The sequence below is a fragment of the Capra hircus genome, chromosome 2 (genome assembly GCF_001704415.2).
Source record: "Capra hircus breed San Clemente chromosome 2, ASM170441v1, whole genome shotgun sequence".
NCBI classification, from domain to species: Eukaryota; Metazoa; Chordata; class Mammalia; order Artiodactyla; family Bovidae; genus Capra; species Capra hircus.
Genome location: NC_030809.1, coordinates 24653060 through 24774955, shown reverse-complemented (window position 1 = coordinate 24774955; position 121896 = coordinate 24653060). Strand labels below are relative to the sequence as shown.

General features: G+C 41.7%; 1 protein-coding gene and 1 non-coding gene across 2 annotated transcripts; one reads left to right on the top strand and one right to left on the bottom strand.

Annotated features, from left to right (window-relative positions):
- On the bottom strand, positions 412 to 483 carry TRNAC-GCA. Its single transcript has one exon. It is a non-coding gene; the product is annotated as a tRNA-Cys (tRNA).
- On the top strand, positions 6394 to 76561 carry ACSL3 (acyl-CoA synthetase long-chain family member 3). Its single transcript, XM_018058912.1, has 15 exons — positions 6394 to 6648; positions 43257 to 43673; positions 53350 to 53527; positions 54725 to 54834; positions 55878 to 56016; positions 57621 to 57771; positions 58903 to 59026; positions 59570 to 59641; positions 61478 to 61617; positions 63625 to 63797; positions 65728 to 65802; positions 66845 to 67036; positions 68611 to 68725; positions 70107 to 70264; positions 74485 to 76561. The coding sequence occupies exons 2-15, from the start codon at positions 43296 to 43298 to the stop codon at positions 74640 to 74642; spliced, it is 2163 nt and encodes a 720-aa protein (XP_017914401.1). The 5' UTR covers positions 6394 to 6648; positions 43257 to 43295; the 3' UTR covers positions 74643 to 76561.

Here is a 121896-nt window from a genome sequence, read left to right as displayed (position 1 = left end):
AACTCTAGCACTTATTTTATGACCTTGAATATGGAAGCCACATATGAAGAAACCACACAGAGAATAGCAGAACAGAAGAGAGAAGCATTCTGGGTCCCTGGTGGCTCAGACAGTAAAGAATCCACCTATAGTGTGGGAGACCTGGGTTTGAGCCCTGGGTTGGAAAGATCCCCTGGAGGAGGGCATGCCAACCCACTCCAGTATTCATGCCTGGAGAATCCCCATGGACAGAGAAGCCTGGCGGGCTCCAGTCCATGGGGTTGCAAAGAGTTGGACATGACCGAGCAACTAAACACACACAATGATTTCATGGTGTGGTTGTACTAATCTTGGAGTATCTGGTTCATACTCCTCATTTTTTTTTCAGGCAAGAATGCTGGAGTGGATTGTCATTTCCTTCTCCAGGGGATCTTCCCAACCCAGGAATCGAACCTGGGTCTCCCGCATTGCAGGCGGATGCTTTACCATCTGAGCCACCAGAGAAGCCTAGAATATGTGTAACCTTTGCATATTACAGCCACTATTATTTGCATTTTCAGTTACATGCAGCCAAAATTAATTCTAGTTGATACTCTAGGTTTTCTCTCTCTTTTTTTTAATCATATAGAGAGTCTCTGTTCCAGAATATCTTTGAAAAATAACAGAAAACTAACTATACTGGAGAGTTTAATATAACTGCCTGAATTCAGAGTTCTTTATAGATATGCTTAAAAGATGGATAGGAAAGTCATATGAGTTGGTAAATTACAGAAGTTTAATAAAAGTATTATAATATAAAAGCGAAGTATTCAGAGACTCATTCATAAAAAAGTAAACAAGTCCAACAATGGATTTGAAGGGATTTTTAGGCATATAAATATGTGTCAGACCTAAAGGAAATCAGTCCTGAAATTGGAAGGACTGATGCTGAGGCTGAAGCTCCAATACTTTGGCCACATGATGTGAAGAACTGACTCACTAGAAAAGACTCTGATGCTGGGAAAGATTGAAGGCAGGAGGAGAAGGGGATGACAAAGGATGAGATGCTTGGATGGTATCATCGACTCGATGGATATGAGTTTGAGCAAGCTCCGGGAGTTGGTGGTGGACAGAGAAGCCTGGCGTGATGTAGTCCATGGGTTCTCAAAGAGTCAGACGTGACTGAGTGACTGAACCGAACTGAGTATGTATAGCTAAGAAATGTTCACTGCCTTAACTGAAAATTATCATTAATCAAAATGAACCGGGAATAAAAAGAAATATGTGATCACTTAAAAAAGTCAATTAATTTTAGGCTATTTTAATGAAATTCTGACAGGCAAGAACTTGGAATGGTTTCTTTCAAGATATTTTACAATTTTCAGGCCCTTGCTATAGTTTAGATATTCTGTTTTGTCTTCCAGGAAATGAAGGGAGTAGAAAAATAAAACCGACTAAAGGGAGATAAGACAGGTCATTTGGAAAAGAATTTTTTAAAAAAGATAGTCTAGCCTGGAAAAGAAAGAAGTAAAAGTGGAATTTAAAGCATTTCATGAATTTCAAAGCTGCTTAGTTATACGACTCTTTGTGACCCCATGGGCTATAGAGTCCATGGAATTTTCTAGGCCAGAATACTGGAATGGGTAGATTTTCCCTTCTCCAGGGGATCTTCACAACCCAGGGATCAAACGCAGGTCTCCCACATTGCAGGCAGATTCTTTACCAGCTGAGCCACAAGGGAAGCCCAAGAATATTGGAGTATGTAGCCTATCCCTTCTCCAGGAGATCTTCCTGACCCAGGAATTGAACCAGGGTCTCCTGCATTGCAGGCAGATTCTTTAACACTGACATATCAGGAAAGCCCTGATAGCTTCCCAAAAGGAAGGTTCCCAACCACTAAAGTGGAACAAAGTTGAACTACCTTAAATTGAAGAAACAGCACATTACTAGAGTGTTTATAGAATCCTACGTCATGGAAAGAGGTTGAGTTTGATAATGTCACTTCCTAGAGATCTTTATAGTCTACAGTGGATATAAAGGTTTCCCAATGTGATATCTCAACCCGTGATCAACCATATACATCCTTTCTGAGCTGATACCCGGGTAGCAAAGGACTTCCTAGAAGGACCACAAGATTGGGATACATAGGATCTCTTAGAATTATTTTGATTCTTTCCTTGAAACTCAGTAATTAGACAATTTCTTGAAATACATTCCAGCTTTTTTTGAAACAAAAGGCAGACACTGTTGGTTGTCCACCTGGAGCAGATTCTGCTGGCACTCTGAACTTACCCCCAGGTATTCCCAAGTCCAGGATATGCTGACAGCATCTGTGGATCTCTATCTTAGGGCTTTCTCTCTACCAGAGTGTAAGGCAGTAATTTGTCCCTATTGGGTTTAATATGTAACCCAGGCTCAAGTCTTCCAATTCTGCTGTCTGAGTCTCGCTAGTTCCACAGTCTGAGGAGGGCTCACAGAGTATCTGATCTGCCTTCATGGCATCTTGTATAACTCTGATCTGCAAGCCCATTTTCCTGCAGAGTGGCAACAATGGGCATATGACTACAGGATCCTTGGGTACTACCATATGCATGCCACCTGACAGAACTCAAAGAATTCTGAAAGGCCCAGCTAAGGAGTCAGCTTGAGGTTGATACTTTTTTGGGTGGGACCCTGTACTTCAAAATATGGGATATGCTTTGAACCAAAGGTCAAATGATATTCTGTCCCCACTTGTTAGAATATACTCTCCCAGCCCTAGTGAATGATCTATGATTGAGCTAAACTTATCAGGGCAATTTCATTTGATAGTTACTGGTTTAGGGGAAGTGGGCTGAGTACATCTTGGAAGATGAGAAACATGTACTGACACGTAGAAGCCAATTTTCCTCTCTGGCTTTGAATGGAATATTGTGTAAAGATAACAATGGAGGGACTTCCCTGTTGGTCCAGTGGTTAAGAAAGTGCCTTGCAATGCAGGAGACACGGGTTCAATCCCTGGTTGGGGAACTAAGATTCTACATGCAGTGTAGCAACAAAGCCCGTGCTCTTGTGCCCACATGCCACAATTAGACAGCTCACACATTCCAGCGAAACATCCTGCATGACACGGTGAAGATCCCATGTTCTGCAACTAAGACCTGACACAGCCAAATAAATAAATAAATGCATGCGTGGAGCAGTTGCAGCCATTCTGTAACCAGGAAGAGAAAGAAAATGAACACCGAGAGTGGCCGAGTAAAGACACAGAAGGAGCTGGGTTCTTACACCAGTGAGCCCTTTAAAGAAATCCTGGAATTGCCTTCCTCTGGACATTTTCAGTGAGATAACAGATAATTTTATTGTTTTAGCCACTTTTAGTCAGAGATGGGTAATTTCCAGTGACGTCCGTTGTGGACACTGTTGATTAGGGCTTCTTACATTTATTCCTTTCCATGGCTACTTCTGTGTTGATGGCGTCCACCTTCCACTATAAAGGCCAAAAATGCTGATATTTCCTGGCTTCCCTTGCAGCTAGAATGACCATATGACCCAATTCTGGCCGATAGGACTTGAGGAGCAGTCAGTCATTAGCTTTCTGAGAAAGGATTTCCTCCTTAATTAGAAGTGACGTGTAGGAAACATTCTCCTATTCTTTGGCTACACACTATTGTGTTCTCATGTGACACTTGGAACTGTGGTAGCCATCTGCGAGTGTGATGGTCTAAGGAGAAAGCCAGAGTGAAAGATGTAAAGACTCAGGTCCTCAGTGACCTGGTAGAGTCCTTGAACCCATCTTAGATCTGCCCTGCCTCTTGAGTTATATTCAAGTGAGGTACATAAATGTCATAATCTAAGTTGATTGTTCTTGGATGTTCTGCTCCTTGAGGCCAGAGCCATCTTAACGCAGAGATCTAGGGTTGTTACATCCCTTCAATCACTGTCTCCTATGTGTGTGCGTGCTCAGTAGCTCCAGTCCTGTCTGACTCTGTGACCCTGAGGACTATAGCTCATCAGGCTCCTCTATCCATGTGATTTTCCAGGCAAGAATACTGGAGTGGGCTGCAATTCCCTCAGCCAGGGGATCTTCCCGACTCAGGGATGGAACCTGTGGCTCCGGCAGTCTCCTGCAGTGCAGGCGGATTCTTTATCAGCTGCGCTACCCTGAAAGCCCGTCAATCACTGTCTTCCCCTCCTGTTGCTGCTGCCGCTAAGTCACTTCGGTCGTGTCTGACTCTGTGCGACCCCATAGACGGCAGCCCACCAGGCTCCCCCATCCCTGGGATTCACAGGCAAGAACACTGGAGTAGGGTGCCATTTCCTTCTCCAGTGTCTTCCCCTCCTAATCCACCAGAAATGAAAGAACAAAAAAGTTTCTGTTGAACTTATAAACATCAGCTGGTTCTGGTTTTACATTTTAATGACGATGAAAAATGCTAGTAGTATATAGTTTGCTATACAATCAAAAACTATTCCTGGGCCCCTCCACAGAAGACAATCATTAGGTATTCATGAAATTTACAAAGACATCTCCTCTCAAACGTCCTGCAATTTGGAGAAATAACAAAACTGTAAAAGGAACTGTTGGATGTTTTCATTTAGTTGGCCATTACAGCTTCTATAATTGAGTTTTCCTAAAAAAGAGGGGAAATACAACCAAATTCCCTTAGTTTTTCAGATGCTGTAAATAAATATATACTGAAAACCTGTCTAAAAGAAGAGCAGTTATGCATGTATTATTTTATTTAAAAAACAAAACATCATAGACTGGAGATATTACCGTTTACTGTAAGTGAACAGGATGAGAATTTAGAAGGAACATTTTCTTTTAAAAGTATATATCATATCCACACAGCTGCCTAGCCACACACACACACTAGTAATATCGAAAGAGATAATGAAGATGTTAGGATGTTGCTGGAATTCTACAAGTCTGCTTTATGATTATCGATGGGGAATAAAAAAAGATTTCTGCCTTGGAAATTACTTATTTTCTAGAGACTTTTCCTGGTTCTAGAACTACCACTTTGATGGTATACTTTCCCCAGCATGCAGAATGATGGTGGTCTTTTAGATAAGAAATCTTCAGGATTTTATCCTTTGATAGGGCTTCGACAGATTAGGAAGCAACTGAACCTCTTCTTCAAGCAAGAAGAGCAGGTTTCCTGGGTCCGGGATCCTTTCCTTTAGGTAGTTAAATTGGCTTGGGGCCCAAGATGCGTGAGCTTTCTTTGCTCCTCGCCTCATCACTCCAGACAGCTCAAGTTCAGGCGGCTTCACAGATTTTGAGATTCCCTTGGGAAATCGAGCCCCTGCTTTTGCCCAAGGCTGGCTCATGCACGTCACCTTTCACCTACTTTAAAGATAAGTTTTGCATCGCATGGTGGTTTACTATTCAAGTAGCTATTTCTAGCTCCTTCATTACTTCAAAACAAAATGAAACCCTCCAAATGTTTTACTTCTTGTGGAATCGAGTCTGACTTAAAAGTTACAACTTCGTTCACAGACCACTAAATAATATGTTGAATTAAAGAGAAAAACAAAAAAAGCTCAACCCCACTACAGCTTGCATAACGAAAGCCATCTTTTTAATAGCGTATTGTAGTTGCTATTTTAGTCATTTGTGTTTTGCTTTGTTGGCTTGCAGGAAGGCAGTCTACCTGTACTCTTTTCCCCATTCGTACTGTCTAAAGTGAAATATAATGGCAAGCTCTTCAAAATACAGAAACACGTTCAGCTTCATAAAAAGAAGTTCAGAAACAGTACTGTGGGGTCAACTTTATCCTTTAGAAAACAAGTATCAATCTTGTATATCACTTTCCTGGTAGCTCAGACGGTAAAGCGTCTGCCTACAATGCGTATAAAGAGTGAGTGCACCGAGGGGAGATGGGCTATTTGCTGGGTTCGGTGAAGCCAAAGCAAGAATAAAAAACCTGCTTTGAATTCCTGAGCCCCTCTCGCTTCAGACATTCCCCCCAATCATTTTATTTTGCCAAATCTGACAAATCTGTGCAAGAACGAAACACATAATCCAGTTAAGAGGGAAGATAATGGCGCACTTTTTTCCAGATCTATATTAAGATTTATAGATTACAGCAACATCTGCGTTTGTAGTTTTTGGGAGGGGCGAGGCGGTGGTCTTTCCAACCCTAGGGGAAGGGCCCTCCCGCAGACCGAGCCGAACCGCTCCTGCTCCACCTAAGTCCCGGCCGCACAGTCCAGCTCCCCTCCCCCGCCGCCGCGGTCCAGTCCTTCCCCGCCGACCGGCCCCCGCCCCGCGCAGGCTGCGGCTAGGTCCCGTCAGCCGCGGCTCGGGCGAATGACCCGTAGTAACCCCGCCCCGCCCCCGGCCGCCCGCGGTGCTCCCGGCCGGAATTCGATAGGCCCAGCCCCGCACGCGCCACCGCCCGCGGGCCAATGGGCGGCGGCCTCTCTGCATATGCAACGAGCGCCGGCCGGGGGTGCGCGTCCCGGGCGGTTCGGCTCAACAGACGCTGGTCTGCCGGCGCCGGTGTGCGAGTCCGCGCCTGTCGCCGAGGCCGGGGCTGGGACGAGGCGGTGGCGGCGGACCGAGTAGCAGACGGCCGTCTCCTCGCAGTGCGACCGCGGCGGCAGCGTCAGGGTCCCCAGGAGGCGGCCTAGGGCGCTAGTGCTCTGGGGGGCGCAACCCAGGCCTGCGTGGGCCCGAGGAACCGGGGCCCCGGCGTCGCGGTGAGTGCGGCTCCCGTGGTGGGCATGGTGGGGCCTCCGCGTGCGGAAGGGCTGCGCCCCAAGGGCGACCCTGGCCCGGGGGAAGGATGCGGCCGGCCTGGAGGCCCCGGATCCCCGACGTGGCCGCCTAGCCCGGCGGTGCGGGGGTACCGGGCCACTCCGCGGCGAGGGTGAGGGGTGCCGCCATGGGATCCGGGATGCGGCTGAGGTGGGGCTCGGGGCCGCAGAGCCCACGCGAATCCGGGGTGGGGGGACCGCAGCCCGAGCGGCCGAGCTGTCCGGGGGAGGAAGGATGCGCGGGGTTCCCTCCCGGCGCTTTGGGGGCGGGGTGGGCTGGGGGTTGGCCACTTTCACTAGCCGGGCTCTGACGCGGTCCTCGGGAGGAAACACCCCTGCGGTTTCCGAAACCCATGCTGGAGGGGCGGGCGGGGGGTGTATTGCTGCGTTGCTGCGGGCCGTGAGGAGAGATTGAGGAGTATGAGGTGGGTCGACCTTGGTATTTGTTCTGGCCGCGATCGGAGGCGATGGGCCTGGGATGAATCCTATTCGTTTGGGGTTGGGAGTTGAAGGTTTACTTTCCCTAGGTGTATTTTAATTATGCACTGGTAATGGAATGGGTAATTCCGAGCAACTCGAGCGGGGTAGGAATGATCCAGCCCGTTTCACAGATGGGGAGCCCGAGGCCCACAAACATTGAGCTGGTTTGTCCAGGCTGGCTTTGGAAAATGTGCTCTAAGCTATTGTGTATTTTGTTGTTTAGTCGCTAAGTCGTATCCGACTCTCTGCGACCCCATGGACTGTAGCCCACCAGGTTCCTCTGTCCACGGGATTCTCCAGGCAAGAACACTGGAGGGGTGTGCCATTTCCTCCTCCAGGGTATCTTCGCGACGGAGGGATCGAACTCTCGTCTCTCCTGTCTCCTGATTGGCGAGCGGGATTCTTTACCACTGAGTCAGCTAGGAATTGCAGAGAAAATCACAGCTTCTCATTTGCCGTGATTTGGGGGCAAGTTAATGTGTCCAAACAGCAGTTCTCGCCACCTGTAAAATGGGAATAACCACCACCTTAGAGAGTTGTTAACATACTATGCAGAAACTCTTCGTAGGAAACCTGGAATGTTGTCAGCTGAGAGGAAATAGGCCTTGTGAAATTGACTGTAGCGGAATAAGATGACAAACAGCTGACACTTACTGAGCCTTTATAACATTCCAGATTTCCTATGAAGAGTTTCTGCATAGTATCTCTAAAACTGTTAACAACTCTCTAAGGTGGTAGTTATTCCCATTTTATAGCTGGAGAGAACTGCTGTTTGGACACATTAACTTGCCCCCAGACGACTGCGAGTAAGAGGGGAAGCTGTAATCAGACCCGCCTGTTTGAAAATCTAGAGCTCTCTTATCCAAGCGTTATATTATGCTGCCTCTCTTTGGTGGCTGGCTGAATAGTTGTCACGGTGGAGTTTTGTTTGAGTGGCCAGGAGAGCAGTCATTTGATGATAACCTTTTCTGGTTCCCCAGGTTTGTTTCAGGAGTTGAGGGGTGGTGCTGAGTTGCTCCTAAAATTGTGTGTTAGAAGGTTATTACTGGGAAGAAGTGTGGCGACACGGGAGTGTACTGTATAGACCGTTGTTTTGTGTTCTGGAGTGTTCTTGTGCAGTTCTTAACACTTAGGAATGAGTAAGGCTTCTTCAGTCACTGGCATTTTCCTTTTAGTCTTTTCCTAGTTCATTCTTTTTCTGTAAAAAGAGTTGGTTCTGTAGTAAGATGGCAGTGTTGGGTGTAGGGCTGGATGTACGTAGATGTACACTGGATGTACGGGGCTGGGGTGACAAGTCACCTAGTGTCCTTGGGTCTCAGGTACTGGGTTTGTGAGCTATGTGCACTGGATGATTTAAAGTTGTCCTTGAAGGAAGGATGGATCGGGAAAATCAATCCCTGCCTGGTTTGGGAAGTCAGAGCACCCAAAAGTCCCAACACATTTCTCATTGCTTGTGTGCTCTTCTGCTGTCCTGTTTAACAATTCCTTATTTAGTTAATTGCTCACTTAGAGCTTTTAATTCCTATTCTGTGTTAGGCAGCATGTAAGGTGCTGGGAATGTAGCAGAGAACAGAATTGATGCCATTTTTGCCTTTATAGAGGAAAGAATATGAAACAGGTCATCATACAAATAATAGATAATTACAAATTATGATGTATATAATGAAGGAATTTGTGAATGAGTATTATATAGACTGTTGTGATTTAGATGGAAATCTAGTCTAGGGAGGGTTTTTTTTTTTTTAAATGGTGGGTGACAAGTGCTTGGATGATTAGACTGGGTACTATTAAAGAAAACTTTTAAATTTGGGCATGATTTTAGATTTATAGAAAAGTTGCAGATATGGGAATATTCCTATATACCATAATCCCTATACCATAACCCAGCTCCCCTGCTCTAATATTAGCATGTCACATAACCTTGGTTCATGTGTCAAAACAAAAGATTAATATTGATACTATACTCTAAATTATAAACTATGTTCAGATATCACCAATTTTCCCATGAATGCCCTTTTTTCTATTCCAGGATTGAGTCCATGATACCAGCTGGCATTTTGCATTCATGTTATTTTAGTCTCTAGTATTAAATACTAATTTAAGAATTTCCCTTTTATGATTTACTTTTAATAATTTGTAATAGTAAGTGGTATAGAACACTAAGAAAGTAAATATATGGGTATGTAAAATAAACTACTATATATCAACCCTTTTATTGGTTCCAATTTTGTTTAAATTAGGATTGTCCAGTATCAATATGTAGAAAATTTCTTTCTAAGCCAGTCATCAGTTGACGGGCACTTGGGTTGCTTCCATGTCTTGGTTATTGTAAATAGTGCCGCTGATATACATGTACTCAAATGTTCATTTTGAATTACAGTTTTCATCTTCTCTGGAGTGGAATTGCTGGGTCTCATGGTAGTTCTATTTTAGTCTTTTAAAGTACCTCCTTACTGTTTCTCTAGTGACTGTACCAAATTACATTTCCACCAACAGTGTAGTAGGGTTCTCTTTTCTCCTTTAGTATTTATTTGTAGACTTTTTGATGGTAGCCACGCTGACAGGTGTGACCCTCATCACAACCTCATTGTGGTTTTGACTTTTCATTTCTCTGGTAATGATGTCGAACATCTTTTCATGTGTGTGTTGGCCATCTGTATGTCTTTTTTTTTTTGAGAAATGTCCATTTAGGTCTTCTGCCCATTTTAAATTTCTTTTTGATAGAGTTATGTGAGCTGTTCATATATTTTGAATATTAACCCTTTGTCAGTTGCATCATTTGTAAATACTTCTCTCATAGGTTGTCTTTTCATTTTGCTTACTGTTCCTTTTGCTGTGCAAAAGCTTTTAAGTCTCATTTGTCAATTAAAAGATGCCTGCCCCTTGAAAGAAAAGCTGTGACAAACCTAGACAGCATATTAAAAAGCAGAGACATTACTTTGCTGACAAAGGGTCTGTCTAGTCAGAGTTGTGGTTTTTCCAGTAGTCATGTATGGATGTGAGAGTTGGACTATAAAGAAAGCTGAGGGGAGGGAGGTGGGAGGGGGGGTTCAGGATGGGGAACACGTGTACACCCATGGTGGATTCATGTTGATGTATGGCAAAACCAATACAATACTGTAAAGTAATTAGCCTCCAATTAAAATAAATTAATATTAAAAATAATAAAATATTAAAAAAAAAAAGCTGAGCACCAAAGAATTGATGCTTTTGAACTGTGGTGTTGAAGAAGGCTCTTTAGAGTCCTTTGGATTGGCAGGGAGATTAAACCAGTCAATTCTAAAGGAAATCAACCATGATTATTCATTGGAAGGACTGATGCTGAGGCTGAAGCTCTAATACTTTCGCCACCTGGTGAGAAGAACTGACTCATTATAAAAGACCCTCATACTGGGAAAGATTGAAGGAGGGAGGAGAAGGGGATGACAGAGAATGAGATGCCTGGATGGCATCACTGACTCAACTGATATGAGTTTGAGCAAACTCTGGGAGATGGTAAAGGACAGGGAAGCCTGGAGTGCTGCAGTCCATGGGGTCGCAGAGTCAGACATGACTGAGCGACTGAACTGTATTTTTATTTCCTTTGCCTTGGGAGACTGATCTAAGAAAATACTGCAATGATTTATACAAAGAATGTTTTACCTGTGTTCTTTTCTAGGAGTTTTATGGTGTCATGTCTTAGATTGTGTTGCTCAGTCATGTCCATTTCTTTGCGACCCCATGGACTGTAGCTCGCCAGGCTCCTCTGTCCGTGGGATTTTCCAGGCAAGAATACTGGAGTGGGTTGCCATTTCCTCCTCCAGGGGATCTTCCCAGCCCAGGGATTGAACCCACATTGCTTACCTCACCTTTGTTGGCAGATGGATTCTTTACCACTAGCGCCGCCTGGGAAGCCCTGCCTTATGTTAGATCTTTAAACAGTTCGGAGTTTATTTTTGTAAATGTTTGGAGGAATGTTCCAACTTGTTATTTTACCTGTAGCTGTCAAGTGTTCCCAGCACCACTTACTGTAGAGCCTGTCTTTTATTCTGGGAAGATTTCTGAATTGATTTGGTGAGATACTACCAGATGACAATCTTGCATTCTGATGCTGTAGTTAAATGTACATATAGCCAAGAGTTTGGGAACTTTTTTGAGCAACAGTAGTTTTTTAATCTCAGTGTCTGTTCCTCCTCAGAATGTCACTCCAGCTCACATTGCAAGATGTGAAAATGAGAGAGGGACTTTTTTTTCAAATAGTCATTCTGCCTGCCTTTTGAGTACTTACAGCTTAAATATTCCTGTAATATTTAAACTTTCCCCGTTCAAATGAGCAGTTGGGAAGCAAGAAATTTTATATGAGTTTTGGACATCAGGCTGGGATTTGGATGTTTTCAGGAAAGCTAGGCCAAAAAGAGATGACAGTTTTTTCTAACTTTAGGTAAGTAGCATTATATTTATCAAAAGTACCTGATGTAGTTTATACTTTACAGAGTGACTTTAAATTCTAATCTCTTAGAAGTCAAATGATGACATGGTTTGGGAAATACAAGCCATTAAATGTGTGACTATTTCAGTTGAATGTGTATTAAACCAGTACAAATAATTCATTGTAGTACCTTTACTGAATGCCATTTGCAAAGTACTGTGCTAGATGTATAATGTGAAATAAATAAAAAGATGAACTTGTAAAATCCTTGCTTTCAAGGAGATTTCAACTTAATGAATACTAATACTCAGATTTAATTTTTTTTTCCTTTTTTTAAGCTAACATGAAAGTGCTTTCATGTTAGCTTATTTGATTGTTAGAGCCTTATATCATTAGCAGAAATACTGAGAAAAGGGAGATTTAGAGGCAAAATTGCCAGACGTGGTAATTAATAGTAGTAAATGGATTGGAGAAGGGGAAGTTGCATGATGGATGACTAGTTTACCATTTTGGTGCCATCAGTGGAGCAATGATGGGTGAGATTGCCTATGGAGAGACTAGAAAGAAAACTGGAGGAGGCTGAGTTTGCCGAGGAGATGGACACAGTGGCCAGTCCATGTGAGAGGGACAGCCTGAAGCAGGTGTCCCTGCTGCTGTGGAGAAGCACTCAGCACTGTGGAATGCTCTTGTGAGAAAACTGGAGCACCATCTGTTGGATTTAGCAACTTGGAAGTCACGGCTGACCTTGGCAGGAGAATGATGGTGGGGATGGGGTGGGGAGCAGAAGTAAGGGAAAGATGGGGAAAATGGGGATTGCAAGAATAGGAAACTGCTCCAGAGAGTGTTGATTGGTAGCACGATATATACCTGTGGCTGATTCATGTTGATATTTGGCAGAAAACAAGAAAATTCTGTAAAGCAATTATCCTTCAATTTAAAAAATAGATAAACGTAGTAAAAAGCATGCTTATGGGAAAGTGTCTGAGTGGAGGAGGTTGAGTATAGATGAGGAAGCTGTTACTTGTTGGTGCAAAATGGAGCCTTGAGCAATTTCCAGAAAATTGCCAAGAACTGTTAAATTCCTAAAAATCAGCCACTTTTCACTGACTCGTGACAGTCTTTCTAGAAAACCTCACTACACAGAATTGTGTGAAGCTGATTTAACATGTGACTTACTCTTGATTTTATTCACCTTAATATAGTGTATACTTTCGTCTGACTTTTGATCATAGTTTTTCTTTGATAAAGAAGATGTTATAAACATTGAATCTTGTGATTTCTTCTGAATGCTATTTTTAGTTTCATAATAAATGTTTTCAGACTGCTTCTGTTTTCCTGACATTTTAAGTGCCTAAATTCTTTTTGTTTAAAACTATAGCTTCTATTTTTACTGAACTATGTTTCATGTTTCCCATTTTGAGGAATAAAGAATTGTCAGATGATTCAGTGGGTTTAACTGATCTGCTAATTTTTATTTGGAACTGAAGATACCAAAATAACCAATGTTTTGGATAAACTGGCTAACTATAGTTATCTGCTTGTTTGTGAAGGTATTATGAGGATATGTAGCGGGCATTGATTTATTTATATATATTTCTTGTTTTAAAATTTATTTTTAATTGGAGGATGATTGCTTTACAATATTGTATTGGTTTCTACCTTACAGTAACTTGAATCAGCCATAAGTATATATGTATCCCCTCCCGCTGGAGCCTCCCTCCCACCCCCATACCCCCCCCCCTAGGTTGTCACGGAGCGCCTTGTACCCTTGTTGAGTCCCTGTGTCATACAGCAGCTTCCTGCTAGCTGTCTGTTTTGCATATGGCAGTATATGTGTTTCAGCGCTACTCTTTCAGTTCGTCCCACTATCTTCTTCCCCTCTGTGTCCACGAATCTGCATCTCTGTTCCTGCCCTGCAAATAGGTTCATCAGTACTGTTTTTCTAGATTCCATATATAAGCACTAGTATCATTTCAGTTCAGTCGCTCAGTCATGTCCGACTCTTTGCGACCCCATGAATCGCAGCACGCCAGGCCTCCCTGTCCATCACCAACTCCCGGAGTTCTCGCAAACTCACGTCCATCGAGTCGGTGATGCCATCCAGCCATCTCATCCTCTGTCATCCCCTTTTCCTCCTGCCCCCAATCCCTCCCAGCATCAGTCTTTTCCAATGAGTCAACTCTTTGCATGAGGTGGCCAAAGTACTGGAGTTTCAGCTTCAGCATCAGTCCTTCCAAAGAACACCCAGGACTGATTTCCTTTAGAATGGACTGGTTGGATCTCCTTGCAGTCCAAGGGACGCTCAAGAGTCTTCTCCAACACCACAGTTCAAAAGCATCAATTCTCCGGTGCTCAGCTTTCTTCACAGTCCAACTCTCACATCCATACATGACCACTGGACAAATCATAGCCTTGACTAGACGGACCTTTGTTGGCAAAGTAATGTCTCTGCTTTTGAATAAGCTATCTAGGTTAGTCATAACTTTTCTTCCAAGGAGTAAGCGTCCTTTAATTTCATGACTGCAATCACCGTCTGCAGTGATTTTGGAGCCCCCCAAAATAAAGTCTGACACTGTTCCCGCTGTTTCCCCATCTATTTCCCATGAAGTGATGGGACCGGATGCCATGATCTTCATTTTCTGAATGTTGAGCTTTAAGCCAACTTTTTCACTCTCCTCTTTCACTTGCATCAAGAGGCTTTTTAGTTCCTCTTCACTTTCTCCCATAAGGGTGGTGTCATCTGCATATCTGAGGTGATTGACATTTCTCCCAGCAATCTTGATTCCAGCTTGTGCTTCTTCCAGCCTAGCGTTTCTCATGATGTACTCTTCATAGAAGTTAAATAAGCAGGGTGACAATATACAGCCTTGATGTACTCCTTTTCCTATTTGGAACCAGTCTGTTGTTCCATGTCCAGTTCGAACTGTTGCTTCCTGACCTGCATATAGGTTTCTCAAGAGGCAGGTCAGGTGGTCTGGTATTCCCATCTCTTTCAGAATTTACTTCACTCTGTATAACAGACTCCAGGTTCATCCACCTTAGTTCAACTGACTAAATTTGTTCCTTTTTATGACTGAGTAACTTTCCATTGTATATATGTACCACAGCTTCTTTATCCCATTTATATGTTAGTAGACATCTAGGTTACTTCCATGTCATGGCTATTGTAAATAGTGCTGCAGTGAACACTGGGAATACATGTGTCTTTTTGAATTGTGGTTTTCTCTGGGTATATGTCCAGTAGTGGGATTGCTGGGTCATTTAGTAGTTTTAGTCCTAGTATTTTTTTTTTTTTTTTTAAGGAATCTACTCAAATTAGTGCATATATTGCAAGACATTGGGAATTTGAAAATGACTAAGGATCGTCCCTGCTCTAAAAGAGCTCAGGATTCATGAAAGGAAATGTATGAACATTATATGTATAAGGGAAGAAGGTAAATGAGCATATGTGTTACTGTGCAGTATATTTCATACAGTCAGAACAGGGCAGGTAAAGGGGAGACTTGACAGGGGAGGTCTTTTTTTTTTTTTCTCTTCTTCAGAAGTAGTTTTTTGGCAGGAAGTGTAAAGAAGGCTGAGCGCTGAAGAATTGATGCTTTTGAACTGTGGTGTTGGAGAAGACTCTTGAGAGTCCCTTGGACTGCAAGGAGATCCAACCAGTCCATTCAGAAGGAGATCAACCCTGGGATTTCTTTGGAAGGAATGATGCTAAAGCGGAAACTCCAGTACTTTGGCCACCTCATGCAAAGAGTTGACTCATTGGAAAAGACTCTGATGCTGGGAGGGATTGGGGGCAGGAGGAGAAGGGACCGACAGAGGATGAGATGGCTGGATGGCATCACGAACTCGATGGATGTGAGTCTGAGTGAACTCTGGGAGTTGGTGATGGACAGGGAGGCCTGGCGTGCTGCGATTCACGGGGTCTCAAAGAGTCGGACACGACTGAGTGACTGAACTGAACTGAACAAGGTATTGTGAATCCAGCACGTGAGCAAACCTGTCAAGCATACATTACTTAAAGGGGACTGCTGCTGCTGCTGCTGCTAAGTCGCTTCAGTCGTGTCTGACTCTGTGCGACCCCATAGATGGCAGCCCTCCAGGCTCCCCCATCCCTGGGATTCTCTAGACAAGAATACTGGAGTGGGTTGCCATTTCCCTCTCCAGTGCATGAAAGTGAAAAGTGAAAGTAAAGTTGCTCAGTCGTGTCCGATTCTTAGCGACCCCATGGACTGCAGTCTACCAGTCTCCTCCTTCCATGGGATTTTCCAGGCAAGAGTACTGGAGTGGGGTGTCATTGCTTTCTCCATAAAGGGGACTGTTGCTGCTACTGCTGCTAAGTCGCTTCAGTCGTGTCCGACTCTGTGCGACTCCATAGATGGCAGCCCACTAGGCTCCTCTGTCTCTGGGATTCTCCAGGCAAGAATACTGGAGTGGGGTGCCATTTCCTTTTCTAATGCATGAAAGTGAAAAGCGAAAGTGAAGTCGCTCAGTTGTGCCGACTCTTGGCGACCCCATGGACTGCAGTCTACCAGGCTCCTCCTTCCATGGGATTTTCCAGGCAAGAGTACTGGAGTGGGGTGCCATTGCCTTCTTCATAAAGGGGACTAGGAAATACTAATTCCTTAAGAATAAGAGTGTTCAAGCTGTCTGAAGATACATAAAAGATATGGTTAATGTTGAGTGAGCAATGTAGAGGTTAGAGAGGTCCTATTGACCAGGGTCGCCAGGAAAAGATCAGCTGAGCAAATGAGACATAGATTGGATTTGAAAAAAACAGTTGGGTTTAAGGTAGAGGTACTCTAATGGGGATGTCCAGGGCAACTGGGGAAGAGCAGGATTGACAAATCAATTGAGGCATCCTCTGTTCTGGGGGACTAGAGAAGCTGTGAGCATAAGTCACATCCCGGGAGAAACAAAAACACTGGAGCCGTGGAGTATAAAGACTATTAAGACCTTCCCTAAGACTCATTTATTGATTCCTTCAACTCACCAAGTACACTTGACCCCTGAACAACATGGGTTTGAACTGTGTGGGTCCACTTATTTGTGGATTCCCCACCTCCCCCGCATTGCAGTGTGTACTACAGCACCACACAGTCCCAGGGTTGGTTGAATCCCTGGATGTGGAACCATGAGTATGGAGGGCCGACTATGAAATTAAATAGTAATTTATAAAACCTTGTGTTGTTGAAGGGTCAGCTGTAATTGTCAAACGAATGGTAGCAAGGGATGGGAATAGGAAGGGAGACTGGGCAGCCAGTAAGTGAAGAGAACCCTGTGAACTCTGCATTTCAGGTCTGGCCTGAGTTGTTTTTAACACTGCTGTTTGTGGATGTGGAGCTGCCCATACCAGTTAGCCTTTGCGGAGCTGTTTCCTCGTCTGTAAACCTTTATTGCTCAGCGCTCTTGTGAGCTGCTTCTCCATCAGTGCTGTTTTGCCTTTACTTCTCTTTCCATCTCTTCCTTTTACTTAGCTCAAGACTTTTTTTGTTTCTGTCATTTCTTTTTTCAGCTTCTTTGAAACTTTATCAGTTAACCTTGTGTGTTTCCCCCATGTTTATGTGTTTGCTACTTGTAATTTACTAGAGCACTACATGTGTTTGATTAAATACTGGGCTTCCGCTTGTGACTCAGCTGATAAAGAATCCGCCTGGGTTCGATCCCTGGGTTGGGAAGATCCCCTGGAGAAGGGAAAGGCTACCCACTCTAGTATTCTGGCCTGGAGAATTCCATGGACTGTATAGTCCATGGGGTCTCAGAGTCAGACATGACTGTCTTTCACTTTCACTCATTAAATACTAATTACCCAGATATGCAGATGACACCACCCTTATGGCAGCAAGTGAAGAGAAACTAAAAAGCCTCTTGATGAAAAGTGAAAGAGGAGAGTGAAAAAGTTGGCTTAAAACTCAACATTCAGAAAACTAAGATCATGGCGTTTGCTCCCATCAGTTCATAGGAAATAGATGGGGAAACAGTGTCAGACTTTATTTTGGGGGGCTCCAAAATCACTACAGATGGTTGCAGCCATGAAATTAAAAGACGCTTACTCCTTGGAAGGAAAGTTATGACCAACCTAGATAGCATAATCAAAAGCAGAGACATTACTTTGTCAACAAAGGTCTGTCTAGTCAAGGGCATGGTTTTTCCAGTGGTCATGTATGGATGTGAGAGTTGGACTATAAAGAAAGCTGAGTGCCAAAGAATTGATGCTTTTGAAGTGTGGTGTTGGAGAAGACTCTTGAGAGTCCCTTGGACTGCAAGGAGATCCAACCAGTCCATCCTAAAGGAGATCATTCCTGGGTGTTCATTGGAAAGACTGATGCTGAAGCTGAAACTCCAGTACTTTGGCCACCTCATGTGAAGAGCTGACTCACTGGAAAAGACCCTGATGCTGGGAGGGATTGAGGGCAGGTGGAGAAGGGGACAACAAAGGATGAGATGGCTGGATGGCATCACTGACTTGATGCACATGAGTTTGGGTAAACTCCGGGAGTTGGTGATAGACAGGGAGGCCTGGCGTGCTGTGATTTATGGGGTTGCAAAGAGTTGGACACGACTGAGCAACTGAACTGAACACTGCTGCATAAATCTTTTTTTAAGTATGTATATTTTATTGAAGTATAGTTAATTTACAGTATTTCAGGTGTACAGCAATATGGTTCAGTCATACCTTTTGAATATTATTTTCTAAATTGGTTTTGTTAGAATAAAACAGTTTGTTTTTCTGCATTGCTGTTTCTGGGTTATAAAATAGTCATTATCATTTTGACCTTTGTTGGCAAAGTAATGTCTCTGCTTTTGATTATGCTATCTAGGTTGGTCATAACTTTTCTTCCAAGGAGTAAGCGTCTTTTAATTTCACGGCTGCCATCACCATCTGCAGTGATTTTGGAGCTCCAAAAAATAAAGTCTGACACTGTTTCCACTGTTTCCCCATCTATTTCCCATGAAGTGATGGGACCAGATGCCATGATCTTCGTTTTCTGAATGTTGAGCTTTAGGCCAACTTTTTCACTCTGCACTTTCACTTTCATCAAGAGGCTTTTTTGTTCCTCTTCACTTTCTGCCATAAGGGTGGTGTCCTCTGCATAGCTGAGGTTATTGATATTTCTCCTGGCAATCTTGGTTCCAGCCTGTGCTTCTTCCAGCCCAGCGTTTCTCATGATGTACTCTGCATAGAAGTTAAATAAGCAGGGTGACAATATACAGCCTTGATGTACTCCTTTTCCTATTTGGAACCAGTCTGTTGTTCCATGTCCAGTTCGAACTGTTGCTTCCTGACCTGCATACAGATTTCTCAAGAGGCAGTTCAGGTGGTCTGGTATTCCCATCTCTTTCAGAATTGTCCACAGTTTATTGTGATGCACACAGTCAAAGGCTTTGGCATAGTCAATAAAGCAGAAATAGATGTTTTTCTGGAACTCTCTTGCTTTTTCCATGATCCAACAGATGTTGGCAATTTGATCTCTGGTTCCTCTGCCTTTTCTAAAACCAGCTTGAACATCTGGAAGTTCACAGTTCATGTATTGCTGAAGCCTGGCTTGGAGAATTTTGAGCATTACTTTACTAGCATGTGAGATGAGTGCAGTTGTGTGTTAGTTTGAGCATTCTTTTGCATTGTCTTTCTTTGGTTTTGGAATGAACACGGACCTTTTCCAGTCCTGTGGCCACTGCTGAGTTTTCCAAATTTGCTGGCATATTGAGTGCAGCACTTTCACAGCATCATCTTTCAGGATTTGAAACAGCTCAACTGGAATTCCATCACCTCCGCTAGCTTTGTTCGTAGTGATGCTTTCTAAGGCCCAGTTGACTTCACATTCCAGGATGTCTGGCTCTAGGTGAGTAACCACACCATCGTGATTATCCAGGTCGTGAAGTTCTTTTTTGTACAGTTCTTCTGTGTATTCTTGCCACCTCTTCTTAATATCTTCTGCTTCTGTTAGGTCCATACCATTTCTGTCCTTTATCAAGCCCATCTTTGCATGAAATGTTCCCCTGGTATCTCTGGTTTTCTTGAAGAGATCTCTAGTCTTTCCCATTCTGTTGTTTTCCTCTATTTCTTTGCATTGACCGCTGAGGAAGGCTTTCGTATCTCTTCTTGCTGTTCTTTGGAACACTGCATTCAGATGCTTATATCTTTCCTTTTCTCCTTTGCTTTTCACTTCTCTTCTTTTCACAGCTATTTGTAAGGCCTCCCCAGACAGCCATTTTGCTTTTTTGCATTTCTTTTCCATGGGGATGGTCTTGATACCAGTCTCCTGTACAGTGTCACGAACCTCAGTCTATAGTTCATCAGGCACTCTATATATCAGATCTAGTCCCTTAAATCTATTTCTCACTTCCACTGTATAATCATAAGGGATTTGATTTAGGTCATACCTGAATGGTCTAGAGGTTTTCCCTACTTTCTTCAATTTAAGTTTGAATATGGCAATAAGGAGTTCGTGATCTGAGCCACAGTCAGCTCCTGGTCTTGTTTTTGTTGACTGTATAGAGCTTCTTCATCTTTCGCTGCAAAGAATATAATCCATCTGATTTTGGTGTTGACCATCTGGTGATGTCCATATGTAGAGGCTTCTGTTGTGTTGTTGGAAGAGGGTGTTTGCTATGACCAGTGCGTTCCCTTGGCAAAACTCTATTAACCTTTGCCCCACTTCATTCCGTATTCCAAGGCCAAATATGCCTGTTACTCCAGGTGTTTCTTGACTTCCTACTTTTGCATTCCAGTCCCCTATAATGAAAAGGACATCTCTTTTGGGTGTTAATTCTAAAAGGTCTTGTAGGTCTTCATGGAACTTCAGCTTCTTCAGCATTACTTGTTGGGGCATAAACTTGAATTACTGTGATATTGAATGGTTTGCCTTGGAAACGAACAGGGATCATTCTGTCATTTTTGAGATTGCATCCAAGTACTGCATTTCGGACTGTTCTGTTGACCATGATGGCCACTCCATTTCTTCTAAGGGACTCCTGCCCGCAGTAGTAGATGTAATGGTCATCTGAGTTAAATTCACCCATTCCAGTCCATTTTAGTTCGCTGATTCCTAGAATGTCGATGTTCACTCTTGCCATCTCCTGCTTGACCACTTCCAATTTGCCTTGATTCATGGACCTGACATTCCAGGTTCCTATGCAATATTGCTTTTTACAGCATCGGATCTTGCTTCTAATACCAGTCACATCCACAACTGGGTATTGTTTTTGCTTTGGCTCCATCCCTTCATTCTTTCTGGAGTTATTTCTCCACTGATCTCCAGTAGCATATTGGACACCTACTGACCTGGGGAGTTCCTCTTTCAGTATCCTATCATTTTGCCTTTTCATACTGTTCATGGGGTTCTCGAGGCAAGAATACTGAAGTGGTTTGCCATTCCCTTCTCCAGTGGACCACATTCTGTCAGACCTCTCCACCATGCCTGCCTGTCTTGGGTAGCCCCCTAGGGCATGTCTTAGTTTCATTGAGACAAGGCTGTGGTCCTAGTGTGATTAGATTGACTAATTTTCTGTGATTATGGTTTCAGTGTGTCTGCCCTCTGATGCCCTCTAGCAACACCTACCATCTTACTTGGGTTTCTTTTATCTTGGACGTGGGGTATCTCTTCACGGCTGCTCCAGCAAACCACAGCCACTGCTCCTTACCTTGGACGAGGGATATCTCCTTACTGCCGCCCCTCCTGACCTTGAACGTGGAATAGCTCCTCTAGGTATTCCTGCACCCGCACAAGAGTGTTGCTTCTCCTGGCCACCGCCCATGGCCTCGGACATGGGGTAGCTCCACTTGGCTGCTGCCCCTCGGGCATGGGGTCCTGCACTGTCACAGCCTGGCACTCTCAGCTGCTGCCTCTGAACTTGGACATGGTGTAACTCCTCTTGGCTGCCACCCCTCAGGCTGGGGGTCCTTCCGGCTTCTGCCCCTCACCTCGGACATCGGGTAGCTCCTCTTGGCTGTGCTATTTCTGCCGGTCACAGCTGCTGCACATTTATTAAATAGTAAAGCACTTATGTAAATGACTACAGTTAGTATTGCCTTTATTGAGAGTCAGCTAGACTGGGATACAGAAAGAAGTGATTTGGAAATTTTAGTTCATCTCCTTAGGGTGGAGGAGAAACAAGTGCTATGGCAAAGTGACAGAGGTAACTGTCTCATAAGTTTGCCTAGATTTGATCAGGTACCCAAAAAGGGGAAAGGAAATCCATTGTTCACATAGGTTAATTGTTCAGTCTCTCAGTTGTGTCCTACTCTTTGTGACCCCCAAGGACTGCAGGACCCCAGGCTTCCCTGTCCATCACCAACTCCTGGAGCTTGCTCAAACTCGTGTCCATCGAGTTGGTGATGCCATCCAACCATCGCATTCTGTGTCATCCCCTTCTCCTCCTGCCTTCAGTCTTTCCCAGCATCAGGGTCTTTTCCAGTGAGTCAGTTCTTCGCATCAGGTGACCAAAGTATTGGAGCTTCAGTTTCAGCATCATTCGTTCCAGTGAATGAATATTCAGGACTGATTGCCTTTAGGATGGACTGGTTGGATCTCTTTGCAGTTCAAGGGACTCTCAAGCGTCTTCTCCAACACCACAGTTCAAAAGCATCAAGTCTTTGGCGCTGAGCTTTGTTTATAGTCCAACTGTCACATCCATACATGGCTACTGGAAAAACCATAGCTTTGACTAGATGGACCTTTGTTGGCAAAGTCATGTCTCTGCTTTTTAATATGCCTCCTAGGTTGGTCATAGCTTTTCTTTCAAGGAGCAAGTATCTTTCAGTTTCATGGCTATAGTTACCATTTGCAGTGATTTTGGAGCCTCCCAAAAAAGTCTGTCACTGTTTTAATTATTTCCCCATCTGTTTCCCATGAAGTGATGGGGCCGGATGCCATGATCTTCGTTTTCTGAATGTTGAGCTTTAAGCCAACTTTTTCAGTCTCCTCTTTCACTTTCATCAAGAGGCTCTTTAGTTCTTCTTCTTTTTCTGCCTTAAGGTGTCATCTGCATATCTGAGGTTATTGATATTTCTCCCGGCAGTCTTGATTCCAGCTTGTTTTTCATCCAGCCTGGCATTTCACATGATATACTCTGCATATAAGTTAAATAAGCAGGGTGACAATATACAGCCTTGATGTATTCCTTTCCTGATTTGGAACCAGTCTTAGTTGTATTATGACTGTAATTAACCAGGTTAATTGTATTATGAAATAAATAGAATTTCATAGATGATTTGATAAATCCAGTGTCTTGAATTCTAAAACTTAGAATTCTACCTCTTCACATTTGGGAGCTACTCATATTCAGAAGTTCTAAGAGTTAAGAAATGATGTAAAACTGGATCTGTTTTACATGTAATAAATGTCCTTTGTGTAGTTGCTGTGTTGAAGCATTTAAAGCCCCTAAAGAAATCTAGAGTAGCAAATTTTGATTAGAATTTTATTTTAATGCTAGTTACTAGTAGTATTATTAGTTAACATTAATATTAGTTATTAGTAGTCCCCCTAAAAATGACATGTAGAATTCAAATGAAAACATTAACAAATAGAATTGTGTGTGAATACATTTAGATTCGTTATCATTACTACTCAATAGTATTTTAAATCTATGTTACAGCAAGTTGTTTCTTGATGTTCAGTTATATTGATTAAAAAGGAAATTCTATCCACGATTCTAGTGATTCATACTTAGATGTTTTATAGAGTAGCGAAGTTTTGATGGCCTTCACTCGATCCAGTATTCTACATTTGGATGGTAGCAGAAAGTATTAGTTGCGTGTATAGTCGTGCAGCAGAGAGGAATTATTGAGAATTTTTTTTTGTATGTGTAGGTGATTAGAAGTTTGGAAGGAGATGGGACAATGTCAAGGTTGCTGCTCCCTTGACTTCACATGAAAAGATTTCTTAGAGTCAGGCCAAATACTTCTCGTAGCTATTGAAGGTAGATTCCTTTTTCTTACACCTTCTGCTTTTAAAACACAAGCTAGTTTTTGAACATTTATGAAAAAGCTGCAGAGGGCAGGAAAAACTGGGCACATCAAAGAATGGAAGAGAGGAGCAGGAAGGCAACTCTTTGTCTTAGTAGCTTTTAATTTTGAAACCTGTTCAGGTTAATGGTAAAATAATTGAGTTTATGAAAAGAAGAAAAAAGCATTTTATGGAATGGAACTGGAGTGGGATCCAGAGAGTGTGCTTCAGTAGTTCTTTGTCGTAAAATCCAAGGACATGTAAATCTTTGCATGGAATATTAGATATGCAGAAAAAAATACTAGTATATGTATTTTCTTAAACATAAATTTGTGATCATCTAACTAAAGCTCATGGAAAGAAATTCCCCAAATTGACTAGCTGGCTAAGGAGGCTGAATGGACTGGTACCAATTCCAAATACAAGATGTGTTAAGCATAGTTATTTTCCATTATTATTTTCTAAGGGACTCAAGGATATATAAGTGATTTCAGCCTCTTCTAACTTTTGCATCTTTATTGTGTGCTTAGTTGCTCAGTTGTGTCCGACTCTTTGCGATCCCATGGACTGTAGCTCGCCAGGCTCCTCTCTCCATGGGGATTCTCCAGGCAAGAATGCTGGAATGGGTTGCCATGGCCTCTTCCAGGGGATCTTCCCAACCCAGGGACTGAACCCAGGTCTCGCACATCACAGGCAGATTCTTTACTATCTGAGTCACCAGGGAAGCCCTGAGCCACCAGGAAATCTTTATTAAATCAGTAATAATAGCAGCTGGGAATTGTGTACTTATTATGAGGCAAGTGTTGTCTTCTTCACATGTATTAGGTGTTTATGTGATACAGATATTTCTCTACCCATTTTACAGATGAGGAAACGAGGGTTAGGTAATTTATCTCAGGTGACATTTAGTATGAATGTTCTGAATGTTCATCGGAAGGGCTGATGCTGAAGCTGAAACTCCAATCCTTTGGCCACCTCATGCGAAGAGCTGACTCATTGGAAAAGACCTGATGCTAGGAAAGATTGAGGGCAGGAGGAGAAGGGGGCGACAGAGGAGGAGATGGTTGGATGGCATCACTGACTCAGTGGACATGAGTTTGAGTAAACTCCTAGAGTTGGTGATGGACAGGGAGGCCTGGCATGCTGCAGTCCATGGGGTCACAAAGAGTCGGCCATGACTGAGCAACTGAACTGACTGACTGACATTTATTAAGTAGTTGAGCTAAGTGTTAAGCCTAGTCTTTTTGGCTCCATAGTCTAAGCTCTCAGTAAGAGTACAGTTGAATTGACTTTAGTACCTTCAGAATCAGAGGGAAGAAGAAATTATCAAGGTAAAACAAAATATTAATATTGGTACCCACAGTTATATATATATATATAAAAACAAATTTAAAATGCCACTAAAACTTACATTGTGTTTTGTAATTTATGTAGAGTACTTTCACCTACTTTCCTGTTTTTCTCTCAAGGGAGTTTTGTGAGGTATTTGTTATCACCCCAGTTTTACAGTGAATATGAAGCTTGGGGATGCTGATTGACTTGTCCATGTTACACAGCAGGTAAATGAGGGGCCATCATCAAACCTAGAGCATAGCTGTAGTTCTGAAAGGAACAGATCTGTTGAACAGTTTTTATGTGCAATCAAACCAGTGTTGCAGGTAGTAGGACCTTTAGTAGATCTTACAAAAAGTGTGTAAATGAAGCAAATACCTGTCTGCTTTGAAACTCCACATGAAAAAGAAATTTGTACCAAAACCAGCTATACTAATAACTAGCATTTATCATGCCTTTGCATTTTTCCAGAGTCACTTATTACCTGTTTTGTGCTTAGTCACTCAGGTCATGTCCAACTGTTTGCAACCCCATGGACTGTGGCCCGCCAGGCTCTTCTGTCCGTGGGGATTCTCTAGGCAAGAATACTGGAGTGGGTTGCCGTGCCCTCCTCCAGGGAATCTTCCCAACCTAGGGATCGAACTCAGGTCTCCCGCATTGCAGGCAGATTCTTTACCGTCTCAGCCACCAGGGAAGTCCCCCTTATTATCTACTGTACTTTAAATTTTGTGCATGTGGGGAAATAAGGTACAGAAAAGTTATTTCATTAATATCACACTTAACTAGTGGTGGATCTCAGGCTGTAATTGGTTTGCTCAGTTCAGGAAATGATTAATGGCAGGATGACTGGCTCATTCTGGTTTGCTTGGGACTTCCCCGGTTTTAGTACTAAAAAGTCCTGAATCCCAGGAAACCCTAAAGTCCTAGGCAAACCAGAGTGGTTGGGTATCCTGATTGTCCCACTTTGTGATGGACTGGGGATAGGAGTAGGGTTGCCATACAAAATACCAGGCATCGGAATTTCAGATAAGCACTGAATAATGTTTTTCTTTGTGTCCCAGATATTGCATGGACATATGTTCGATGAAATTTGTTGTTTAATTGAAGCTCAGCTTTTAACTGGACTTAATTTTTGTTGTTAAATCTGGCTACCCTAAGGAAGAGTAAAGGGCCATTCCAATGGGTGAATCCCCTTTACTGCCTTCTTGCGTGTGAACCTCAGGCTTTTATATATTTATCTGTGTAAGAGAAGATCACCTGGCAGTTTCCTTTTCTGGGGTGCTTGACTCATTCTTTTAGCCAGGTGGCCAGAGATGTAAGAGATCAGGATGAATGTATGAAATTTGATTTTGCCAATGCATTAAAACTTGTGTATGTTGATTTGAGCAGTTCTCCTTTACTTGGCAGGAAATTTAACCCAGATCTGAACTCCTCTCCTCTTTGTTGGATCTACCAGCTCAATCTCATAGACCACCCACATCATCTTTAGACTTTGTGTTAAAAAGTACTTCTGTTTAAATAGTCCATTCATGTGATTCAGAATGAAAAGGAAGTAAGGGCTTTCCGTACTCCTTTCTTACACTTGTTCTTTTTCCCACCAGGGAGACAATCTCATCTGATTGGAAAATGTTAAGTTTTTGAAATGAATTTGTAGAAGCCTTCTCATTGAGGGTTTTTCCTTGTTTGTTTTGTTATTTAAAACGGATAACTCTTTTCTTACTTCTTTTCCCTTTACCCCCCAAAGGAGAGGGGAAAGTACCTTATATAGAAGACAGAATTGGGTTCCACAGGTTATTTAAATCTCCAATGTTTGATGGTCTGTTGGTACTTCTAAATCATTTTAGGGGTCCTTTACATCAGTAGAATATAATTTTGAAATAGAACTAGTTTAATTCCATCAACATTAGTGGTGAGCAAATTAGGATTTAGTGACTTGAACAATGACTTACAGTAATTGGTTGCAGAGCTGAGATTGGTGTAGGTGTGTTTTTGAGTATTCTTGTGCACAGATGTATTTATTAAAATCCTTGTTCTAAGTCAGGCAGAAAAAGATAAAGATTCCCCTGTCTAATTTCTTTGTTTCTTATTTAATTGTATGACAAGACGAAACATTTTTTCTTTTTTGAAAAAACATCCATCTTGGACTTTATTTAGAAAAGGAAAGTGGAATAAAAGTAGTAAATTTAAATTACTTCAATCAAGGTTAGGGAAGCCAAGGAAATACTACTGTATTTGTAGTTCAAGGAGAATACCCAAGAGTCCTAAGTTATTTCAACTATTAGTATAAAAGGACTGAAAATCTAAAAAGTACAGTGGAGGACTCAAGATTATGTAAAGTTGTTTCTGTTCAGCAGCTTTTTAATTTTTAAAAACATTTCCAAAATTTTAATTTTGAAACTTAATGTTGCTTTTCCTTTATTGAAGCATAGTTGATTTACAATATTGTGCATTTCAGGTATATGGCAAAGCGATTCAGATAGATATCTGTATTTTAGATTATTTTCCATTATAGATTATTATGAGATACTGAATGTAGTTCTCTGTGCTATACGGTAAATCCTTGATGCTTATCTATTTTATGTATAGTATTAATAGTTTTGAATCCCATACTCCTGATTTAACCTCCCTCCCTTCCCCTTTGCTAACCATAAGTTTGTTTTCTATGTTTTGAGAATCTGTTGCTGTTTTGTATAGATTCATTTGTATTATTATTTTTATCCTTTTGAGAAAGCTGAATCTTTTTTTTAATAGTTGATTTACATTGTTAGTTTCAGGTATACAGCAGAATGATTCAGTTTTTATATATATAAAGAATACACATAAGAATTCAGTTATATATATATAAATATGTATACTCACTTGTATGTATATGTAAAGAACGTATGCTGCTGCTGCTGCTGCTGCTAAGTTGCTTCAGTCATGTCCAACTCTGTGCGACCCCATAGACGGCAGCCCACTAGGCTCCTGTGTCTCTGGGATTCTCCAGGCAAGAATACTGGAGTGGGGTGCCATTGCCTTCTCCAATAAAGAATGTATAATAGAATATAAATACTTGTTCAGATTCTTTTTCTTTATCAGTTATTTCCAAATACTGAGTATAGTTTTATGTACTATGCAGAAGGTCCTTGTTGGTTATCTATTTTATATATAGTGGTGTGTATATGTTATTTCCAAGTGCCTAATTTTCCCTGCCTCCCTCTCACCTTTGGTAATTATAAATTTGTTTTCTCTGTCTTAGGGGTCTATTTCTGTCTTGTAAATAAGTTCATTTGTATCTTTGTGTTTAGATCTGCATATAAGTGATATCTATGATATTGTCTTTCTCTGACTTAGTATGGTAATATCTCGATCCATCCATGTTGCTGCAAATGGTGATACTCTTTTTTATGGCTGTGTAGTACCCCATTTGTGTGTGTGTGTTCTTTACCCATTTTTCTGTCAGTGGACATTTAGGTTGCTTTTCTTCAGGACATTCAGAAGCAATAATTTATGGGTTTTGTAAATAGTAATAGCTGCCGTGAACATTGGGAAGCATGTGTCTTTTTGAATTGGAATTTTCATCTTTTCCAGATATCTGCCCAAGAGTGGGGCTGCTGGATTATATGGCAGCTCTGTTTTTAGTTTTATACTGCACCAGATTGCATTCCCACCATAGGATGGGTTCCTTTCCTCCACACCCTCTCCATTATTTGTTATTTATAAATTCTCATTGTGGTTTTGATTTTCATTTCCCTACTAATTAGTGATGTTGAACATCTTTTCATATGCCTATTGGCTGTCTCTGTGTCTTCTTTTGAGAAATATCTATTTAGGTCTGCTGCTCATTTTTTGATTTTTTTTTTTTTTGATACTGAGCTGTGTGAGCTGTTTGTATAGCTGTTTGTACATTTTGAATATTAATTCCCAGTTAGTCTCATTGTTGTAAATATTTTCTCCCATTCTGTATGTTGTCTTTTTATGGTTTCCTTTGCTGGGCAAAAGTGTTTAATTACATCTTACCTATTTATTTTTGCTTTTATTTCATTTGCCTTGGGAGACTGGTTAAATTTATTTCTAGGGTTTTTTTTGGACACAATTTTTTTTTAAGCTTTTTATTTTGTATTGTTATATAGCCAATTAACAGTGTTGTGATAGTTTCAGTTGGATATTGAAGGAACTCAGCCATACATATACATGTATCTGTTCTCCCCCAAACTCCCCTCCTATCCAGGCTGCCACATAACATTGAGCAGAGTTCCATGTAGTATACAGTAGGTCCTTGTTGGCTCTCCTGTTTAAATATAGCAGTGTGTACATGTTCACTGATGTACAACTTTAAATGGGATTTTTTAAACTGCTTTTCAGTTTTTAATTTAAATATATTTATGGCGAAGACTTGAATTTTCCTCCCTCCTTCCTTCCTTTCTCTCCTTTTCCCTTTCTTCCCTCTTCCCTTCTGATATGTCTTTAGGGCCAGAAGTTTTATTTTCTGAGATTAGAATAAATAAAAGCCTCGTAGTTTTCTTAAAAAGAAAAGATCAAACTATTATTTCCTCATCACATTTCCTAGTTGTGAATTGAAAGTTCATTTAATCCAGATGGTAACATGACTCAGTCCTCTAAAAATGTCCTTAATAGACTTTCTGGTCCAGAATCTCTTGACCTTTTTAATTTGTTGTATTGAGGAAGTACTTACATGGATTAATGGGCTTGATTTTTAGCTGTACAGTCTAATTTCATTCATAAAACAGTAACAGCTGTGAGGTCAGATTTCACATTTTAAAAGTTGTTAAAGATTTTATTAATATTTGAAGTTTTAGACAGGAAAAATCTTTTTCAGCAAAGGAAGAGTGAGAATAAGTGCAGGTAATAAATTAGCTTATATGTTAGAGTTAAAAATTTTCCTACAGTTGGGTCTGGGGGGTGTGTTTTTGTTTTTCCAGCAGTGCACACAGTAAGTGAATGTTAAAACCATTCTTCTGAAGCAGATGTGTAGGTTTCAGATTTTTATTAGGATATTAATTAGTATTGGGAGTCAGGGAAGCAAACACGTTCATCAGAGCCAGGGGCCTGCCCAAAGAAACACTTTACTGATTGCAAACCATAACTGGGGGCTGCATTTCCCATTACAACTCAGTACAGCCTAGTTCTGGGAAGGAAGTCTTTCTTTCTGCCCCTTTGACCCCAGTTTCTCATTTCAAAATAAGTAATTTGGATAATTTATCAGGACTCTTTTGATTCTGTAGGAATGTGACTGCGACTTTTGTGGAAAGGAGAATATATAAGTAGTGAGGGCCTTTTTATCTTCTTTCCCCCCTTTTAAACTAATAATAAAGTATTAGCTCTAGAGTTTAGGGAGTGTGGGGAATTAAAGTTCAGATGGGCTTTGGAGTCAAACATGTTGGTTAAAATTTCACCTCATCTGTTAGATGTGTCTTTGGACACAATCTGCTTGAAATTGGGTTTTTGTGACAATTAAAATGAGATGATACAAAGCTCCCTACACCATACTTCGTTGCTTGATACTCAGAATTGCTTCTCATTTATTGCAAGTCGGGTGAAAATTATAGTTAGACTTCATGCCACCAAATACAGATTTTTGCTTTTCATTGCTGTGCAGTTCGCTTACTTAAACTTTGTTAGAGATAAAATGCTAAGCTGAATATTTTTCCAGATATGAATAGTTATGTAGTCTGGACGCATATTTGGGTGTTGTAGGCTACAAGGAAGACAGAGAGAGGGGAATAGAATTGGGTGGTGGGCAAGGTTAACCAAGACGTCGGTTAATTGTCTGTGGGCATCACAATGCCCCCTCTAGAGTATTTTCTTGTCACCTTTTCTTGCTGTGTGGGTCACTCCCTCTGCCCCCAGTGAATTTGTAGGAGAATTTTCAAGTGTAGGGGTTCTTTCTCTGCTCTGGAAGTTGAAGTTTCCGATGTATTTTCTTGGTGGGGGTGAGTGTAGGAGCGTAGAAGACTGTATTGGCAGGGTGAACATAAGGGTTATTGGCCTGGTTCTTCCTGTGTCTGTGACAGGTCATGGATTCAGAGCAACTCATGTTTCCACTGACAGTTCTCCAACTTGGGGAGGTTGATGGGTTGAGACACTGTTACATGGCATCTCTCCTGAGCCTGTGACATTGTTGTAGATGAACCATGTTCGAGCAGGCAGAACCGTGGAATATTACAGTGTGAAGGTAGTCCCTTTGACAGCCTGTGCCCCCTACCCCATAAATTCAGGCATTTACAGTTTTTTTTTTTTTTACTGTTATTGAAACACGCTGTCTCTGGAAGCTTTTCATATGAGGATTTGTAGCTTTTTGTGGGGAGGGGGAATTAATACAGGTTGCATGACTATGATATTATTAATACCCCTTAGTAACATAACATCAGAATTTCATATACTGAAGCATACTATTTGAAGGTGATTTTGCAGGTGAGTATTAATCTCCATTACTTTATGTATAATTATTTTCATAACTCCAACTTCTGTCTTCTGTTTTCTGACAGTTACTCATAATTCTGTCTGCCCTCCTTCTGCCTCCACTCTAAGTCTCCTGTGTTCTTCTCAAATAATAGACACAGGGAAAGATTTCCTTTAACTTGATCATTATGAGTTTAAACAAAAGCTAAGTAAAATTATGTAAGATGTAAATAACTTATTTTGACATAATACAGTTGACCATCTATATAGAATATTTTAAAAACATTTCAGGTGTTTGAACCTAACTAGGTATAATCACACAGTTTCACATTTAAAGATTTAGTGTTGACTAATCTTTCATTGCATAAATAATGATGATGCCACTTGCTTAGTCTGACTCTTTGCGACACCAGGGACTGTTTGCTGCCAACTCCTCTGTCCATGGGATTCTCCAGGCAAGAACACTGGAATGGGCTACCATTTCCTTCTCCAAAATACTGATAGGTCATCTTCTAAAGTTAAACTTGACTCATCTTGTTATTTTAATTAGCAGTTGTCCCTGGTGGCTCAGACGGTAAAGCGTCTGCCTGCAATGGGGGAGACCCGGGTTCGATTCCTGGGTCAGGAAGATCTTCTGGAGAAGGAAATGGCAATCCACTCCAGCACTCTCGCCTGGAAAATCCCATGGACGGAGGAGCCTGATAGGCTACAGTCCAAGGGGTTGCAAAGAGTCGGACACGACTGAGCGACTTCACTTCAACTTCACTTCAACTTCAAGAGTATAGTAAAGGTGGATGTTATTATAGTCTTCAAAGATTAACACACTTTGACCAATCAGAGCTGCTTTCAATTTTTTTATAATTAGCACGGAATGTTGAAGTCCCTCTAGGTTAACTGCATGTACATATAACTTATTTTTAATGGCTGTATATCATCTACTCTGTGGATGTATAAGTTCTTTAACCATTCTTTGATTTTAAATTGTTTTCTGTTTTCAGTTCAAAAAAAATTTTTCAGATAATTTTCCTATCTAGTAGGATTTATTCAGCAGTTCAGGGATTAGGCAGCATCCAGTCTAGCAGACAGAAAGGAGCTCCAAAAAGCTGTACAAAGCAGGAGATTTTTTTCTTTTTCTCCCGGCAGATCATGTGGCATACAGACCTTAGTTCCTGACTAGGGATTGAACTGTGTCCTCTGCAGTGAAAGTGCAGATTCTTGACCACTGGACCTCCAGGGAAATCCCAGCAAGAGATTTTTATAGATAACAATAAGTGAGAGAAAGGAAATTATGCTGGGCATTTGCTGCTTGGTTCAAGAGGGTTACTTTCCTTTATATGGAGCAAAGGGTGGGAATGGAGCCGGGTCAAGTAACTTGTGCTGAGCAGTCAGGGCTGATTGGATGACAAACGCCTGCAGTTTCTGGGAAAGCTGAGCACAGAAACTTAGCCAGGTTGTACTTTGGTGACATGGGGTTTAGCATGAGCTACTCCATCTTGGGCCTAATCTGGTTACTTCCACAGTTTTTTGCCTTTGAAGCAGTACTACCTACATCCTCTAAGCCTTGCCTTCCAACTGTACTGCTTACCATAATTCCTTGTTGTTGTAGTCAGCACTCCTTTTGTTCCTTGAATGCTAGAACCTCAGGCTTTCTATCACTCGGTACTCCTATCCTATCATGAGTCTTCGTGGTTTCAGTCTTTCCAGTACCACAGCTTTTCTGCTCCTTGGCCTCCTGTCTTTAAATGCTCTCATATTCCAGTCTGCCTCTGCTTCCCCTTTCTCCATTACTATATCTACACCTCCCCATGAGCAGTAACTAAACACCCTCAGCAATCCTAACTTCAGACATTCTACGCAGACTGCTTACTACCGCCTGTGGTTCCAACTTACTCCTTTTTAGTGCCTCAACTCCAACAATTCTATAAACCAAGCCAGGATCTCATTCTGCTGATCTGTTTCCTTCTCATAAACCTCTGCCTCCTCATGGTATTCCTTCTCAAGCTAAAATTCCCTTATCAGTCATTTTATTTGCTGCCTTCGAAACAGTCTTCGTTTCTTTGCCTCCCCCTGCCCCGCTTTACCCTGTTTTGCTCTGGTGCTTGCCTGATAAAATCCCGCCGTTGGTCCATTCGGCTCTCCCTGGTGCGCATCCGTGCTCCGCCAGCTGACGCTGTCGGGAGCGCGCGGCTGCCGTGGTCGGTCTCACGGCGCATCCACGACTGCCGACACAGGCGGGCCTGTGGGCTGCCGGTGAGCCTGCCGTCTCCTACTCCACTCACCCTCCTGTCTTCCTAGCTGACTGTCTTACACTTTTCTTTCTCAGTTTTCTAGTTGTTTCCTTTCTTTCTCCCTCTTAGCTGGTGTTGCTTCCTGTTACTCGGATCACACAGAAGCACCCAGAAGAGGATCTCCCACCAGCTCCTTCCCACCCACATGCCTTCCTGTTCCTGTCTGAGGCCAGCCTCTTCCACTTGGGTCCCATGCTCACCCTCTCTCCTACCCAAAGATGTTACTGTCTTCTGCACACAGTTGACCCTTGATATCTGTCATCTGCATCCGTGGATATGGAGAGCTGACTGTACTGTGTCATTTTACATAGACAGCTGGAGTATCCCAGGAGTTTCCTGAAAACCGTCCTCCTAGGATTCAGAGTAATGACTGTAATCCTTATCTTTCCTCTTTTGGGTCATAGCCATCACTGTCCTTGCAAGGTATACTATCTCTTACTATACATTTTGTTAGCCACCCTACACGGCCTGTGGGATCTTAGTTCCCTGACCAGCGATTGAACCTGGGCCCTGGCAGTGAAAGCATCAAGTTCGAGCCACTGGACTGCCAGGGAATTCCCGTGTCTCTTTATTTTTAAAACAAAAGGAATTGCTTTGTTCTGCCCTATTACTCATTTCTCTAATCCTCTTCCTAGAGATCTCTTCTTATTTTTTTTTTAACTGTCTGCAGTTGGGCTCTGATCTTTAACCTCAGGTCTTTTCAAGGTCGATAGTGACCTTCACATTGTCAAATCCAGTGTCTAATTCTCAGCCCTCCTCTTTTTTTGGGGGGGATTAAAAAAATTGTTGTTTTCCCTTGTGGCTCAGCTGATAAAGAATCTGCCTGCAATGTGGGAGACCTGGGTTTGATCCTTGGGTTGCGAAGGTCCCCTGGAGAAGGGAAAGGCTACCCACTCCAGTATTCTGGCCTGGAGAATTCCACGGATTGTATAGTCCTTGAGGTGGCAAAGAGTCGGACACAATTGAGTGACTTTCACTTGACTTTCTTTTCACTTCCTTTTTTGAAAATTGTAGTAATATATAACAATTTACCATTGTAATCACCTTTAAGTGTCTAGTTCATTGGCATTAAGCATATTAACATTGTTGTGCACCATCAGCTGTCTCCAGACGTTCCCATCATCCAGCAAACACAGCTTTCATTCCCTTGGCCCCTGGCAACTCACCGTCTCTGTGCCTTTGCTTATTGTAGGTATCTCATATAAGCGGAGTCAGATATTTGTCATTTTGTGTCTGCCTTATTTCACTTAGCATGATGTTTTCAGAGTATAACATGTATCAGAACTTCATTCTTTTTTTAAGGCTGAATAATATTTCATTGTGTGGCAATCACATTTTGTTTATACATTTACCTATCTTGAATATTCAGCTTGTGTCTGTCTTTCAGCTGTTATGAAATGCTGCTGTGATCTTCGGTATACAGATATCTGTTTGAGTACATGCTTTCAGTTCTTTCGGAAGTATACCCACAAGTGGAATTGCTGGATCGTATTAACTCTGTGTTTAATTTTTTAAGGGACATCTGTTTTCAGCAGCAGCTGTACCATTTTACATTCCCACCAGCATCAGTAAGTGTTCCGGTTTCTCCACTCCCGCCTCCCGCCAGTGCTTGTCATGTTCTTTTTTTTTCTTCCTTTTTGAAAATGGATGTGAAGTCTCAACTCAGTGGTGCCTCGGTTTACATTTGTCTTGTTGACAGCACGTGTAAAGCTGATCGGTCCTCCTCGACTCCACCCTTCTGTTCCTCTGCAGCACTGGCTCCTCCTCGCCTGCCCTCTCCTGGCCCTTCTACATGTTGGCATGCCTCAGGGCCTGCCATCTGCATGTGTTCTCATGTCTGAGGTCATCTCAGCCAGTCTCACAGTTGACATATCATAAATAGGCTGAGAATTCCCAAAGTTATCTCTCATCAAACAGAACTAGTTTTTGTTTTTTTTTGGAGGGGGGTTGCAGAATCTGTCCTCTTGCAGTCTTCCCTTCTCAGTAAATGCAGCTCAGTATTTTTTCGATGTCTCAAACTTCATTTGTCTCAAGCCCCAAACTTCAGAGTCGCTTTTGACTCCTCTTTTTCTCTCTCACTGTATCCAAAGCTGTACCTTCAAAACAGAGTCAGAAGCAGGTCTTTTCTCACTGCCTCCTTCATCCCCATTCTGATCTCTGCCAGTATCATCATCCGATCCCCATCAGAGCCCCCGCAGCAGCCACAGTCATCCTTTGCACAGTAGATCAGATGGTCTCACTCGTGCCAGCTCTGTTCTCATGGTGGTGCCAGCCCTGCAGGATCTGGTCCCTCTCAGCATCCTCTCCACCCTCATCTCCGCTCACTGTAGAGTGCTCTTCTCCCAGGTATCCAGGTGACTGTCTACTCACACCCTGGGAGATGCCGCCTCTTACGTTTTATGATGCAGCGGTCGTCTGCTCTCCCGAATTTATTCCCTTGCACCTGCTTTGTTTTTCTCAGTAGCTCTGATTACCTCTTGGTATATAGTGATTTGTGCATGGTCTGTTTGCTTCCCAGATTTTGTTTATGACTATGACTTCATCCTCTGAAAGAGTTCTGGGTGTGGAGTCTGTGTTCAATACTTGTTTGGCAAATGAATTATTGAATTCTTGTTTTTATGTGCTTAGTAAGCACTTGCTTTTCTGTAGAATAGTGTTCTGAATGTGGGATTGCCAAGCGTGTGTGTGTGTGTGTTTTAAATACTGCCAGATTACTTCAGTGCACTCTGGAGATTGTAGTCTTTTACATGTTTGTGAAACTATTGGATTGAAATTAGTATGCCTTCATTTGAATCTTGATTACAAGTTTAGGAGAACATATTGTCTGTATGTTTTAGTCATCTGCTTTTCCTTTTTTGGGCTTCTCTGTATGTGTTCTTTGCCCAGTTTTCCTTTTTATTGCTTGAATTAAAAAAAAATTTATTGAAATTCTTTGTATATCTTGTCATGGTATTTTTTTTTCCCCATAAATCTCAAAATGTAGTTGATTTATAGTGTTTCAGGTGAAGAGCATAGTGATTCATTTATATATATTCTTTTTCAGATTTTTTTCCATTATAGGTTCAGATTCTTTCCCATTATAGATACAAGATATTGAATATATTTTCCTGTGCTGTAGAGTAGGTCCTTGTATTTTTTTTGAACCTATTTGGTATATAGTAGTATTTATCTGTTAATCCCAGATTCCTAATTTATCACCTCCCACCCTTTCCCCCTTGGTAACCATGTTTATTTTCAATGTCTATGAGTCTATTTTTGTTTTGTAAAGAAGTTCATTTGTATAATTTTTTTAGATTTTCCATATAAGTGATATATATTTGTTCCTTTTTGATCTTTTTAAATCGTGTTTCACCATAAAGAAATATTAAATCTTTAAAATTTATATATAATTCAGTTCAGTTGCTCAGTCATGTCCGACTCTTTGCGACCCCATGAATCTCAGCATGCCAGGCCTCCCTGTCCATCACCAACTCCTGGAGTTCACTCAAACTCATGTCCATCAAGTCAGTGATGACATCCAGCCATCTCATCCTCTGTCGTCCCCTTCTCCGCCTGCCCTCAATCCCTCTCAGCATCAAGGTCTTTTCCAATGAGTCACCTTTTCACATGAGGTGGCCAGAGTATTGGAGTTTCAGCTTTAGCATCAGTGCTTCCAAAGAATACCCCAAACTGATCTTAATCTATAAGAATTGATAAGAAAATTTTGCAAACTGTGACTAGTGAAGGCCTTATCAGATATTTAAAGCAGCAGCTGCTGCTGCTGCTAAGTCACTTCAGTCGTGTCCGACTCTGTGGAACCCCAATAGACAGCGGTTCTCAAATATTAGTGTCCATTAAAATCCCATGGTTGCTGTTTAAAACCGAGTCCACCAGTAGTTTTCAGCTTGTAGGTATTCGGAAGGTGAGAAAGGGAAAGATGGGTCTGAGGAATCTCCATTAAATATGCTCTAAGGTAGTTCTGCGGAGAAGGCAATGGCACCCCACTCCAGTACTCTTGCCTGGAAAATCCCATGGACGGAGGAGCCTGAAAGGCTACAGTCCATGGGGTCGCTGAGGGTTGGACACGACTGAGCGACTTCACTTTCACTTTTTACTTTCCTGCATTGGAGAAGGAAATGGCAACCCACTCCAGTGTTCTTGCCTGGAGAATCCCAGGGATGGGGGAGCCTAGTGGGCTTCCGTCTATGAGGTCGCACAGAGTCGGACACGACTGAAGCGACTTAGCAGCAGCAGCAGCAAGACAGTTCTGAAGGGTTGGTCCATGGACCACAGATAAAGGAGCGCTGCTGTGAGCCTGTCCCTGGTGTGGTGTGGTGTGTTAGCAGGGCTGTGGGCAGGTACATCCAAGAAACAGAACAGGGTCGAGAACTAAATCCAAGTGTGAACTGTAACTTATTATTGAAGGTGATGCTTTGGTTAATTGAGAAAGTGATTTATTTAATAAATGGTTCAGACAGTTCATCTGAAAGAAAAAGTTAGCTTTCTCCCTTACACAATGGAGAAAAATAAACTCCATGTTGATTAAATATAAAGATTTTGCAAATACTAGAAAAAATACAGGGTGTAGGGTGCCAGTGGTTTAATCCTGGCATGGATGAGGCCTTCTTAAACTAGATTGGAAACCTCGACACTGTGAAGGAAAGATTAATAGACTTAATGGTTCAGGTTTTCTTTCTGGAAGGTGATCATCATATTCTGAGGTGTGGCAACATAATGCAGTAGCTGTGACTGGTTTCCTAATGTGGATGAAGAATGTGGCCATTCACATCAGTAAACAAAGGATGCTGCGGCCAGGAAGCCACAAGCCTCTGCAGCTGCCTGAACTGAGTCCTCAGGAGATTCAGGGCAGAGAACAACAGAATGCCCGCCCTAGACAGTTCAGGTGCATATCAAAGGGATCATTTCAGTGAGCCGGGCTCTTGCATCTTCCTATGCATAGAAAGGCACTAATAAATTCATTAACTTGGTGTTTGTTTTTTTCTTCAATTATTAGAAATCTTTTGATGTGCAACTACCTGGTTTGTTTCTGCAGAACTCATATATAAACTGGCTCCATCCTTCTCTCTCTGCAGCAGTCCTTCAGAGCTATCTGAGAGCCTGTCTCCTGGGCTTCAGTCCTCAGTATGTCTGCAGAATAAAACATAAACACTCGACTTTTTGGTTGTGTATTCTTTTTATTTCAGTCAACACTAGTCTACATTTTCTATAGATACTTGAGCAGATAGGAAGGATGCAATTGACCTAAGTTTTGTTACCTAGTTTATCTGAAACACTGTAGAAAAGTCAAATGTCTTATTTGCATGTGACTGTTGCATCTAGGCTGCATTTGACACCACTTGCCTCTCTCCTCCCTTGACTTTCCTAACCCCGCCCTCTCCAAGTTCTCCTTCATTGATCTTTTCCTTGGGATTTCCCCTTCCTCAGTCTTGGCATTGGTTTCCCTCCAGTTTTCTGTTCTTGAACTTATCTTGGAGATCTCCTGTGTGTTCTCTTTGGGCAGCTCTGACTCCTTTTAACTTTCACAACTGGTGTGTTTGGATGACTCACAGACATCTTAAACCCATTATGTTCAGACTTGTATTCCCCTCCCTTGCCACTGACCAGCCTCTTCATTGTATTTCGGTCTCGGTTGAAGGCACCACACTGTTTGCCCTCCTTTCGTTGCCTCTGCTATAACTTGTGGCTTTATTCTGCTTGCGATTTAGGTACAGAACCACCCTTGGGTATTAAAGCAGAAAGATTTCAGTTGTTGGAAAGGCTGCAGGCACAGCTGCCACCTTTGCCACCTTCTGGGCAGTTAGGAGCCGGGGATCCTAGCTGCTTGTTCCATGTCATACTCTACACAGCCTCCTGATCCGTGGAGGAGAGGATTATTTGTTATCTTCTATGTAATTTCCTTCCCTCCAGTTCCTACTGCCTTCAGGTTATCCTTGGTGTACAGTTTTTTTCTAAGACTGTGTGTTTCTGTTCTTTGGAATGTAAACTAAGTTTCTTCCTCAGCATCAAAGGCCACAACAATTTGATCTTTAAAATTTGGGGTCCTTAATACCCTGCCCTCATCTCCTCATACCTACCCTGCTCTCCTGGGTGGTTGATTGTTTCCTGAACTTTTGGTGTTTATTCACGTTATATGTATCATCTATTCAAAATCTCTCTTCCTCTGTCCACACTTTGAAGATCATAGTAAATTACTGTTTGGGCCAAGAAGACTTTTCAGAAAAGGCCTGAACCCACCTCTTCCTTTTACTGTACTCTTCCTGAAACACTGCTTATTCTCAGTGATTAGTACTTCCTGAAGTTTTTATAGTTTCAGCTCTTATATTTAGGTCTATGATCCGTTTTAAGTTAATTTTTTTGTATGGTATAGGGTGTTCATCTTTGTTATTTTACATGTAGCTGTCCAGTTGTTCACTGTTTGTTGAAGAGACTGTTTTTTCCCTGTTGAGTTTTTTGCTGTCTTATTGAAAATCAGTTGTCCTAAGGTTTATTTCTGGATTCTCAGTTTTGTTCCATTAGTCTGTATGTCCTTTTGCTTGTAGCACAGTGTCTTGATTAATACTGCTTTGTATTAAGTTTTGAAATTACGATGTGTGAGCCCTTTAACTTTGTTCTTTTTCAGAAGTTTTGGCTGTTCTGGCTAGTTTGATTTGATTTTTTTCCATGTGAATTTTAGAAACAATTACTCTGTTAAGAGTAACAAACTCTCTTAAGTGAGCAGAGATTTTGATAAGCTTCAGTATTGAATCTGTACATCAGTTTGGGGAATGTTGCCATTTTAACAATATTAAGTCTTAAAATCCTTAAACAATGTTTTCTGTTTAGGTGTTTAGTATCTTTAAACCATTTATTGTGGTTTTCAAGTTTTGTACTTCCTGTTATATCTCATCCTAGGTGTTTTTGAAAGGGTTGTAAAAAAAGTTTTCTTACCTTCACTTTTCTTTATTCATTGCTAGTGTATAGAAATACAGTTGATTTTTTAAATATTTACCTTATGTCATGCGATCTTTTGCTGAATTCTGTTATGTTAGGTTTTCAGTGTATTCATCAGGATTTTCTATAATGCAGTCATATCGTCTGTGGATAAAGGTGAAAAGTGAAAGTGAAGTCGCTCAGTCGTGTCCGACTCTTTGCAACCCCATGGACACCAGGCTCCTCCATCCATGGGATTTTCTAGGCAAGAGTACAGGAGTGGGTTGTTATTAGTTTTTTTTAAATCACAGTATTTTAAAATTCAAGATAGAAACATGCAGTATTAAATTTCAGAGTACTTAATGAGGTAACATCATTCTCCTAGGTTATTAAGTGCATCTGTTCTCTGCAGTTCTGGTATCCTGGAAGTGGTAGGGCCCTTGGTTTCATTGTACCACTTGTCTGTATGGAAACCTTCAGAGGCTCCCCATTCCCTTTCTGGCAGAAATCTAGATCCTTTGGACTCATTCTTTAAGGTACTGTCTAACACATTGTCAAAGAAGAGAGCTGGGAATGGTGAACAGAGCCCAGAGATGAGTTGGGAGTCTTTGGTTTCTCACAAAGTCTTTGGCTGCTTCTTTATGTGTGTGCAAATTCAGAGGGGTTCCCTACGTTGTAAAAATTTCAGAATTTGTGGTTTAATTTTTGAAGAATGGTTTCCTTTAGTTCTCTGAGCATAGTTGTAAAACTACTTTGATACCTTGTCTGCTGAGCCTGACATTTGGGGTCTCTCGAGGATTTCTGCTGCCTGTTTCCCCCCCTGATGTGTGGGTCATAATTTTCTGTTGGTTTGCATGCCTCCTAATTTTTTGTTGTAAACTGGACATTTTAGATATCTTGCAGCAGTTCTAAAGACTAATGCCCCCCTCTCCTTCTCCACACCTCCCTGTGTTGTTTGCTTGTTCAGTGACTTAGCTGACTGGTTTTGGCGCCGTTCACCTCTTCTGCGGTGGGTGTCCTCTGATGGTGCTCCTTCGGGGCCCAGCCTTGGGAACACATGCAGTTACTTGGAAGTGCCCTCTTCAGGGGCTGACAGCACGGTTTTAGTAGGGCTCCCTCTAACCGCCTGTCTCCATGACCTGCCTCTTTTGGCGCCACACCCAGCACATATGGTCCACTGCTAGCGAGTCGATTGCTTTCTCGTTTTGGACAAAGCCCTAGGCGCTAAGATGCCCCACAGTGTGTCCAGTTAGACTAGATGCTCTTTGTAGGAGTTGTGTTTGAGGCAGTCTTTGAGCTTCCCTGGCTCCAGGAAGGGTCTTCCTCGGTGTCTCTTCCATGATTTTGTTGAACTTCTTTGGATGCCAGACTTCCTTTTGGCATGTTTTCTATTCTTTTGGCATGTTTCTACCAGCTGCATCTTAGGTGCTCACGACCAGTGTCTCCGTTGTTTTCTCCAGTGCCATAGAGCTTGAACTTGTCTGTTTTGAGTTCCAGCTCAGTCGGTCCTAAGTTAGTGACTGCTAAGGGGCTCTGTATCCTTTCAGCCTGCTTCTCTGGCTTGTGGAGAACCTCTGTCCCACTGCTCCAGGGGCAGCACCTTGTCCTCTGCTTTTGAATGGGGTCCTGGCCTTGGCTGCAGCCACTGGTGTCTGGAGCTGCTCTCCCCGCGTCGACCTGATGAACCACAGTGCCCATGTTCGTGCTTTGCTGCATCCGCAGTAGAGCTTCTGCCCTGAGCGGAGACGGGGCGGAGGGATTCCTTGGGGCTCTCGGCCACACTTTGCTGGAATAGAATTTCTGCAGCGTGGAGGTGGAGTGTGTCAGAAATCACAGTCCTGGAGGTAGAGCTGGGTGGAGTAGTTGGTAGTTTGTTAACTGATAGTATCAGCTACCCGCGGTATGAAGGCTGCATCCTCTGCCTAGCGCCCTTCTTCCCCACTCGGCTCAGGTATCACTGGCCAGAGAGGCCCACCCACGTCCTCTGCGGCCTTGCCTGGTCACCTCGTGTTTCCCTGACTGGGCTCACTCTTTCCTCATGGGGTTTCTCACCCACCACCTGGCGCTAGTTGTCTTAAACTCTCCCAAGGAATGTATCCGCTCCATGGGAGGAGAGGCTTAGGCTCTTTCCTTCTCCGTTCCAGTCCCTGGCTTAACACATGGAAGATTCTCAATTAACCTGAGAAATGCAGCATATAAAATGATCAAAGTCTGCTGCCTTCTTGCTTTATAATGTAACCTGTCTAAAGTGAAAAATATCTAGAATCTCTGTGGAAAGGGAGTTTCATGTGGTTTGCTAACTCCAGTTGCTTGCGGCTGCCTGGAGTGAGACAAGGGGGCGCCCTGGGAAAGAAAGAGTGGTTCCAGGGGCCGGGAGAGAGGAGAATGTGGCCTTTGTACTGTGTTTGCCATCCTGAATGTAATGAGACCCTGAAGAACAGGAAGTGGGTGCAGTGTTGGTCTCCATCTTGTTGTAGGTCCGCTGGCTTGCTTTCTCCTCACCACTGGGAAGTCTTTGTGGTTACCTGGGGTTAGGTTGGAAAAGCCACCTGTTTACAGAATGATGTGGGAGCTTTTCTGTAGAAATTCCATGGTTAATAGATAATGGCACAAAATGAGTGTCCCACAAATAGCAGGAGTGGACAGTATGTTGCTGGCAGCCAGTATCCCAGCGGCTGCTTCTGGGGGGTGCGGGGGAAGTCATCTGCCTAACTAATGTGAAGACTTTCCCTTTAAAATTATTGGAGAATGATTTTTGACCAATAACTTTCTTTCTTTTCCTTCTAGAGTCTTACAGAAAGCTGTTAATTCTCCTTTTTGAACACAATGAATAACCACGGGTCTTCAAAACCGTCTTCCATGAAGCTGAAGCACACCATCAACCCCATTCTTTTGTATTTCATACAGTTCATAATATCACTTTATACTATTTTAACATACATTCCATATTATTTTTTGTCTGAGTCAAGACAAGAAAAATCAAACCGAACTAAAGCAAAGCCTGTAAATTCAACACCTGACTCTGCATACAGATCTGTTAACAGCTTGGATGGTTTGGCCTCCGTATTATACCCTGGATGTGATACACTCGATAAAGTTTTCATGCATGCAAAAAACAAATTCAAGGACAAAAGACTCTTGGGAACACGTGAAATCCTAAATGAGGAAGATGAAGTGCAACCGAATGGAAAAGTTTTTAAAAAGGTAATGTGATCTTTCACGGCCTTTGAATTGGCTCTGAATTAAGAAATGGTGGCAAGGGACAAATGCGACCTGCTTCTAGTGGAATTTGCTGATGTGGCAGGAGAAATGGAGGTACGAGGGACTAGACTGCACTGTTCCCTTTCTGTACCCCTGGTTTGGATTTGTTCTGAATTTTACAAAGATATTGAGTGTGGAGCACTTCTGAGCCACCTAAGTGTCTACAAGACTTGGAATAGAAGGTCTAGGGCAGTTTGGGTTTGAAACTGTATTCCCTGGTAGTTCCAGAAGCACCTGTGTGCTTGAGATTGCTCTGGGTTTTGGGGTGTGACCTGCTTTTTATGATTATAACGTAAGTTCCATTGGATGTTTAATGTCTTGGTACTTTGGTTGTGACAAATGCCTTGTTTTTTTCTTCTGGAGAATTTCTTTTCACAAATATTAAGCCATCCATTATTGATTTGAAAACAGAGGATAAGACCTCCTTTACTAGCAGTGTCACATAGTGGCTCAGAGCCCGGACTCCAGATCCAGGCTGTGGGTGGAAACCTTGTCCTTGCCACCCACCAGCTGTGTGTGACTTTGGAAAAGCTACGTAACAAGTTTGCCTCAGGGTCTCTATCTTTCACATGGAAGTAATGATTCTTCCTGACATTTTATTAGCATTCCTGATGAGCCAGTCTGCTTTAAGAGCTTTACATTTGTCAATTTAGATAAGACTTAAAAAAGCCCCACGGATTAGTGTGATGTGGGTGTCCCTCCTTTACAGATGATAGCTCTGAGGCACAGAGAGGCCACTTGCCCAAGGGCATCGTGGCTGGTGGGGCTGCCCCTGGGACCAGAACCCAGGCTGACTAGCTCTGTGCTCCTTAGACTAATCCCAGCTCAGAGCTCCTGAGAGAATCGATAGAGAAAGAACGTGGGAGAGATTTTGTGTGTGTGTGTGTGTATGTGTATATGTTCTATATGTGTGTGTGTGGAACAGTTTGTGGTGTCTAGTGTAAACGCTGTAGCTTCCGTTATCATTTGGGAATTCACTGGGCAGAACTGTATGAGTGACTAAAGAACCATGGCGCAGCTGCTGTGAAGAATAGAAATGGTGTGAAAATGCTGTTTATAAACTCAGGTGCGTGTTTTTCTTATAAACTGTTCTTGAAGCTCTGGTAGGTGAAAATTGAAGATAAAGTTTTTTTTAGTCAGTAAGATGATCTGCAGTTAGTTGAGAATTTGGCTAGGTTATAGGTTTAATACCTGTGTAGGTGAAGTTGTTTTTCTCTTAACTACCTTTTCCAATTACATCCTGACTCCAGCTGCCTTTTTTTCTGTCGGTCATGAAGGAAGTCCCAGATCTTGGAGGAGAGTCCAAGTAAGCACAGCGATGGAATGAGATGCTCGCATTTCCTCCTGTTACTGCAGAATGTGTGTGCGTGTGTGTGTGTGTGTGTGTGTGTGTGTGTGGTTTTACTTAATTATAGGGAAGGGGTGGTGGTGGGGTTGAGAATGATATTGTTTTACTTAATGGTCCATGAATTTTACCACACAAATTCTAGTCATCTTCGAAACATAATGGAGATGTCAAGCAAGTTAATATCAGTAAGTCCTAGAAATTAAAAAACTCTATTTTAACTCTGGACAACAGAATCTGTATGTGTTCCGAACCGTCAAATAGACTGATGTTTTATCTACTTTTATATGGAACAGTCCTGACTTGTACTTGTTACTCAGACATTAACAGTGCCCCCTTAAATTCTATGTTCACTCTACTTTTAAGGCATTTTTCATATTTCTTTTGCTGGCTTAGTTTTTTGCCTCACTTAAATGATTTTTTGGGGGGGAGGGGGTGCTAAGTTGAAATCTAGCTGTGGTTAGTTAACGGCACATTTCGAGAAATTGAAGTCATATGGTTAAACATGTCTGATTACTCATCTCTAGCCTATAGATTATAATTTGCAAAATACTTTATTATAGTGGTGTTTGATTTTTGTCATATTTATTTAGTCACTACTTTTTATGGTTATACATATCATCATCCTTCATTCTGTCTTTGCGAGATCTGATAGTTATAAAAGGTAATGAAAACACCTTTTAAGTGCTGAAGTTTTTCACTCTGCCTTCTTTTTCTGTGCTTTTTGTATCTAAAATAAACATTCACTTTTGTCCTTTGACAGCTCCTACTGCTATTTGAATTCAAAGATAGGGTTCTCTTACTTTTAATGTAGCATATATCACAGAAATCCTATCTTAGCAGAAAGCTTTATTTTTCTTGTCTCCCCCACACACCACATGCGTTCTATGGAGGTAGCACTATTTTTCAGTCATTCAGCACTCACAGCAGCAAACTAGTTCCCAAGTATTTGAAAAGGAGAAAAATATGGTGAATATGAAAGTCTTCTTAATTCAAGTATCTGTATAATTAGGACAAAATAAACTCCTGGAGCTATCATAGTTGTTCCTTAAATGTGGCCGGATAACCCAGTGGTCACAAGCAAAGTTGTTACGCCTTGCGCATGTTTTTGTATGTGTGTTTGTATGTGTGAGTGTTACGTGGTTCTTTTCCTCCCTCCTGGTGTGTTTGTATTCATTGTTTATTCAACAGAGAAATATTTTGAACTCCAGTAAAAGAGTTAGAAGTCAAGAAAAAGTATTTTCAGTTAACAGTCTTTTCTGTCTCTACTACGTCACTGTCAGGGGATCTGCCTAACACTGACATTTGCCAGTGAATTTGCATGTGATTCATCAAACTTTTTCCAAAAGCCTTTATATAAACTTTGATATAAAAATACATAATATTTCTTCTTATTTGAAATTAGGCTCATTGGGAAAGTGAAAGTGAAGTCGCTCAGTCGTGTCCGACTGCGGCCCCATGGTCTGTAGCTTACCAAGCTCCTCTGTCCATGGGATTTTTCAGGCAATAGTACTGGAGTGGATTGCCATTTCCTTCTCCAGAGGATCTTCCCGACCCAGGGATTGAACCCGGGTCTCCCGCATTGTAGACAGATGCTTTTACTGTCTGAGCCACCAGGGAAGTCCCATTGGGAAAGTAGGTTTTGTGTATCATAAACGAAGCAAATATTTTCTGTTACCTTTCTCAAGAAGGTGTGCTATACCGCGGATTAGCTGAGACTCCAGTTTCTGTTGGTCTGCATTGCAACTGTGGGCTTGGTCTGCACGCTGGACAGGGGTATTTCCCCTGTGTCTTAAACTAGGCTCCCCCACCCCCACCCCTTGGTTTCTTATTTAACAGCCATTGTCTTGCAGCTGTAGCAGAGCTGGCTATGAAAGAATAATGGGAAGGGGACCTTTCACAGCCTGCCCTTCCGTGGAAGAGTAGAGTTGCTTAGGCAGTGTGGTCTTTGCTCAGAGTTCTTACTGAGAGTGGGAAATATTTTTGCTGAGGTGTATCATCATTTAATAGTTTCCATATTTGAAGATAATCTTATGTTGGAAAAGAAAGCTAATGATGAGCAATATCCAAAAGTTGTCTCCCTATTTTGGGAGACTGAGCTTTGGGAGTTAACCCTAGACTGTATCTGGCATGGTTAAAACAAAGATACTGAAACCTTCATTTCAAATCTATGAACTCTGAAGCTTGGTTTTCATTTTATCTTACCCGTTTGTTTTGAGCTCCCAAGGGAAGGTAAGTGGAAGAAAAGGTCGTGATGATGATTCTGCTATAGTTTTGGCCATGATAGTGTGGGCATATTACAATAGTGTGGGCAAGCTGATACTGTCAGCTTCACCAAGACAGGTCTAGGGGGGCACAGAGAAGCAGAGGAGCAGAGGCTGCTGTGTTCTTGAGGCCCAGCAAGCTTGTCCAGGACTGTTGTGCTGCCATTCTGAGTCTCAGTATGGTTTTATAAAACTGTGGCCGAGTGAAGCATGTGGAACCAGTGTTGGTAGCTCCTAATTTCAGACTTGCTGAAGCAAGTGCTGGTACTGATGGTTTTTGAAATTAATTAACAATGAAATGATGATTTTCTGGAACAGTTTTGAAATACATGCACTTGTAATAGAACAGAGTTGCAAAGAATACGAATTTTTTTTTTTACAGTGAAACAGAAAACATGAAACCAGCTTAAACATTTAGTGATCTAACTACCAGAGACACTTTACATTTTTTCCCTATAAGTTTTACATACCTTCGAAGAAAATAGAAGGAATTATGCAGTCATAGTGATTAGAAAGAGAAGTTTCACTGTGTTACTTCTTTTGAATTGTTCAAAAAAGATACTAGAAATACTCGTTTCTGTTCTTAGGAGTTGACCTAGCTTTTTTTCCTCTTAGTGCCTGCTTTTGTGTTATTTCATTCTTGAGTCACATTTTTATCCTGTTTGCACATGTATGACTTTTATTTTTGACTTATTAGGATATTTACATGCTTCATTTATATAAAAAATAATGGCTGATCTCTTGGTCAGAATTTGTGGTTGGTTATCATATTAATACTCTCCCCAGCCAGAAGTCTTGATTTTCCTTTCCACACTAGCTCCTCACCCTGTCATTGCCATTTATTAAAGGCTCTCCTGTGTACCAGGTGGCTCAAGGTGAAACCCAGGAGTCTTTCATTTCCCTCCTCACTGCTCTTTCCACTCCCGCCCCACCCCCTCCTTTCTTTTATGCAAGTCTTCTGCTTCCACTCTGGCCTCTACTATTATGCAGTCCATTCATACACAGACCTTTTACACTTGTTAGTCAGGCCGCCTTACTCGCCTGCTCAATAACACCCCAACTCCTTTTTGTAGTGCAATTGGAGTGTGTGGTTTAGTGCTTAGACTCTGGAGTGAGTCTGCCTGGATTCGTATTCTAGTCTGTCACTTAATAGCTGTGGGATTTAAGCAAATTATGTTTATTCTCTTGATGCTTCAATATTCCCATCTGTAAAATAGGGATAATAATAGTAACTATCTTAGAATTCCTGTGAGTGTTATTTGCAGTATGCCTAGCACATAGTAAACACTAGTTGAGGTTAGCTGCCTTCTTATCATCATGGTTATCACCAACTGTCCAGATCTACTGAATATTTTCACTCTCTCTGGCTCCCTCACAATAATTTCTTTAGAATGATGCTCATTTGCAGAGAGAAATGTAAACTTAGTCGAAGGTAGGAAGTATATACTTTTGAAATACCTCTATTCTGCATGGTTAAAGTAAAAGTTTTAATGCTGATAAAGATTAAACTCAGCTACCTGAAAAGTTAATTTCTATAGACTGTCTCATTCTCCAGGGCCCTGACTGGTTAAGTATTGTGTGATTTTGTTTTATAGCATGTTCTGTATCTTATCTCCATTATATTTTTATAGTTCTCTTTTGAGATAAGAGGCCTTCCTCATCAGCATAATCCAGGCATCTAATTTTATAGGTTCCTGAACAAAAGTAAATTCCTGAGTTCCTGTGGCTCTGGCAGCAACAGTTTGAATGATAGCACTGATGTTTACTTGTGTGTATGTCGCACCTGTCACAGAGTAAGAATACAGCAAATCAACTGTGAGGGAGCAAAGTGACTGAAGGGATCCTTTAGCCCTTGAACAGGTTTACAGATGAAGAAACTGCTCAGACTCCGTGGTACACTAGTTGTGTATTTTCCTGACTCAGGACAGTCAGACATGTTTATGTCTCGTGGGTCACAGGAAAGAATATTTGAGGTGGGAGTACAGGACGTATATGATTGAAGGACGATCAGAACAAAAGAAGCTGTGGAAGTTAAATGATCAGGTGCATATAGACTTTTTAAAAAAGAAATCTTTTAGAAAATGAGTCTTCTGAAGGAGAGGTGGAAGACTCCAAGGCCCAGAGTGAACTGAAGTTGTTCGGTTGCACCAGTTCTTTCCACACATTTAGCAAATAATTGCTGGGTGCCCGGTATGTGCTAATAGTGGCCTAGGCACTGGAAGACACTACTGAGCAAGACACACAGGTTATTCTTCTCTGGATCCTACGTTTGTATGGGAGGAAGACAGATGATAAGTAAGAAGGTAACAGATTTAATTGTAAAGAAATAAAGCTGATTGGAGATCAGGGGTAGCCTCTCCAAGTCAGTGATGGCCTAGTGGAGGCCTGAAGGACACGGAGGAGCTAGCTTTGTGAAGATCTGGTAGGAACCCTCTCTGCAGTGGGACAGGATGGTGCAGTGGCTCTGAAGTAGGAATGAACCCAGCTGGGTGAAGCGTGAGGGTGCAGAGCTCATAGTGGCACTCAGACCAGAGACTGAGTGCCTCCTTACATTTTGTGTCCTAAGCACCTGTCTTGCCTCATCCTGGTTCCCGCGCTGCCTGTTCGAAGGACAGAAAGGACAAAGTTGTATTTATAGGCAGTGAGTCAGGACAGAGGGTTTGAGACGGGCCCAGAGACACTGCCAAAGTCTGGGGCCCTTAGGACTTTGTAAGGCAGACTGTGATGTTCTGATTCCATTCCTACTGGAGAGGCAGAACACTTGCAGGGCAGTACGTGGACTTACATTTTTAAAAACTCACTACTGTAGGGAGAAGGAGCTAAAGAGGAATAAGAGTGGAAGTTGGCCAGTCAGCATTCATTAGTTCAGGAGAGATGGGCTAGGATGACAGGGTAAGATGGAGGAAGTGACTGTTGTGAGGGGAGTATCAGTTAAAGTCATCCTTCGTTGAATATTCAAGTGAAAAAGTAGCTTGGATATCCAAGTACGAGTCAGGACTAGCGATGGCAATTTAGGAAGCTCTTCAGAGTCCTAGTGAGTTGGATTACCTTCAGGGACACTTCAGCCACTGTCATACCCTGGGGACTGCAGACTGTGTGTGTACATGTACGGTATTGAACTTGGTGGTAGGAAAGCAAGGGAGTTTCTGTTTAATTTCTAATTTCTCAGTGGAGTGTGAGATAGTGTCATCAGGTGGAAATGGAGAAGGGAGAGAGGAAGAGTGGAGGACATTTGAGTAGAGGGGTTTCAGATAGGGTGAGAAAATGAATATGCCAGGGAAATGCAGTAGGATTGCTGGATGGTGAGGTCTGTGATCCTGAATTTAAAAAGTTTGTTATTCCTCAGCAGTTCTCAACAGTATAGGCAGGGGATAGGATAATTTAACCTCCAGGTTGGACTAACCATAGGGACCAAGTTAGGATCAGAAGCCTTTTCTAGCAGAAATTAGATAAAATTACGGTGTAGGGAGAGTCCCTTAAATATAATCTTTATGGGAAAGATCACGCCTAGAAAATTCAGTGGTTTAAAGAATTAAATTCAGAATTCCCTTACACTTGAATTAAACTCTTAGCTTGATTTCTTTGCAGCATCTTTTGAGTTTATATATTTCGGTCATATATCTAGTGCTTTTTCAGAGCACATATATTCTCTGAAACTTACGAAACTCATTTAGATTCTAGAACCTAGGAGGTAGCTCATAGGCTTATCTGTGGAGTGTGAAATTCTTAAAAATTATAATTCTGTTCCTACACATTTTGGTTAGATTCTCGTCTGCTTTCTCACCCCCACAGAGCTCCTTTTGAAGTCATTGGAGCTCCTTGTGCTGAGCATTTCATGGGGGGAGGGTGCAATGAGAGTTTTGGGACTATTAAAGTTAAACAAGTATCTTAATTTCAGTTGCCTTAACCATCAAGTTCAGTTCAGTCGCTCAGTTGTGTCTGACTCATTGTGACTCCATGGACTACAGCATGCCAGGCTTCCCTGTCCATCACTAACTGCCAGAGCCCACTCAAACTCAGGTCCATCGCATCAGTCATCCAACCATCTCATCCTCTGTCGTCCCCTTCTCCTCCTGCCCTTGATCTTTCCCAGCATGAGGGTCTTTTCCAGTGAGTCAGTTCTTCGCATCAGGTCGCCAAAGTATTGGGAATTTCAGCTTCACCATCAGTCCTTCCAGTGAACATTCAGGACTGATTTCCTTTAGGATGAACTGGTTGGATCTCTTTGCAGTCCAAGGGTCTTCTCCAATACCACAGTTCAAAAGCATCAATTCTTTGGCACTCAGCTTTCTTTATAGTCCAACTCTCACATCCATACATGACTACTGAAAAACCATAGCTTTGACTAGATGGACCTTTGTTGGTAAAGTAATGTCTCTGCTTTTTAATATGGTGTCTAGGTTGGTCATAGCTTTTCTTCCAAGGAGCAAGCATCTTTTAATTAATTTCATGGCTGTTGTCACCATCTGCAGTGATTTTGGAGCCCTCCAAAACCAGTCTCTCACTGTTTCCATTGTTTCCCCATCTATTTGCCATGAGTAATAGGACCAGTTGCCATGATCTTTGTTTTCTGAATGTTGAGTTTTAAGCCAAGTTTTTCACTCTCCTTTTTCACTTTAATCAAGAGGCTCTTTAGTTTTTCTTCACTTTATGCCATAACAGAGGTGTCATCTGCATATCTGAGGTTATTGATATTTCTCCTGGCAATCTTGATTCCCACTTGTGCTTCATCCAGTCCAGCATTTCTCATGATGTGCTGTGAATATAAGTTAAATAAGCAGGGTGATAATGTATAGCCTTGATGTACTCCTTTCCTAGTTTCGAATCAGTCTGTTGTTCCATGTCCAGTTTTAACTGTTGCCTCTTGACCTGTGTACAGATTACTCAAGCGGCAGGTCAGGTGGTCTGGTATTCCTATCTCTTGAAGAATTTTCCAGTTGGTTGTGATCCACACAGTCAAAGGCTTTGGCATAGTCAAAGCAGAAGTAGATGTTTTTCTGCCATGAACTATACAGTCCATGGAATTCTCCAGGCCAGAATACTGGAGTGGTTAGCCTTTCCCTTCTCCAGGGGATCTTCCCAACCTGGGGATCAAACACGGGTCTGCCTCATTGCAGGCAAATTCTTTACCAGCTGAGCCACATGGGAAGCCCCTTATCCATCAAAGAATTTATTTCTCAAGTCCAACTTGGAATTGGACACTAGAGGGCAGTATTCAACTGTTTTTCCATTTTTATATTCATCCAACCTGCTTATTTCTATTATTGAAATGCGTTTTTGAAAATGAATATGGTTAGATGGTTTTAAGGTGTGTGAGACATATGTTAATGACACAGGCATGTTTGGGAACTGTCCATGTATTTTTGCAGCAAGAGTAGCTTTCTGTCTAATCTGTGTAAAATTAGGAATTTATGGTTTGATCTAAGTTGGAGAAAATTCCTAAAGACACTTGAAAGGGGATTTCTACTAAGGTAAGACTTGATGTTACCTGCACAAATGAAATGATGAAAGCCCTGCTGAGCCAGTGAGTATTCTCCAGAGGGACTTTGGTGACTAGTATAAGCTACACCCTGCCTGGCTATATCAATGGAGACTTGTCTTATCAATACTTTGTGTATCCAGAATTAGTTACAGCAGTTCAAATTGAATGGCCATAAACATTTCTGTTAGCTTGGGTCTGGCCAGTGTCTGTTTGTGAATCATATTGTACTATCTGATATTGAAATCCAATAATTTTTAAGTAGTAGAACTTACTGTTAAAAGAAGAACAATTGCCCGAATGATAAAAATTTAGCAGAAAATTTGCGTTGTCATAGAAGATAGCACAAAACAGCTAATTTTCAAAATAGTTTTCCCTTGAAACTTGCTTTCTAGCTTTGTTAGAACAAAATAGTTTATATACAGACATAACTTTCTGTTGAAATTTGGAACACATCCTGGCATCCTTCTGGAGATTAGTACTTTGATGATTGAAAGCTCTTTGTGTGTGTGTTTTTGTTTGTTTTATCAGGTTATTCTTGGAAGCTATAATTGGCTTTCCTATGAAGATGTCTTTGTGAGAGCCTTCAATTTTGGGAATGGCTTACAGATGCTGGGTCAGAAGCCGAAGACCAACATCGCCATCTTCTGTGAAACCAGGGCTGAGTGGATGGTGGCTGCCCAGGCCTGCTTCATGTATAATTTTCAGCGTACGTGGGCTTCCTTACCTTCTCAAAGCATGGACCTAGTGTTGTGGGAGAGATGATACTTACTATTTATGATAAGTATTTCCTCCTGAGATAAAATTCTGATGTTAATTTTCACCTTTGTTACAACTTAAGACATACTGGTCTGTTTTGGAAAAGGAACCAGTTGTGGAACAAATCACCCACGTAGTAAGAGGACTTGAACCTATTCTGAGGGGACTTTCTGGGTCTGGGGAACTAAATCTATACCTGTGGGTCATTGCTCTACTACCCCTTCTCAGAATTGTCCTTTAAACTTAGTGTCACCTTGTTAGGCCATTTCTACAGTTGACAGCTGGCCTCTAAAGCACTTCCGATACTCAAACCTAGCTGCTAGTTAAACGATAGAGAATTTTTATGTTGTATAACTATAACACAACTTGTGGAAGTTGTGATGCCTGTGAGGTAGTCTAAGAAGTTTTGTTCAGAGGTTATGGTGTCAATTGTGGTATTAAACATGGACATTGTTTTATACTTAAGATGAAATGGAAAAGATAATTTTTATCATCAAGTTTCTTGTTATAAATGCCTCCACTGTATTTTGTTTTTAAACTGGTATACCTTTTTGTTTTCACAGGTTTGGGTTTACAGTGTGTTTCTTTTAAGAAGCTTTAGTTATCTCTTAAAGTGACTTTGTTTAACTCTTTTGAGTTAGGTGGAAAGCATATAGAAGTCCTCCTCCTCCTCATTATTATTTAATTTTGACATTTCTAAGACTGTTTTCTTAAAATTTTTCTACTTTAGAATAGTATTACCACTCATTAGTGCTATTTTTTTTAAAGAAATAATATCTTAAATATGACATTCCGTGTGTTATTTTATTGGTATACCTTTTGTATTTTAGTATCAAATAGTTAACATCTATGACTTTGACATTTTAGAAGTCAAATCAACATTACAGTTCCAGAGTAGCATCTGTAGGTGAAAGAAAACAAAATTTTAAAATGTTGAAATTTTGTGGGGGAATTATAGAAGAGTGAGTAGGCGTCATGTTAATATATTAAAATAATTTAGAATAACACAGCACAATTAGATCACAGATTATGGATCTAACATTTTAGAGTTTAGGTGTTCCGTCAGTGGTCAGAGGCTTTATTTAATTGCACTTCGTACATCTATGAAACGTCCAAGTATTTGACTTGCCCTTTCTTTTCCCTGTAGTTGTTACGCTGTATGCTACTCTGGGCGGTCCAGCAATTGTTCATGGATTAAATGAAACAGAGGTGACCAACATCATTACTAGTAAAGAACTCTTGCAGACAAAGTTGAAGGTGAGAACTAGTTTTCTAATAACTGCCCCATACTTTAGAATTTTCAGTATCATGAGTTCATTATTAAACTTAATTCTTTTATGATCTTTAAAATCTCTATAAATGTTGGGGAATATCATAATTTAGTCTCCTTTAGGAAAGAAAAAGTAGATTTCATATATATTTGTGTTTAAGTTGCACATAGAGCTCCAAATCCGTGTGGAAGGTGAAGGGGTTACAGCTTTTCTATCTTGTGCTCATCTATTTTCAATAAATTTTTAATTTTAAGGGTTATTTTAAAACTAGTAATTCACTTATTCTGAAACATTGAGTACAAGTTTCAGAACTTTTTAAAGGGAAGTTAACGACTTTATGAAACTATGGGAGAAAGAAGTTTTAGTCTCTGTATTCTCTATGAAAACAATAATATCTGACTTTTTTTTTTTTTAAACAAGCTTATAAGAGCATTCCCTTCCTCTCTCCGCATATCTTTATTTGCCTCTTAAAGCATGGGGAACATTTGGCTACCCTGTAGTTCAGGCAGTATGTGTTTATAAGCCCATTTTTGCAAGGAATTAATTTTATTGATTAAGTATACCAAAGAACAGGTATACACAGTAAATCTAATGTTGTAAAACAGCAACATATATTCCAAACCAGTAGTTGTCCATTTGAAAAAAGGGGTAGTCATGCCAGTGCACTTCACCCTTGCTATTTTGAGGCAAGAAATTAACAATTTGAAACATGGTAAACTACTTTTCTTGTGCCCTGTATTATTTGCCAAGCTCGTTAATACAGAGTATTAAAGAATATGCTTCTCAGGTGGCGTAGTGGTAAAGCCTCCACCTGCCAGTGCGGGAGATGTGGGTTTGATCTGTGGATTGGGAAGATCCCCAGGAATAGGAAATGACAGCCTACTCTAGTATTCTTGCTGGGATATTCTCATGGACAGAGGAGCCTGCTGGGCTGTAATCCATGGGGTTGCAGAGTCAGACATGACTGAGCACGCACACACGTTCACTCATGTTGAGAGAAAAATGCAGTGAATCCTTGTGTATTTCCAGGACATCGTTTCTCTGGTCCCTCGCCTGCGGCACATCATCACTGTAGATGGAAAGCCACCGACCTGGTCTGAGTTCCCTAAGGGCGTCATCGTGCATACCATGGCCGCCGTGCAGGCTCTGGGAGCCAAGGCCAGCGTGGGTATGTGGCGGTTCCTTGCTTCCTTGTGTATGTTCTGCAGTAACTGTGTTCTCTAGACGTGATCCAGATATCTGATTCTGAAGTTAGATCAAGTGATAAACTGGTTTCCAGATCATCACTTTGGGAAGAAAGGTCACCCTAAGTATACCATCATCTACCCTTTAAAAAAAAACTTAAGGAAAAATACAGACATTAATTTATGAATGTTCTAAAAGTGGTATTTATTTGAAATTAATTTAAAATACTTTTATACATGATACAGTTTTCCTGTTCTCCTTTTTAGATGGTTTAAAGTTAGTTTTAGAAATGATGTCATTAAACTTGTAGGATTTCATAAAAGCTATTAGGATGGTAGGACTATACTTCACTTGGCTTGGAAACAGGGTTATGCTGAGGTTAATTTTGTGCATGTTGAATTTAGGTGTACATGGTACATTCAAATACAGCTTTGTAGTGGGCAGTGGCGTGTACAAGTCTAGTATGCTGGAGTTAAGTTTGGAGTTAAAAGATTTAGAAGCTGAGAGCAGGTTTTAATTAAAGCCAAGGGAGTAGGTGACACCCATAGAGAAAGGTACCTTCAAAGGCCACCACGAATTGCCTGGAGAAGAAGGAAGAAGATGGGTGGTGTGTGATTCATGGGGGTTGAGTGGAAGGAGCCTCTCAGAAGGTGGGAGTCTTTCATAGGACCAGGCACACTGGAGGAGCCTAGTGACACATGGACTGCAAAAGCACCGTTGGACTTCTTGGCCAGAGTCGCTTCAGAGAACAGTTCCTAGAAAGTGGTGGCAGTGGAGAACGGCACCATGGGACAAAGGAATGAATGGCAGGTTAGGAAGCAAGAACTTGAGTAATAACAGTTGTCAAGAAATATATCTTGACGGGTACGAGAGCAAGGGTGCACTTGGGAACAAGTTTAAAATGTTTTCCCTGTTTACTGAAGAAGACCACGTTTAGGGTAGTTCCAAGATTAATTCAGGCAGAGAAGTGGTGCTGTCCATGACCTACTTCTCTTTGTTTTTCTACTGTGTCACCTGTCTGGGATGTTGCCTGCTGTTCCTGGGCTTGTGCCAAAGGGGGAAGAATTCTGAGTATAGCCATGTTAGCTTCGCACTGTGAAGTAGAGAACAGTTTTAGCAAATGCCTAGGTACCCTAGTCTAATTTCTTAGTCGAGTCACTGGCATAGCCTTTTGTCTCTCTGCTTCTGTTGTTTCCTTTTTGAGTTAGGTAGCCACACAGTAGCTAATGTGATCCTTGTTGCGGACAAACCCCTGTTCAAAATGACGTTGCTTTCCACGCAGCGTGAAGTCCAGAGTTGTAGGCATGACCTTGGAGACTGCACGATGGGGTCCTGGCGGGAAACCTTCGTTTCCTGCCCCTTTTCCTAACATTTTCTCACCTGGTCTTGCTTTATTTTTCTTCATAACTCTTATAAATTATAGATTTGTGTACATCTGTCCAAGTAGACTACGTCTCATGTGTAGGGACTTGATTTATTTTATCGACCTTTGTGTGAGTACAATTAATAGTTGTTGAGTTAACATGATTATGAAAAAATTGGTGATATAGGTAAATTTCTCAGGAGTATGTGTCTTCTCTAATGCAGAAAACAAACCCCTCAGCAAACCAGCACCCTCAGATATTGCAGTGATCATGTACACAAGCGGATCCACAGGAATCCCCAAGGGGGTCATGATCTCTCATAGCAACATCATTGCTGGGATCACTGGGATGGCAGAGAGGATTCCGGAACTTGGGTATGTTGGTATTTACGTTAATTACTTACATTAATGTCGTTTCATAGTATATGATCAAGTTAGTCCTTCAGAGTCTGTTTACAGTTAGGCATTTCTTCAAAAAAGGCATTAAAATTACAAAATAATTATAGTTGTGGGGTTTAAAAGGTATCATTGTTAATATTTACTTTTTACTTTAAAAGTGCAAACTTGACCTGATTTAAATGTCTTAAATATTTTTATCAGTTCATATTGTTACCATCTAGTCATTTTCATACCTCAGTATTATAATTCCAGTAAACAGATAATACTTAGTGGATATATTTATTGAGCTTCTGTATTCAGTCTCTGATTTTTCCTTTTAAGACACAGTCAGGTAGTAGCAGGGGGAGAGTGGGTCTCTGGGAATGGGAAGGAGATCAGTGAGGAAGCCAGACGGGAGGGAGTTTTAGGGAAGTGAGGATAACATTCCCGGAGATGGAATCAGTATTGTGATGATTGATCTTGTAAAGCGGTTGGATATTTTTGTTTTCTTTAAGTGTAGTGATTATAAATACACACATGTTACTGTGGAATTGAATTTGGGGATGCAGATAGAAATCTCTTATGTATGCATAACTTTCAGGAAAAAAATTAAGAGCAACTAGTTCCTTCTGGGAAGTTGCCCTTCATATTTTGACAGTGGAAGCAGTTCTTGAAATAATATGCACATGTATACATATACATTTTATTATATAATGTATAATTTAACTTTCGGAACAAGAATCTCTTCCTGAGATTCCTGGCAGGCAGTTGTCAAATCCCTCCTTGGGGGATTTCTTCTGTGCTTCAGAATCCCTCATGTTTTTACACCCTCCGAGTGCTGATCTCTTCTGCTCTAGAGCTTTGCTTGTGCAGTGCTCAGTTAGGGAGCACCTTTCAGGAGGAGTGGAAACGGAGCCACGTCCTTGTGTGTCTGCCTCCTCAGCTTCAGAAGGAGCTGTACTGTAGCTCTCTTCCCCTGACACCCCAGGCTCTGCCATACACACACACGCATGCACACGTGGAGCCCAGGGGGTCCTCCCATGGCCTTTTAAAGCTTGCCCCCACTGCAGTCACTTTTCACAGAAACAGCACCTGACTGTTGCTTCTCGCATCTTCCTTTTCTTCTAGGGAGAAAGATGTTTACATTGGATATTTGCCTCTGGCCCACGTCTTAGAATTAAGTGCTGAGCTTGTCTGTCTCTCCCATGGATGCCGCATCGGCTACTCTTCACCACAGACTTTAGCAGATCAGGTAACAGAATTTCTGTGATTTGAGATACTAAGAAACCATAACCAATACAATATTGTAGAGTAATTAGCCTCCAACTAAAATAAATTTATTTTTAAAAAATGGCCAAAAATTAAAAAAAAAGAAACCATAATTATCTTTAACACAATTTTCATTCAGTATGATAGTATACTATAAGGATAAGAGTTAATCATTTCAAAAGAACTTGCCTTTTAAGATCTATTTAGAATATGAGTTGATTAAAATGGGCTTCCCTTGTGGCTCAGCTGGTAAAGAATCCTTCTGCAATGCGGGAGACCTGGGTTTGATCCCTGAGTTAGGAAGGTTCCCTGGAGAAGGAAAAAGCTACCCACTCCACTGTCCTGGCCTGGAGAATTCCATGGACTGTGTATTCCACGGGGTCGCAAAAAGAGTTGGACCCAACGGAGTGACTTCCACGTCATGTCACAGACTAAAATTACAGAATTTTGTAATATATTTTTAAAGCGTTTCATTGAATTTTTAAAATAACTATCACTTTATGTAAACCTATTTTTCTCTCTGTAGTCTTCAAAAATAAAAAAAGGAAGCAAAGGAGATACATCCATGTTGAAACCAACACTGATGGCAGCTGTTCCGGTAAGAACTGACCATTAATCAATATTGAGTGCTAAAAAAAAAAAAAGCATCTCCAGAATGTAACTGCTAGTGGAAAAGACATTGTTGACAAGGTAGTTTATGTAGGATTTACTCCTTATTTGTTACCTGTATTACCTTGAGCTCTGAAGTATTTATTCGATCATGTTTTATCATTTTCATCTTATTTATTAAGCAATCAGCTTAATAGTAGTTTCAGCTTCCATATGATATTATCAACTCCTTTCCTTAAAGAGCTTCTGCTCAAATCAGTTTTGTGATATCTGTTTGCTGTTAGTAGAGACCTGAAACCCAGCAGGAGATAGGAGGAAAGGTTGGAGATCATCTCCTGCTAAGCAAATCACACCTCCTGAGTCACCTAGGGAGAGTCTGGCCTGGATGCCAGAAAAAAGAGACAGAGAAGTTGGTGCCACTTTGAATTGCCCGAGAATCACTGTGATGGCTCAGATTGTAAAGAGTCTGCCTGCCATGTGGGAGACCTGGATTCCATCCCTGGGTTGGGAACATCCCCTGGAGAAGGAAATGGCAACCCACTCCAGTATTGCCTGGAAAATCCCATGGACGGAGGAGCCTGGCAGGCTGCAGTCCATGAGGTTGCAAAGAGTTGGGCACAACTGGATGACTGACGCAGAAGCACTATGTGTCTTAATTTAGTATCAGGCATAGGGAGGGACCTGGGAATGAGACCAATGGAAATGGGACGATAGTGATTTTCTGTGCCCCTAATGTACATTTTACAAGACTTTCTGATTTTGTTTGAATTTTAACTGGATACCGAATGTTCTGGATGGCTCAGAGGGTAAAGAATCCTCCTGCCAGTGCAAGAGACACAGGAGACACTGGTTTTATCCCTGGGTTAGAAAGATCCCCTGGAGAGGAAAATGGCATCCCACTCCAGTATTCTTGCCTGGAGAATCCCATGGACAGAGGAGTCCGGCGGGCTACAGACCAAAGGGTTGCAAAGAGTCAGACACGACTGAACTACTGCACCCACCACATGTTCACATTCGAGCATTACTATGTAGTTTTTCCAAAATCAAATATAAATGATCAGTAGTTTTGGAGTTTTAGTAGGTATGTAGTTTCCTTAATAATATCCTTCTTTAAATTTTTGATTCATATAAATATTAAATATAGTATAAAATTGTGGAGAGAACCTATTTCAAGTCAGTAAATCAGAGTAATAGCAGTAGCAAGCAGAATACAGTGCAGGCAAGGAAATTTTTTTCCTGGGTGCAGCATTAAAAATCAAAACAAGCAAGCAAAATGACCCCATGGTTTTTGTGAGCCGAGAATGTAGTACTTCATGTCTTCATAAGATAAAATTATGAGAATTTAAAAAGCCATTTCATATAGGTGTTCATTTATTTAGTGAGTTTAGTTTTTAGCTCAGAATAAGTAAGATAACCTGGAGAAGGAAATGGCAGCCCACTCGTGTATTCTTGCCTGGAGAGTCCCATGGACAGAGGAGCCTGGCAGGCTGCAGTTCATGGGATTGCAAAGAGCTGGACACAGCTGAGCAAACACACACAAGTCAGATAAATAAACAAAGCAGTGTAAAGAATCAGTGATGGCATATTACTGCCCTAAGGTTTTTAATATCTCCCCCTTCTTTACTACTGCTGAACATCTATTAAAAATCACTTTTACTGAAATCTCATTTTTAAACAAAGTGTGGCTCTATTTTAAAAGTTTATTATTGACGGAATGTCTCTTTTAAAATGTCTCTATTAATGGAAATAGTAATCTGATGTTAAGCTTTTAAATAAGATAGCCGAGAGCCTTGTTGACTGTATTAAGTCATTTGTATATTTTTAGGAAATCATGGATCGAATCTACAAAAATGTCATGAATAAAGTGAATGAAATGAGCAGTTTTCAACGCAATCTGTTTATTCTGGCCTATAATTACAAAATGGAACAGATTTCAAAAGGGCACAGTACTCCGCTGTGTGATAGGTGCGTAAAGGCTCTCCTTCTCCTTCATAATTTGATCATTTGTTCACATTAATTATCTTAAGGGTCTCTAAAAATTCCATCTTGCATGAGAACATGAGCAATTAAAGAAGCTTTCAATGTTATTTGAAAAATATTATCACCAAAAATTTTATTGTACTAATAGTGTGTTTATATCTTTGGTGGCCACTTACATGAGTTTAATTATTTTGAGAAGTAGTTTCTCTTTGCTTTTAAATTTATTTCGATATGAATAGAAAATGGCAACCAGATATTAAACGTTTTGTGACCTATTCCACCCCTTCCCCCATGGCACTAATAGAATAAGTATATTTAACTGTAAAGTATTTGAGAAATTAGAAAGTAACAGTATGACATTCAAATTACTTTTATGGGGATATTAATATAGTTTTCAAATGTGTCACATTTAAAGCTTTATGATTTTTTTCCGGCCTTTTACTAATCTCTCCAGTGAAATACATAACTGCTTTGTAAACCTATTATATATATATTAATATATACACATATATGTATATATAATACACACATGTATTTATACACACATATAATATGTATTTATATGTGCACATATGTTTATATATACACATATATGTATTTATATACTTTCCTGTAGCTCAGATGGTAAAGAATCTTCCTGCAATGCAGGAGACCTGGGTTCAATCCCTGGGTCAGGGAGATCCTCTGGAGAAGGAAATGGCAATCCACTCCAGTACTCTTGCCTGGAGAATCCCATGGACCGAGGAGCCTGGCAGGCCACAGTTCATGGGGTTGCAAAGAGTCAGACATGACTAAGTGACTAACACTACTATATATACACACACATGTATGTTAGATATATTTATATACACACTTATATTTTAAATGGTTGCCTTTTGGTCTTTGCCTTTTTCAAAGTTATTAAAATACAGACAAAACCCTTCCCCTCTTTTCATCAAGGTAGTAAGCAGTCTTTAGTGTATTTTCAGAAGCATTTCAATTAGATATTTGAGTTGTTTCCTTTTTAAATTTATCAGATACTTTGAATTAGTGAAATTCTAAAGAGCTAAATGGCTATTTACAGATACGTATACATTTCTAATGAAATAAGCTAAAGGAAAAAAATAATTTGCTTTTAATAATAAACTTCATGAAGATATAGTAAAGTTATTCAGTATTAATATGTATTATATAATGATATAAAACTAATTATTCTGGCCATAAACGAAGAATTTCTGTTACTATACAAAATTAAACCTGGCAATTTTGAATTCTAACATTTCTTACAGTTCTTAAGAGAAAATCACATTTTCTTGGTCGAGTAAACTTAGTTGGATAGACATTTAGATTTAAATAGTGGGTCAAGAGAATCTCTTAAATTGGCTTTGTGGCTTTGGATAAGTCACTTGATCTCAACATCTCATTCCCTGGTGGCTCAGAGGTTAAAGCGTCTGCCTGGAATTCAGGAGACCCAGGTTTGATCCCTGGGTCGGGAAGATCCCCTGGAGAAGGAAATGGCAACCCACTCCAGTACTCTTGCCTGGAGAATCCCATGGAGGGAGGAGCCTGGTGGGCTACAGTCCATGGGGTCGCAAAGAGTCGGACACGACTGAGCGACTTCAGTTTCAATTTTGCTTTATTGTATTTCACAAGTAACTGTGGTTTTCTTTTTAAACAAATGGAAGGTTTGTGGCAACCCTCTATTGTCAGATGGTTAGCATTTGCTAGGAATAAAGTATTTTCTTAATTAAGGTATGCGTTGCTGTTTATACATAATACTGTTACGCTCTTAATAAACCACAGTATAGTATAAACATAATTTTTGTATGTACCAAGATACCAAAAATTGAAGTGACTTGCTTTATTGTTGTAGTCTCTCTATTGCTATGGCCTGGAACGGAACCCTAAATTATCTTCGAGGTGTTCCTATATATCAAAATTGGGAGATTAGTCTAAATGATTTGGAAAATCCCATTCAGCTTTAAAATTCTGTGATTGGATTTTTTTTTTTAGCTTTATTTTCCGGAAAGTTCGAGGCTTGCTAGGTGGAAATATTCGACTTCTGTTGTGTGGAGGTGCTCCACTTTCTGCAACCACACAGCGATTCATGAACATCTGTTTTTGCTGTCCTGTTGGTCAGGGGTATGGACTCACTGAATCTTGTGGGGCTGGAACAATTACAGAAGGTTAGTGTTGCTGCAGAGTGGTGTCTACAACAGAGGCTGGGGTACAACTCCTGGCCCTTTTGGTATGCGTTGCTTTTTGCAAGTATATAGAAAATCAGTTAAAATATTTCTGTAAATCCCAAGTACTGTGATTGTTGAAATCAGTTTTCAGAATGTATTCAGTTCAGTTCAGTCACTCAGTCGTGTCCAACTCTTTGTGACCCCATGAATCGCAGCATGCCAGGCCTCCCTGTTCATCACCAACTCCCGGAGTTCACTCAGACTCACATCCATTGAGTCGGTGACACCATCCAGCCATCTCATCCTCTGTCGTCCCCTTCTCCTCCTGCTCCCAGTCCCTCCCAGCATCAGAGTCTTTTCCAATGAGTCAACTCTTCTCATGAGGTGGCCAAAGTACTGGAGTTTCAGCTTCAGCATCATTTCTTCCAAAGAACACCCAGGGCTGATCTCCTTCAGAATGGACTGGTTGGATCTCCTTGAGGTATATCTAAATGTCACTAGTTCATCTAGAGGAATTTTTCTTGTTAAACTATGATAGGTAGTATTAAAAACTACTAAACACTTAGCAGCAGCAGCATTCTAGAAAAAAAGGTTTAGTAACAAACATTAGCTATATTGTACACATATATGATCTTATATCAGTTATTAAATTTCTTTTTATGTAGAAAAATTAGTGTGTTTGTTTAGTTGTTTAGGTTTATTAAGGGTCAAATTCAGAAATGTTTATTGAGGTGAGTGGTCTGTGTTAAAATAAGTGCAATGAGAAACTAGAGAATCTAATTTTGGTCTGGAGAATCTAATTCCCAGAAATTTATCATGGCAACAAGTTTAGATGACTGGTCCATTACCCAAGTGGTTCCCAGGTGACTGTCTAGTGCCCCATGTGCCCTTTTATAGAGGAAAGTTACTTTGTTCTCCAGTCCAAGAAAAAATTATGCTTCTTCTTTGTTTTCTCTAGATATTTGTAGACACTAAACCTTATTCATTTTCCTTTCTTTGCCCTAAGTGATTTTTTGTACCATTCTTATGCCAGGCTTATCCTGCACTACTTCCATATTTTCCAGTTTTCCGTTGTGTTCTTTATCATTTTCATATTTTTGGAAGCTGCTTGTAAGTCTTGTTTCATAGAATATACACAAGCATTCTTAAAAACATGCACGATCAGTTCCTAAGGAGCCTTACTTTGATTTTTAAGTTTTCCATTGGTTGTGCGATTAAGTAGTGATGGTTTATGTTGTAAATAAATCTGTAAAGTATCATGTATCAAACTTTTATTTCTGATATTTGAATGGTCCTTGAAACCTAATGCAGTAGTAATTCATAATAGTGGTGAAGTCTTGCCCCAGATCTTTGAAAGTGAACAGTCTGAACCTCCAGCCTGGCCTCTGAACTCTTACTGTATGAGTTTAAATAGGGTATGGTAGCATAAGCTGATGTGAGGGGAGCTTCAGAGGTCTCACTTTGAAGACTGGCGAGGTTATTTGTCCTGCAAAGCTGTGTTAAGTCGAGTAAGAAAGTGGAATAGCTGTAAACCATTGTGCTCCTTCATCCTTAAAAACAGGGAAGGCAGAATCATGAACCAAGCAGCTACTTAGTGGGTGTAAGAAAATGTGATGGTATGGAATCTGGGGAAACTGGAGCAGGCCTGTCCTGTCTGTTAGGGGCTATAGTTGTTGCTGTGCTGGAAATGTGGACCCACGGTTCTTGGAGATTCTGACTCTTCTGTAAAGTGTCTTATTTATAACCACTTCAGTTAAAGAAATGAACCACCTCAGTGTGGGCTACACAGCCTGGTTCACCAGTGTGCTGCTTCCGCTTGTAAAGGTTCTCTGGGGATGTCTAAGCTTTGGGGTAAATCTTTGTAATTAAAAAAAAATGAAGCAATTTGTTAACTACCATAATCAAATACCTTTTTTCATTTACGTCTTAGTGTGGGACTACAATACTGGCAGAGTGGGAGCACCATTAGTTTGCTGTGAAATCAAATTAAAGAACTGGGAGGAAGGTAATAACCTGTTTTAACCACAGAGCATTAATTTGTATAGTATTAGAACTGTACTTCATTTTCTTCCTTATTTTAGAATATAAAATCACCCATAAGTGCTTACTTTTGTTTTTTATAAATAGAAATATTTTTATCTAGAGCTGTGAGTGAATTTATTTTGCTTCAGAGATGATTTTGAAGAATTGTTTTTTTGCTTGTTTTATTATTACATAAATGCAAATAAGAATTATGGGGGAAATTTGAAGATGTATTAAATGAATAATGCCCATAAATTGCAAATGATCATATTTTATAGAAACAAAATCGTAAAATTCATTCTATGAAACGGAAGATTTTAACCTATTCTTTTCTTTTTTCTTTCTCTTCTCTGAGGGCTTCAACCCAAAATTATCAGAAGGAAATTTTTACTATAATTACATAAAAATCTCTTGCTCATTCCGTTTAAATACTAGTCATTTTTAAAATATTTGCTTCTGTGAACATGTGCATATTATTTCTGGTTTGTTTGGATGCACTTTTCTTTTATACAGAGAGATTCTAAGCCTTGGGTGTCACTTTTCAGCTGTCTTTTAGCAAAACTAGTGAAAATGTTTCATAAACTTGGAACCATTCTGAAGTTATCTGTAAGGAATAAATCCTCTAAATATATGCTAGTTTGACTTTATACTGAGATTGATTCTCAAAATGCACAATTTAACACTTTTATCAATTAGTATGATATTTAAGCGTCTCTACAGAATCCTTAAAGGAACTGACCTGCACAGTACATATGTAACTGTTTTATACACTAGTTGTTGGGGTTTTGAGTTTATTTTTTTTTCTTGGAATAGTAGTTTGAAAGCAGAAGTGCTTATGGTTAAGCAACTGAAAATTTGTAGCTAGATTTAATAATGAATTTTGTTCATAGTGTCTGCCTTACTTTGCAAAACCCTAATTGGATCAAAATCAGATGAGCCTATTTGGAAACTAGCAGTTTCAAATACTCACCTGATGCGTGAGGGATAGAACTATTCAATTAACTCTAAATCATTCTGTTTACTAGGTGGATACTTCAATACCGATAAACCACATCCCAGGGGTGAGATTCTTATTGGTGGCCAAAATGTGACAATGGGGTACTACAAAAACGAAGCAAAAACAAAAGCTGATTTTTTTGAAGATGAAAATGGACAGAGGTGGCTCTGTACTGGAGACATTGGGGAGTTTGACCCTGATGGTTGTTTGAAGATCATTGGTGAGCCAGCTGATACTGTTTTTCTTTAAGTAGATGTTCCTGTAGTGTCTTTTCAAAAAAGAGATTGCATATTTAGAGAAGTTGTTTAATAGTATAAGAATTCATCTTCCTGTAATGTTGGTATGGTCTCTGTATCAGCCCTGGAATGTAAAAATGCACAAGAGGGACTGTATGGAATTTATAAGGCTTGATATGCTAAGAGGCCTTAGGGTCTATTCAGAAGTGGTATTTTTAATTACTACTAGATAACCCTTAAAGAGTCCAATTCTTAGTAGGGAGTATTCATTTTTGTGTGCTGTGCTTAGTCGCTCAGTCATGTCCAACTCTTTGCGACCCCATGGACTGTAGCCCGCCAGGCTCCTCTGTCCATGGGGATTCTCCAGGCAAGAATACTGGAGTGGATTGCCATGCCCTCCTCTGGGGGATCTTCTCAACTTAGGAATCAGCTGGGGTCTCCTGCATTGCAGACGGATTCTTTACCAGCTGAGCTTCCCTGGGAAGCTATCATTTTTGTGTATGTAGAGGTTATTGGGCAAGACTCTTGCCTGTCTGAAGCATTTCCTTTCCTTGCCATTGAGAGCTAAGGAATGCCTGGCAGCTCAGTACCAGGACTGACAGGTGAAAAATACATTCCCCTGCTTCTCCTCTTGGGTTCTTTGTCTCAGTTAATGGCACTTCTATCCTAGTCATGACATCTAGACACTGGCAGGAGGTGAAAGCCTCTGCAGCCAGCTCTCCATAGTTAATCCATATCCCACTGCTTTACCTTATAAAATATGCCTCAAGATCGTCCTGTTCATCTCTCCCTGTTCCTGTGATGGTAGGTCAGGTCTGCACCTTTTGCCACCCTGTTGCAAGAAATTCCTTACTGTTGCAATGCCTGTCTCTGCTGAATGCACCCTCTCGTGGCCACCACGTGATTGCTGAACCCCTATCTCACTGACTGCTTTCCTGCTGGAAACCTTTGAGTGGCTCCCAGAGGCTCAATTGAGGGTGGCCCCGCTCACCATGTGCCCCCATTGCCTTTGTGCTACAGTAGTGCGAACTGGCACAGCTCTGTTGTTTGCCAATGCCATTCCACTTGGCTGCAGCTCAGTCTTCTCTGAAGACTCAGTTCAGGCCTCACTTGTAGGAATTCTCCCAAAATCAGCAAGTTGGAGAGTCTGAACACTTAGCACTACCATGTTGTACTGAAGTAATATGGTTTTTCATCCTGCTTCTCTTTCGATAGACTGTGAGCTTTCACATGGCACTTGGGTATATATTCTTGATCTTTCTGGTATTAATGTGTCCCGGGGACATAATCTGTCGAGCAGAACATACCTGAAGCCCTGAGGATGGGGTCCCTTAAGAAGCTAAGTTTTTAAAAGAAATGTATTCAGTGGTACAGAAATAAAGGCCTCATTTTATTTGTGTTTTAAATTTCAGCATAACTCTTATAAGGAACTTAACTGATCGCAAATTACTTAGGGGATGGCCAGTATTTGTGGAGAATGGTCAATATTTGTATGTATTAAAGGTGTGTTAATACTATCCTCCAATGTGCCCCCGCTCCTGGCCCTGTTTTTGCACAGATCGTAAGAAGGACCTTGTAAAACTACAGGCAGGAGAATATGTTTCTCTTGGGAAGGTGGAGGCTGCTTTGAAGAATCTCCCACTAATAGACAACATTTGTGCATATGCAAACAGGTAAGAGCATAGGATTTATGCTGCTTAAAACATTTGGTAATGCTGTCGGCCCTTCCTTTCTCTGCTGGCCTTCTTTGTATAATTACCGCAAGACCTCTTCCTTCTCATGTGTTTTCCTCTTCTCATTACAGCCACTGGCTGATTCTTGCCTTGTGAGGCTCCTCTCCATCATCCTCTGTCTGATTTCTGTTTTACATCTCGGTGCAGAGTCCCATGTGATAGGAAGGTGAAGGAAATAACCCTCCTTCCCGCTGCTTTGGTTCTCTGAGCTACTTGTCCTTCTACACAAGGAGGCTTCCCACAACCAGTCTAGAGGAGAGGGGAGTAAAGAAGGAAATTGGTTGGCCAACAGTGCTCTGCGCAGTTCTTACTACCCTTTCTCAATTCGAGCCTGCCTGGGGCCCCAGGAGCCCCAAAGGAGGGCTTCCTTTCCCCTTTAAGCTAGGTTAAGCTGTGGCTTCACACGTAGCGTCTCTCGGCCATGATGATTTAGAGGCAGCTGGGAAGGAGAGTTTAAAGTTAAAATCCCAGGAATGCACTCTTGGGAAATGTGTTGGAATTTCAGATTGACACACTGTTCACATTTTTCCATAACACTACTGTATGTGGCAATCATTCCCCAGTGGTAGTGATTGAGTGTTTTGTGGCCAGCCTAGAAGACTTACTGCTGCAGTTAACATAATACTTATTATGAAAAAATAAAATCTGATATTAGAAGAACCAGTTTAGAAATAGACTTTGAGGTACAGCCCACTTTAGAGATTTATCATATCGATCTATAAATTATTGTGCCCTCTGTTAGTTATGAAGTGTTTTCTTTAGTGATGCTAACAGTTCTGGATTTTCTGGTGTGATATTAACCAGAACTGTCTTTTTTCTGATGATGCTGTCATTTCTTCAGGTGACTGGTTTCTGTGGGTGTGCTTAGAGTTCCTCTAGAATACAAATTCTCGTGATAACAAAAGAATAAATATATATAATCACATTAGTTTGACTTGTTGCCATAATTTTTTAAAAACAGCTTCTTACTTTCATTAGCTTTTATTTTTGTTTAGTCTATTGATGTGAATTTTTAAAGATAAATTTTCTAATTTCTGTTAAAAGTATGATTCATAATAGTTATTATATACATAGCTGAAATTCATCATGAAATGTCAGATTAAGGTTTATTTAGCAATGAATTCTGCCAGAGCATCAGAACGTGTTATGAATCAGACAGTAAAATTGGCTGTTGCATGAAATAAGTGTGGCAAATATGCCTTATGTGTATTCTCTAAAATGGTAGAGAGTTGGCTACTAAATTTGAGTGTAATCAGTAACCACAGTTAACATGGTATATGCCATTTAGTGCCCTAACTAAGTTATCCTTTATATATTTCAGTTATCATTCTTACGTCATTGGATTTGTTGTGCCAAATCAAAAGGAACTAACAGAATTAGCGCGAAAGAAAGGACTTAATGGGACTTGGGAGGAGCTGTGTAACAGTAGTGAAATGGAAAACGAGGTACTTAAAGTGCTTTCTGAAGCTGCTATTTCAGGTGAGTGAGAGTGTTAACTGGTTCTGGGAACGAGATGGGAAGAGAATATTTAAACTTGTTTATTCTGTTTTTGTTACAAGGGCTTAGGTTACATTTCCTGCTCAGAAACCAATCATATTTTCCTACCATTAGTCGGGAGAAGAACATGCTTGTCACCCCCATTCAGGCTACTCTGGGGACACACAAGGGCACCACGCCCACCACTGATGTACACGTATCAGAATGCTCTCTTCTCTCGGCTTCTGTTTTCCGGGTTGGCCCTTTCTCCACTCTGCTCTGCTGTTTGCAAGGCCCTGCTGGGCTTCCCAGACACCCCAGCCCACAGTGAACCATCCAAGACTCTATGCTGTTAGTGTGGTGGTGGTTGGCTGTACTCACGTATCCTCTACCCCTGTGTGTGTGTGTGTGTGTGTGTGTGTGTGTGTGTGTGTGTGTGTGTGTGTGTGTGTGTGTATTGTGCAGGGGGCACAGAGAGACATAGTTTTATATTCTTGGTTTAATAAAAACAGCTATGCTGTCTGAGTCATCAGCGTTAAGTAAAATATAAGTGTGCATTTTTATTCTCCTTAGATATGTCATTCAAGATAATGAAAAATGTAGATCTCATTTAATCAGATGAAGTTATTCTGACCCTTTATTTCAGCAGTAATTATGTTTTGTAGCATGTCAGCCTGAATATAGTTTCCAGCTTTTCTAGGTAACTCAAAATCCTTGCACTGATGCTGAAGTTTAGGTTTCTAATTAAAGTTAGAAACCTATATTGTTTCTCTGTAAGGTGGACTACTGAAACAATTAAGCATAATTTAAAAATTTATATACTTAATATATATTTTTAAAAAATAAATTTTATAAACAGACATAGTTTACACACCAAACAACTCAACCATTTAGTATACAGTAGTTTTTTAGTATGATGGCAGAATTGTACACATTGCCATATCAGTTTCAGATTGTTATCACCTCATTGTCATCACCTCAAAAAAGAAATATTGTGTCCATCAGCAGGCACTCCTCATCATACCTCAGACCTCAGTCCTTGGGAGCCACTGATCTTTCTGTTGCTCTGGATTTGCCTGTTCTAGAGTTTTTGCACAAGTCGAACCATGTGGTATATGGGTTTTTATGACTGGTTTCTTTCACTTAGCATGTAATGTTCATCTCTATATTTTTGTCGTAGCGTGTATCAACACTTCTTTTCCTTTTATTGGCCAAAGTATTGGAACTTCAACTTTAGCATAGTCTTTCCTATGAATACTCAGGGTTGATTTCCTTTAGGATTGACTGGTTTGATCTCCTTGCTGTCCAAGGGACTCTCAAGTTTCTGCAGCACAATTCGAAGGCATCACTTCTTTGGCATTCCTCCTTTATGATCTATCTCTCACATCTGTACATGACTACTGGTAAAACTGTAGCTTTGACTACACATGGACCCTTATCAGCAAAGTGGTGGCTCTGCTCTTTAATATACTGTCTAGGTCTGTCATAGCTTTCCATCTAAAGGGTAAGCGTCTTTGAATTTCATGGCTGCAGTCACCATCTGCAGAGATTTTGGAGCCCAGGAAAATAAAATCTGTCACTATATGGGTCTTTATATATTTTAGATGCAAATCCTTTATCAGATATGTGATTTGTAAGTATTTTCTACCATTGTTTGGGTTGTGTTTTTACTTTCTTAATGGTATCCTTTGAAGTACAACAATTTTAATTTTTATAAGGAACAGTTTCCTTTTTCCCTTTGGTTGCTTGTACTTCACTTTTGAGAAGCCACTGCCTAATCTAAGTTACAAGTAAATATTTTCTTCTAAGAGTTTTGTAGTTTTTGTCCGTATATTTGGGTCCTTAATCCATTTTTATATATGATGTGAAGAAGGGATCCAACTTCATTTTTAAGCCAAGTCTATATTTGATTCACACCAGAGAAAAAGAATCAGTAGGTTGAATATATTTAACTATGGAAACTTTTTTTTTTTTTTTTAATGGAAACTTTTAAGGCAGGCAATTGGTGTGCCTTTTCACTGGGGCTGGCTGGACAGAATTGGCAATGTATAGGATAGGCTGTTGAAAAAGTGAACTGGAGCTCTTAGGCAGGGATCAAAGCCCTTGTCCATAGGCAGCATTGCTTCTTTTTTGAGGGGGGGCCTCAGCTCAGCTCTCAAGATCTTTGAACTGACTTAGCCATATCTATAAAACCACTTTCAAACTGAATAACTGGGAACTCCAGCCTAGTCCAGATGATGCATAAAACCACCACAGTCCTCCTATTGTCAGCTTGGCACCCACATACATTTCCTTAAACCATAGTTTAAGTTTCAAGTAAAGACAGTAACAAAGTCAGACTGTCACCTAACATTAAACAGTTATCTTGTGTGCAACTGAAAATACATGAACCTTTTCTCCAGAAGTGTTTGCACACCCCTGAGTGATTTTTTAACTCTGCTACTTTGATATCCTGTAACTTAAATACTGTGATATAAAGTCAACTTATTAGTATATTATGACAAGAGAACTGGGGGAAGAAAACAAAAGTATTTGCTTACCATATATACAAACATATTCACAGCAAAATAAGGAAGGAATACTCATAGTTTTTGTTAGAGTCCCCATTTCCCCAGCCTGTCACGTGATTGTTGCTGTGTTCATTTTTCTAAAACCTGGTGTAGGGTATATCGCTGTTGCTAGCATCGTTTTGAGTCCAATCACTGAGTGCAGTGCTGACTGTTTATAGCTGAGCGTGGGCTTCCAGGGCTTGTGTGCAAGTCTCCGCGCATCTCAGTGTTGTCAGACTCATGTCCCTTAATGCTTGGTCCCTACCGTACTGCTTTTTCTCATGGTGGCTTTTCCAGTGAGAAACCACTCCTGAAATACTTGTAATCTTTGAAGAATAAAACTTTGTTATTTAAGTTAATATATCATTTTTGTTCCCAAGGCACTTATATCTTGAATTCAATTCTTTAAAAATATATGTATTATTATGGCTAAGTGTTTACCCTTTTCCCAATAGTATACCAGTTGAGAGCAGAAACTATTCATTTTTGTATTTTAAAACAATGTTTACTAAAGCATTTTACACAATAATTTTTGCTGGTAAATATTTGTGAAACAAGTGCTGAAAAGTAAATCAGCCTTAATAAGGAAATGTGCTGCTTCAGATCTCATTCGCCCACCACCCTAATCCTTCGCCTCTTGCAGATCTCCTTGGTATCGAGCGGTGTGTGAGAAACACAGTAGGGAGCACACATTGTTCCTCAGAGCTCACGGCGACTGTCCTGGCTCAGTCACTAGATTTCTGTTTTAACTTGATTATTTCTTAGTTTTTAAAGTGATTTTTAGAAAATGATTTATTTTATTTTTGGCTGTGCTGGGTCTTTGTAGCTGTGTGGGCTTTTTCTCTGGTTGCAGAGAGCTGGGGCCACTCTAGTTCCAGCATGTGAGCTTCTCATCACACAGGTTCTCTTTGCCGTGGCTTCTCTTGCTGTGGAGCACAGGCTCTAGGGTGCTCAGGTTTCAGTGGTTGCAGCTCCCGGGCTCTAGAACAGTGGCCCAATAGATGAAGCGCATGGGTATAGTTGCTCTGAGACATACGGAATCTTCCCAGATCAGAAGTTGAACCTATGTCTCTTGCATTGGCAGGTGGATTCTTTACCACTGAGCCACCAGGGAAGCCCTCTAAAGTGATTTTTTAAAAATAAATTCAAAGAAAACAAATAGGTATAAGATCAAACGTGACACTTCCTTTTTTTTTAATCCTGGATACTAGTCCCTCGAGGCATATGGTTTATTTTGTCTGTATCCTCGTCCTACACATCTAGTTGCATGTAAGTTTATGTAGGGTTCAAACACAAAGCAAAATCATTTTTTTTAAACCTAACAGTATATGGCAAGTATCTTTATATACCCATACCAATAGATCTAACATTTTTAATGAATGAATTGTGTACATTTTATGCCTATATCATAATTTATCCAACTCATTCTGTTGATGGACATGTAGATTTTCTAAACAGTTTTTTGCTATTATAATTCTTACGTATGTATCTATGTTTTGCTTCTAGTATTTCTGAGGTATAAATTGCTTAGAAGTGAGATTTATTAGCTGTAGGTTTTACATTTTGATGGGTGTGTGGAGACTGAGGAAGTTAAAACTATTTGCTAAGAATTTTAATTGTATATTTTTCATGACTCTGTGTTCACTTTTTAATTTCTTTTTTCCACAATCTCAGCAAGTCTGGAAAAGTTTGAAATTCCAGTAAAAATTCGTTTGAGCCCTGAACCGTGGACCCCTGAAACTGGTCTGGTGACAGATGCCTTCAAGCTGAAACGCAAAGAGCTTAAAACACATTACCAGGCGGACATTGAGAGAATGTATGGAAGAAAATAGTTATTCTCTTTCAGCATCAGTTTGCTGCAGGGAGCTCAGATCAAATAGGAAAATACTTGAAATGCATGTCTCAAACTGTGAGGCAGAGTCCATTCCTCATATTAAACCTAAACTGTTATTTCTCATGACATCACCATTTTTAACTGACAGGATTAGTAAAATATTAAGACAGCAAACTTGTGTCTGTCTCTTCTTTCTTCCCCTCCTCCAGTTTACTTTACCACCTAGGACTGCACTTGTCAGCATGAGGACTTTTATGAATCATATTGGGGAGCAGTGATTTTAAAACCTCAAGTTTTTAAACATGATTTATATGTTCTGTATAATGTTCAGTTTGTAACTTTTTAAAGTTTGGATGTATAGAGGACTAAATAGGAAATATAAGAATTGGTTATTTGGGGGGCTTTTTTACTTACAGTATTTAAAATGCAAGGGTATGGATGTGAAATTATGTAAATTTCATTCAAATGCTTATGAATCAAATCATTGTTGAACTAAAGATTTGTTGCTGTGTAATTATTGTCTTGTATGCATTTGAGAGAAATAAATATACCCATACTTATGTTTTAAGAAGGTGAGACCTTGTGAATATATGCCTCACAGTGTCTTCTTTATATATTTATTTTTCTTAGGGGAAAATGAAGTTGGGTTGGTGCTGCATGAAACAAAATAGCAATAGAGGGTTACGGTTTCATAGTAAAGAAGGAAACACAGCAAGGGAATCACCAGTGGATCATTAATTTCTAGTAGCTGACCATCAAAATATCTAGTCTTCTAGTTAGCTATGGAAACTAGGAAAATATCTAAAATTTTTAGAATTGTTCCCAATTCTAAAAGGTAAGGTAGAATTTAAAAACAATAAATCAAAGGATGGAATGTTATTCTTTATTTTCACTGACTGCATATATATACACACACACATTGAATTGTCTGTGATTATGCCATATTAGTGCTGGAAAGCTATTTCTCATTTTACCTTTAGTCGAGCTGTGTAGTGAAACATCTCATATTAAAATAAGGATTATTTTCTTGGATAGTTTGCACTGAGTGTATACGTGTCAGGCTGTTGGTAGCTTATTAAAAATGCACCTTATTTTTTCTACCATAACCTTTCTACACTAGAAAATGAAATAATTTAGAATGCTTCTAATAGTAGCATTCTTACTATGATACATGAGAATTTCACTTTATAATGAGGTGAGTTAATTTGCAGATTTTTCATGTCATTGTGGAAATTGTTTATGATTCTGAAAACATTGTATTATAGTATGTCATTTCATATGTATCACTTGCCTATTATTAAGAGTAATATTGTACCAATTAAGATGTGTTCAGATTAGGATGTAAAAAAATCACAGGTACCCTGTTTTACATGTCATATTAGGTATCTTTTTGAGTCTCAGTTACTTTAGGCACCAAGAGGCAAAATAAAAATACATATATATGAAGAGATATGAACATAGATCTGTATAGGATATGAGAGAGTTGCAGGCCTGCACCCTGTGGTTTTTGGTCATTTCAAGAGCACATCATATTTGGAGATACTGTAATGCAATATTTTTGTTTTAAACTTTTCTTGTATTCTTGTATATATTTGTGTTATGTTTTGAATGCTTTTCTTGTCATAGTTTAAATTTTCAGTTTGAAAAAACTGCCAAGAAGAAGTAAAAATAGGAAAAATTAAATGATGTATCTCTAAAATGTTGTGATCTGAAAATTAAAGTCACCTTGGGTGGAGAGAATTTGTTTCTGATGCTTTATCTTTAGAATAATTATTTGCTTTCAAATGATGTTTGGAAAGTAGAAAAAACGGTTCAGTGTTTCAAAGGAGAGATGTCAATATAATTGTGACTTGAAATAGTGGCAGATGAATATGTAGCTTATCACTGATTCAGAATAAAAGTTATTTTTCAGAAACATGTAATAATGCTGGCTTAATCTGTACATAGTCCTATTTTTCTCACTTTTTATGGTTCCTGTCATTCCTAAAATATCACATACCAGGTGTCAGATGACACGGAAGAAATGAGATTAAGTAGCATCCCCTTTCCAGTTACTTTAATCCAAACCATCTCTAGTGACTTGGAAACTGGTATGTTTTAATATTATCCTCTCAAGAATAAAAAGTTGGTTGATTTGAAAAAAAAAGGGGGGGTGGGCTACGGATGAGATGGCTGGATGGCATGACCGACTTGATGGACGTGAGTTTGAGTGAACTCTGGGAGTTGGTGATGGACAGGGAGGCCTGGCGTGCTGCAATTCATGGAGTCACAAGAGTTGGACACGACTGAGCGACTGAACTGAACTGACCCAACAACTATAATTTGAATATAAGAAAAATAAATATTGGTTTAATCAGAAGAACTTGAAGGGAAACTTCCAAGAATTATCTAACAGTCTATTTTCAGTTATGTGTCTCAATTCTAAACAGAATGTTTTCTGAGAACTGTTGTTTTCTGGAAGTAAGCTATATAGAGAATTGTTGAGTCTCTCCTGAAACAGTCTTACTCGTGTCCAGCTCTGCAATCCATGGACTGTAGCCTGCCAGGCTCCTCTGTCTGTGGGATTTTTCAGGCAAGAATACTGGGTAGGTTGCCATTTCCTCCTCCAGAGGATCTTCCCGACCCAGGGATTGAACCCATGTCTTCTGCGTTACAGGCTGGTACCTCTTGAGCTATCAGGGAAGCCCAACAATATGTCCAGCAGTTTACAGTCAGGTAGATGGGTGGCCATCTCTGCTTTGCGCCAGCCCCCCACCTCCATCCCTCTTCCCCTCTCCCCACGTCTCCACTCTCCCTGCTGGTATTTCTTAGCTTAAACTTCATTAGAAAGTTCTTTATTGACAACAGAACAAAACAAAGTGTTAGCTACTTTCTAAATGCTACTTGGTTTAAGTAATGGGTTTGGTGTCCGTGATCTCTAAAGCTTGACGTTTTTTCAGCAATGTTTAATCTGGGATGACTTTGCTTCCAAAATACACAAGGTTTTATAGTTTTCAAAAATTATTCCCTGTGATTCAGCTTTGAAACTTAATAAATCTCTGTGTGGGTTCTTTTGTGATAAGAATTATGTACATGTGTGATGTTTTAGAGGAGATGCACTTTTAAATTGTACATAATGGACCACACTGGAATGTACTGTACACTTTATATACTGAAAATCGGTTGTTCACTGAATTCATTTTCAGTGTTTTCTTGTTATTACTCTTTCTGCCTGAAAGAGTGCACATCAAAAAGAAGCAAGATAGCTACTATGTGGTATGGACTATATATCTGTGACTTGACATGAAGTTTGAAGAATAAAGATAGGTAAAAAATTTCTGATATTAAAACTCAATATTTTGTTTTTCCAAAGAAAGAAAAGCTCTCTCCATAAAAGTTAATTGACATTCCTGAAATAATTGTCTGTCTTGGGCTGGCAATCCATTTGAAGGGAGATTTGATTCTAGGAGTTCCGTTCTTGATGTACTTTGCTAGCATCTGTCCTCACTTGCCCTGAGCCCTCTGAGCCCTGCCCTTCCTGTCCTCCCTTGGGTTTTGACAGCACAGGAGCCATGCTGTCTGCTAAGTCTGTGGTGATAAAAAGTTTTCTGCACATAAGTGTTCACATAGCATAAAGTCTTGAGATGATAAAGTTTGGTGTTAAAATTTATGGGGTAAAAGCAGTTCAGTTTGCTCAGTCATGTCTAACTCTTTGCGACCCCGTAGATTGCAGTACACCAGGCTTCCCTGTCCATCACCAACTCCTGGAGTTTACTGAAACTCATGTCCATTGAGTCGATGATGCCATCCAACCATCTTATCCTCTGTCCCCTTCTCCCACCTTCAGTCTTTCCCAGCATGAGGGTCTTTTCCAGTGAGTCAGTTCTTTGCATCAGGTGGCCAAAGTATTGGGAGTTTTAGCTTTAGCATCAGTCCTTCCAATGAACATTCAGGACTGATTTCCTTTAGGATTGACTGGTTGGATCTCCTTGCAGTCCAAGGGACTCTCAAGAGTCCTCCAACACCACAGTTCAAAAGCATCAATTCTTTGGTGCTCAGGTTTCTTTATAGTCCAACTCACATCCATATATGACTACTAGAAAAACCATAGCTTTGACTAGACAGACCTTTGTTGGCAAAATGTCTCTGCTTTTCAATATGTTGTCTAGATTGGTCGTAGCTTCTCTTTCAAGGAGCAAGCGTCTTTTAATTTCATGGCTGCAGTTACCATCTGCAGTGATTTTGGAGCCCCCCAAAATAAAGTCTCACTGTTTCCATGATATCCCCATCTATTTCCCATGAAGTGATGGGGCCAGATGCCATGATCTTAGTTTTCTGAGTTGAGTTTTAAGCCAACTTTTTCACTCTCCTCTTTCACTTTCATCAAGAGGCTCTTTAGTTCTTCTTCGCTTTCTGCCATAAGGGTGGTATCATCTGCATATCTGAGGTTATTGATTCTTCTCCCAGCAGTCTTGATTCCAGCTTGTGTTTCATCCAGCCCAGCATTTCTCATGATGTACTCTGCATATAAGTTAAATAAGCAGGGTGACACTATACAGCCTTGATGTACTCCTTTCCCAATTTGCAAGGTGGCAGCAATAAAATAGCTAGATTTTGTACCAACGTTGAATCCTGGGGTTGTGGGAGGAAGTGTTCTGTCCTGCCTGATGTCTCAGAAACCTGCCTTCAGCTGCCATTTATGTTGGTTTCTGATAAGACTGGGTATAAGTACCTTTGTACTAACTTAAACTTTCGTAAAAAGTAGGCCTTTGAATGTAGTCTTGTAACTAAGAGAACATCTGGGGAACTTCAATGTCTGTTTTATTTGAATCAGTTTAAAAAGATTATTGTGCCTAATTCCTGTCATTAGCTTTGCTCAGATTATTAAACATAGGCAGCTTAATGTTTCTACCATCCTAAATACACCTTATACTTTTAGGATGAGGTTGCTAGGTCATGGAAAGATTGTCATGTAAAGATTCCTCTGACATAACCTATAAAAACAGCAGGCTATATACCAGTGTAGCCTGATTTGAGCCATGAAAATAGGTTATTCTTCAATGGATTCCCCCCAGACTTGACTCCTGTCTCTGATTCCCTTCTCATTGGTCCCTGTGCAGCTTGCAGGCTGTAAGAGCATGTCTGTTTAGAAATCACTTCTCGTCCCAGGACCTTGACATGGGACTGACTGACTTGAACAGATTCAAGTGTTGAAATTATTACGATGCATATGTTTGTCCACATTTAATGTTACATTTGGGCTTCCCTAGTGGCTCAGAGGTTAAGGCGTCTGCCTCCAATGCGGGAGACCTGGGTTCGATCCCTGGGTTGGGAAGATCCCCTGGAGAAGGAAATGGCACCCCACTCCAGTATTCTTGCCTGGAGAATCCCATGGACGGAGGAGCCTGGTAGGCTAGTCCATGGGGTCGCAAAGAGTCGGACACGACTGAGCAACTTCACCACCACCACCACCAATGTTACGTGCATTTTTATAGTCCCTCCAGGCTTCTAAGAACAGTCTTCAGCAAGCCCCCATCAATGTCTCCTTTTACTGATACCTTTGAATACTGTTCACTTTGGTGGGATTCATTCAGAAGAAACTTCTACTGTTTGGTTGGGGTTCAGGCTGGGTTGGAAAGGGAGGGGATGGGATAGGAAGGTGCTGATGTGTAAGATGTAACACCCTAACAGCCCAGCAGTGTGTGCCCTGGGATCCAGCTCCCCCCTCCACCCTGCCCCCATCCTGTGGAGAGCCCACCCCAGGCCGCCCGCACCCTTTGGGCGCTTAGCAGGCAAGCCCAGGGCATGCTCCCCTCCTTTGCTTACGTACTTGGCCTGCCCTGCGATAGAGCCCTCTGCTCAGTTGTAGAGCTGACGCCAGCATCACTTATCTACCTCTGGGTCTGAATGACTTTTGCCTCAGGAGGAGTGCATCAGGACCTTGGTGAATAAAAGAAGAAAAAAAGAAAAAACTTCCCACAAGTGGAGAAAAGATAGCTATTCTATAGCCAGTCACAAGTAGCCACCAGAATCTGACTTAAACCTGTTCAGCTGATCAATAGTTCATCTTATTTTGAAAAGCAAAAATTCAGAAGAAACAAAATTTTCTTTTTCCTGCCCACTAATTCCACTTCTAGGTATCTACAAAAATACCTGAGATGTGGCTTGAGAGTTCCTGCACAAAGACCTTTATTTTGATGTTTATAGTAATACCTAAACAGCTAGGAGTTATGTAACACTCATCTGATTGATTACTTGGGCAAGAAAACTATTGCTACCACTTCTTATATTTAATGTTATGCATTGGTTGGGGAAAGAAAGTGGGAATAAAAATTCAGTAGGTCCTTCTGGTCATGAAATTGTGTATATATATGTATGTCCAAACGTGTTGTGTGTGTATGTGTTGTGTGTATACTGCATTAGAGAAGAGCCTGGAACGAAATGTGCTCACAAGGTGGTTTATGAAGTGTGACTAACTTTTCTCTTCATATTTTCTTAAAAACTTTTTACAATGGCATTGCTTACTGCTGTCATAAAAATCCAAGCTTATGAGAACGACTTTTGGCTCAGCAGTAAAGAATCTGCCTGCAATGCAGGAGGTGCAGGTTAATCCCTGGGTTGGTCAGATCCTATGGAGAAGGAAATGGCAACCCACTCCAGTGTTCTTGCCTAGGAAATCCCATGAAGAGAGGAGCCTGGTGGGCTACAGTCCATGGGGTTGCAGAGTCAGTCACGACTTAGTGACTAAACCACCACCATGAGAACAACTAGTTTAAAGCTTTATTTTTCTGATCCTGGAAATAATAATTTTTAAGAAAGACGGCTAGAAATTGTCTCATGTTTTGGTAAGGAACTAACCAGAAACTTGTGTTTTCCAATCTGGTATTTATATTAGTGTCCTAGGGCTGTCATAAAATAGTACCACAAATTGAGTGATTAACGCGACAGGAATCACTCATGTTTCTGGAGGTGTCGGCTGGGCCGGGCCCCTTCCTTGTCTCTGTTTCTGGAGGCTTGCATGATCTTTGGCGTTCCTTGACAAGTGGATGCATCCTCCAGTCCTCTCTCTTCATGTGGCATTCTCCCCAAGGCTTCACATCATCTTCTGGGTCCAAATTTCCTCTTTTCATAAGGACTTGGTCCTCTTGGGTTAAGGTCTGCCCTAATGACCTCATCTTAACCAGACCATCAGTGACGTCTCTGTCCCCAGATAAGCTCCCCTTGGCTTCCCCGGTGGCTCAGTCGGTAAAGAATCCACCTGCCATGTGGGAGACCCAGGTTTGATCCCTGGATTGGGAAGATCCCCTGGAGAAGGAAATGGCTACCCACTCCAGTATTCTTGCCTGGAGAATTCCATGGAAGGAGGATCCTGGCAGGCTATAGTCCATGGGATCGCAAAGAGTCAGACACAACTGAAGCAACTTCAATTTCCTTTTCTGAGGTTTAGGATCTAGGACTGTAGTGTATCTTTTTTGGTGGTGGGGAGAGGGGGACACAATTCAACTTGGAGCTGAATTTGGGTGTTTTTGGAAACGCTTTCTTCAACTACACTCTTGCTTATCAGTCTCGTTCTGCTTGTTCTATCTTTATAATGTGATATGTGAGTACCTGCCCCTATCTTCCACGCTTACATTAAAACAAAGTTTCCTCTGGTAGTTCCTTCCCTCTTTTGAACAGCTTTATTTTCACATCCATCTGATTTTTTCCTCTTATTTACTGTTTCATGACTCTGTTTGAGTTTTTAGTTCAGTTCAGTCGCTCAGTTGTGTCTGACGCTTTGCGACCCCATGAATCGCAGCACGCCAGGTCTCCCTGTTCATCACCATCTGAGTTTTATCATAACTGAATTCTGTGGACATTTTTGTCCTTCATGCAGACCTTTTCTAGGCCCTTCATGTACATTCAATAGCTCATATACATCCTTCTCCTTCCCCTCTAATGTGCAACTTTATCAGTATCAGGTCAGGTGGTATATTGTTTTTCAGATCATCCATTTAAGTAAGTATAGATAATTCGCTAATATTTTCTTTAAAAATATTGTTGGAGATAGTTGCTTTACAATGCGGTGTTTTTGCTGTAGAGCAAAGTGAATCAGTTATCTGTATACACATATCATTCTGTTTTAGATTTCCTTCCCGTTTAGGTCACCACAGAGCACTGAGTAGAGTTCCCTGTGCTGTACAGCTGTCTCACTAGTTATCAATTTTATACATAGTAGAGGACTGTGAAGAAGGCTGAGCTCCGAAGAATTGATGCTTTTGAACTGTGGTGTTGGAGAAGACTCTTGAGAGTCCCTTGGACTGCAAGGAGATCCAACCAGTCCATTCTGAAGGAGATCAACCCTGGGATTTCTTTGGAAGGAATGATGCTAAAGCTGAAGCTCCAGTACTTTGGCCACCTCATGCGAAGAGTTGACTCATTGGAAAAGACTCTGATGCTGGGACGGATTGGGGGCAGGAGGAGAAGGGGACGACAGAGGATGAGATGGATGGATGGCATCACTGACTCGATGGACGTGAGTCTGAGTGAACTCTGGGAGATGGTGATGGACGGGGAGGCCTAGACATGCTGCGATTCACAGGGTTGCAAAAAGTTGGACACGACTGAGCCACTGAACTGAACTGAACTGAGAGAAATGCTGGGCTGGAAGAAGCACAAGCTGGAATCAAGATTGCTGGGAGAAATATCAATCACCTCAGATATACAGATGACACCACCCTTATTGCAGAAAGTGAAGAGGATAAAAAGCCTCTTGATGAAAGTGAAAGAGGAGAGTGAAAAAGTTGACTTAAAGCTCAACCTTCATAAAATGAAGATCATGGCATCTGGTCCCATCACTTCATGGGAAATAGATGGGGAAACAGTGGAAACAGTGTCAGACTTTATTTTGGGGGGCTCCAAAATCACTGCAGATGGTGATTTCAGCCATGAAATTAAAAGACGCTTACTCCTTGGAAGGAAAGTTATGACCAACCTAGATAGTATATTGAAAAGCAGAAACATTACTTTGCCAACAAAGGTCCGTCTAGTCAAGGCCATGGTTTTTCCAGTGGTCATGTATAGATGTGAGAGTTGGACTGTGAAGAGAGCTGAGCACCGAAGAATTGATGCTTTTGAACTGTGATGTTGGAGAAGACTTGAGAGTCCCTTGGACTACAAGGAGATCCAACCAGTCCATCCTAAAGGAGATCAGTCCTGGGTGTTCATTGGAAGGACTGATGTTGAAACTGAAACTCCAGTACTTTGGCCACCTCATGCGAAGAGTTGACTCATTGGAAAAGACTCTGATGCTGGGAGGGATTGAGAGCGGGAGGAGAAGGGGATGACGGAGGATGAGATAGCTGGATGGCATCACTGACTTGATGGACATGAGTTTGAGTAAACTCTGGGAGTTGGTGATGGACAGGGAGGCCTGGCATGTTGTGATTCATGGGGTCACAAAGAGTCGGACACGACTGAGCAACTGAACTGAACTGATTGTATGTATGTTAATCCCAATCTCCTAATTTGGTCCCCCTTTTTTGGTAACTACAAGTCTGTGGGTCACAGATGTAGAGAATTTGCAAATCTTTAAAAGCAGCTCCCACAAGAAATGGAAAATCAGAGAGACTGCACTTTCCTCCTCTTTTTCCTGAAAGCAAAAGTTCTCATTTGCCTTTTGGTTTTGTCTTTGGCTAATTTTCTGATTCTGGTTCTTGGCATGGGTGTGTCCTTGTCGTGTCTCCTCTCTGTCCCCAGACCAGCGGCCTCCCCTGCAGTGGTGACACCAAACATCTTTAAAGGACCTGACTGTGGCTCCATCCTACTGAGACACACTTTTTTTTTTTTTTTTGGCACTTTTATAAAAAGAAAGTTTCATTTGAATGTAATTACAGACATAAAACATTGGAAAAATGTTTTTAAAGAGTGGCTGACCTCTGATATGCAGATGACACCACCCTTATGGCAGAAAGTGAAGAGGAACTAAAAAGCTCTTGAAAGTGAAAGTGGAGAGTGAAAAAGTTGGCTTAAAGCTCAACATTCAGAAAACGAAGATCATGGCATCACTTTATGGGAAATAGATGGGGAAACAGTGGAAACAGTGTCAGACTTTATTCTTTTGGCCTCCAAAATCACTGTAGATGGTGACTGAAGCCATGAAATTAAAAGACACTTACTCCTTGGAAGAAAAGTTATGACCAACCTAGAGAGCATATTGAAAAGCAGAGACATTACTTTGCCAACAAAGGTCCATCTAGTCAAGGCTATGGTTTTTCCAGGGGGCATGTGTGGATGTGAGAGTTGGACTTTGAAGCAGGCTGAGTGCTGAAGAATTGATGCTTTTGAACTGTGATGTTGGAGAACACTCTTGAGAGTCCCTTGGACTGCAAGGAGATCCAACCAGTCCATTCTGAAGGAGATCAGCCCTGGGATTTCTTTGGAAGGAATGATGCTAAAGCTGAAACTCCAGTACTTTGGCCACCTCATGTGAAGAGTTGACTCTTTGGAAAAGACTCTGATGCTGGGAGGGATTGGGGGCAGGAGGAGAGGGGGACGACAGAGGATGAGATGGTTGGATGGCATCGCTGACTCAACGGACGTGAGTCTGAGTGAACTCCAGGAGTTGGTGATGGCAGGGAGTCCTGGCGTGCTGCGATTCATGGGGTTGCAAAGAGTCGGACACCACTGAGCAACTGAACTGAAGTGACTTAACAGATGAATTTATACTCATAAAATTTCTAGCAATTCAGAAATATAGATTGAAAATGAAAACCTTTCATATACACACAGAATGTTTTAAGAGATGTTATGGGCAAGAAGAACTGTACAAAAAAGATCTTCATGACCCAGATAATCATGATGATGTGATCACTAATCTAAAGGCAGACATCTTGGAATGTGAAGTCAAGTGGGCCTTAGAAAGCATCACTACGAACAAAGCTAGTGAAGATGATGGAATTCCAGTTGAGCTGTTTCAAATCCTGAAAGATGATGCTGTGAAAGTGCTGCACTCAGTATGCCAGCAAATTTGGAAAACTCAGCAGTGACCACAGGACTGGAAAAGGTCAGTTTTCATTCCAATTCCAAAGAAAGGCAATGCAAAAGAATGCTCAAACTACCGCACAATTGCTCTCATCTCACATGCTAGTAAAGTAATGCTCAAAATTCTCCAAGCCAGACTTCAGCAATACATAAACCGTGAACTCCCTGATGTTCAAGCTGGTTTTAGAAAAGGCAGAGGAACCAGAGATCAAATTGCCAACATCTGCTGGATCGTGCAAAAAGCAAGAGAGTTCCAGAAAAACATTTATTTCTGCTTTATTGACTATGCCAAAGTCTTTGACTGTGTGGATCACAATAAATTGTGGAAAATTCTGAAAGAGATGGGAATACCAGACCACCTAACCTGCTTCTTGAGAAATCTGTGCGCAGGTCAGGAAGCAACAGTTAGAACTGGACATGGAACAACAGACTGGTTTCAAATAGGAAAAGGAGTACGTCAAGGCTGTATATTGTCACCCTGCTTATTTAACTTACATGCAGAGTACATCATGAGAAATGCTGGGCTGGAAGAAACACAAGCTGGAATCTAGATTGCCAGGAGAATTATCAATCACCTCAGATATGCAGATGACACCACCCTTAGGGCAGAAAGTGAAGAGGAACTAAAAAGCCTCTTGATGAAAGTGAAAGAGGAGAGCAAAAAAGTTGGCTTAAAGCTCAACATTCAGAAAATGAAGATCATGGCATCTGGTCCCATCACTTCATGGGAAATAGATGGGGAAACAGTAGAAACAGTGTCAGATTTATTTTTTGAGGCTCCAAAATCACTGCAGATGGTGACTGCAGCCATGAAATTAAAAGACGCTTACTCCTTGGAAGAAAAGTTATGACCAACCTAGATAGTATATTCAAAAGCAGAAACGTTACTTTGCTGACTAAGGTCCGTCTAGTCAAGGCTATGGTTTTTCCTATGGTCATGTATGGATGTGAGAGTTGGACTGTGAAGAAGGCTGGGTGCCGAAGAATTGATGTGTTTGAAGTGTGGTGTTGGAGAAGACTCTTGAGAGTCCCTTGGACTGCAAGAGATCCAACCAGTCCATTCTGAAGGAGATCAACCCTGGGATTTCTTTGGAAGGAATGATGCTAAAGCTGAAACTCCAGTACTTTGGCCACCTCATGTGAAGAGTTGACTCATTGGAAAAGACTCTGATGCTGGGAGGGATTGGGGGCAGGAGGAGAAGGGGACACCCAGGATGAGATGGCTGGATGGCATCACGGACTCGATGGACGTGAGTCTGAGTGAACTCTGGGAGATGGTGATGGACAGGGAGGCCTGGCATGCTTTGATTCATGGGGTCGCAAAGAGTCAGACAGGACTGAGCGACTGAACTTAACTGAACTGAACTATGGGCTGAATTGTATCCAACTCCCAACTCCACTCCCCTCCACCCCACCCAGTTCATGTGTTGAAGCCCATGTGTTCTCAGCACTTCAGAATGTGACTATTTGGAGACAGGGCCTTTAGCGAGGTAATTAAATTAAAATGAGGCCTTTAGAGTGGCCTTCCCTGTAGCTCAAATGGTAAAGTATCTGCCTGCAGTGCAAGAAACCCGGCAATCCCTGGGTCAGGAAAATCCTCTGGAGAAGGGAATGGCAATCCACTCCAGTATTCTTGCCCGGAGAATCCCATGGACAGAGGAGCCTGGTAAGCCACAGTCTGTGGAGTCACAAAGGGTCGGAAACAACTGTGCCACCAACACCACTACTAAGCCCGTATGGCTGGTGTGCTTACAAGGAGAGATTAGGGCACAGACACACACACAGAAGGAAGAACAGGAGGCAAGCCAAGAAGAGAGGCTTCAGGAGAAAAAGCCTTGCTGATATCTTGACCTCTGATGTGCAGCCTCCTGAACTGTGAGAAAATAGGTTTTGGTCATGGTATTTGTTTTAGCAGCCCTAGCAAGCTAGTATAGAACAAAATTGGACCACAATGTATATTTTGAAACTAGCCTTTTCATTGTGAGTGGACAATGATCATCTTCCTAGGTCAGTACACGTAAGTTTGGTGATGGTTTAGTTGCTAAGTCATGTCTGCCAGGCTCCTCTGTCTATGGAATTTCCCAGGCAAGAATACCAGAATGGGTTGTCACTTCCTACTCCAGGGGACTCTACACATGGACATCTCCAAATGGTCAGTACCAAAATCAGATTGATTATATTATTTGCAGCTGAAGATGGAGAAGTTCTATACAATCAGCAGAAACAAGACCTGGAGCTGACTGTGGCTCAGATAATCACCTTATTACAAAATTCAGGCTCAAATTGAAAAAAGTACGAAAAACCACTAGGCCACTCATGTATAACCTAAATCAAATCCTTTATACCGTGGAGGTGACAAATAGATTCTAGGGACTAGATCTGGTAGACAGAGCTCAGAAAGAACTATGGACAGAGGTTTGTAACATTGTACAGGAGGTGGTGACCAAAATCATCCCCAAGAAAAAGAAATGCAAGAAGGCAAAGTGATTGTTTGAGGAAGCCTTACAAATAGCTGAGATAAGTGAAAGGCAAAGGAGAAAAGGAAAGATATACCCAACAACGCAGAGTTCCAAGGAAGAGCAAGGAGAGATAAGAAAGCCTTCTTAAGTGAACAAAGCAAAGAAATAAAGGAAAACAATAGAATGGGAAAGACTAGAGATCTCTTTAAGAAAATTAGATATATCAAGGGAACATTTCATACAAAGATGGCCACAATAAAGGACAAAACTGGCAAGGACCTAACAGAAGCACAAGAGATTAAGAAAAGGTGGCAAGAATACACAGAAGAACTACAAAAAAAGATCTTAATGACCCAGATAACCACAAAGATGTAGTTACTCACCTAGAGCCAGACATCCGGGAGTGTGAAGTCAAGTGGGCCTTAGGAAGCAGTTCTATGAACAAAGCTGGTGGAGATGATGAAATTCCAACTGAGCTATTTCAAATCTTAAAAGATGAGGCTGTTAAAGTGCTGCACTCATTATTCCAGCAAGTTTGGAAACAGCAGTGGCCACAGGACTGGAAAAGGTCAGTTTTCATTCCAGTTGCAAAGAAAGGCAATGCCAAAGAATGCTCAAACTACTGCACAATTGTACTCATTTCACACGCCAGCAAGATTATGCTCAAAATCCTTCAAACTAGGCTTCAGCAGTATGTGAACTGAGAACTTCCAGATGTACAGGCTGGATTTAGTAAAGGCAGAGGAACCAGAGATCAAATTGCCAACATACGCTGGATCATAGAAAAAGCAAGGAAATTCCAAAAAATCATATACTTCCTTTTCATTGACTATGCTAAAACCGTTGACTGTGTGGATCACAACAAACTGTGGAATATTCTTAATGAGATGGGAATGCCAGACAACATTACCTTTCTTCTGAGAAACCTGTATGCAGGTTAAGATGTAACAGAACTGGACATGGGACAATGGGCTGGTTTCAAATTGGGAAAGCAGTACATCAAGGCTGTATTTTGTCACCCTGCTTATTTAACTTATATGTGGCATATATCTTGCGAAATTCTGGGCTGGATGAAGCACAAGCTGGAATCAAGATTGCTGGGAGAAATATCAATCACCTCAGATATGCAGATGACACTACCCTTATGGCAGAAAGTGAAGAGGAACTAAAGAGCCTCTTGATGAAGGTGAAAGAGGAGAATGAAAAAGCTGGCTTAAAACTCAACAGTCAAAAAATTAAGATCATGGCATCTGGTCCCATCACGTCATGGCAAATAGAAGGGGAAAAAATGGAAACAGTGTCAAATTTCATTTTCTTGGGCTCCCAAATCAATGCCAACAGTCACAGCAGCCATGAAATTAAAAGACACTTGATCCTTGGAAGAAAAGCTATGACCAACCTAGACAGCATACTAAAAAGCAGAGACATCACTTTGCCAACAAAGGTCCATCTAGTCAAAGCTATGGTTTTTCCAGTAGTCATGTATGGATGTGAGAGTTGGACCATAAAGAAGACTGAGTGTCAAAGAATTGATGTTTTTGAACCGCGGTGCTGGAGAAGACTCTTGACAATCCCTTGGGTATCAAAGAGATCAAACCAGTCAGTCCTAAAGGAAATCAACCCTGAATATTCATTGGAAGGATTGACGCTGAAGCTGAAGCTACAATATTTTGGTGGGAAATATTCTGATGGGAATCACCGACTAATGGGAAAAGACCCTGAGGCTGAGAAAGATTGAGGGCAAGAGGAGAAGGGGGCGACAGAGGATGAGATGGTTGCATAGCATCACTAGCTCAATGGACATGAGTTTGAGCAAATTCCAGGAGATAGTGAAAAACAGAGAAGCCTGGCATGCTGCAGTTCATGAGATTGCAAAGAGTTGGACAAAACTTAGCAACCAAACAACTCCAGGGGATCTTACAGACCTGAAAGGTTGTTACTGAATCATGACGCTGGGATTCTTGACCCCCAGAGGAGAAGAATTCAATCCGGGGCCAGAGACGAGGCTTGATTGCTCAGAGCTTTTGTATAATAAAGTTTTATTAAAGTATAAAGGAGATAGAGAAAGCTTCTGACGTAGGCATCAGAAGGGGGCAGAAAGAGTGCGCCCTTGTTAGTGTTAGCAATGAAGTTACATACTCTCCAATGAATCCAAAGAATGTCTGGAGGTTGTAAAGACCTCAGCAGACCTACTCCCATAATTTACATTTTAAGATAACAGAATTAGCCAGAAGGTTTAATCCAGAGACTGTCCTTAGGCAGAATACATTGTTGTTATATAATCCTAAGGAATGTAGAGACAGAGAAAAAGTTTGTCCTTTCTTCCTCCTTGAGAATTCCAGACCCCTCTCTCCTTGGGGACCCCTAGACTTCTTATCAACCTGCCTAGGAAATGACTCTCTCAGACCCAGGGATATAACCCACATCTCTTGCATTGCAAATGGTGTCCTGAATTGGAAGGTGAATTCTTTACCGCTAAACCACCAGGGAAACCCATGCATAAGTTTACCTAAGTAATTAATTTGATCTTCTTGTGGCTTCATGGTATTCCATAGCATGAATGTATTGTTATGTATTTAATTATTTTTTATTGCCAGGCATCTAGGTTATTTCAGTTTTTACTACTAGGATCAATGTGACAATAGACAATCTTTACTAATATTTTGTGCCTAAGTGAAAACTCATCTATAGGATAGCTCCCTAATAGTGAACTGGCTACATCAAACCTTAGAATTTTTGCAGGCTATTCAACTGGTATTTTGTTTCAACTGTATGTAACCTAACTCCTCTGGTAAATTTAAATTCTGGAGGGTAGTGATTTCTTTATATCCCCCAAGTCTAGTGTACTATGTCTTTCTCGTAAGAGATTCTGAGTAAGTGTTTTCTACAGATTTGCGTTCATCACTTAGTCTTTAATTTGGGCTAAAATGCAGGAAACAAGGGGAAAGAAGTCAGCCACTATGGACCCTGTGTTGGGTTAGGATCTTTGGTCAAGTGTTTCCTCCATCCATCCCTCCCTTTTCCCCCGATTATAAATCATAATTTCATATGCCTTTTGAGTCATTCTGTTTCCTAGGAAATAGGCTAATAATAACAGAAAGCCCAATACTGTTTCATGAATCAAGCAGAAGAGGAGGACATAGGTATTTTCTGTAGAACTTGAGGCAGCCTTGCTGTCGTGTATCTTGCCTTCCCTCCTCTGCAACATTTATGGGAAGGGCTGCGTGGGGATAACTGATGCTTCTGTCTGCAACCGTCTGCCATCCCTTCTCCTCCCACGAATCAGCAGCCCCGTGATGCTGTCCACCATGCATGTGGATGGTCATCAACTGCAGCTTCTCATTTTCCTGATGGGGCAGAGACACAGCCCATCTCCTGCAGACTCGGGGGACTCTGGGCAGCAGGAAAGTCTATTTCCAGAGGCAGAGAGAATGGTGGACACAGGCACTGTAGCAAGACACCCACGACTACTGGTCACTTGCCTGCCCATGATGTTGAAACTGATGATGGTCCTTGGGTATCACACATTGGCTATGTGCAGACAGGAAAACGACAATACCCTTAGAATGGAGCTTTGTTAACTTTGGCTGAGAGTGGGCAATCTAGCTATCCTGTTCCTGACATGCAAGTCATTCTAGTAGTTTCTATTTTGGTTTGCATCTGATGATGAGAGCCACATTTTCTATTAAAATTTTCCATCCACTAGTTTCCTTTTTCTTAAAAAAAAAAAACAAACTTTATTGAGGTATAATTTATATACCATAAAATTCACCCATTTTAAGTGTGTAATTCAATGATATTTAGTCAATTTATAGAGTTGGGCAACCACCACCACAAGCCAGTTATAGAGTGTTTCTCTGACCTCATAAAGATGTCCCACGCCCATTTATAGCCTCTCTGAGGGCTTCTTTTGCTTCCTCCTGCCTCCATCCTGGAATTTTAAATTCTTTCTCAAGAAAGGGGACAGCATTTGCACTGTGAACCCTCTGGGACTTCCTTTGTTAGTATGGCATCAGTGCAAACAGTCTGGCTGTTGGTTTTCTAAACTCTGTGGCTTCAGTTTCTGAAGGAGACCTCAGACATCTGCCGCCTTTCCCCTGGGCACTTCACCCAGAGCCTCTTGCCACAGGGGCAGACACCCATTGGAGTCCCAGAAGGCTCCCCTCCTGTTTCTGCCCTGTCTTTCTATGGGGCTCTTTCACCTTGATGAGCTTCCCAGGTGGTGCTAATGGTAAAGAACCTGCTTGCCAAGGCAGGAGACACAAGAGACGCAGGTTTGATCCCGTCCCGTGGTCGGGAAGCTCGCCTGGAAAAGGACATGGCAACCGACTCCAGTGTTCTTGCCTGGAGAATCCCATGGACAGAGGAGCCTGGTGGGCTACAGTCCACCGGGTCGTAAAGTCAGTCACGACTGAAGCGGCTGAGCACACATGCACGCTCTCACCTCGATGGAGAGATGGGGGAGGAAAGAGATGGCACGTCCTTGGGACCACAGACAGACTTCTCTGGGTTCATGGCGCAGACCTCCCCACGACGCCCTCCCCCTCTGCTTGGGGGAGTGGTGGTGGGTGGGTTTGCTTCTGTGGCTTCTCCCGTCCCGTGAGGCTGCACCGCCATCTTCCCATGCTCGCTCTTCCGGTTTTGACAGCCCTGGGAGTGGCTTGCCAGTTCTGCTGTTGAGCAGAGCCCCAGCGGATGGAGTGTCTCCTTCAACCCGCCTCAGGAGGCAGTCGAATGACTGCAACCCCAGGCCCCTCTTCTCCGTCCCACTTGTTTGTTTGCAAAAGTCGCCAGGCAGATGTGCCTCTTGGGAACGGTAGTGTGGACTGAGATCCTCTCGCCAGGAACTGGGCTCCTTGAGCTGAGCTACGTCAAATCTAAAATCTTTGTTTTCCCTGAGCACTTGGTCCACAGCAATCCCTTCACCTCTTGTTTGGGTGCTTCACACACCAGTGCCCCACGTGCACACACAATCCTGAAGCTGAGAAAAACTGAGACTCAGGGATATTAAATAAAGTAGACATGGTCACACGGCACAGATACACACAAACGGGGCCTGTCTGCAGATGGGAATGTAACAAGGCTCATGGAAGAAATCTTGTACCCAACACCGGGGTATAGATTAAAATAAAGGTACAATCCTATGATGCACTATTATGTGTTTATTAAAATTCCTCTATTTAAAATTATTTAGGGCTTCCCTCGTGGCTCTGTGGTAGAGGATCCACCAGCCAGTGCAGGAGACACTTAAAAAAACCCAACAATTTACTTATTTTAATTGGAGGCTAGTTTTTATAATATTGTAGTGGTTTTTGCCATACACGGACATGAATCAGCCATGGGTGTACATGTGTCCCTCATCCTGAACTCCCCCTCCCACCTCCCTCCCTATCCCATCCCTCAGGGTTGTCCCAGTGCACCGGCTTTGAGTGCCCTGTTTCATGCACTGAACTTGGACTGGTGATCTGTTTCATATATGGTAATATACGTGTTTCAATGCTATTCTCTCCAATCATCCCACCCTCGCCTTACTCCCACAGAATCCAAAGAGACACGGGTTTTTATCCCTGGTCCAGGAAGATCCCATGTGCCCTGGAGCAACTAAGCCCCTGTGCCACAACTACTGAGACTGCCCTCTAGCGTCCAGGAGCTGCAACTACTGTGCCCACAGGCTGCAGTTACTGTAGCCCACACTCTCTAGAGCCCATGCTTCACAAGAGAAGCCACCACAGTGAGAAGCCAGTGGATCATAGCTAAGGAGTAGCCGTCCTTGCTGCAAGTAGAGAAGCCTGTGCAGCCGTGAAGACACAGCACTGCCAAAATAAATAAATGAGCAAAATCATAAAATTATGTAGTTGAGCAATTGAGCCAGTTACAAAGCTATGGGGGGGAAAAATGGAGCCTATGAACACACAGAGTGAAAAGTTCAGCCCAGCATGGGATGTATAACACCCATACTCATTGCATAGAACAATGCACATTGTAAAGCACGTGCAAATAAAAAGGAGAATGAGGATAAAGAGAATGAATAAAAGAGATCATAACATCACACTGATAAGCTGATAAGTCGCTTCAGTCGCGTCCGACTCTTTGCGACCCCATGGACTGCAGCCCACCAGGCTCCTCCGTCCATGGGACTTCCCAGGAAAGAGTACTGGAGTGGGTTGCCATTTCCTTCTCCAGTGCATGAAAGTGAAAAGTGAAAGCGAAGTCGCTCAGTCATGTCTGACTCTTAGCGACCCCATGGACTGCAGCCTACCAGGCTCCTCCGTCCATGGGATTTTCCAGGCAAGTGTACTGGAGTGGGGTGCCATTGCCTTCTCCGAGACAAATATAAATACAATATAGACTCCTGGAAGCATAACTCCCCTCTGGCACCACTCCCCTTACACTTCTAGATCTTTCTTCAGCTTCCCTGTGTGGGTGTACCTCCTTCTAGCCAGCCATTTAAACAGACAGTGTTGCTCAGGCTCAGCCCATAGCCCTCTTCTCTCCCATGGTAATCTTGTCCAAGCCCCAAACTTCATTACCCAAACACACTGGGAACCCACAGCCAGGTGGCGCTATTGGTAAAGTCCCCATCTGCCAATGCAGGAAACCTAAGAGATGTGGGTTTTATCCCTGGGTCGGGAAGATCCCCTGGAGAAGGGCATGGCAACCCACTCCAGTATTCTGGCCTGGAGAATCTCAGGGACAGAGGAGCCTGGTGGGCTACAGTCCATGGGGTTGCAAAGAGTTGGACACGACCAAAGTGACTTTGCATGCACACAATCCACACTCTGCCTTCCCCAGCTGTCTTCCCTGAATACCAATCCAGAGACTCTGTTTACTGAACAACTATATTTAAAAGTCCCAAAGCACCTCTAAATTAAACCCATAATGATCCTGTCCATAAAACAAGCTTGGCTCTTTCAGTATGCTCTCTCTTAGTGAATATAACCATTTATCCATCTAGCGTGACCTGGGTGTCATCTTGGGCTTCTCCCTCACGCTTATTTCCTTCCACTAGGCACCAACTCCTGTGTATCTCACCTTCTAAATCTCTCCTGGATGATCTGTATCTCCATCTCTGTTACCACTGCCATAGTGCAGTCTGTCACCAACACCCACCTCAACTGTGAAAATAGCCTCCTCACTGATCTTTATGTGTTCATTTTCTGTACTCCTGATTCTTCCCACACTGCTACCAGATTGATCTTTCCAAAACATAAATCTAATCATGCCTTAAATAAAAGTCTTATTGAGGTATAATTCACGTACCACATAATTTACCCATTTAAAGTATAAAATTCATGCTTTTTAATATATTCACAGAGTAGTGCAAACATCTCCATGATCTAATTTTAAGCATATTTCCATCACCCTCCAAAGAAACTACATATCCGTTAGCAGTGACCTTCCATTGTGGTATATTCCAGCCCTAAGTGACCACTAGTACTTTCTGTCTCTATGGATTTGCCTATTCTGGACATTTTCTATAATCATACAGTATGTGGCCTTTGGGGACTGGCTTCTTTTACTTAGCATACTATTTTCTTTTTTAATTTTTTTATTTTTACTTTATTTTACTTTACAATACTGTATTGGTTTTTGCCATACATTGACATGAATCCACCACGGGTGTATACAAGCTCCCAATCCTGAATCCCCCTCCCACCTCCCACCCCATATCATCTCTCTGGATCATCCCCATGCACCAGCTCCAAGCATCCTGTATCCAGTATCGAACATAGACTGGCACTTCGTTTCTTACATGATAGTATACATGTTTCAATGCCATTCTCCCAAATCATCCCACCCTCTCCCTCTCCCTCACAGTCCAAAAGTCCTTTCTATACATCTGTGTCTCTTTTGCTGTCTCGCATACAGGGTCATCATTACCATCTTTCTAAATTCCATATATATGTGTCAGTATACTGTATTGGTGTTTTTCTTTCTGGCTTACTTCACTCTGTATAATCGGCTCCAGTTTCATCCATCTCATTAGAACTGATTCAAATGTATTCTTTTTAATGTCTGAGTAATACTCCATTGTGTATGTGTACCACAGCTTTCTTATCCATTCATCTGCTGATGGACATCTAGGTTGTTTCCATGTCCTGGCTATTATAAACAGTGCTGCAATGAACATTGGGGTACATGTGTCTCTTTCAATTCTGGTTTCCTCGGTATGTATGCCCAGAAGTGGGATTGCTGGGTCATAAGGCAGCTCTATTTGCAATTTTTAAAGGAATTCCACACTGTTTTCCATACTGGCTGTACTAGTTTGCATTCCCACCAACAGTGTAAGAGGGTTCCCTTTTCTCCACATCCTCTCCAGTTATTGCTTGTAGACTTTTGGATCACAGACATTCTGACTGGTGTAAAATGGTACCTCATTATGATCTTGATTTGCATTTCTCTGATAATGAGTGATGTTGAGCATCTCTTCATGTGTTTGTTAGCCATCCGTATGTCTTCTTTGGAGAAATGTCTGTTTAGTTCTTTGGCCCATTTTTTGATTGGGTCGTTTATTTTTCTGGAGTTGAGCTGCATAAGTTGCTTGTATATTTTTGAGGTTAGTTGTTTGTCAGTTGCTTCATTTGCTATTATTTTCTCCCATTCAGAAGGCTGTCTTTTCACCTTACTTATAGTTTCCTTTGTTGTGCAGAAGCTTTTAATTTTAATTAGATCCCATTTGTTTATTTTTGCTTTTATTTCTAGTATTCTGGGAGGTGGTTCATAGAGGATCCTGCTGTGATTTATGTCGGAGAGGGTTTTGCCTATGTTCTCCTCTAGGAGTTTTATAGTTTCTGGTCTTACGTTTAGATCTTTAATCCATTTTGAGTTTATTTTTGTGTGTGGTGTTAGAAAGTGATCTGGTTTCATTCTTTTACAAGTGGTTGACCAGTTTTCCCAGCACCACTTGTTAAAGAGATTGTCTTTACTCCATTGTATATTCTTGCCTCCTTTGTCGAAGATAAGGTGTCCATAGGTGTGTGGATTTATCTCTGGGCTTTCTATTTTGTTCCATTGATCTATATTTCTGTCTTTGTGCCAGTACCATACTGTCTTAATGACTGTGGCTTTGTAGTAGAGCCTGAAGTCAGGCAAGTTGATTCCTCCAGTTCCATTCTTCTTAGCATACTATTTTCAAGGTTCGTCCATGTTGTAGCATTTATCAGTCTCAGCTGAATGAATGAGTGATGGATTTGGGACCTGAGGACATCGTGGGTGAGTTCTACTCTAGCACCAACCAGCTATGTAACACAGTTGCCTCTCAGTTTCCTCTGGGATTGGATCCAAGGCCCCCTCAGATATCAAAACCCACGGGTGTTCAAGTCTCTTGTATATGATGGCATGGTATTTGCATAAAATCTGCACAATCCTCCTGTATACTTCAAATCAAATTTAGGTTACTTATAATACCTAATACAGTTGCTGGCAAATGACAGATTCAAGTTTTGCTTGTTGGAACTTCCTGGAATTGTTTCAGAATATTTTCCATTGATGGTTGGTTGAATCTGTAGATGTGGACCCTGTGGATAGAAAGGGCTATGATGAAACTCAGCCATCTTTTCTTACTACCCGAACCTCTGACTTCTCACTGTCTTGTATTACTTCTTTGATAATTTCTTCTTCTATGTGTTTTGTTTCTCTTTTTTTCTAGAAGTGTTGTTAGTATGATATTAGATCCATAGATTGGTCTTCTAGGTTTTCATATTTAAAAAAAATAGCTTCATTTATTTATTTACTTACTTATTTTCAGCTGTACTTGGTCTTTGTTGCTTTTTGGAACTTCCTGGAATTTTTTGGGAATATTTTCCATTGGTGGTTGGTTGAATCTATGGATGTGGAACCCATGGATACAAAGGGCTAACAGTATATTGCTTCTTTTCTTCTGTTGCTTTTCTCTCTAGTTGCAGGGAGCAGGGGAGACTCCAGTTGTGGTGTGCAGGCTTCTAATTGCTGTGAGTTTTCTTGTTGCAGAGCCTGGGCTCTAGGCCCGTGGGCTTCTGTGGTCGTGGCTCCTGGGCTCTAGAGAACAGGCTCCGTTGTTTTGTGCTTACTTGCTCCGCAGTGTGAGATATTCCTGGACCAGGGATCGAACCTGTGTCTCCCACACTGGCAAGAGGATTCTTTACAACCAGGGATGCCTCTCTGCTATCTTTTATATCATCTATTTTTATCTCTAGTATTTTGGACCTGATTCTGGTAAAGTTATCAGGGTTTTATTTTCCAACTCTTTTGATGATTTGTTCTGTTGACAGTTAAAAAAATTTAATAGCTCTTATTTTGGTCTACAATTTTCCTTTATTTATTTAGTTTTATGGTGCAATTACTAACTAGAGTTTTCTTTTCTTTTTTTTTCTTTTTTTAAGTTCTCATCTATGCCCCATTTTTCTTTAAATTGGTTGGAGACATTAAAAAATAAAGGTCTTTATCCTGAATGGCTGGTTATCCTTGTGTTCATTCAAATTAAAGTGTGAGGCAATAAAAATGTCCTGTATATGGGCAGCACCTGTCAACTGGAGGGCCTTGGAGATTTAGGGCATCCTAAATGCCAGAATGCAGAGATATTTCTAGGGGGGCCATTTGACTTGTTTTGAGGAGAACTCTCTTGTGTTTAGGGAACTGGGCAGGTGGGGAATGCTGTCTGGCTTCCAGGCGTTTTAGATGAGTGCAGTGGGGCAGAGCAACTGCTTCTTGTACGTACCTTCATTTCATTACACTCATCATTCTTGCTGTTTCTGAGTTCTGAACCTCACTGGGGATTGTCTATTGGAAGAATAGACAAACTTTTTTTTTAAATTTTTTCTGAAATGGATGCCTTTCCACATAGACTCACCAGACTGTGATTTCTTCTTATTTTCATTTTAACATGCCTTCAGCCACCTTTTAACTTCCAGACCTGTGTTATCATTAAGCTCCCCACCCCCTTTAATTTTCTTCACTGTTGCTGGTTCATGTTCACTTAAACTTTCCAGTTACCATTTTAACAAAAACTCAGGAAAGAGAATGAGTTAAATATATTCAACCTTCATATAGAACTTTCTATGTTACTTATTTAATTAGCTATTCGAATCAACATAGTTTTCTGCTTATGAGACTGGTTTTTAAAAATGAAAAACTGGGCTGTTGAGGATCATGCTTATTCTTTTTCTTGTTTGTTTTGATTTTATTTTGGAGTATTGTTTTTTAATTAATATATATTTTATTGGAATATAGTTGCTTTACAATATTGTGTTAGTTTCTTTGTACAGCAAAGTGAATCAGCTATACCTACACATATATCCACTCTTTTTTAGATTTCCTTCCCATTCAGGTCACCTACTGTAGAGCACTGAGTAGAGTCACCTGTGCTATACAGGAGGTTCTCATCAGTTTTCTGTTTTATATATAGCAATAAAATATGTCAATCCCAGTTTCCCAGTTCATCCCGCCCCTCATTCCCCTCTTGGTAACCATACATTGTTTCCTAATCTGTGACTCTGTTTGTGATTTGCAAATAAGGCAATCTGAAGTGTCTGTCTGGATTCTACATGTGAATGGTATTATATGGTATTTGTCTTTTTCTTTCTGAATTACTTCACTCAGCAGGACAGGCTCTAGGTCTGTCTATGTCACTGCCAACGGCATTATCTTGTTCCTTTTTTATGGCTAATGTTCTGCTGCATATATATATACCACATCTCTTTAGCCATTCCTCTGTCGATGGACTTTTGGGTTGCTTCCATGTGTGGCTATTGTAAACAGTGCTGCAATGAACACTGGAGTGCTTGCATCCTTTTGAATTCTGATTCTCTCTGGATATATGCCCAGGAGTGGGATTGCTGGTTCATAAACTAGTGCTATTTTAGTTTTTTAAGGAGCCTCCATGTTGTCCTTCATCATGGCAGGATCAGTTCACATTCCCACCAACAGTGTAAGAGGGTTCTCTTTTCTCTACACTCTCCACACCCTCTCCAGCAGTTATTGTTTGTAGATATTTTGATGATGACCATTCTGACGAGTGGGAGATGATCCCTCACTATAGTTCTGATTTGCATTTATCTAATAACTAGTGATGTTGAGCATCTTTTCATGTGTTTGTTGGCTGTCTGTATGTCTTCTTTGGAGGAAGAACTATTTAGATCTTCCACCCATTGTTTGATTGGATTGTTTGTTTTCTTGATATTGAGTTGCATGCCCTGCTTGTATATTTTGGAGATTAATCCCTTGTCAGTTGCTTCATGTGCAAATATTTTCGACCATCCTAAGGGTTGTCTTTTCATTTTTCTTATGGCTTCGCTTGCTGTGCAAAAGTTTTTAATTAGTTCCCGTTTGTTTATTTTTGTTTTTATTTTCATTACTCTAGGCGGTAGATGATGTTTATTCTTTTTATTTATTTTCAATGAAGTATGCACGCAGGCTAAGTCGCTTCAGTCATGTCTGACTCTTTGTGATCCTACGGACTATAGCCCACCAGGCTCCTCTGTCCATGGGATTCTCCAAGCAAGAAGACTGGAGTGGATTCCCATGCCCTCCTCCAGGGGATCTTCCCAAATCCAGGGGTCAAACCTGTGTCTCCTGCATTGCAGGTGGACTCTTTACTGCTGAGCCACTGGGGAAGCCCCCTTAATGAAGTATAGTTGATTTAAAATATTGTGTTAATTTTTGCTGTGCAGATAAGTGATTCAGTTGTGTGTGTGTGCATATATTCTTTTAGATCATGTTTATTCTCTATTTCATGGACTCTAGCCCAATTTTTTCTATATGGGTGCTCCATTAAGGTTTTTCAACTGAGCTTTAACATTTAAGCTCCCCATTTTTCTTCCTGTTTCCCAATTTTATCTATCCTCACAAGTGCAATTTCTCCTAAAATGGACTTACATCTGGAGAGCCATTTGAATCTTCACCTTATGGGCTTTCTATTTTCTGTCTTGACTATGCACTTCTGCAGGATTTGAAAGAGGTGAGAAAATATGGTAAGTACTCTACCTAGAGAAATTCATTCTGTAACTTGTCTTCAGAGTGACAGTCCTCTTGGCTTATTTTCTTTCCAGGGGAAAGCATAACCTGGACATTTTATCCCTCATCTCTTGCCTTGTTTGGTTCACTGGGAAGCATAGGCTATTTCATCTTGTTTGTTCTTGTTTTTCTCTGGGTCAGAGGTGACGTCCCATCTTCCCCATGGCTCTGAATATGTTGGGAGCACCCTTGCATGACCCCCCCCACACACACCCTAGTATACTTTGGACATTTTTCCCCTCAAAAGAAAATCAAATTAGTACTTTCATTTCATCTAAATAAAAATTATCAAGCAGAACAATGTGACACAGTCCTTAAATCCCATAGGCCGCATTTTTGGCAAATAGCTACATCCTGTAACCATCATTCCCATAATGTCCAGCTTACTCATCCTCAAATGCATGGCTTTTTCTTGGCCCTGGAATGTTCCATCTCAATTAAATGTGGAGGACAAAAGACATTCTTCTACACTGTGCATGGAAAAAAAAGTCCATCATGGAGACTTTTCTCATCGAACTGCAGAAGAAGAAAAATTGGTGTCCTGCTGGGGTCTCCCAGCGGAAATGCCTGGCCCAGCTTGGGAGGAAAGCTGGAAGGTTCTTTTCTACTTCATATTGTGTACTTGGAAAAATTCATGGTCTGTCTTTTCTTTCTGTGCTTCAGTAATTAATAAAACCACCACAGTTCACAACATCTATTCAAGGTATTCTCACAGAATCAAATTTAACAAATCCATAATAAAACCCCTTTGGAATTAGACAATATAGTCAAAAGAACATTGATTTTGGGAGCCTGAGTTACACAACTTTGAATAGTAACTCAGCATCATTCTCTATCTTTCTGTTTATTACTGTGGTAAAACATGTACTATAAAATTTACCATTTTAACCATTTTAAGTGAGCAATTCACATATTCACAAGGTTGAGCCAGTATTGCTGCTACTGCTGCTGCTAAGTTGTGTCAGTCGTGTCCGACCCTATGTGACTCCATAGACGGAAGCCCACCAGGCTCCCCCGTCCCTGGGATTCTCCAGGAAAGAACACTGGAGTGGGTTGCCATTTCCTTCTCCAATGCAGGAAAGTGAAAAGTGAAAGTGAAGTCGCTCAGTCGTGTCCGACTCTTCGCGACCCCATGGACTGCAGCCTACTAGGCTCCTCCGTCCATGGAATTTTCCAGGCAAGAGTACTGGAGTGGGGTGCCATTGCCTTCTCACTCTTCTTTTACAGAACTTTTCATCATCCCAAACTGAAACTGTGCCCATTAGCACTAATTCTCATTACCTGCCCTGCCCTCCAGTAGTTGTTCAGCGTTTTGTCTCTATGAATTGAACTGACCTACTCTAGGTACCTAGACATGTACAACAATTGTCCTTTTGTGTTTGTCTCATTTCACCCAGCGTAATGCTTTCAAGCTTCATCCATGTTTTAAAATGTGGCAGAATTTCATTCCTTTTAAAAGCTGGATTCACTATATGTATGAATGTGGCACATTCTGTTTATTCAGTCATCTGTTTATGGATATTTGGGCTGCTCCCATTTAAAAATTTTTTGGTGGCTAATGGTGTGTTGAACACAGTCGGACACCAGTGGGTGACTGAACAACAACCACGCTGTGTTGAACACTGGTGTACAAATATCTGTTGGAGTTCCTGCTTTCACTTCCTTGGGATGTAGCACCAGGTTAGGAATTGTGGGACCAGAGGGTACTTCTAAGCTTAAGGTGTTAAGGAATCATCAAAATTGTCTGCATCATCAGAATCATTTTACAGATGAGGAAAATGAGGCTTGAAGAGGTTATATTACTGGTGCAAGGTCACAGAGCTGGTCTCTAAAGAGAGTTGTTCAATTTAGATAAATATGTGTGTATTAAGTCTAGATAGAGCTTTCCATAAGCAGGCTCTCAATAAATGTTTATTCTCTTCCCTTCTCCTTCCTGTTTACATTTACTCAAGACCCCACACTCTTTTGTGTTCTTTACAGATCTCACAAAAACAAACAAACAAAACCCCCCCTGCATCTTGGCTAAAGTGATTCAAGAAACTTCTTATCCTTTGGAAGTGCCAGCCCCTTTCAAACAACCCATGGGCTAATGACAAACCATCCATCTGTGTCCATAGCCTTTTGTCAGACTTTGGTGGCTGCAGTTAATTTGTAGTTTGGGATTCTTGAGAGTTATAGGACTGCTTTATCAATTGCTTTAATGTTGAATTTTCAGAAATGAAGATTGATCTGCCCTTTTCCCTCCTCAAGCCCAAATACACAGGATGGAGGTAGTGAGATCACTCTGGGGGTAGATGGGCTGAGCAGGAAGCAAAGGACAGGGTGTGTGAAGTTGAATTTGAAAGCTCTGCTGAACTTTCTTTGTCACAAACTCTGCTCCTTGGGGTCTGCCTTTAAACTTTGCCTTCTGGCTGACATGTGACCTTCCTCTGTCCTCACTCTTTAACACATGCCTGTAGGTCGGATACCGGACATGTAAGTTGATGTGATTGGAAATCAAGCTGTCACTTCTTCCAGGAGTATTTAATCTGAAGCCTGAGTTCTGGTAGTGAAATCAAAGGTGTCATATTATAGGAGTTCCAACAGGCTGGTGGGTGAGATGGTTGGCCTTCCATGATGAGGAAATCGTACCTCGTAGGGTAGCTGTTTTCCATATGAAACACTGAAGTTACCTGTAGTATGTCCTGACTTACTGACTAGAATTGGGTGAAGCTGCTAAGCAGAACAGTTTGGGAGAAGACAAAACCTCAGGCACCCTCGGTTCTCTCCTTTTTTGGGCCAGGAGGAAATCGATTTATTCCTGAAAAAGGAGGGCACCAATCTAAAACCCAGTCATGGAGGAGTTTGGACGTCAAGATAGTGAGGAGAGGAGTTGCATTGCTTTTAGGATGGGGAGGAGAGAGGTAAACAGAAGCCTCAAGTTTCAGGCGCTGGGACACAGGACAAACCGGTTCAAGAGGTGTAGTTCCCACTCTGTCCACAAGATGGTGCAAAAACTCCGCTCTCAGCCTCTCCTCCGAGGCGAGATTTGTAGTCTCAGCAAGACTCCACGTAGACTGATAAATGAAGCCTTAACCGTGGCGAAGATACCTTCTGACATTTTAAGCATTCAGATTGAATGTTCAATTAGAAATGGATGGAGTTCCTAATAAATTAAATGAAATTATGAATGTGTACAAGTGCCTCTTCGAGGGATCAGTGCCAGACGGAAGCGAAAGGAGAGACTGGACATAATGCCGGGTGGGGTGATGCAAAGCATCTCCCGTTCCCAGAGCATCTTGAAGTCTGAGGATTCGATCCTTCATCACATTGGGCATTTACTGCAGATGGCTCTGCTCTGGGGGCTGTGCCAAAAGTCCCCGGCCTGTAGAGAGCTTGCATCCTGTTGGGAAGATTAGACAAGTTCGATAAGAAAAATATGGTGATATAAACAAGCTAGATAAGAAAAATATGGTGATATGCACTGTGGGAAAAGTATTAAAATTGACAAAGGGAGGTGGAAGGCTGCAATTTTTAAATCACGTGGTCTCTCTGAGAAGGTGACATTTGGATAAGACCTGAAAGACTGATGCGGCAAGCCGTGGGGAATTTTAGGGGGAGATCGTTCTAGGCAGAGGGTACAGTCAAGGCAGACGTCCTGAAGTTGGGGGTGTGTTTGGCTGGCCAGTGTGGCTGCAGAGTGAAGGAAGAAGAGCAGTAGGATATGAGTCAGCAAGATATTGCTGAGGGTAGACTAGGGGATTTCGAAGCAGATGGATCGTGTAAAACCTTGTGAGAAATTATAAGAACTGTGGCTTTTATTTTGGTATTGATAAGAGCCATTGAGGATTCTGAATACAGAAGTGACAGGATTCTGACTCATCTTTTAAAAGAATCACCCTGGCTCCTGAACCGAGAAGGGAGACCCATTAGGAGACCACTGAGATGCTCTTGGTCAAGGGATGAGGGTGGCTTGGGCCATGGTGATAACAGATTTTGTATGTGTTTTGAGTCAACAGGATTTAATGGTAAATTGAAAGTGTGAGAGAAACAGAGGAGTCAAGGATGACTGCAAGGTTATTTCTCTGAGCAACTGGACAGATGGAATTGCCATAAACTGAGGTTGGTTGGAGGAGCAGGTTTTGGGGGGAAAGATCAGGAGTTCACTTTTGGATGTGTAGAGTTTTGAGATGACTTGGAGATGTTCATGGGAAACGATTAACATCTGTGAACCTGGAATTCAGTTGGGGCGGGGGGTCTGGACCAAGATTTGAATTCAGGGGAGGGATATGGGTAGGGGTGCAGATATTTCAAGGTGTGGACCGGAGTGAGACTGGGCGGGAGGATGAAATCCAAGGACTGAGCTTGGCACACACCGGTGTTTAGAAGTTGAGGCACTGAGGTGGGGCCACAGAGGTGACAGAAGGACAAAAGCAGGGAGGCTGGAGGAGACATGACAGGCATGGTGTCCTGGAAGCCAAGTAGGAGAAAGGGCAGAGGAGGGAGAGCTCTGCGTGTCAGCACGCGAGCACTCCAGCAGGGCGGGTTTCTTAACCTCAGCTGCCGATGTTTGGGGCTGGAAACCCTTTCTTGGGGGGCTGTCCTGTGAGCTGTAGGATGTTTAGCAGCAACCCCCAGCTTCTCCCCACTAGATGCCAGTAGCACCTCCCTCCCAGTGATGACAATAAAAAAAAGTGTGTCCATCAGAGTGCATGTTTCTTTTTGTTTGTCCGTTTTTTAATAAAATGTTTTATTGGAGCATAATTGCTTTACAATGTTGTGTTTCTGCTGTATAATGAAGTGGATCAGCCACACTTATACATGTATCCCCTCCCTCTTAGACCTTCCTCACCCCCTCCTCCATCCATCTAGATTATCACAGAGCACCGAGCTGAGCTCCCCAGTGCATGTATCTTTTTGAATTAGAGTTTTCCCATAGCAGCACTATTTACAATAGCCAAGACGTGGAAGCAACCTATATGTCCACTGATAGAGGAATGGATATAGAAGACGAGGAATATATTTATATATACACAGCGGGACACTACTCAGCCATGAAAAAAGAGAAAATAATGCCATTTTCAGCAACATGGGTATTAGGCATTATTGTACTAAGTGAAGTAAGTCAGAAAGATTTATCATATGATATAACTTATATACTCCATGTCCAGTTCTAACTGTTGCTTCCTGACCTGCATACAGGTTTCTCAAGAGGCAGGTCAGGTGGTCTGGTATTCCCATCTCTCTCAGAATTTTCCACTGTTTCTTGTGATCCACACAGTCAAAGGCTTTGGCATAGTCAATAAAGGAGGAATAGATGTTTTTCTGGAACTCTCTTGCTTTTTGCATGATCCAGTGGATGTTGGCAATTTGATCTCTGGTTCCTCTGCCTTTTCTAAAACCAGCTTGAACATCTGGAAGATCATGGTTTACTTATTGCTGAAGTCTGGCTTGGAGAATTTTGAGCATTACTTTACTAGCGTGTGAGATGAGTGCAATTGTGTGGTAGTTTAAGCATTCTTTGGCATTGCCTTTCTTTGGGATTGGAATGAAAACTGACCTTTTCCAGTCCTGTGGCCACTGCTGAGTTTTCAAATTTGCTGGCATATTGAGTGCAGCACTTTCACAGCATCATCTTTCAGGATTTGAAATAGCTCAACTGGAATTCCATCACCTCCACTAGCTTTGTTCACAGTGATGCTTTCTAAGGCCCACTTGACTTCAAATTTTAGGATGTCTGGCTCTAGGTGAGTGATCACACCATCATGATTATCTTGGTCGTGAAGATCTTTTTTGTATAGTTCTGTGTATTCTTGCCACAAACTGGTTCCAAATAGGAAAAGGAGTATGTCAAGGCTGTATATTGTCACCCTGCTTATTTAACTTCTATGCAGAGTACATCATGAGAAACGCTGGACTGGAAGAAACACAAGCTGGAATCAAGATTGCTGGGAGAAATGTCAATCACCTCAGATATGCAGATGATACCACCCTTATGGAAGAAAGTGAAGAGGAACTAAAAAGCCTCTTGATGAAAGTGAAAGAGGAGAGTGAAAAAGTTGGCTTAGATCTCAACATTCAGAAAACAAAGATCATGGCATCTGGTCCCATCACTTCATGGGAAATAGATGGGGAAACAGTGGAAACTGTGTCAGACTTTATTTTTTTGGGCTCCAAAATCACTGCAGATAGTGACTGCAGCCATGAAATTAAAAGACGCTTACTCCTTGGAAGAAAAGTTATGACCAACCTAGATAGTATATTGAAAAGCAGAGACATTACTTTGCCAACAAAGGTCCGTGTAGTCAAGGCTATGGTTTTTCCTGTGGTCATGTATGGATGTGAGAGTTGGACTGTGAAGAAGGCTGAGTGCTGAAGAATTGATGCTTTTGAAGTATGGTGTTGGAGAAGACTCTTGAGAGTCCCATGGACTGCAAGGAGATCCAACCAGTCCATTCTGAAGGAGATCAACCCTGGGATTCCTTTGGAGGGACTGATGCTGAAGTTGAAACTCCCATACTTTGGCCACCTCATGCGAAGAGCTGACTCATTGGAAAAGACTCTGATGCTGGGAGGGATTGGGGGCAGGAGGAGAAGGGGACAACAGAGGATGAGATAGCTGGATGGCATCACTGACTTGATGGACGTGAGTCTGAGTGAACTCCAGGAGTTGGTGATGGACAGGGAGGCCTGGTGTGCTGTGATTCATGGGGTCGCAAATAGTCGGACATGACTGAGCGACTGAACGGAACTGAACTGATAACTTACATGTAGAATCTAAAATAATGGAAACAGATGAACTTATTTACAAAGGAAGAATAGACTCAGTTCAGTTCGGTTCAGCCGCTCAGTTGTGTCCGACTCTTTGCGACCCCATGAATTGCAGCATGCCAGGCCTCCCTGTCCATCACCAACTCCTGGAGTTTACTCACACTCACAGTTACAGGAAACAAATTTACAGTTACCAAAGGGGAAAGGTAGAGGGAGGGATAAATTAGGAGTTTGTGCTTAACAGGTACACACTACTATATAAAATAGATTAACAGCAAGGACCTGCTGTATAGAACAGGGAACCGTTATCACTATCTTGTAATAACCTAATGGAAAAGAATATGAGAAAGAATATATATGTATGTGTAAAACTGAATCATTTTGCTGTACAAACTAACATAACATTGTAGATTAACTATACCTGAATCACAAAAATGTGTCCAACGTGTACTCCAATATTTATTGCAGCAATATTTACAACAGCCAGGACATGGAAGCAATCTAAATGTCCATTGACAGATGAGTGGGTAAGGAAGATGTGATACATATAACAATGCAGTATTACAGCCATAAAAAGGAATGAATTTGGGTCAGTGGTAGTGAAGTGAATGAACCTAGAGCTTGTTATAGAGCGTGAAATAAATCAGAAAGAAAAAACAAATATCGTATATTAATGCATACATATGGGATCTAGGAAAATGGTACTGATGAACCTCAATGCAGGGAAAGAATGGAGACAAAGATGTAGAAGATGGACTTGTGGTCAAAGTGGGGGAAGGAGAGGGTGGGATGAACTGAGAAAGTAACCCTGACATGTATATGCTGTCTGTATAAAATAGCTAGCTAGTGGGAAGCTGCTGTGCAACACAGGGAGTCGAACCTGGTGCTCTGTGATGACCTAGGGGGTTAACTGGGGGCAGAGGAGGGAGGCTTCAGAGGGAGGGGATACACATATATATAATTTTGACTGTTTTGCATTGTACAGCAGAAACCAACTTTGCAAAGCAAATTTTCTCCAGTTAAAAAATAAATTAAAAAAAAAAAAGTGTCCAGACATTGTCACAAGTCCCCAGAGGCCCAAAGTCACCTGCAGTTAAGAACCATCGCTCCAACTCAAGGTCTGAAGAGCTAATGTTCAGGGGAAGGAAGATCTCTCAGTGAGTGGGGAGGAAGATTGTGGAAGAGCTGATCAACCTGAATTTGACTTTACAGGTGGGGTAGAATACTGGCAGGGGTAATGGGACAGAGTGGGCCAGGGCGTCTCAGCCAGGGGACCAGTCCTGATGGCTTGACTACCGGTTCTGTGGGGAGACCGACAACTTCCTTTGGAGTCATGGCAACAATCCTATCATTTCCACCATTTCCGGCTTTTGGCACAAGCATATTTTCAAGACATCTTTCTTCCTCACAAAGGAAGGCTGGAGGTTAAAGGATTTTTTTTTTTCTTTGAAATATGATTTAGAGAGATGAAGACAAAGCAATACATGTTAAACCATTTAAAAGCCGTGACTGAAAAAGAAAACTACTCTTCCCCAGCCCTCACCTCTGCCGCCTCTCTACCCCTGGCGTCTTTCCAAACGGATATAAGAGAAGCTTGTCTTTCCCCCAGTTTCCAAATACCAGGTCAAATCGTTTTTCCTCTATTGGAACACACAATTAGTTTGTTGCTTTGCTTAAATCTGACTCAAAAGCTCTCCTCCCCTCCAACACACACACACTCACACACCCCAGCCTAAATAAAACAGTATTTTTTTTTTTAAAGCAGAAACTCCATGGACACATTAGGACTTTTACTAAGCACCTGTCAGAGTAATCATTTCCCCACTATTCTTTTACTAGACATTTAGCCACTATGTTCCAAGGGTAAATTTACATTGCATTTACCAAATTCTCAACAGGAAAAGATTTCAGTGTGGAAAGGGGTAAGCAGGATTCCGCTTTGACAGTGGAAGGTTCAGATACAGCTCAAGGTAATGGCTGGTTTAAGCAGAAAGTGTGAGGACTTTGGAAGGAGGGACTTTTTGCAGCAGAGGGGCAGGAAAACTCCTGGATACTTAGAGGAAACGGGCTACTGGTGTCACTTTATCTTCTTGGAACTTGCTGGACAACTTCCCAACGGCGAGTTCCAAGGGCGATCATGAATGAGGAGATGACGTTCTGGTGCAGATTCTGTAAAGCTGGCTAAGGAAATGGCCTTTTCCCACAGTTCCCAAGGTTAGTCACCCATCACAATCATCAGGGATGCTTAAAACCATGGGGCCCCACCCCTGGAGCCCCAGGTCAGTCTGTGTGGGGTAAGTTCATGGTGTCTGTAGTTCCCATATGTTCCTCAGGTGATTCTGACCAGCCCTGGATTCCCCATTGGCATTTGGGAATTATTTGCCCAATTTCAATAGAAATGAAGACATTGTAGGTCTTAGACAAGGGAGAGGTTCTTTACCTTTGTGACCCTGACTTCTCCATTTTTTAAAAGTCAACAAATTGATATCTATATGAATATGTTAATATCATAGCAGATATATAGCTGAGAAAAATGGCTTTTTGATTTTTTTGTTTGTTTTAGGGAGATTCCTGTTGAACACCTGGCAAACTTTTTCATTCTTCTTTAAAAAAAAAAATTCTTCCAGTTCATCTTGGCCATGAACCCTACCATTTAGCACTATTGTACTTTGGCCGGTGATACACTGGCAGGGCTTCCCCAGCGGCGCAGCAGTAAAGAACCTGCCTGCAATGTAGGAGACACAAGAGATGGCGGTTTGATCCTTGGGTTGGGAAGATCCCCTGGAGGAGGGCATGGCAACCCATTTCGGTATTCTTGCCTGGAGAATCCAATGGAAAGAGGAGCCCGGCAGTCTACAGTCCTACAGTTCATAGAGTCACTCACACACACACACACACACACACACACACACACTCACATGCATGCCCTGACATAGGCACCTGAGATGAGATTCTGCTGGCCAAAGCAGCTTATACGTGTTGGTGTTCATTTGTCAAAATAGTTTACACATCTTGGTGTGCAATCAGCTGAAGTGATGGACTTCATTCTTTCTCTCTTTTGAGGTCTCAGTCTCAAAAAACTCATCCCTCTTGTCCTCTTCAGGATATCTTTGGCAAGCTTGGCTGTATAACTCCATCATCAGGGATGGGGAAAGTCAAATGTTTCCTAATGAATGGCCACTGTCATGCCATCCCTTTTTCATTAGTCATGATGCAAAGTCCCACTCAGCTTGCAGGGCTTGACTTCACTGCCTTATGTCTGCCATCCTTATTTTTATGATCACATCCCAGCACCGTATGAAGTGATCTTTTTCTATGAGCAGTGGAAAGAACATGACTGATGCAAGACCGCTCTTCAAAGATCCTCATTTACTCTGAAACCATAAACATACAATGATGTGAAATATTTAAGGAGTGTCTCCTCTGTAGGATCTTAAAGGCTCTCTGCAAAGTCCTAAATAGCCTTGATCAAAGAGTTGAAGGCAAAAGTCTACCTGTGTCCATTTCATTTGTTTTCCCCACCATCAGCAGGGATCCTTTCTTCTTTCTCAGGTGGAGTAATATTTGCAAAATGGCTCATTCTCTGTGAAGAGAGATGGTTCACTTACAAGGCATTTTCAGAGATGAATAAACATAATGATAATAGCATTTCTGTTAGCACTTATCAGCAACTAAACACTCCACTAAGCTTCATCTCATTTAATTTTCACAACAGTCTTGAAGGAGGTATTAACATTATGGTCATTTTACAGATAAGTAAGATTGAGGCTCAGAAGGGTTAAGAAGCTTACGAGAAGAGGGTGTTGAGAGGCAGAACTAGGCATGGAACCTGGTCCACTTGATTCTTGACTTCATGTTTTTTTAAATGTCTCTGCTACACTGCCATCTGTGGGCTTTGGATATGATCTCTGCACCATGGAGGCCCTGGATCCAGAAGCAGTCTGGCCAATGTGGATTCCTGTATATCTTTCCAAGAACACCATCTATATATGAAGGCAGCTGACCTCAACTTGAGGGCAATAGGTCCCACTGTGGGGAATCATGAAAATGAATTTGTTAGGGGAAGCACACTGATTGAAACCGCCCACCCTGGCCAGGCACCATAGTAACCATTTGCATGAGTTGTTTTATAACAGGAGATTCTGATAAGAAATACGGAACTAATAAGCCACCACCAACCGGAAGAGTTTGGGAAAGGTCTAAAGGAGACACCGCGTGTCCATCCACTTCCCAGAATCCCTCTCGCTAGCATCCATCTTGGCTGAGCGATGCCTGTGCCACCAGGAAAGACTCTGAATTAGAATGATTGGCCAAAGACCACCCAGAAACTAATCCCATCACCATAAAACCCGAGACTGCGAGCCACATGGCAGAGCAGTTCTCCTGGGTTCCCTTACCCTACTGCTCTCCACCCGGGTGCCCTTTCCCAATAAAATCTCTTGCTTTGTCAGCACATGTGTCTCCTTGGACAATTCATTTCCGAGTGTTAGACAAGAGCCCAGTTTCAGGCCCCAGGAAGGGGTCTGCATTCCTGCAACAAATTGAAAGTGTTAGTTGCTCAGTCATGTCTGACTCTTTGCAACCGCATGGACTGTGGCCCGCCAGGCTCCTCTGTCCATGGATTTCTCCACTCAAGAATACTGGAGTGGGTAGCCATTCTTTCTCCAGGGGATCTTCCAGACCCAGGGATCAAACCTGCATCTGCCTGCTTTGCAGGCAGATTCTTTTCTGTCTGAGCCACCAGGGAAGCCTGCTTTATTGCAATATAAATGAATAAATGACCTGTCTTGCTGCTCATTGTCTAATCATCCTGGGAAATCAAGTTGAGGATTACATCTTGAATTCACCAATATTACTAGTTGTTTCCATCAAGGGTATTAGCCCATTAAGTAACATCAAGCCCCTACTATGTCACTGATTTTTTAATTATCAGCTAAAGAGAGCAAGACTAGCTCCATGAATCTGTGCTGTCCTAATTGCCAATCAAGTTGCTTTTAGACAGCATGCCCTGTGTATTCTGGAGACTTTAAACTTCCACCAGAAATTTTATGATCAGGCAGGAAATTTCGAGACATCTTTAAAGGATGTTATTTCCCTGGCAGTGTTATTTCCACTAATGAGCCCCGAGGGCAGGGCGACCTTGTCTTTCTCCTTCAAAACACCGCTCCCTCCTTCTCTGTCTGCTACTTATGTTGCCTCAAGGGCTGTCTTCACCTGGTGTCTGTTTCACTGAAATGTCGTCCTGAATTCAAGCAATTTATTTTCACTTAGAAAAGAAGCAATGCCTCGGGCTCAAGAAGATTCATTTGCAGTATCTCGAGCTGTCTCCAGTGTGCGCTCGCCTGGGGGTCTGTTCTCACCGCGTACTCAGGCTGCTGGTCCACCTGTTATATTCGAGGTCACTGAGGTGCAGGTGGGTGGGTGCAGCTCCCTGGGGAGTGAGTGTGAACAAGGTGAAGAGACCGTGTTTCTGTTCTTGGGGAGTTTACAATCTAATATGAAGGAAAAGAAAAATGTACAAATAAACACAAAACAAGGGAGACTAGAACAGATGTTTTAAGAAAGCTTTCCAAGTGGGAAGTGGGAGGGGGGTTCATGTTTGGGAACGCATGTAAGAATTAAAGATTTTAAAATTTAAAAAATAAAAAACTAAAAAAAAAAAAAAAAAAAAGAAAGCTTTCCAGCAAAGCGCTATAGAAATTAAGAGGCAGAAAGGGTCCTTTCATGGACACCAACATGGTCTTCAGGTGTATTGCAGGAGCCCACTGTTACTCCAGCAGGACGCTAAATACCCTACCTACCCTCAACTTGGGGCTTCCCTGGTGGCTCAGACAGGAAAGAATCTGCCTGTAATGCAGGAGACCCAGGTTCGGTCCCTGGGTATGGAAGATCCCCTGGAGAAGGGAATGGCGACTCACTTCAGTATTCTTGCCTAGAAAAATTCCATGGACAGAGGAGCCTGACGAACTATAATCCAGGAGGTTGAAAAGAGTCAGACATGACTGAGTAACACTTTTGCTTTCGCCCTCAACTTAGTTTGATTCTAATTTTTTCCTACTAGTGATCCTATGTTGAAAAACTTGACGGTAGCTATTGCAAATACCATTTTTCTAGATTCCATATATATGTGTGTTAATATACAATATTTGTTTCTCTCTTTCTGACTTACTTCCCTCTGTATAACAGGTTCTATCTTCATTCACCTCACTACAACTACCTCAAATTTGTTCCTTTTTATGGATGAGTACTATTCCATTGCATACATGTAGTGCAGCTTTATCCATTCATCAGTGAACATCTAGGTTATCTAGCACATCTAGCCATGTCCTGGCTATTGTAAATAGTGCTGCAATGAACATTGGCATTCACGTGTCTTTTGAATTATGGTTTTCTTAAGGTATATGCCTGGTTGTGGGATTGCTGGGTCATATGGTAGTTTTTTTTAAGGAATCTCTACACTGTTCTCCATAGCGCCTGCATCAGTTTGCATTCCCACCAACAGTGCAAGAGGGTTCCCTTTTCTCCATACCCTCTCCAGCATTTATTGTTTTGTAGACTTTCTGATGACGGCCATTCTGACCAGTGTAAGGTGATACCTCATCATAGTTTTGATTTCCATTTCTCTAATAATGATCTTCCCTGGTGGCTCAGATGGTAAAGCTTCTGCCTACAATGCAGGAGACCTGGGTTCAATCCCTGGGTGAGGAAGATCTCCTGGAGAAGGAAATGGCAACCCACTCTAGTATTCTTGCCTGGAAAATCCCATGGACGGAGGAACCTGGTTAGGCTACAGTCCATGGGGGTCACAAAGAGTTGGACACGACTGAGCAACTTCACTCACTCAATAATGAGTGATGTAGAACATCTTTTCATGTACTTATTGGCCATCTGTATGTCTTCTTTGGAGAGATGGATGTGTAGTTCTTCTGCCCATTTTTTGACTGGGTTGTTTGTTTTTCTGATATTGAGCTGCATGAGCTGCTTGTATATTTTGGAGATTAATCCTTTGTCACTTGCTTCATTTGCAATTATTTCCTCCTCCAGAAAGTTTTTAAACCACCCAGCTGGTTTGGTAGAAACATCTGACCATCTGTGTAGGTTATGTCCTATGGTGAGGCTGGAGGTTCTTTTCCCCCCATCACCCTGTCTCCATCCTTCGTTAAGAACCACTCTCAATTGGCTTCCATGTCCCCTTCTGTACTGTTTTCCTCCCCCTTCTCTGCATTCTTGGGGATTTCAGTATTTGCTGTGTGGATCACAATAAACTGGAAAATTCTGAAAGAGATGCGAATACCAGACCATCTGACCTGCCTCTGGAGAAACCTATATGCAGGTTAGGAAGCAACAGTTAGAACTGGACATGGAACAACAGACTGGTTCCAAATAGGAAAAGGAGTACGTCAAGGCTGTATATTGTCACCCTGCTTATTTAACTTCTATGCAGAGTACATCATGAGAAACACTGGGCTGGAAGAAACACAAGCTATTTAACTTATATGCAGAGTACATCATGAGAAATGCTGGGCTGGAAGAAACACAAGCTGGAATCAAGATTGCCAGGAGAAATATCAATCACCTCAGATATGCAGATGACACCACCCTTATGGCAGAAAGTGAAGAAGAACTAAAGAGCCTCTTGATGAAAGTGAAAGAGGAGAGTGAAAAAGTTAGCTTAAAGCTCAACATTCAGAAAACGAAGATCATGGCATCTGGTTCCATCACTTCATAGGAAATAGATGGGGAAACAGTGGAAACAGTGTCAGACTTTATTTTTTGGCTCCAAAATCACTGTAGATGGTGATTGCAGCCATGAAATTAAAAGACACTTACTCCTTGGAAGGAAAGTTATGACCAACCTAGATAGTATATTCAAAAGTAGAGACATTACTTTGCTAAAGGTCCGTCTAGTTGAAGCTATGGTTTTTCCTGTGGTCATGTATGGATGTGAGAGTTGGACTGTGAAGAAAGCTGAGTGCCGAATAATTTATGCTTTTGAACTGTGGTGTTGGAGAAGACTCTCGAGAGTCCCTTGGACTGCAAGGAGGTCCAACCAGTCCATCCTAAAGGAGATCAGTGCCGGGTGTTCTTTGGAAGGACTGATGCTGAAGCTGAAACTCCAGTACTTTGGCCACCTCATGTGAAGAGTTGACTCATTGGAAAAGACTCTGATGCTGGGAGGGATCGGGGGCAGGAGGAGATGGGGACAACAGAGGATGAGATGGCTGGATGGCATCACCGACTCGATGGCTCACTCATAATTTTGAGTGAACTCTGGGAGTTGGTGATGGACAGGGTGGCCTGGCATGTTGTGATTCATGGGGTTGCAAACAGTCAGACATGGCTGAGCAACTGAACTAAACTGAACTGAACTGAATGGCTCAGATGGTAAAGAATCTGCAGTTAATGCAGGAGACCTGGGTTCAGTCCCTGGATGGGGAAAATCCCCTGGAGAAGAGAATGGCAACCCACTTCAGTATTCTTGCCTGGACATCCCATGGACAGAGGAGCCTGGTGGGCTAGTCCATTGGTCAGAAAGAGTCGGACATGATCGAGTGGCTAACAGTTTCACTTTCAAGACTATCTGGGGTAGTGGTAATGAAATGGAGCGGGACCCAGTGGTCCTTCCCCCTGCTTCCCCGCCCCTCTGGCCAGGCCCTCCACCTGCTTTCGTCTCTGGAAAAACTTTAGCCAAACACTAAGTTTAGCCAAAGACTAAGTTGTGAGGGCTTCCCTCATAGCTCAGGTGGTAAATCATCTGCCTGCAATGAGGGAGACCTGGGTTCAGTTCCTGGGTTGGGAAGATCCTCTGGAGAAGGAAATGGAAACCCACTCAGTATTCTTGCCTGGAGAATCCCCTGGATAGAGGAGCCTGGCAGGCTACAGTCCACGGGATCACAAGAGTTGGACACGACTTAGCGACTAAACCACCACTGCCAAGTTTAATTCAGAGAAGTGAGAAAATGCAGAAACAAAGGAAAACAGTCAAAGGAGACCGGATAATAATTTAGTCATTAAGCATAGTCAAGGACCTTTAGTTTCTTCTCAAGGACTATAGATAATATTCTGAGCCATATCCTGTGAGCTGTCTTGTACACACTGCAACCCCCAGCAGGTGGAAGAAGTTAACTACATGATGACCGGCCCGTGGCCATGACATAAGCTGCCACAATTCCAAGAACTGGCCTCAAGGAAATGGGAACAAGTCGACCCTGGAAGTGAAGGTTAATTGTACTTAAAACAATCAAGATGACGCTGGTCAGATCACCGATGACCAATTTGAAGATGACTGTCAGAGCTGACTGTGCTGTTCTGCATGGAGCCCCCTCCCTCAGCCTATAAAAGCTCTTGCCTATTGGTTGTTACTGAGGGGAGTCAGGCTTTGGACTGGAGTCCCCCACCACTTCCAGGGTTGCTGGCATCCAAAATAAAACAAATTTCCTTTCCACCAACTTTGGCTCTTTAAGGGTATTTGAGCAGGGAGCAACCAGACCCCCTGCTTTTGGTGACAATGAGTATTTTGGGGGTTAAAATATAGTCCAAGGCTGTTTCAACCCAGAAGTCCCTTTGAGTCCATGGTTCTTTAAAAGTTTCTCCTGACACTTTCCTCCCTCGTGCCTAAGGGTATGACAAAGTGGCCTGACATTCCTCTTCCCCCTCCTTTTTTTTTCAGATTTTTTTAAACTGCTTTATTGGTACACAAAAAATTATACAGATTAAATGTGTGCAATTTAGTGAGCTTAAAACTCACTCTATGTAGGTAAATATAAAGACAGGTATGGAATATGGTACTAGTGGAATGTTGCTGCTGTTTAGTTGCCCAAAATGTGTCTGACACTTTTGTGACACTATGGACTGTAGCCCACGAGTCTCCTCTGTCCATGGGATTCCCCAGGCAAGAATACTGCTGTTTCCTTCTCTAGGGGATTGAACCCTAGTCTCTTGCATTAGCAGGCAGGTTCTTTATCACTGAGTCACCAGGGAAGCCCGCTAGTATAATAGTCATATGTTAATTGCTCTTAATTTTAGTGTAAAAGTTAAAAAAAGAATTAAGGATGCCTCTAACTTCGCAAGGGCTTCCCTGGTGGCTCAGATAGCAAAAAATCCTCCTGCAATGTGGGAGACTCCTGTTGGATCCCTGGGGTGGGAAGATCCTTGGGGTGGGACGATCCTCTGGAAGAGGGCATGGCAACCCACTCCAGTATTCTCGCCTGGAGAATCCCCATGGACAGAGGAGCCTGGCGGGCTACAGTCCATGGGGTCACAAAGAGTCAGATACGACTGAGTGACTAAGCACAGCACAGCACAGCACACAACTTCACAAATTAGTTAATGGGTAAGCAGTACAACAAGACGTAGAGTAAGCCATCAATCTCTCTCTCCCTTTGTTATTCAGATCTGCCCAGCCCGTGTTCACTGAATGACACTCTCGCTGGAGGAAAAGAATCTTCTTTCAGCTTTGTCTTCGGAACCAGTCCACTTTCATCTTTTATTAAATAGATTAGAAATAAAAGGGAAAAGATCCAGAAGGGGGGATGAGAAAACAAACCAAACCAAAGAAAACAAGACAACACAAGAAAAATCAACGAACTTTTCTTGATGTAGCATGTCTCTATTTCTGGCCCTATGGCTCAAACCTTAATTTAAGGGATTTTTGAAAGACTTAAAATAAACCTCTTTGTTGTAAGATTAAAGAGAATTTCCCATATAAAATAAAATTAAACGCTCAGATTAAAGAAAGCAATATTGCTGGCCAGCTTCCCTCATGAGCTACACTATCAACATCTTTGAACCCCAGGATCTTAGATGGAACAGTTTCTGAAAACTCCCATCTTTTCAAGCCCTATTTCTGCAGGGAGGCCGAGGGCCTTGGGGAATCCAGAGGGCACCTGTCTGGCTGGTGGGGGGCACTTTGGCCTCTTCCACTGGGTATGTGTCTGCTCAATCGCCAAGCCATGTCCAACTCTTTGTGACTATATGGACTGTAGCCTGCCAGTCTCCTCTGTCCATGCGATTTCCCAGGCAAGAATGCTGGACTGGGTTGCCATTTCCTTCTCTAGGGGGTCTTCTAGACCTAGGGATTGAAACCACGTCTCCTGTGTCTCTTGCATTGCAGCTGAATTCTTTAGCGCTGTGCCACCTGGATACAGTCACTTGCACTGGATATAGTCACTTTGATTTTGACATCTGGGAGACCTGAGGCCAGCCTGTATCTCACACAAACAACTCACTTTTGCAACGGACCAAGTGCTTCTGCTCTTGCTTTCCCTTCTGATCCTTGAAGGTAGACTCAATTGTTTAGGAGCCTGGCACCTGTGCTCCGAAGTTCAGGAGAGCCACGACAAGATAGCCTTCAATGGAAATCAGGCTGAATTTGACTAAAATGAAGATTTTCAGATTTGGAAGCCTTGTTTATCCACGAGGGCTCCAATTTAAAAAATGCACCAGTCAGTAGACATCTTCTGATCTCAAGAAGCACACACATATTATAAGCTCTGGGTCATTCACCTTCCCACGGCGTCCTCAGTGTTCCCAGAACCTCTGGTGCTCTTAGCAAGCCTTCAGGAAAACCACTTCCTCTGGATGTCTGCCCCCTGTCTCCCGCTTGTGCTTGTGACAATCTTCCCAGCTGCCCTTTTACGGGGCTCCCACTATTAGTCATTGTCCCCACCCCTCACCCCTCCCTCTACCTGCACCCTTAGTAACCTGACCTTGCCCACTTTCCTCTTAAAGGGGGAGCACAGAAGTGGACAAGCACTCATCTCAGGGATGCTACTGTGGGACTCTCAGTGGCTCTGAGTGCTTCATTTAAGGAAGACATCAGCTTTTGTTTTAAAAGATTTTTTTGATGTGGATCATTTTAAGAATCTTTATTGAATTTGTTACAATATTGCTTTTGTTTTTATGTTTTGATTTTTTGGCCCCAAGGCATGTGGGATCTTAGTTCCTCAACCAGGGAGAGAGCTGCCATGCTCTGCATTGGAAGGCTAATTCCCAACCTCTGGACTGCCAGGAAAGTCCTATGGAGGATATCAGCTTTGATCATCCTTCTTTCAGCAAAATGCTTCAAAAAGCAGCCTTTTCACAGAGCCCCGGCTATCCTGCATCACAGCCTGGGAGCCATTTCCCTGGGACCAGAGGAAGACCCCCTCCCTACAAAGTACTGACCTTCTCTTTAAAGCTAATATGTGCCTCTGACTCTCTGCAACCTTGAACTCTCATCATTATCTTCTTTGGCTGACCATTTACAGCTCAGTCATGTGAATGAGGATGTGCATAAAGGTTTTGCTCATTGCCATGCCGTGAACCTCTGTCCCACACAGGAGCAGTGACATTGGTGTTGAGGATAAGAGCGTGGATACTGCGGTTGACATGCCTGGAGGGAGACACAGAGTCCTAGCTGTGTGACCTTGAGCCAGTTACCTAATGACTCTGAGCCTCGGCTTCCATCTCTGCAAATGGTGGTAAGTAACAGAACCTACTGATAGATCATTAGAAGGATTATATGAAATTGTGCATACAGTAAATGGTAAAAAAAAAAAAAGTTAGCTAGTTACAATAGAGGTAGAGTGAGGTTGAACTGCATTTACAAAAATCATTCAAGTCTGCAGGCCCCAGTCTATCTGAGAGTGGCATACCGCCATCACCATCCAAATCTCCTCTTCCTGTACTAAGTAAGAACATGTTGGGGCCCACAGCTTGCTCCTTCCTTCCTCCAATAGTTGAAGTAGAAATGTGACTGCCATTCCCCTTTCTTGTCCTCCAGGTGCCAGTGATAGGAGAGATAGTATATTCTGCACCATTTGTGCATGCATGCGTACGTTCTAAGTTACTTCAGTTGTGTTGGATTCTTTTTGACCCCATGGACTGTAGCCTATCAGCCTCCTCTGTCTGTGGGAATTCTCCAGGTGAGAATACTGGAGTGGGTCACCATGCCCTCCTCCAGGGGAATCTTCCTGACTCAGGGATCGAACTCATGTCTCCTGCATTTCCTGCATCGCAAGCGGGTTGTTTACTACCAGCACAGCCTGGCTGGGAGGCCCATATTCTGCATCAGGACTTCTCAAACATTGATACATGCACAAGAATACACCTGAGAATCTTAAAAAAATTCAGATTGTGATCAGGTAGCTCTGAGCAGGGGCTCTGAGATTCTGAATTTCTCTCATAAGTTTCCAAGTGCTATTGCTTCTTCTGGTCTGGGGACCACATTTTCAGTAGTAAGTACCTATATGATAATCCAGTTGGCAGTAAGGAACTTATTCTGGATGAATATTGGGTGGAAAAATGCCAGGCCATCAGCTGTAGCACACCAGGCCTCTCTATTATACCTATATTCTAATTTAGCTTATATTATAAGTTTTTTTTTGTTTTTTTAGTTTACTTTTTGGCTATATCCTACGGCATGTTGGTTCTTAGTTCCCAGCCAGGGATCAAACTCACACTCCTAGCACTGGACGGTGGAGTCTTAGCCACTGGACCATCGGGAAAGTCCCAAGCTGATATTATGACTTTCTAGGGATTATCATTCTTCGCTGTTACTGTAAAAGAGATTTGAAGGAAGTGGACAAGATGAGGAAGGGAAAGAGGCCCTTCCTAGTGGGCAGAAGCAAACCACAACTAGAGAAAAGGTCAAGACTTTCTTATTCCACAGTGAGTATCATAAGCTTAGGGGTTTTCCAGAACATACTAGCAGTTCTGATGTTTCTTGTCCTGTGTCTTCTCATAGCTCTTTGTGGTTTTATGTTGATCAGTCAGGGTGCCTCAGAAAATCACCTTTGTATTCTAGGTTAAAGCTGTCACAGGGCAAAGACAATGAGCATTCCTTCCTAGACTGTTAAGGTATCTGTGATTTGCAGAAGAGTCAAGCTCATCATTGTTTGATGGCACTTTGTAAGAGGGTAAGTTTTGTGGTTTCTGGGTCTCTGGTGCTTGATTGACTTAGAAGGGAGGCTCTATCTGTGAAGGTGGTCAGGAGAATTTCACAGGGCCCAGTCCCTCTGGTGGCAAGACAGCTCTTTCTTTAGGCTTTTTCTCTGTGGACCCATTCTCTTG

Excerpts from the sequence above, each read along its gene's own strand:
- ACSL3 (XM_018058912.1), top strand. The coding sequence starts at position 43,296 with ATGAATAACCACGGGTCTTCAAAACCGTCTTCCATGAAGCTGAAGCAC. Across the intron at positions 67,037-68,610 it reads TGGTTGTTTGAAGATCATTG|ATCGTAAGAAGGACCTTGTA; the intron begins GTGAGCCAGCTG and ends GTTTTTGCACAG. Across the intron at positions 68,726-70,106 it reads ATTTGTGCATATGCAAACAG|TTATCATTCTTACGTCATTG; the intron begins GTAAGAGCATAG and ends TATATATTTCAG.